This window comes from Oncorhynchus clarkii, chromosome 5, assembly GCF_045791955.1.
Source record: "Oncorhynchus clarkii lewisi isolate Uvic-CL-2024 chromosome 5, UVic_Ocla_1.0, whole genome shotgun sequence".
NCBI classification, from domain to species: Eukaryota; Metazoa; Chordata; class Actinopteri; order Salmoniformes; family Salmonidae; genus Oncorhynchus; species Oncorhynchus clarkii.
The window spans coordinates 43,938,374-44,050,518 of record NC_092151.1 but is presented as its reverse complement, the minus strand read 5'-3'; the positions used below and the strand labels follow the sequence as shown (position 1 = coordinate 44,050,518).

General features: G+C 42.4%; 2 protein-coding genes, 1 non-coding gene and 1 pseudogene across 5 annotated transcripts; 2 read left to right on the top strand and 2 right to left on the bottom strand.

The window, feature by feature from the left end:
* Positions 1-13,716: 13,716 nt before the first annotated feature.
* Positions 13,717-21,601, bottom strand: LOC139409696 (ATP-dependent RNA helicase DHX29-like; annotated as a pseudogene).
* Positions 21,602-25,311: 3,710 nt separating this feature from the next.
* On the top strand, positions 25,312-74,063 carry LOC139408889 (exosome RNA helicase MTR4-like). 2 transcript variants are annotated; one of them, XM_071153319.1, is made up of 27 exons: positions 25,341-25,431; positions 25,764-25,912; positions 26,499-26,642; positions 29,966-30,032; positions 30,174-30,236; positions 30,385-30,497; positions 31,075-31,249; positions 31,416-31,631; positions 32,144-32,242; positions 33,072-33,192; positions 33,351-33,482; positions 39,026-39,105; positions 40,000-40,110; positions 40,325-40,426; positions 48,187-48,312; positions 51,860-52,010; positions 53,041-53,213; positions 53,436-53,504; positions 53,729-53,857; positions 55,807-55,917; positions 56,341-56,529; positions 61,976-62,139; positions 64,408-64,513; positions 71,101-71,157; positions 71,933-72,095; positions 73,313-73,417; positions 73,842-74,063. In XM_071153319.1, the coding sequence occupies exons 2-27, from the start codon at positions 25,821-25,823 to the stop codon at positions 73,892-73,894; spliced, it is 3,111 nt and encodes a 1,036-aa protein (XP_071009420.1). In that variant the 5' UTR covers positions 25,341-25,431; positions 25,764-25,820; the 3' UTR covers positions 73,895-74,063. The 2 variants fall into 2 exon arrangements, with proteins under 2 accessions (XP_071009419.1, XP_071009420.1); XM_071153318.1 differs by having other exon boundaries at positions 25,312-25,912.
* LOC139410337 (small nucleolar RNA SNORA35) lies at positions 31,823-31,939 on the top strand. The gene has a single exon (XR_011634499.1). It is a non-coding gene; the product is annotated as a small nucleolar RNA SNORA35 (small nucleolar RNA).
* On the bottom strand, positions 73,929-111,611 carry LOC139408890 (phospholipid phosphatase 1-like). 2 transcript variants are annotated; one of them, XM_071153321.1, is made up of 6 exons: positions 111,031-111,611; positions 93,167-93,321; positions 80,647-80,930; positions 76,943-77,000; positions 74,810-74,986; positions 73,929-74,543 (listed from the first exon to the last, which is right to left on the bottom strand). In XM_071153321.1, exons 1-6 carry the CDS (start codon positions 111,086-111,088, stop codon positions 74,421-74,423), a joined length of 855 nt encoding a protein of 284 aa, XP_071009422.1. In that variant the 5' UTR covers positions 111,089-111,611; the 3' UTR covers positions 73,929-74,420. The 2 variants fall into 2 exon arrangements, with proteins under 2 accessions (XP_071009422.1, XP_071009423.1); XM_071153322.1 differs by lacking the exon at positions 93,167-93,321 and adding an exon at positions 84,152-84,303 and having other exon boundaries at positions 111,031-111,535.
* Between the last annotated feature and the right edge of the window lie 534 nt (positions 111,612-112,145).

The following is a 112,145-nucleotide window of genomic DNA, read 5'->3' as shown; positions in this document are numbered from 1 at the left end:
ATCTCTGGAGAGACCTGAAAATAGCTGTGCAACGACGCTCCCCATCCAACTTGACAAAGCTTGAGAGGATCTGCAGAGAAGAATGGGAGAAACTCCCTGAATACAGGTGTGCCAAGCTTGTGGCGTCATACCCAAGAAGACTCGAGGCTGTAATCGTTGCCAAAGGTGCATCAACAAAGTATGGAGTAAAGGTGTAACTTAGACTCTGGGAGTCAGGAAGCAAGTACAGCGGGTGAATTTAATAATACAAAAAACATGTAACAATACCAAATGGGTAGTGTCTGGACATGAGCAACATAACTTATAATGCCTGAGGAAAGAATGAAAGGGAGTGACAGATATAGGGGAGGTAATCATAGAAGTGATGGAGTCCAGGTGAGTGTCATGAGGTGCAGGTGCACGTAACGATGGTGGCAGGTGTGCATAATAATAAGTAAACTGGTGACAATGAGCGCCAGAGAGGGGGAGCGGGAGTAGACATGACAGTACCCCCTCCCTAACGTGCGGGACCAGGAGATGGCCGGTTGCCTCTGATGAGGCACGGGAGCGTGACGAGCCGGGTGAGGTGCGGGAGCCTGACGAGCTGGCTGAGGCATGGGATCCTGACGAGCCAACCGAGGCTTGAGAACCTGACGAGCCAGCTGAGGCATGGGAGCCTGACGAGCCAGCTGAGGCATCCTCGGTAGCTACAGGTGCGCATAACAATGGTGGCAGGTGTACGTAATAATAAGTAAACTGGTGACAATGAGCAGTAGCTGGAGTAGACTTGACAAAAGGGTCTGAATACTTATGCAAATGTGATATTTCAGTAGTTAAAAAAATATATAATAATTGCATCAATTTCTAAAAACCTATTTTTGCTTTGTCATTATGGGGTATGGTGTAGATTGATGAGGGGGAAAACCATTTGAATCCATTCTAGAATAAGGCTGTAACGTAACAAAATGTGGAAAATGTCAAGGGTCTGAATACTTTCTGCACTGTATATATACAGTATATTTATACTCCGGACTCCGACATTGCTCCTCCTAATATTTCTAAATTTCTTAATTCCATTCTTTTACTTTTTTCGCATTGTTGTGTATTGTTAGATATTACTGCACTGTTGGAGCTAGGAACACAAGCATTTCTCTACACCCGTAATAACATCTGCTTAATACATGTATACGACCAATAATATTTTATTTGATTCTTATGTATCCTTATGTTTTGCACTGACTCTCTTGCACAGGCTCGATGGACACTCACTGGACTCTAACCACACACACGAACATGAACACTCACACAAAACACACACATGCATATTGATGCCACACACACACACACAGCTGTGTTTTCGTGAAATGTGACCTTTTGGAGTGTTAAAATGTTTCACCATTAAAAATCCTATTTTCCCTAACCCCTAAGCCTAAGCCTAAGCCTAACCATAAACCTTAACCTAACCCTAACCCCAAAACTTCTAAACCTATACCTAACCCCTAAACCTAACCCTTAAGCTTAAAATAGCATTAGAACAAATTCAGGACCTGAAAAAAGGCCTGACTTTTCAAAAAAAGTTATTGGTTTCGTACCTTTTCAGGAAATGTGCACGTGCACACACACAACACACACACACACACACACACACACACACACACACACACACACACACACACACACACACACACACACACACACACACACACACACACACACTTTTGTTAGTATTGTAAATGTGTCATGTTTGATATAATGGTATGTGCTAACTTTATAGATGGCCATTTCATGCATTTATGTAACCTTTCTATGTAACCATTTATGTAAGACACGCTCACTCACTCACTCACTCACTCACTCACTCACTCACTCACTCACACACTTTTGTTAGTATTGTAAATGTGTCATGTTTGATTTAATGATATGTGATAACTTTATAGATGGCCATTTCATGCATTTATGTAACCTTTCTATGTAACCACTTATGTAAGACACACTCACTCACTCACTCACTCACTCACTCACACACACACACACACAAGTTACAAGCTACATATCTAGCTAGGAAGCACAGGCTACACATCGGCACCCCTTGTGTATAGCCTCCTTATTGTTATTTTATTCATAAATTATGTTTTGAAACCCTGACAGACTTGCTTATTATGAGGGGTGGGTACTTCCAAGTACTCTTGGTTTTTCCCCTGTCGTGTCTTTGCTATGGATTAAGTGATATATGACATGCTATTTTATAAAATAATTTCTCTGTAATTAATATTACCTGATTAAACTAATCATGTAAATGTAATTAACTAGGAAGTCGGGGCACCACGGAAGAATGTTTATAGAGCTGTTGTCTTCCGAATAAACTCTTAAAGACCTGGTAATCTTAAAAAATCAATAGCAGTAAATTCTGAACGTTGTAAAATTCTTGGTTATCTTCTGGCTAGCATGTTGAATCAGCAATACAACATTTGGTTTAATTATTTATTTACTAAATACGTATATCAATTACACATAATTACATATACACATGATGGATCATACATTGATTACTAATTATGTCACACAAGAAAACGTCCTTAGCGGACAGGTTTGAATGAAAGCGCGGGAAGACTGAGGAACAAAAGGATTGGGTCTCTATCGAACCTTATGAAGCTATGCTATCGTAAATACAGAATCTTATGCATTCTAAATAACCGCCTATTTGGAAAAGGAAAATGCAATAAATATTTACTCTGAGCTGCGCTTATATAGATTGGCCGAAGATGGAAGGTTGGGTTGCCCAGCAGAGGTCCCCCTTGTCCTTTGAAGAATATGTCTTGTGGAAGAACGGTTACGTTGTAGTACCGTCATTGAGTGGTAGAATGGATACGTTGTAGTACCCTGTCTTTCTGAAGAGATTGTCTGTCCTTTCCTAACCCACGTTTACAGCTGCCGCTGCTAACTCGACGTCTAGGATGTATCACTTCTTTAGTGAATAAGAGTTCAAAGTTCATACCAAGTTGCTATGCTATAAGCTCATTCTATATTCTGACTGGTATAGTCGAAATTCATCCTTCCAGCTTGTTGATCGTCACCTCCACATTGAAAATGGCTATTTTTAACGTATGGACAGCAGTCCACGTGAACACAATGTTAATTTCATTAGGTTGTAGTTGTTCAACCATAGCTCATGCTGAGGTTGGCTTAGTTCTGTAGTTGATATTAGCCCTTTTAAACGTATGGACGGCAGTCCTCACATCATCGGGAACCCAAGGTTGACTTTCATCAATGGGCTTTGTAGTGGTGGAGAGAATGGCGTGTTTCATAGTTCACAACCAATGTCTGTTCACTTGGGCGGGGCCACTGAGTGAGCATAGTTCACTTATGAAAAACAATTCTCTCATTTAGAAGCTAAAATGACATTTAATCTTTTCACAAATAGTTTCATATTTAAACATTTACATTGCACAACAATTCCATGTGAATCTGATAACTAGAATGTGTAGACTTTCCAAGATACAGTTTATGTCATCCTATCATCAGTAATAATAAAGTAATAATAATAATAATAATAATAATAATAAAATAATAAAGTTCTGGCCTGGTTTAGATCTTATCTGTCGGAAAGATATCAGTTTGTCTCTGTGAATGGTTTGTCCTCTGACAAATCAACTGTAAATTTCGGTGTTCCTCAAGGTTCCGTTTTAGGACCACTATTGTTTTCACTATATATTTTACCTCTTGGGGATGTTATTCGAAAACATAATGTTAACTTTCACTGCTATGCGGATGACACACAGCTGTACATTTCAATGAAACATGGTGAAGCCCCAAAATTGCCCTTGCTAGAAGAATGTGTTTCAGACATAAGGAAGTGGATGGCTGCAAACTTTCTACTTTTAAACTCGGACAAAACAGAGATGCTTGTTCTAGGTCCCAAGAAACAAAGAGATCTTCTGTTGAATCTGACAATTAATCTTAATGGTTGTACAGTCGTCTCAAATAAAACTGTGAAGGACCTCGGCGTTACTCTGGACCCTGATCTCTCTTTTGAAGAACATATCAAGACCATTTCAAGGACAGCTTTTTTCCATCTACGTAACATTGCAAAAATCAGAAACTTTCTGTCCAAAAATGATGCAGAAAAATTAATCCATGCTTTTGTCACTTCTAGGTTAGACTACTGCAATGCTCTACTTTCCGGCTACCCGGATAAAGCACTAAATAAACTTCAGTTAGTGCTAAATACGGCTGCTAGAATCCTGACTAGAACCAAAACATTTGATCATATTACTCCAGTGCTAGCCTCTCTACACTGGCTTCCTGTCAAAGCAAGGGCTGATTTCAAGGTTTTACTGCTAACCTACAAAGCATTACATGGGCTTGCTCCTACCTATCTCTCTGATTTGGTCCTGCCGTACATACCTACACGTACGCTACGGTCACAAGACGCAGGCCTCCTAATTGTCCCTAGAATTTCTAAGCAAACAGCTGGAGGCAGGGCTTTCTCCTATAGAGCTCAATTTTTATGGAACGGTCTGCCTACCCATGTCAGAGACGCAAACTCGGTCTCAACCTTTAAGTCTCTACTGAAGACTCATCTCTTCAGTGGGTCATATGATTGAGTGTAGTCTGGCCCAGGAGTGGGAGGGTGAACGGAAAGGCTCTGGAGCAACGAACCGCCCTTGCTGTCTCTGCCTGGCCGGTTCCCCTCTTTCCACTGGGATTCTCTGCCTCTAACCCAGGGGCTGAGTCACTGGCTTACTGGGGCTCTCTCATGCCGTCCCTGGAGGTGGTGCGTCACCTGAGTGGGTTGAGTCACTGATGTGGTCATCCTGTCTGGGTTGTGCCGTGGCGGAGGTCTTTGTGGGCTATACTCAGCCTTGTCTCAGGATGGTAAGTTGGTGGTTGAAGATATCCCTCTAGTGGTGTGGGGGCTGTGCTTTGGCAAAGTGGGTGGGGTTATATCCTTCCTGTTTGGCCCTGTCCGGGGGTGTCCTCGGATGGGGCCACAGTGTCTCCTGACCCCTCCTGTCTCAGCCTCCAGTATTTATGCTGCAGTAGTTTATGTGTCGGGGGGCTAGGGTCAGTTTGTTATATCTGGAGTACTTCTCCTGTCCTATTCGGTGTCCTGTGTGAATCTAAGTGTGCGTTCTCTAATTCTCTCTTTCTCTCTTTCTCTCTCTCGGAGGACCTGAGCCATAGGACCATGCCCCAGGACTACCTGACATGATGACTCCTTGCTGTCACCAGTCCACCTGGCCTTGCTGCTGCTCCAGTTTCTTTCAACTGTTCTGCCTTATTATTATTCGACCATGCTGGTCATTTATGAACATTTGAACATCTTGGCCATGTTCTGTTATAATCTCCACCCGGCACAGCCAGAAGAGGACTGGCCATCCCACATATGCTCTCTCTAATTCTCTCTTTCTTTCTCTCTCTCGGAGGACCTGAGCCCTAGGACCATGCCCCAGGAATACCTGACATGATGACTCCTTGCTGTCCCCAGTCCACCTGACTGTGCTGCTGCTCCAGTTTCAACTGTTCTGCCTTATTATTATTCGACCATGCTGGTCATTTATGAACATTTGAACATCTTGACCATGTTCTGTTATAATCTCCACCCGGCACAGCCAGAAGAGGACTGGCCACCCCACATAGCCTGGTTCCTCTCTAGGTTTCTTCCTAGGTTTTGGCCTTTCTAGGGAGTTTTTCCTAGCCACCGTGCTTCTACACCTGCATTGCTTGCTGTTTGGGGTTTTAGGCTGGGTTTCTGTACAGCACTTTGAGATATCAGCTGATGTACGAAGGGCTATATAAATAAATTTGATTTGATTTGATTTGATAATCTCTCAGACGACAACTGATCTGACATCATATTCTTTAAGTACCAACGGATATTTTCAACTGGTTGGATTACTGAAATATGGTTCCGTTCCCCAACCTTTTGATGTTACCAGACTCTCTCTATGTTGACAAAAGGCTTTCTAAGAGTCCAATCTGTAGAGTAGAGAGAAAAGTGGATAAGGTATTTATGGGGGTCATAAACCTCACCAACAGGGCAACGTCATGACACCCCATACTGTACAATCAAACTGAGGAACAAATGAGTGGGTACGCAAGAACCTGACACTCCTGACGTCTAGGGATCTATTTTTGGCTGTGTCAAACGCACTTTATTTAGCAATTTTGTCAAGTAAAAACTGGCGCACTGACATTTATTTTCCAGTCCTAATGTCAGGTTCGGCACTGTACCTATATAACATTAGCTCGCTTGCGCTGTGGTGGGACGTGTGGCAATGTTTGAAGTGTGTCCTTCAAAGCATTTATTTTCATAAATCTTGCCCTGGAGACAGCTCTGCAGAGTGATCACTAGCTGGCACAGCCAGAAAGTCATCAAATCTGATTATGAACCTAACCCTAACCCGAACCTCACTGCTAGCCTTAATGCCTAACCCTCACCTTAAATTAAATTTGTTTTTATGAATTTTCACAATATAGCCAATTTTGACTTTGCAGCATGCACATCTCGTGGAAATATCTCAGTTCTGCCTCCAGGGTAAGATTCATGACAATTAACGTCAACCTGCGAAGTTTTAAGACTCATAAAATGCAGGTTTTTACAGAAACGCAGTTGATAATGGCACAGATTTTTAGAGCTGAAGTTTCAGCCTATTCAGCCATGACGCACCGTGCTCATGGAAGGGGAAATGTACCAGTGAATCTGGTATTTAGAAACATTAATAAAACTATTCCATTCATTCCATTCCAGCCATTACAATGAGCCCATCCTCCTATACCTCCTTCCACCAGCCTCCTCTGATCCACCCACATTTTCAAAGAGCACCCCTCGTCCGATTACCAAAGACATGCTCCTCTAAACTATTGTCCTCATATAATGCCATATTAACGGACAATTGTTTTGAGAATCTACCTCATAGGCAACATTACAATTAACAGGAGCCTATGCATAAAGACATTTAGGCATAAGTGTGTACACAGTACCATGGAATGAGAGAAGCGATTTATGATATCATACTTCTGACCCGATCCTATTTAGAAATATTGTTGTTAATTTAAAAAGCAAATTGATTATTTTTCATTTTAATTTTATTTAAAAACCTAATTTATTGGAAAGATTCTCGAATGTAACGCAACTTCGTCTGCTATTTCTGGAGAAGTGCAAATACGATCTGTCAGATGGTTCCATGATGTTTGTAAAACATTACATTCATGAGCAGTATAACGGTGAATGGGCAAGCCCCCTTTCTCTTTATATTGAATCCTTATCATGCTTCTGTGAAAAGTTTGCATGTGCGTAAAACCCTCCATAGTCTAAGTTGCCTTGTGTGTATTAGACATCCACAGGGAGCAATTAAGATGCCTGGAACTGTATTTTGACATAGCCCATTTAAAACAAGTTGTTTCATATTTATTAGAATTTGATTGGAATTATACAATGTATTTTTAGGCCTTATCAATAGCCTAGTGAATTTCATCTTGCTTATTGATTACGTTTGGCACAGTATATCCATGTCAAGACTGTAATTTACAGTAGACCTCGCTATATCAATGTGCATGCTATAGCCTATGTTTAACAATGTATTTCCTTATTGAAGCAATGCAATTACAACAATGTGGACTGAAAACATGTTCAACGTATTTAGCAAATATGGTGCAGGCTATTTAAAAAAACTAGGCTATAACAGACTAACAGACCTTAAATACACAACTTGAAGCAACCACATATTCAGCCATAGAGCACATTCTGATGGCCAATGAGGGGCCAAGGCTCGGCACATCAACAACTTGTTTAATCCTGCATCCATAATGGGTCAGCGGTCAAACGACCTCCACTCATCACTGTCAAACGCTCCCTGAAACACTTCAGCGAGCAGGCCTTTCTAATCGACCTGGCCGGGATATCCTGGAAGGATATTGATCTCATCCCGTCAGTAGAGAATGCCTGTTTTTATTTCTTTAAATGCCTTCCTCACCATCTTAAATAAGCATGTCCCATTCAAGAAATGTAGAATCAGGAACAGATATAGCCCTTAATTCTCTCCAGACCTGACTGCCTCTGACCAACACAAAAACATCCTATGGCGTTCTGCATTAGTGTCACGAATACCACTGAAGGTGGCTCCCCTTCCTGCTCGGGTGGCGCTCGGCGGTCGTCGTCGCCGGTCTATTAGCTGCCACCGATCCCTTTTTCCTTTTTGTTTGTTTTTGTCTAATTGTTTTCACCTGTTCCTTGTTGGGGTTTTGGGATGGGTGTTATTTAAGTTTGTTTTGCCCGCTGGTGTTTGTGCGGGCTTGTTGGTTGTTACGTTTGGTGATGTATCGTGTTTGTTTTGGGTTTTCGCTGTCCAGTGTTTGTAACAAGGTTTTTGGTTTGTTTAGCACCAGTGTTTTAGGGGATTCACCCATGTTTGGACCTGTTACGTTTTAAAGGACATTAAAGCGTTTTTCCCGTTCACTTCGCTCTCTGCATTTGACTCCTCACTCATCACTCACCCGACGTTACAATTAGCATCGAACAGCCAGTTAGGTAGTTAGAAAAGCCAAGGCTAGCTTTTTCAAGCAGAAATGTGCTTCCTGCAACACAAACTCAAAAAAGTTCTGGGACACTGTAAAGTCCATGGAGAATATGAACACCTCCTCTCAGCTGCACACTGCACTGAGGATAGGAAACACTGTCACCACCGATAAATCCACGATAATTGAGAATTTCAATAAGCATTTTTCTACGGCTGGCCATGCTTTCCACCTGGCTACCCGCACCCCGGTCAACAGAACAGCACCCCTCACAGCAACTCACCCAAGCCTTCCCCATTTCTCCTTCTCCCAAATCCAGCCAGCTGATGTTCTGAAAGAACTGCAAAATCTGGACCCCTACAAATCAGCCGGGCTAGACAATCTGGACACTTTCTTTCTAAAATTATCTGCCGAAATTGTTGCAACCCCTATTACTAGCCTGCTCAACCTCTCTTTCGTGTCGTCCGAGATTCCCAAAGATTGGAAAGCAGCTGCGGTCATCCCCCTCTTCATAGGGGTGGGACACTCTTGACCCAAACTGCAACAGACCTATATCTATCCTACCTTGCCTTTCTAAGGTCTTCGAAAGCCAAGTCAACAAACAGATTACCGACCATTTCGAATCCCACCATACCTTCTCTGTTATGCAATCTGGTATCAGAGCTGGTCATGGGTGCACCTCAGCCACGCTCAAGGTTCTAAATGATATCTTAACCGCCATCGATAAGAAACAATACTGTGCAGCCGTATTCATTGACCTGGCCAAGGCTTTCGACTCTGTCATTCACCACATCCTCATCGGCAGACTCGATAGCCCTGGTTTCTCAAATGATTGCCTCGCCTGGTTCACAAACTACTTCTCTGATAGAGTGCAGTGTGTCAAATCGGAGGGCCTGTTGTCCGGGCCTCTGGCAGTCTCTATGGGGGTGCCACAGGGTTCAATTCTTGGACCGACTCTCTTCTCTGTATACATCAATGATGTCGCTCTTGCTGCTGGTGAGTCTCTGATCCACCTCTATGCAGACGACACCATTCTGTATACTTCTGGCCCTTCTATGGACACTGTGTTAACTTCTTGACCATACTTGAGACGCAGACGTCTCAAGTATGCACCTGGAAATGCAAATGCGCTACGCTAAATGCTAAATGTACTCGTTACAACTCAATCTTTGATCAAAATTCACAAGCAGGGTATTGAATTAAAGCTACACTCGTTGTGAACCTAGCCAGCAAGTCAGATTTTTAAAATGCTTTTCGGCGAAAGCATGAGAAGCTATTATCTGATAGCATGCACCCCCCAAAATGCCAGCACGACACGTAAACAACAGATTTTGCGGTAGCCGGCGCTACCCAAAACACAGAAATAAAATATAAAACATTCATTACCTTTGACGAGCTTCTTTCTTGGCACTCCTATATGCCCCATAAACATCACTATTGGGTCTTTTTTTCGTTTAAATCGGTCCATATATACCCAAAATAGCTTTGTATGGAAGCTGTGTCATTCAGATAAAAACATAGTTTTTAAACGCTGCGTAATTTTTTAAAATTAAAAAAGTCGACGATAAACTTTCACAAAACACTTCGAAATCCTTTTGCAATCCAACTTTAGGTATTAGTAAACGTTTATAATCTATCAAAATGATTACAGGGCGATGTATTTTCAATAGGTCTTTGCTTGCAAATCAATGGCTGCTAATGTCTTCTTCAACAACATCCGGGTGAAGACTGGGAAAATGGATGCCAGATAGATGGATTTTCCAACAATTAATTCAATTGAAAATGACGACAATGGCGACATCGTGTGGAATTTGTATGAATTGCAGGCAGGTCGATATTAAATTCTGTTCTCTTTTAACAACTCGTGGAAGTGACTTATGGAAATTATTTTTAGCTTTCAGAGAGCAGTTTTTCTTGCGTTTTTCAATGAAACACACGATCTGTTATAGTCACAGCCGTGATTTAACCAGTTTTATAAACTTCAGAGTGTTTTCTATCCACACATACTAATCATATGCATATACTATATTCCTGGCATGAGTAGCAGGACGCTGAAAAGTTGCGCGATTTTTAACAGAATGTTCGAAAAAGGAGGGGGTAGAAGTAAGAGGTTTTAACAACCCTCCAGACGAGCTTCAATGCCATACAACTCTCCTTCCGTGGCCTCTAATTGCTCTTAAATACAAGTAAAACTAAATGCATGCTCTTCAACCGATCGCTGCCTACACCTGCCCGCCTGTCCAACATCACTACTCTGGACGGTTCTGACTTAGAATATGTGGACAACTACAAATACCTAGGTGTCTGGTTAGACTGTAAACTCTCTTTCCAGACTCACATCAAACATCTCCAATCCAAAGTTAAATCTAGAATTGGCTTCCAATTTCACAACAAAGCATCCTTCACTCTTGCTGCCAAACATACCCTTGTAAAACTGACCATCCTACCGATCCTCGACTTTGGCGATGTCATGTACAAAATAGCCTCCAATACCCTACTCAATAAATTGGATGCAGTCTATCACAGTGCCACCCGTTTTCTCACCAAAGCCCCATATACTACCCACCACTGCGACCTGTACGCTCTCATTGGCTGGCCCTCGCTTCATACTCGTTGCCAAACCCACTGGCTCCAGGTCATCTACAAGACCCTGCTAGGTAAAGTCCCCCCTTATCCCATAGCAGCACCCACCTGTAGCATGCGCTCCAGCAGGTATATCTCTCTGGTCACCCCCAAAACCAATTCTTCCTATGGCCGCCTCTCCCTCCAGTTCTTTGCTGCCAATGACTGGAACGAACTACAAAAATCTCTGAAACTGGAAACACTTATCTCCCTCACTAGCTTTAAGCACCAGCTGTCAGATCAGCTCACTAATTACTGCACCTGTACATAGCCCATCTATAATTTAGCCCAAACAACTACCTCTCCCCCTACTGTATTTATTTATTTTGCTCCTTTATTTCTATCTCTACTTTGCACATTCTTCCACTGCAAATCTACCATTCCATTGTTTTACTTGCTATATTGTATTTACTTTGCCACCATGGCCGTTTTTTGCCTTTACCTCCCTTATCTCACCTCACTTGCTCACATTGTATATAGACTTATTTTTCTACTGTATTATTGACTGTATGTTTGTTTTACTCCATGTGTAACTCTGTGTTGTTGTATGTGTCGAACTGCTTTGCTTTATCTTGGCCAGGTCGCAATTGTAAATGAGAACTTGTTCTCAACTTGCCCACCTGGGTAAATAAAGGTGAAATAAATAAATAAATAAAAATCATCAAAACCCAGCCCTTTTGCAACATCGCCAGCTAATTGCGCTCATAATTCCGGTTGTGAAAATAGCAAAAATATTTCTGACACACTACTGAACCTATAAATCTACTGCCAGTGCTAAGATTTGACATTGCGTTAGGTTTGTTTAAATAGAGCCCCTAATATGGATGCAAAGTGTTCAGCTGTCTGTTAAACTCTTTGAGATGGGTATTTTGCTGTTTTCAACGGAAGATCTCTTCCTGTTTTCTGCTCAGTGTGGCATGGCATGTAGCTGTGGAGATTCATAGTCTGTCATTCAAAAATCAACCATGTGTTTTTTTTTTTAAATGCATAGAAAGTGAGACAGATCTCCGACAGATAACATCCAAATCATTCAATTAAATTAGCCCCCTTAAGAGCTAATATTGCAGTAAACCAAGTATACACATCATATCCTTGAAAGACAGTAATGTCCATATTTGGGCCTTTTTATTTTGAGCGAGCCTCAGCCACACAAATACAGAAGTGGGTGAGGCCTGAGAAAACACAGAGATAGATTCAGCAGAAATTGGAAATGACACAAAATAATGTTTCAACACACTGCTGTCCAAAACGCCAACTGGTGGTTAAAACGGCATAACAATTGTTTCTTAACTGTGATGTGTGGGAGAGTTTTGTCACACAGGGGAGGAGAAGATCATGACGGAGTCACCTCCATGTTTTTCAAAATGTGTCCTTTGTTTAACATGGTGATCTTATTGAGATGAAATATTATTTTCAAGGGAGACCAGTCACTGTGTGAGGTCAGTCGGTGTTCATAAATATTGGTATGTTTTGTCACGCAAGTGGTCATGGAGGGGTCAAGAGGGACTGCACTTTATTAAAGCAGAGGCATCTAACCTGGGTTGTGTTCATTAGCGCACACAAGGGAACATTTTTCAAAATGTTTGAACTGTTTTATGTTGTAGAAGTCAAGGTAATCCATCCCTGTTTCAGTCCGTTTTCTTCCATTTGGTGCCTAATGAACATGGACCTGGACCTAAAGAGCTTTAATATGTATTCAGGAAATCAAAGTGTAAACGTAACCACACTGCCAGAACTCGCATGTGTACACACTACACTTAGTACCTTCGAACGTAAAAGGGTTATTCGGCTGTCCCCATAGGAGAACCCTTTTGGGTTCAATGCAGAACCTTTTTCACAGAGGGCTCAGCATGAAACCCAAAAGGGTTATACCCAGAAGCAAAAAGGGTTATCCTTTGGGGAAAGCTGAAGAACCCTTTTCAGGAAACACTTTTTTCTTAAGAGTGTACAGAGTAAAATCAAAATAGATTTGTATACCCTCTGTGTGCATGGCCACTTATTTTCTGTGGTTTCTAAATGTCAAGTAAATGACATCATAATACATGAAGCTAGCTAGGGTGGGTAGATCCCTTGATAGTCGTTAAAGCAATGTTGTTTGTTTGTGTCACAGACAGAGAAAGTCTTGGGTTACAGCACTGGGCACAGCTGTTCTCGTTCGTTATTGTTTGGAGATGTTCTATTCTATTCTTAAAGAAATAATGTTCGGGCAGCACCAGTGGCATAATTGCAGGAATATTTCAAGGATGTTTACTAGAAGCAAACACAAAGCTATTGCACTTCTGTTTCTGTCTTTTGGAAAACAAAAAACATTAAACACTCACGAAAGGATGTCTGTTACATCCCGAGTGAGGGAGCCATGAATAAAGATTTTTTTCCCTAAAACGTATATTCAACATGAACACCAAAGGTAGTTTTATTCGATGTTTGACAACAGCCATCATTGGATAAGAAATATGCTATTTTGTTTCACGATTTACATTTCGTTATACACTCGCCACCACCCTCTTATCCTTAGGTCATTCATCTGGCCCATCTACCCACCCATCCTGTCTCAGGGACATCTCCATAGCTGAGGTCTCCAATGAGAAGTCACAGGGGTCAGGAGACGTTCAACATCTTGATCAGCTCTTTAATTAACTGGATGGTCTTCTCATCTACGGTTGAGAGACAAAAGAGAGTAAATAATTCCATGAGCCACTACACAGTGCTAAACCGTGCTAAACACAGAGGAAAATGTTTAATTTCATGAACACACACACACACACACACACACACACACACACACACACACACACACACACACACACACACACACACACACACACACAAAATACAGCATTTGAAATTAGAACATGAGAAAAGGATACAAGATTATTTATTTTTTAATGGAAGGGGAAAGACAGAGAAAGGGTAGAATATTACTTTCTAGATTCGTCCTTGGGTTCATCTTCTCCAGTCGTGAGTCTAAGAGCTTCCTCAGGTGCTTAAAGATCACTCCAATCCTCACTGGGGCCTGGGGGAGGGGACGGGGCAGGAGCCGAGATCAAACAGAGCCTTGCTTGCTACAGTATGCTCAACAACGACACGGGTCAGTTTCTTGGTCCCAGATTAAGCCTAGTATTGGACATAAGAGCACTTACAATGGAGATTCTCTATTGAACACTCATTTTCAGTTCAGAAGTAGGCTTCAACTGGGTCTGGGAAATTGGCTACAATAGTTTGATTTTCTTTATCTTTGTCTATCCTAATGTCTCTGCAGTATCAGTAACACAGCCCTCTAGTCACGCATGACACACACAGTATAATAATACACATTTAATACAGCTGGTCCAGAAATGAACTCTGACCTGGAAGTGGATCCATTCGACCAGAGATATGAGTCGTTCACAGTGCTGCACGTCGATGTCCCCTCTGAACAGTAGCATGGCGAATGGAGATATCAGGGTTGTGTCCCGCAGGTAGATCAGAGGAAGAGTCCAAATGGCATTAAAACATCAAGTCTTTTACATCCGATTAGGAAACACATTTAGTACTTCAATTTATTGGGGCCTCCCTCAGAGTAGTTAGAGGTTGCCCCTAACCACTGATACAGGGTCAGATTTTTCACTTCCTAAATGATTATGGATAGGATTGAGGGAGTTGGGTAATCTGATCCTAAATCATAAGGGCATCTTCTACCTCAGTGCCTCCCTGAGTAAGATGGAGACAGATACAAAAGGTATATTGATGGTCTATTAATAGATATACAGACAGATAAGGAAACAGCGAGAGTGAGAGCGATAGTGTTATCTCTATCCAACTGACCTTCTCCTGGAAGAGCAGGCAGCGGTTGAAGGAGGAGGGGTGGACGTGGGCCTTCCCCTGGGAGGTTTCCACAGAACAGGCCACCCGGGTCCAGCGTATCCACAGAGGGCGTGTAGAGGATCTGCCCCACACTACCACACAGCCCTCCCGTCACCACCACATTCAGTACACAGATCTGAGCCTTACCCAAAGGGGTGAGGGGAGCCTGAGGTTCCCGTTGGGTCAGACCGGTCCCGGGAAGCTGGTCCTCGACCGGACTTGGAGGAAGAAGAGAATGCGACGTGGTCCATCATCCTTATCAGCTCCTGTTTGATGTACTGACGGGGAGCAGATCCAGGTAAATGTCAGTGATGGAGTCAAGACTGGAGCCACCAAGATCCGAACCAAGACTAGACGCCATCTCTGGTAAATGTTCTCACTAGCCACTCTAAAGGTCAGATCACTACTTACACTGTATACCGTATCAGTTACAAAACATGCACAAGTTTGTGTGAGAGAGAATAGAGTAGAGTAGACATGCTGTTCGACCCCCCTCCCCACCGGCTGCTGCACGGAGAGACACTTTGAATGCCTGCCTATATAAAAGCCAATTGACATTAACTCCTGAGCTGTTGAACTGTCCTCTATAGCCACCACGGCTATTATTTGACCCTGCTGGTAATCTATGAATGTTTTAACGTCTTGAATAATGATCTGTCCTCAAATCTACACCCTGTACAGCCAGAAAAGGACTGGCCACCTTGGTTCCTCTCTAGGTTTCTTCCTAGATTCCTGCCTTTCAGGTAGTTTTTCCTCGCCTCTGCTGATGTAAAAAGGGGTTTATGAAATACATTTGATTGATTTGATATATTGATTGAGTCGAGTACCTTTATGGTGATTAAGGGCAGCGCGATTCAGGAAGTGTTTCCTGCAGTAGGTTGTCTCGGCTCGATATCTCTCACTGCGTATGTTCTTCCACCTGTTAGCAAGACAATTGTTTGGATAAAAGCGTCGGCTAAATGGCATATATTATATGTTATAAGGAACCAAGATGTTGGCTGAAAAGTTGGAAGGGCATAGAAACAATACACTCATTCAGTTAGACTACGTTACGATATTAGAGAAAACAGGGTCCTGTTCATTAGGCACAAAATGGAAGAAAACTGATTGACATGTAGAGGTACTGAGTGAACCTGTCGAGTAAGACACGCTTGTTTTCATCCGCCGTTGCAAAATGTTTTGCTACTGTGTGCCCTAATCAACATGTGCCTGCATTAGCTATCTCTGATTTTGGTCGTTCATACTGTTATTAAAAGAGCTACCTCTCCAAGTAAGCGTTGTAGATGGCCAGGTGATCAGTTGGTAACAGCCAGGGCTGCCTTAGCCAGGTTGGCCTAATCCTTCTGGTTCATGGGTGTGGCAAAGGGAGACTTCTCCGAGATGGCTGCCTCTATAGTCGCCTGGAATAAACAATTACATTCAGTATGGAGAATATACTGGAGACTACCCTATTCAAAGAGCAACTTTTAAACCCAGAGCTATACAGTTTTTACCAATGAGTTCCAACACACTTTCATATTTTTTTTAATAAATATCACAGTATTGCAGAGAAAGTAACAACATATACAGTGCCTTGCGAAAGTATTCGGCCCCCTTGAACTTTGCGACCTTTTGCCACATTTCAGGCTTCAAACATAAAGATATAAAACTGTATTTTTTGTGAAGAATCAACAACAAGTGGGACACAATCATGAAGTGGAACGACATTTATTGGATATTTCAAACTTTTTTAACAATTCAAAAACTGAAAAATTGGGCGTGCAAAATTATTAAGCCCCCTTAAGTTAATACTTTGTAGCGCCACCTTTTGCTGCGATTACAGCTGTAAGTCGCTTGGGGTATGTCTCTATCAGTTTTGCACATCGAGAGACTGACATTTTTTCCCATTCCTCCTTGCAAAACAGCTCAAGCTCAGTGAGGTTGGATGGAGAGCATTTGTGAACAGCAGTTTTCAGTTCTTTCCACAGATTCTCGATTGGATTCAGGTCTGGACTTTGACTTGGCCATTCTAACACCTGGATATGTTTATTTTTGAACCATTCCATTGTAGATTTTGCTTTATGTTTTGGATCATTGTCTTGTTGGAAGACAAATCTCCGTCCCAGTCTCAGGTCTTTTGCAGACTCCATCAGGTTTTCTTCCAGAATGGTCCTGTATTTGGCTCCATCCATCTTCCCATCAATTTTAACCATCTTCCCTGTCCCTGCTGAAGAAAAGCAGGCCCAAACCATGATGCTGCCACCACCATGTTTGACAGTGGGGATGGTGTGTTCAGGGTGATGAGCTGTGTTGCTTTTACGCCAAAAACATAACGTTTTGCATTGTTGCCAAAAAGTTCAATTTTGGTTTCATCTGACCAGAGCACCTTCTTCCACATGTTTGGTGTGTCTCCCAGGTGGCTTGTGGCAAACTTTAAACTACACTTTTTATGGATATCTTTAAGAAATGGCTTTCTTCTTGCCACTCTTCCATAAAGGCCAGATTTGTGCAATATACGACTGATTGTTGTCCTATGGACAGAGTCTCCCACCTCAGCTGTAGATCTCTGCAGTTCATCCAGAGTGATCATGGGCCTCTTGGCTGCATCTCTGATCAGTCTTCTCCTTGTATGAGCTGAAAATTTAGAGGGACGGCCAGGTCTTGGTAGATTTGCAGTGGTCTGATACTCCTTCCATTTCAATATTATCGCTTGCACAGTGCTCCTTGGGATGTTTAAAGCTTGGGAAATCTTTTTGTGTCCAAATCCGGCTTTAAACTTCTTCACAACAGTATATCGGACCTGCCTGGTGTGTTCCTTGTTCTTCATGATGCTCTCTGCGCTTTTAAAATCAAATCAAAATCAAATCAAATTTTATTTGTCACATACACATGGTTAGCAGATGTTAATGCGAGTGTAGCGAAATGCTTGTGCTTCTAGTTCCTACAATGCAGTAATAACAAGTAATCTAACTAACAATTCCAAAACTACTGTCTTGTACACAGTGTAAGGGGATAAAGAATATGTACATAAGGATATATGAATGAGTGATGGTACAGAGCAGCATAGGCAAGATACAGTAGATGGTATAAAGTACAGTATGTACAAATGAGATGAGTATGTAAACAAAGTGGCATAGTTTAAAGTGGCTAGTGATACATGTATTACATAAGGATACAGTCGATGATATAGAGTACAGTATATACAGCATATATAGCATATGAGATGAATAATGTAGGGTAAGTAACATTATATAAGGTAGCATTGTTTAAAGTGGCTAGTGATATATTTACATCATTTCCCATCAATTCCCATTATTAAAGTGGCTGGAGTTGAGTCAGTGTCAGTGTGTTGGCAGCAGCCACTCAGTGTTAGTGGTGGCTGTTTAACAGTCTGATGGCCTTGAGATAAAAGCTGTTTTTCAGTCTCTCAGTCCCAGCTTTGATGCACCTGTGCTGACCTCGCCTTCTGGATGATAGCGGGGTGAACAGGCAGTGGCTCGGGTGGTTGATGTCCTTGATGATCTTTATGGCCTTCCTGTGACATCGGGTGGTGTAGGTGTCCTGGAGGGCAGGTAGTTTGCCCCCGGTGATGCGTTGTGCAGACCTCACTACCCTCTGGAGAGCCTTACGGTTGAGGGCGGTGCAGTTGCCATACCAGGCGGTGATACAGCCCGCCAGGATGCTCTCGATTGTGCATCTGTAGAAGTTTGTGAGTGCTTTTGGTGACAAGCCGAATTTCTTCAGCCTCCTGAGGTTGAAGAGGCGCTGCTGCGCCTTCTTCGCGATGCTGTCTGTGTGAGTGGACCAATTCAGTTTGTCTGTGATGTGTATGCCGAGGAACTTAAAACTTGCTACCCTCTCCACTACTGTTCCATCGATGTGGATAGGGGGGTGTTCCCTCTGCTGTTTCCTGAAGTCCACAATCATCTCCTTAGTTTTGTTGACGTTGAGTGTGAGGTTATTTTCCTGACACCACACTCCGAGGGCCCTCACCTCCTCCCTGTAGGCCGTCTCGTCGTTGTTGGTAATCAAGCCTACCACTGTTGTGTCGTCCGCAAACTTGATGATTGAGTTGGAGGCGTGCGTGGCCACGCAGTCGTGGGTGAACAGGGAGTACAGGAGAGGGCTCAGAACGCACCCTTGTGGGGCCCCAGTGTTGAGGATCAGCGGGGAGGAGATGTTGTTGCCTACCCTCACCACCTGGGGGCGGCCCGTCAGGAAGTCCAGTACCCAGTTGCACAGGGCGGGGTCGAGACCCAGGGTCTCGAGCTTGATGACGAGCTTGGAGGGTACTATGGTGTTGAATGCCGAGCTGTAGTCGATGAACAGCATTCTCACATAGGTATTCCTCTTGTCCAGATGGGTTAGGGCAGTGTGCAGTGTGGTTGAGATTGCATCGTCTGTGGACCTATTTGGGCGGTAAGCAAATTGGAGTGGGTCTAGGGTGTCAGGTAGGGTGGAGGTGATATGGTCCTTGACTAGTCTCTCAAAGCACTTCATGATGACGGATGTGAGTGCTACGGGGCGGTAGTCGTTTAGCTCAGTTACCTTAGCTTTCTTGGGAACAGGAACAATGGTAGCCCTCTTGAAGCATGTGGGAACAGCAGACTGGTATAGGGATTGATTGAATATGTCCGTAAACACACCGGCCAGCTGGTCTGCGCATGCTCTGAGGGCGCAGCTGGGGATCCCGTCTGGGCCTGCAGCCTTGCGAGGGTTAACACGTTTAAATGTCTTACTCACCTCGGCTGCAGTGAAGGAGAGACCGCATGTTTTCGTTGCAGGCCGTGTCAGTGGCACTGTATTGTCCTCAAAGCGGGCAAAAAAAGTTATTTAGTCTGCCTGGGAGCAAGACATCCTGGTCCGTGACTGGGCTGGATTTCTTCCTGTAGTCCGTGATTGACTGTAGACCCTGCCACATGCCTCTTGTGTCTGAGCCGTTGAATTGAGATTCTACTTTGTCTCTGTACTGGCGCTTAGCTTGTTTGATAGCCTTGCGGAGGGAATAGCTGCACTGTTTGTATTCGGTCATGTTACCAGACACCTTGCCCTGATTAAAAGCAGTGGTTCGCGCTTTCAGTTTCACACGAATGCTGCCATCAATCCACGGTTTCTGGTTAGGGAATGTTTTAATCGTTGCTATGGGAACGACATCTTCAACGCACGTTCTAACGGACCTCTGAGACTATCACTGTGCAGGTGCATTTATACGGAGACTTGATTATTAGTCATTTAGGTCAACATTGGATCATTCAGAGATCCTCACTGAACTTCTGGAGAGAGTTTGCTGCACTGAAAGTAAAGGGGCTGAATAATTTTGCACGCCAAATTTTTCAGTTTTTGAATTGTTAAAAAAGTTTGAAATATCCAATAAATGTCATTCCACTTCATGATTGTGTCCCACTTGTTGTTGATTCTTCACAAAAAAATACAGTTTTATATATTTATGTTTGAAGCCTGAAATGTGGCAAAAGGTCGCAAAGTTCAAGGGGGCCGAATACTTTCGCAAGGCACTGTAACTGCTCATTTTGCAATTCAGACATAATTTATGCCACCGTTGATGGACATAACTTACAATTGGTTCCAGGCAGCCCAAGATGGTGCCGAAGATGAGCATCTTGTCATTTATGGGCAGGGTGGCAACCCAGAGGGCTGAGGGCATGACCCTCCAGTATGCACGCCCCAATCCCCTGGAACAGGCACACAGCGTTACTCACTGTCTGGGACTGGGGCGCATCCAGGGCTCTGCAGAGGAACTCCTATGGGGAGCCGTACTCACACTGCTGTAGAGGGGACAGAATCGGAAACAGAGGTCGTTTGGGGTGAGATCATGTGTTTAAGTGGTAAGACAGTCATTATTCTATACCCATGTGTAAGTAGTTATTTTGGAGTATGGGTCTGTGGTTACTTTGTGTGTTTTTTTTTATTGTTCGCCTCTGATTAAAAATAATTGTTACTGTACCACGATATGAAGTCACAGATCCTCCAGTGAACCCTCAGTATCTCTGGTATGGAGAAATCCATGAAGGCCAGAAACCTGTTAGAAGGAACATTCACAATCAGGTTGTTACTTGTGGAGGTGCTGACCTCAATAAGGCTGTAGAGGGTAACTTGTTATGTGGTTCACAGAGAGAACCTGACCTGGACTTGGGTTAGAGGCGGAAGCAGAACCCGTTCCGTACGTGTCCTGCCCTGTCTTGCCTCTGGAGGGTGCTGGCCTTGCTGACAAACGTCTCCACCAGGGAACTCATCTGACTGCTCTCATGGTACTTGTTTTCACACAACATCAGGTATGGTGACTCCAGTTTCCGCTATGTTTGTGGACAGCACAATCTAAAATAGAGACAGGGTAATGTGGGCAATTGTTGTTTCACTTTTGTCATTCACAGCAGTATCTCAGTTCATCACTGCACTAGAGAAATAAACCCCAGTACCTGCCAAACTCCAGCAGGGAGCACTGTAAACACAGCTGCCTGGTCCTTGGACGAGTGTCGAGCTACCAGTCTAAACCTGAGTAGGGAGACATAAACCAATCTGAGGTCAACATCAACCTCACTCTGAAAGGAGGGAAGAAGATGCAGCACCAGGTGAGATGGGGTACTATGACAGACAGGGGTGAGATTTCTGGGTATAAGGGGCCTTGTTATAGTACCTGCCGCATTGGGTCTCAGGGTCAGATAGGCAAGTAACTGATTTGTCTCTGAAAACACTATGGAAATGAGAGACAGGTAGCCTAACTGTTAAGAGTGTTGGGCTAGTAACCAATAGGTTGCTGGTTTGAATCCCTGAGCCAACTAGGTGAAAAATCTGTCAATGTGCCCTTGAGCAAGTTACTTAACCCTAATTGCTTCTATAATGTTGCTCTGAATAAAGAGCATCTGGTAAATGTAGAAATGCCTTGTTATTTCCTATACTCAATCATTGTGCTATCCTAGTCTACACTGCTGTAAATAATTCAGAACTGATCCATGACCTAGATCAGGAACCAATACGTAACTCATGGTGTTGTGTGTGTTCTTCAGGAGATCATAGTGAAAGTCTCAAGCTCTGGTGGGGCCTGGGTCCTGACCAAGACCACTTTAGCTATTATGGGGGATTTTCTGGTGCATGTGTTGTTTTGTCTCGTAGTGTTGAGTACAATCAATGTGGGCTTGGGAGGAGGCCATTGTGTGTGTGTGTGTCTGGGCCATTGTGGGCTTGATGGAGGCTGTTGTCTAGTCCTGTGGGTGTCCTTGGACATGCACCTGCATTATGAATGAATGTCTGTATTATTTTTTGGTATCATTGCTATGGTTACGCCACCAATATAATCCATGCCCTGAAGTATATGCCAAGAAGGGGAGGAGAAACCAAGTAAAGATGGTCGTAGACAGACTAGAAGTAAGATTAGGAAACAATAGTGGCAGAATACCAAAAGATGAGAATCATATACATAAAGAGGAGTGACTGTGTATGTTGTGTCAGACTGAAACTGTATATAAAGAGATCTCTGAGTCTGGGACCGGCAGTTGCTCCATGGACCAGCTCGGCTTATTACTTTGTAATAAAGTCTATTATTAAACTCACAAGCTCTGGTGTCTTAAGAGATATTTTTAAGAAGTATTTCCACGACACTGTCGGACCCACACCATGGCAAAAATGTATTGAACCCATTTTAGAATAAGGCTGTAACGTAACCAAATGTGGAAAAAGGGAAGGGGTCTCAATATCCTTGCGCTGTGATGCCCTTTTTGTGCAAAGCAATGATGACGGCACGTGTTTTCTTGCAGGTAACCGTGGTTCACAGAGGAAGAACAATGATTCCAAGCACCACCCTCCTTTTGAAGCTTCCGGTCTGTTATTCAAACTCTTTTTTTTTTTTACCCCCTTTTTTCTCCCCAATTTCGTGGTATCCAATTGTTAGTAGCTACTATCTTGTCTCATCGCTACAACTCCTGTACGGCCTCGGGAGAGACGAAGGTTGAAAGTCATGCGTCCTCCGATACACAACCCAACCAAGCCACACTGCTTCTTAAAACAGCGCGCATCCAACCTGGAAGCCAGCCGCACCAATGTGTCGGAGGAAACACCGTGCACCTGGCAACCTTGGTTAGCGTGCACTGCGCCCGGCTCGCCACAGGGGCTGCTGGTGCGCGATGAGACAAAGATATCCCTATCGGCCAAGCCCTCCCTAACCCGGACGACGCTATGCCAATTGTGCGTTGCCCCACAGACCTCCCGGTCGCGGCAGAGCCTGGGCGTGAACCCAGAGTCTCTGGCCACCCGGGAGGCCCCTTGTTATTCAAACTCAATCAGCATGACAGAGTGATCTCCAGCCTTGTCCTCGTCAACACTCACACCTGTGTTAACGAGAGAATCACTGACATGATGTCAGCTGGTCCTTTTGTGGCAGGGCTGAAATGCATAACATTCTGGAGTATTTGCAAATTGCCATCATACAAACTGAGGCAGCAGACTTTGTGAAAATTAATATTTGTGTCATTCTCAAATCTTCTGGCCATGACTGTAGATTGATGAGGGGGAAAAATGATTTAATCCATTTTAGGACAAGGCTGTAACGTAACAAAGTGTGGAAAAAGTCAAGGGGTGTGAATACTTTCCTAATACACTGTATGCGCTCGGTCTCTGGTTATGAATGCGGTGCTGACAAACAATCGTTGATAGATATTTATAGAGCTCCAGTCAGGATGACAATTGATTATGGGTGTATAGTTTATGGAACAAAAGCTGTACAAAATCCAGTATATAAAAAAAATCTGGTCTAAGGCACTGCATCTCAGTGCTAGAGGCGTCACTACAGACCCTGGTTGGATTCCAGGCTGTATCACAACCGGCTATGATTGGGAGTCCAATAGGGTGGCACACAATTTGCCCAGATTCGTCCGGGTTAGGGTTTGCCCGGGGTAGGCTGTCATTGTAAATAAGAATTTATTCTGAACTAACTTGCCTTGTTAATTAAAGGTTAAATAAAAAATATAAATAAGGATATGTATTGGTGTATTTAAATCAAAATCTGTATGTGCCTTACTAGTGGAGGTAGGTGAGATGCCTTTGGATATACGGTTTAAAACATTGTCATTAGCTTGTTGGGTTAGATTGAAAAGCTGTGAGGTTGAGCATCCCACGGCTACTGTTCTAGATGACTGTTGGGAATATACTAGTAGACAAGGCAGGGGTTTTGGTTGGACAGTTGCAAAGCTTGCTGATGAGAGTGGTTTGAGGGAGTTAGAGGTTGGCCCTTCTGTGTTGATAGGGGATGTTCCTCCATGGTTGCTCCCAGATCATGTTGTTTATCTAACCTTGATAGAGAAAATGAAATATTGGTTAGAAGTCAGTGATATAGGGAAACTGGTTGACAATTACATTGGTAGAAGTTTTTATGCTTTTTTTTAACCGCTTTTCACAGATGGATCCAAGGACCCAGATAGTGGGCGCACAGGAACAGGCATATACGTTCCTGAATTTGATGTGCGGATATGTAGAATACTAATAGATGAACTGTCAGTATACTCAGTTGAACTGTTGGCGATAATAGTTGCCCTCCAGTGGGCGGAGGATGTACAACCGGTTAGAATTATAGTATGCTCAGATTCTCTGTCTGTATTGAATAGTTTGTCATCTGGTAAATCTAATAGGAATTACCTTCTATTGGAGGTATTAATGTTATTATGGAGAATTGAGAGAATGGGTGTAGTAGTGAGATTCTTCTTTATCTTCACTTTCAGGCGTGGAAGGGAATGATATTGTAGATCAGTTAGCCAAAAGAGCTTTGAAACAAGATATGATTGATATTAATGTTCCACTGGGTAGAGGTGAGGCCAAATGTAAGATCAGAGCCATTTTGATAGATGTGCGGCAGAAGAGATGGGACTCCGAGCACAAGGGCCGGCATTCATATGCCCTCCAAAGAAATGTTGGTGGACAAAGATTCAAAGGTCAGATTAGGAAGGAAGAGGTGGTGTTTGCTCAATTGCGCTTAGGATATTGTACATTGAACTTGTCATTACATCTGGTTGGCAAGCATATGAATGGTTTGTGTATGGAGTGTATGGTCGATGAAACGTTGGAGCATATGTTGTTATATTGTTGTAAGTATGCTGAAGAGATGGAAAGATTGAAGTGTAGGGTCATTGAGGTTGAATGGGGTTGGGGGGGGGGGTTGGAAGGGATTTTGGGGATGGGGAAGGGTCTATTACAAGTTAGTAGGGCTGTTTTTTATTTTCTCAGAAGTACTGAGTTAGGTAGGAGGATTTAGAAATGTTGTAAACAGTGATTGACCACACACTCCAACACAGTAGGTGGCGGCATACACTTTTAACATTGGTTTGCGGACTGCAGTTATATAATAGAAGAAGAAGAAAACCAGATGCGCACATTGCGAGACTTTTGGGAAAGCTTGCGAAACAGACAAACAGATCAGACCTTGGTTTGAGAAGTCAATGAGAGAAGCACAAATTGTTCCTGAGTTGTTCATTTTCTCGAAATCTAAAGGTACAACCTAGATATAAGCCAATGTATTAAATAGCTGAACATGTTATTACTCAAATCTTACGAGAGTGACAAACTGACACGTTTTCATTATCGTCAAAAACAACATTATATCGAAGGAGTGCCTTTAATGCGACAGTTTGCACATGCGCAGCTCGGCGTGAGACACCCGATGACCGACAAGTGTGAAAGGGAATTTTGGTTGGAGAAGCAGTTTTATCCTATCCTCATACTGTACTGTCTTTGATAATGATGTGGCTAGTTTTATGAATAGTAAAACAAGTCAAAAATATTTTTCCCGTGTTATGACTTGATCGTTTCCGGATGCTGTACAGGAAGTGATATTGCTGTGCATTTGCATTGTGGGATTTGTGTGCTTTTCTCTTGCAATCATGGCGGATGCCTTTGGTGACGATTTGTTCAGCGTGTTTGATGAAGAACAAACAACTTCGACTAAAAAGAAACTAGCGGTACCTGAAAAGGGGTATGTATGCTTTGGGGTTTAATTCAGTTAGGGAGATGTTTCGTTCAAGTAGTGACATAGACAACTATCAAATGAGAACACGCGCAGGGGGCATCAGGGCTAACGTTAGACCTCAATGTTAATGCTACAGTATCTAGCTAGCTACAGCACATTGCCCACGTTTACACCGGCATTGTGTTTGTTTCATCCCAGACCCTTGGTAGTTAGATTGTTGTGTGTTTACTACCTAGCTAATGAGAATAAGCTCTCAACATTTTATTTGTTGAAAATGTGAACTATGTTAGTTATGTAGGATGCAGTCCAGTGTGTCAACTTTTATTTTATCTGGCCCTCCATACTCTCCATAGTCATGTGTAGTGATTAGCTATTTGAATATATTTTTAAGTGGTGGTATTGTCCTGGATTTCATATCTGATTATTTTGTTTGGCTGGTCTATGTTCCTTAGCTAGATAACATTTAAGTTTAAATATTCAAATATCAGCCAGAAATTGCTGAGGAATAATACCTACCAACATATGGGGCTGCAGAAAGTCTACTTGTTTCTGTCTTAAAGTAACATTGCTGTAAAATATTCCCTTCCGTTAGGAAATCGACCAGTAAAAATGTCAAAGGAGGAAAGGCTGAGTTCTATGCAGCCAAGAGTAAGCGGGAAGCAGACAACAACGGGACAGATGAGGTGGTGTTTGGGAAGAGGTCCAAGCTGGAGACTCTTTCTACAGAGGAGATCAAGTAAGATTGACTTTGAACAAGGCTAGATTTTTGGGCTGGGGTGGTCTTAGCCCAATATTGGATGTGCCCAATATTGGACTAATGGAGCCTATCTTTACTCCTTAGTCCAATGACCTTACTTGTTCTGTTTAAATGGTACAGTTCTTGAAATATAAATACCTTTCATATCACATAAAAAATAATTTCACAAATGCAAAATACGCACTTACTGTAACCTGATCAAATAACATTTTATTGATCACATACACATTTCTAGCAGATGTTATTGCGGGTGTAGCGAAATGCTTGTGTTCATTGCTCCAACAGCGGAGTAGTATCTAACAATTCAATGGTTTTAACAGTTGCAACCGACAGTATTTTTTGGGTGACAACACGCTTTGTGGTGTACGTACACATGGTGCACATGGTTAGCACACATGGTCACGTACACATGGTTAGCAGATGTTAATGCGAGTGTAGCAAAATGCTTGTACTTCTAGTTCCGACAGTGCAGTAATATCTAACAAGTAATATAACAAATTCACAATGACTACCTTATACACACATTGTAAGGGGATGGAATAAGAATATGTACATATACATATATGGATGTGCGATGGCCGTGCGGCATAGGCAAGATGCAATAGATGGTATAAAATACAGTATATACATATCCTACATTACTCATCTCATATGTAATCACTATTAAAGTGGCATTATTTAAAGTGACTAGTGATAACTTTATTGAATCCATTTATTAAAGTGGCCAGTGATTTGGGTCTGTATGTTGGCAGCAGCCTCTATGTTAGTGATGAAGCTAGATGAAGATAGGAGCTGTTTTTGTCTCTCGATCCCAGCTTTGATGCACCTGTACTGACCTCGCCTTCTGGATGATAGTGGGGTGAACAGGCAGTGGCTCGTGTGGTGGTTGTCCTTGATGATCTTTTTGGCCTTCCTGTGACATCAAGTGCTGTACGTGTCCTGGAGGGCAGGTAGTTTGCCCCCGGTGATGTGTTGCGCAGACCGCACTACCCTCTTGAGAGCCTTGCGGTTGAAGGCAGTGCCGTTGCTGTACCAGGCCGTGATACACTCCGACAAGATGCTCTCGATTGTGCATCTAAAAGTTTGTGAGGGTTTTAGGTGACAAGCCAAATTTCTTCAGCCTCCTGAGGTTGAAGAGACACTGTTGCGCCTTATTCACCACACTATCTGTGTGGGTGGACTATTTCAGTTTGTCCGTGATGTGTACGCTACGGAATTTAACACCCTCTCCACTACTGTCCCGTCGATGTGGATAGGGGGTGCACCCTCTGCTGTTTCCTGAAGTCCACGATCATCTCTTTTGTTGACGTTGAGTGAGAGGTTGTTTTCCTGACACCACACTCCGAGGGCCCTCACCTCCTCCCTGTAGGCTGTCTCGACGTTGTTGGTAATCAAGCCTACCACTGTAGTGTTGTCTGCAACCTTGATGATTGAGTTGGAGGCATGCATGGCCACGCAGTCATAGGTGAACAGGGAGTACAGGAGAGGACTGAGAACGCACCCTTGTGGGGCCCCAGTGTTGAGGATCAGCGGGGTGGAGATGTTGTTTCCTACCTTCACCACCTGGGGGCGGCCCGTCAATGTCCAAGACCCAATTGCAAAGGGTGGGGTTTAGACCCACGGTCTCAAGCTTAATGATGAGCTTGGAGGGTACTATGGTGTTGAATGCTGAGCTGTAGTCAATGAACAGAATTCTTGCGTAGGTATTCCTCTTGTCCAGATGGGAAAGTGCAGTGTGATGGCGATTGTGGTAAGCAAATTGGAGTGGATCTAGGGTATCAGGTAAGGTGGAGGTGATATGATCCTTGGCTAGTCTCTCAAAGCACTTCATGATGACAGAAGTGAGTGCTACGGGGAATTAGTCATTTAGTTAAGTTACCTTTGCTTTCTTGGGAATGGGAACAATGGTGGCCATCTTGAAGAATTTGGGGACAGCAGACTGGGATAGGGAGAGATTGAATATGTCCGTAAACACACCAGCCAGCTGGTTTGCGCATGCTCTGAGGACGCGGCTAGGGATGCCGTCTGTGCCGGTAGCCTAGCGAGGGTTAAAACACTTAAATGTCTTACTCACGTCGGCCACGGAGAAGGAGAGCCCACAGTATTTGGTATCAGGCTGTGTCATTGGCACTGTATTGTCCTCAAAGTGCACAAAGAAGTTGTTTAATTTGTCTGGGGCCTGGTTTTCTTTTTGTAATCTGTGATTGTCTGTAGACCCTGCCACATACTTCTCGTGTTTAAGATGTTGAAATGCGACTCTACTTTGTCTCTACTGACACTTTGCTTGTTTGATTGCCTTGCGGAGGGAATAGCTACACTGTTTGTATTCGGTCATGTTTCCAGTCCTCAGGCCATGATTTAATGCGGTGGTTCGCACTTTCAGTTTTGCTTGAATGCTGCCATCAATCCACGGTTTCTGGTTAGGGAAGGTTTTAATAGTCACCGTGGATAAAAAATCTCCAATGCACTTCCTAATAAACACAGAGTCAGCGTATATGTCAATGTTAAGATCCCAAGGTTACAATAAATGCAGCCTCAGGATATATGGTTTCCAGTTTAAGTAGTCCAGTTAAGTTATTTTAGGGCCGTCGTGGTATCTGTTGGGGGGGGGGGTTGAATACACGGCTGTGACTATAATCGAAGAGAGATAATGCGGTCGGCATTTGATTGGTAGGAATTCTAGGTCAGGTGAACAAAAGGACTTGAGTTCCTGTATGCCGTTATGATTTCACCATGAGCCGTTAATCAATTCTGTTTACACAGGTGTTTGGACACATAGCTAATTAGCAAATGTAGTCTACTCTATCTTTTGTCTGTTTTCTGTAAAATAGTGCTGTGACATGGAAACCCCAACCCTACCAATGTGTGTTAATTTAACCTTTTTTTTCTTCTCAATAAGATAAGCCCCTTACGCTTCCAAAACCTTATCGCAAGCGATGCTTGTTAACAAACCCCACCCCCCCTACAGAAGACGCCTTCGTCCGTCCATTGATCTTATGTGTAATGGAACGGAGTCATGATCAATGGCTACCTCCGGATTAGATATAGCTACCCCTGCAGCACGGGTTATAATCCAGCCCACTGCTATTTCTGCACACTCGCTATCTTTCATCTCTACCGACTGCCGCACACCTTAGGAAAAAATAACAATATGGCGAGGCAAGATTAGTGTTATGGTGTGGTGTTATTGTCTTGTTATAGACACAATTAGCTTCATGACTATGATCTGCAAAGAAATGTGAATTATTATCATGGTTGGTTAATGGATTGAATACTGATGAATGTGACACTTGCTTTTTCAGTCTTGCCGACTGCATGCCCAAGGTGAGGGTGGAGCCAGTTGAGACAGTGGAAGGATGCAACCACGAGGTAAGAGCGCTCACAGGACTTTTGAAATACGAATTTAATGACTTCATTTAAAAAATGTATTTATGCAACCTAGGTAGGCCTATATTTCAATATTACAACTTGGTTCCCTTTACTGAAAATCTGCTTTCTTTACCTTGACAGGTGGCCCTACCAGCCAATGAGGAGTACAAACAGCTTAAGCCTCGTGTGGGGAAAGCAGCCAAGGTACTGTAACGGTACATCAGTCCACTGATTGGATTGGGATACTTTGAGAGCGCAGTCTGAAACTTGTGGCCTTTGACATTGCCTTGTCAAATGACTCCAGTCCACCCATCTGTGTTCCTGCTAACATCCAACTGATCTCTTTTTGCAGGAGTACCCCTTCGTTCTGGATCCCTTCCAACGTGAGGCCATTCTGTGTATCGATAACAACCAGTCAGTGCTTGTGTCTGCCCACACCTCTGCAGGAAAGACTGTCTGTGCAGAGTGAGTTTGATATGCTGATACCCTTTCAGGTTTAACACTACTGAGTTTGGCCGAACTACGCCGAGCTGTAATGTACTGTGCAGCACAGTATGTATCGGGTTAGCAAGATGGTGGGAAAAGAGTACGAGTGTGTTCAGATGTTTTGCGCGTTTGATGAGTGAAATACTGGATTGTTTTCAACTGAGTATTTAAGAACATTTTCCCATCCAAAACTGTATTTTCAGTATGAACTTAAACAACTAAAACAAGATATTAAGTATGAATTTTTGTAAGATCATCTTTGAGAATTGGCACTCACTAAATACAATTTTAAAGTCGGGGAGAATCAAAATTATGCATTCAGGAGTATTTTTTTGTCATGGCCCCGCAATTATTTTGTTCTAATCTTCCGCTTATAATAGCATAAGCAATTGCAAAATGTGTAGAATTTCAGGAAATTAGCCTTAAAACAGCAAAATTGTCCCCGCATCCAACGGGAGGACCTCTAAAATCTTAGGTTGGTGAATGCGCCATTGGCTTTGCCCCCACCAGAAAAAGCCTCTTACTCACTTTCCCGCCCTCTCCCTTCCTCATCCAGGTATGCCATAGCTCTAGCTCTGAGGGAGAAGCAGAGGGTCATCTTCACCAGCCCCATCAAAGCCCTGAGTAACCAGAAGTACAGAGAGATGTACGAAGAGTTCCAGGATGTTGGCCTGATGACCGGTGATGTCACCATCAACCCCACCGCCTCCTGCCTCATCATGACTACCGAAGTATTATACATTATAATTACATTATTCTCGCCAACAATCTCCACTGTGTCTTTAGGCTGAGCTAGAATATGACTAAGTTGTACTTACATTTTTCTCTAGTGTTACTAGTCTGTCTAGTTTGAAAATGATTGATTATGTTGACATTTCATTTGTTTCTGTGTTTCAGATCCTGAGGAGCATGTTGTACCGAGGGTCAGAGGTCATGAGAGAGGTGGCCTGGGTCATCTTTGATGAGATCCATTACATGAGAGATGCCGAGCGTGGCGTGGTGTGGGAGGAGACCATCATCCTGCTTCCTGACAACGTCCACTATGTCTTCCTGTCTGCCACCATCCCAAACGCCAAGCAGTTCGCTGAATGGATCTGCCACCTCCACAGACAGGTAAAGAAAAAATAAATGTATTTACTTTTATTGATGTGTGTAGGCTACCACGGAGCGACCATAACCCAACAACTAGAGACCTCGTCAAGGGGTTTGAATCGCTTGGGCCAAGGTGTCGGGGTGACCGTTAAAAGGTCCAAAGGTTCGTCAAGACCTGGTTGGGACTACCCTACAAGGCATTTCCCTTACCCCTGCCCTGTCTAGTGATCAGCTGCTGTCCCCTTGGCTGTCCAGTCTCCTTCCATTGCCAGATAAACCTCAGTCTGCAGAAAGGCAGGGCTTCTCCTTTCCGAAGGCTGAGAAAACACAGCCCAAAATATCCCTTGTCTGCTTACTTGTGTATCAAGCATCAGGTGCTCATACAATTGACTTGTTCTTGTCTCTTGTAAGCGTGTTTGTGTTAACTGTATAGACATGCATCAGGCGTAATTGTTTTAACGGAATGGTTTAAATGAATTTCAGGGATTGTCGTTAGGTGCTCATGTTGTTGACTTCCGCCTGTCCCCATGCAGCCCTGTCACGTGGTGTACACTGAATTCCGGCCCACCCCCCTGCAGCACTACATCTTCCCAGCAGGTGGCGACGGACTTCACCTTGTGGTGGATGAGAACGTAAGGAAACGCACACAGCTCAAGGTTTCCTCGGTCTTGACTAGGACAATAATACATGACATTCTGCATTTACTACACACACACACACACACACACACAGAGAGATAATGCACAGCCTGTCAGTGGAAATATACTTAATTCGGTTCCTTGTACAATAATTGAATAGATGTAGCCATAAAGATAATCTAGTGCTTTGTTGAGCAGGGCTGTGTTTCCCAAAAGCATCATAGCACTAAGATAATCTTTAGTCAATTTAGTTTCAGTAGAATTTAAATCATCTTAGTGCTACCATGCTTATTGGAAACTCAGCCCAGAATGCCTTTCTGTGCCGGCAAACAAACAGAACTCCTCTCACTTCATTATTTAGGTTTGGTGTACAATGTCGGTCAGTGACTAAACATGCTGTTAGGTATTAGGCTAAACATACAATTAGTAGCTTAGAGTGCGGACCAGTCACACCTCCAGGAATAGCTCGATGTGTTGTTTCCTGAACAATGGGGCCAGGTGCATAATATCCCAAGATTCCCACGCACGATTTGTGATTAGAATGCATCCCACATCACTGACATATTCCACACTTTCAACAAATACAATTTGGTGAGAGTTTACTCTCATTAGGTACTGAACACACAACAATCTCACTACCAAGGGTACAGGGAATAAAACATGCTATAAATAATTGTTATCCTTCACCACACAAGACCCACCTGAGTTGTGGTTCGATCTTAGTCAGCTTGTTGCAGAATGTGAAATGGGGCCAGTTTGTCTGCCTGGTGTACTATCGGGTTAAAGTTGGCTGTTGATCCTTTGCTTGACTTGTCTCCTCCAGGGAGAGTTCAGGGAGGACAACTTCAACACGGCCATGCAGGTGCTGAGAGACACTGGTGACTCTGGAGGCAGCAGCGGAGGGGGCAAATGGGACCCCAAGGGGCGCAAAGGAGGGACACGAGGTGTGTGTGTGTGACTAAGACCGATAAACCATTACGTTATTTTAGAATAGCGGAAGTATTTGTGGGAGTAGTTTTGTCAGGGTATTCAGTGTCATCTAAATTAGGGTTTCAAAATGGTTGCCTTTTTTTGTTCTCAATGTGGTTGTGTTTCTCTTTAGGGCCATCCAACGTGTTTAAGATTGTTAAAATGATCATGGAGCGGAACTTTCAGCCGGTCATCATCTTTAGCTTCAGTAAGAAGGAGTGTGAGGCCTATGCCCTGCAGGTGTCCAAGCTCGACTTCAACACAGGTATAGTTATCCCCATAATGATATACAGTTTAATAGCCTAACGATACTCCCTGCAGGTGTCCAAGCTCGACTTCAATAGCGGTAGCTACTCCTTCAATGAGTGATGTGGGTAACACCGTGCCCCAATGGAAATTCATTAGGGCACACCGTAGCAAAGCGCTTTTCAACGGAAAAGGGTGTTCCTTAATTGGAGAAGTTCAGGTAGTGTGTCTCCCCCCCTCCCTTCTGTTTGGTGCCGAATGAAGTCAATCATGTACTCCCTCGAAAGGTGGGGCAGGTATAAGTCATGAAGTTTGCTAGGGGTGTTTTTAATAATCGGCATCACTCAAGTCATTCAATATTATGTTTTCTATTAACTGTACACATCTCACTGTTCTCGCTCTCTTTGGGGGGGGGGTTGACTGATGATACTAACTAAATCCGCTGATGTGAACGCACATACCACTCAGAAATGCATGGCATCCTGTCAATACAGCACCCTATTACCTATATAGTGCCATTTGAGTCATCGCCACTGAAAGTAGTGCATTATATAGGGAATAGGGTGTCACTTCAGACGCTGCCATAGATTTGCCCCCCAATACTTGACTACACGCTCTTTGCCAGTAGGTTATGCAGCCTGTGCTGATTCGCTGCAAGATGACCCTGAGCAGCAGGATGAATCTGGGCTGCAGATCTAATTTGGTTAGGCCTAACTGTGAAGAACGCGCGTGTCAGAGTCCGCCCTGCGTAGCTGGCGAATCGTCACGCTTTTGTGTGCGATTTCGATGAAGTCAGTTATAACATCCAAGAACGCCAAATGCTCTCTTTCCACTGGGCATGATGTGAACGATCTCTCATCGAGTTGATATGAATATGGGTGTTGTACTTTCTCATCTGCCCGGTCAGTCTCTGGAGGGAGGAGAGACGACAGTGTATTGATAAAGATGGAGCAGATTTCTCTTGGCTTGGCTGGAGCCAGGCCCTTGGCAACAGAGGTTTCTACCCCCCCCCCCCCCCCCCCATCCTGACCACAGGAGGATTCTGTTTGTAATGGAATCGACTTGAGCATGTGCTCCAGTTCCCGAGCAAATATTTTGACGTTGTGCGTTTCTCACTCGCTTGGTTTGTTTTTGCTTTGCAACACACTGACACATTTGGTGTAAGATGTTCTACTTACACAAACAAACAATCTGACTATACGAGTTGTGATTTATCCTGAGGGCTTGAGGAATTTTTCGGAAAATCCTATCTAGGCGGTGCTAGTGCTCTCGCTTGAGTGATGTGCTTATATGATGGAAAGTCAAATACTTTTGTTTTCCGTCTTGCTCTCTTCTGAACCTAATGCCTGTTTATCACATTACTTAATAGATGAGCGTTTAATTAATTTTTTTAATAAGCTGCAGCACTGTTGTGGGATAAGACGTAGTTTCGTATTAGTAGTCTTTATAGAAACAGAGCTGCTGGCCTGTCTTCAGGTTTAGGCTAGCTATATTATGTCTCTGTGGTGTAAGAGGGTGGTAGTAGCCTAATTGGAGCCACGTTCCACTCCCCCTTCTGACTCGCTCTCTCGCTCTCTTTTAATTAATGAACTGAGTGGGCTTTAATCTTTTATGACATATTTGTTTCTAGGCTGTGTTTATGGAACTGTCGGTCATGGCTTACTTACGCGGTGGCTTATGGTGCCTGCATGGCTTACTCTGCATGCAAGGCAGCTGTGTGACACTGGATCGGGCCGCTTGACTAGAACTTTGACGATAAACCCGAAAATTACCGACGCAGCCTTCCTCTTACCCGTCTGTAACTTTCTGTGATTTTTGCGACACAATATTCCGGAAGATTGTTCTAAAACCGTTATTTGGTCAACAATGATAGCACAAATCAACATATTGCGAGGCTATGAAAGTATCTGCCTGTGCTTGTTTCACTGTCTGCTGCGAACTCTCACTCCCTCTCACGGAGGTGGTAGAGATGCATTCTGAGACGCACAAGCATATAAATGTTGCTCAAAATGCTATTGTAGGAACAAATGTACATTTTTAAAGCTTTTAAATAACATTGTTTTAGTTAGGGGACATACAGCTTTCTGTGAGTACATTATGTATTTGTAACTTTTGTTATTTTTTTATATTGAGTTCATAGCACCACTTTACAACCGGAGTAGGCTGTAGTCAGACCTGTGCAGGGTGCTCCATTTGCAGTGGATATGCCTGCATCAAGTAGCGCTGTGAAGTTTTAGTAGGACCTTATCCTTATCCATATTATAGCCTTTAGCCCAAAATGCACCAAGATGTCGTCAAATTCTCTAGCGCGCCAGGTTGCACATCAAAATATCAGCCCTGCATTTCCTGAATATGAAATGGCTTGCTTTTTTAATCATAGGTTGCCATCTGTTGTCTTACATGGCGCTGGAGAACATTTTTTCAACATCTCCGCCGCTAATGTAAAGTATGGGCTGGCGTGTTTACACGTGGTCTGTGGTTGTGAGGCCGGTTGGACGTACTGCCAAGTTCTCTAAAAGGTTGGACGCATCTTATGGTAGAGAAATGAACATTCAATTCTCTGGCAACAGCTCTGGTGGACATTCCTGCATTCAGCATGCCAATTGCACACGCCCTCAACTTGACATTTGTGGCATTGTGTTGTGACAATACTGCACATTTTAGTGCTCTTTTACTGTCCCCCAGCACAAGGTGCACCTGTGTAATGATCATGTCGTTTAATCAGCTTCTTGACATGCCACACCTGTCAGGTGGATGGATTATCTTGGCAGCAAATTTGTGCACAAAATGTGAGAAGCTTTTTGTGCGTATGGAACATTTCGGAGGTCATTTATTTCAGCTCATGAAACATGGGACCAACACTTTACATGTTGCGGTTTATATTTTTGTTTAGTATATAATGGTTATCTGATGAAGTCACACTGTTATATAAATAGTATATCAGACAGATGGGCTTTATAATTAATTACTTTTACTTAGAATACTTTTCTGGTGCTGACCTGGTTACCATGGATTGCTGGTGTGGTCATGCTGACACCACTCTACTTTACACACTACTCAGGCACCTCTTGTGCCCGTAGTCGCATGGCAATTGTGTGTTTAGAGTTTAACGTGTGACTGTTTCTGTTATGAGATCTCTGAGCCAAAACGGTATCCGTGTGTATATTATATTACTCTTGAGATGAGTTTGTCTACATGTGATGGAAACTAGTTTGTGTGTGTGAAAATGCGTTTGTGTGTGTATGTGTAGGTCTACGTGTGTGTATTTAAAGTGTTTACGTTTGGGCCCAGTGCCAGAGAGCTGACGTAAGCCAAGTGGCCTGCCCGTGGGCTGTGGTTTGTTTGCTTGCTCTCTCGTTCTGTCATTCTGTCCATGTGGTTTTACTGCTACCCTGGGACTGTCCTCACTGCAGTGTAGGCCTTCTCGGGGAGCAGTGGACCATGGCACAGCCTTACTATGGACACTTAACAGCAATAACTAGAGGTAGACCGATTATGAATTTTCAATGCCAATACTGATTATTGGAGGACCAAAAAAAGCCAATACCGATTTAATCAGACGATTTTTATATATCTTTGTAATAATGACAATTACAACAATACTGAATGAACAATGAACCCTTTTATTTTAACTTAATATAATACATAACATCTATTTAGTCTCATAAATAACGAAACATGTTCAATTTGGTTCAAATAGTGGAAAAACAGTGTTGGAGAAGAACATAAAAGTGCAATATGTGCCATGTAAAAAAAGCTAACGTTTCAGAACATGAGAACATATGAAAGCTGGTGGTTCAATATTCCCAGTTAAGTAGTTATTATAGGAATTATGACGCATCAACTATTTACATGTACATTTGACTATTGGATGTTCTTTTAGGCACTTTAGAATTGCCAGCCTAATCTCTGGGGTTTATAGACTTGAAGTCATAAACAGCGCTGTGCTTCAAGCATTGCTAAGAGCTGCTCGCAAAGTGCTGTTTGAATGACTGTTTACGAGCCTGCTGCTGCCTACCACCGCTCAGCCAGACTGCTCTCAAATATCAAATCGTAGACTTAATTATATTAAACACACACATATGAGCTTTTGGTCATTTAATATGGTCAGATACGGAAACTTTCAGTGAAATACGGAACCATTCCTTATTTTGTCAATCGGGTGGCAACCCTAAGTCTAAATATTGCTGTTACCTTCAATTCAACCTTCAATGTTATGTCATAATAAGGTGAAATTCTGGCAAATTAATTACGGTTTTTGTTAGGAAGAAACACAGTTCGCAACGAGCCAGGCAGCCCAAACTGTTGCATATACCCTGACTCTGCTTGCACTGAATGCAAGAGAAGTGACACAACTTCCCTAGTTAATATTGCCTGCTAACATGAATTTATTTTTAACTAAATATGCAGGTTTAAAAGAATATACTTCTGTTTACTTCTGATTTTAAGAAAGGCATCGATGTTTATGGTTAGGTACATTTTGTGTAACGAATGTACTTTTTTTTGCGAATGCGTTTTTTTGTTAAATCATCATCTGTTTGGCGAAGTTCAATTAGGCTGTGATTCAATGATAAATTAACAGGCACCGCAGTGATTATATGCTACACAGGACAAGCTAGTTAACCTAGTAATATCATCAACCATGTGTAGTTAAGTAGTGATTGTGAAGATTGATTGTTTTTTACAAGATAAGTTCAATGCTAGCTAGCAACTTACCGTGGCTCATCGCAGCCACAGGGTCCTTTTGACGCTGCACTCGCGTAACAGGTGGTCAGCCTGCAGTTTCCTCATTGGTTGCAATGTAATCGGACATAATTGGCCATGCCGATTAATCGGTCGTCCTCTAGCAATAACCTGAGGAACCATTTCTCAACTAGAGTCAGCTCTGGTTAGGCCTACATCTGTGACAGGCAGTTGGGTGGAGGGTGAGGAGAGGCACACTGATGCACATTGGCTTACACCAAACCCTTTCCATTGAGGGCAGAGTGTCTGCTTGTTTATTTCCTGTCCAATTAACACCTAGGCAACCAGGTGAGGGGAGTTCCTACAAATGAGTGTCCTTGGTTGGTCAATTAAGTACAAGGGAGGCGTGAAAGTGCAGACACAGCCCTCCTTGGAATGAGTTTGACGCCTGTGGCTTAGTCTTTGTGGTGTGGAATATATGGAAATGATAATCAAATCTGCATCAGACCTACAAAGCCTGCATGAATCACACAGAATGTGGCTGAATTCCGCATCTCTTTCTCAATCGATTTCTTTTACACCATCGAATTGTGGTTGGATGATGGCTGAGAAGCTAAGACGTACTCTTATCACATCCAAACGACTTTGTCTTCCAATGACGTTGAATCCATATCAAGCATGAGTACTTTTCTGTATTTCTACAAAGTATTCAACATTGGCCTCGGACAGAACAAAACGCACTCCCTGCTCTGTCAGAAGGATAACGTTTAGCTTTTGAGTGACTCTATCGGTCAGGTGGCAGAATGCACAATACACACGTCTGATTTGTTAATTAAATGTGTGAATGAATATGTAAATCTGTTCCGTTTGTTTTTCCAGATGAGGAGAAGAAGCTGGTGGAGGAGGTGTTCAACAATGCCATAGACTGTCTGTCAGACGATGACAAGAAGCTGCCCCAGGTGAGTACTTCTCATTGATTGATTTGAAAATATACTGAAAAATATAAACACAACAATTTCAACTATTTTGTTCATACAAAAAATTAAGTAAATTTAAATAAATTCATTTTGCTCTGATCTATGGATTTCACATGACTGGGCAGAGTGCCTCCTTGCAGCATGCCCAAGGCACGTTCACGCAGATGAGCAGGGACCCTGAGCATCTTTCTTTTGGTGTTTTTCAGAGTCAGTAGAAAGGCCTCTTTAGTGTCCTAAGTTTTTATAACTGTGACTTTAATTGCCTACCGTCTGTAAGCTGTTAGTGTCTTTAACGACACTATTTATTATTTTGGAGGTTCTATATAAGTAGCTTTTTAAGAGGGCACTGTAAAAGTTTCCACACTCTCTTTGTGGCTCCTTCTGGTGGCTTTGAATTTACACACACACACACACACACACACACACACAGTATTTTCGTTCCCTTGATGCCGTAAGTTCAGGCTGTATTGGATTTGTTCTTCTGTGCGGTTGTCTCTCATAGTGCAGTTTCGTTAGACTCAGCGGTGGTCGTTATTTTGTAGAGCAGTACAGATGTCAGGAGAAGGCTGCTATGCTATGAAAGCCGGCTCCGCAGGCTTGTTAACGGTCACGACCATGTGGGATCGCGGCTCTGCTAGGATCAGAGGAGGACAGGCACATTCTTTCTATTGTCCTTAAGATGGATTGCTGCCTCAGGCTAGTGTGAGCAGCTTTTGTATACATTTGATCTTACTTGATTGTTGTATGGCTTCACTTCTATTGTAGACCGTGCCAGCTTTGGCTTTGTTCTGCTATCTTTGGCATATCTTTGTGCTACCGTTGACAAGAAATGTGTTGTTAATCAAATGTCTGATTATTCTTGCTGTGTGTTTCCAGGTGGAGCACGTCCTGCCTCTATTGAAGAGAGGTATAGGGATTCATCATGGAGGACTCCTCCCCATCCTAAAGGAAACCATCGAGATCCTGTTCTCTGAGGGGCTTCTCAAGGTAGGCCTGTCTGGAGCTCACCTGGATCTCTCATTGAATTATACCAACCGTTTTCGGATATTGTCGTTCCAGCAACTATTATGGATGCATAACAAGGCCAGTACAGCTCTGCTCATCTCAGCTCTGTAGTGTGAAAAGGCTATAACCCGAAGGCCTTGCTTTGTGTTTCAATAGGAGTAAGTATGCTGAATGTGACATTATCCTCTCTCCACAGGCCTTGTTCGCCACAGAGACCTTTGCCATGGGCATCAACATGCCCGCCCGCACTGTCCTGTTCACCAACGCACGCAAGTTTGATGGCAAAGACTTCCGCTGGGTAATACTCCTTTAAAAAAGCCTTCTGTTAATTACTTAGCTACTACTTTATCATTAGGGATGTAAAGATTCACAGATATACATCGGTCCGGGTTACGAGTGCATCTGTCCTCGGGACCACAAGCCATCGATTAGGTAATTGATTCAAATGTTAGAATCGCTGGTTCGCTAAAATGTTTTGCACATATTACTGTACCTTCCGAAAATACCTTCCGTGTGGAACTAAGCATGTAATTGTGTTGACACTCATTGATCTACAAATCATTTGCATGTCGGACAACCCCAGGCCTAGTCAAACTGCGCGCTGTGAGCAGCTTCTCGCGCTGACCAATGAGGTTAGCCTATTCTGTATCTTGCACACCTTCAGCATACAAATGTTTGTAAAATGACTTGTGCAATTTTAGGTTTTATTAGTTGTATTTTGCTAAGTAATGTTTTGGAATCAAATACGCAGTTGAAAATTGTTTTACCTGAATGAAAGTAACCTTAGCTACCGCCGGGGAGACAACTCTCATCTGGCTATAGCCTACATGGTAATTGGGGCAACTCATGATCTTCATCAGCAGCAGATTTTTAATGTGGAATGGAAAATGTTAGCGCGTTGAATCATATCGAACCGAATCTCATCAATTCGTTCTTCTAATCAAACCGAATTACACTGGATCGTTTCAAACTAAAACGCAGTGTTCCTGTATCGTATCGGAGCCCGTGTATGTAGATATGTATCAAATGGTTTTGAAAGGGAACGATGCACATCCCTGTTAATAATCTTAGTTCATGGAGGAGCATAACCCACTGTACGGTCATAGTATTCCCCTTCCAGTCAATGAAGTGTCCAGTTGATCTCCCAACGTCCTCAGTCCCTCCTGTTTGACTGGCTAAACCCAGGACTGGGATTATGTCACATTAGTAAAGACCGGGTCATATCATTATGTTAGTGACTGACTGACACATGGGGGCATTTTATTCATTACACAGTTTCATCTAGGGCTGTTACGGTGACCTTGTGACCGCCGGTGTAGCGGTAACGAGTCATGATGGCAGTCAAATTCCAAGTGACTGTTTAGTCACAGTAATCAGGGGTGGCAGGAAGCCTAGTGGTTAGAGCGTTGGGCCAGTAACCGCAAGGTTGCTAGTAGAGGTTGACCGATTATGATTTTTCAACGCTGATATCGATTATTGGAGGACCAAAGAAAGCCAATACCAATTAATTGGCCGATTTAATTAAATAAATAAATAATAATAAAAAATAATAAATACATTTATTTGTAATAATGACAATTACAGCAATACTGAATGAACACTTATTTTAACTTAAAATGATACAATAAAATCAATTTATTTGAGGCTAAATCAATTTAGCCTCAAATAAATAATGAGACATGTTCAATTTGCTTTAAATAATGCAAAAACAAAGTGTTGTAGAAGAAAGTAAGTGCAATATGTGCTATGTAAAAAAGCTAACGTTTAAGTTTCTTGCTCAGAAAATGAGAACATATGAAAGCTGGTGGTTCCTTTTAACATGAGTCTTCAATATTCCCAGGTAAGAAATTTTAGGTTGTAGTTATTATAGGACTATTTCCCTCTACCATTTGTATTTCATTAACCATTGGATGTTCTTATAGGCACTTTAGTATTGCCAGTGTAACAGTATAGCTTCCGTCCCTCTCCTCGCTCCTCCCTGGGCGCGAACCAGCAACACAACGACAACAGCCACCACATCGAAGCAGCGTTACCCATGCAGAGCAAGGGACACAACCACCCCAAGGCTCAGAGTGAGTGAAGTTTGAAGCGCTATTAGTGCGCGCTAACTAGCCAGCCATTTCACTTCGGTCACACCAGCCTCATCTCGGGAGTTGATAGGTTTGAAGTCATAAACAGCGCAATGCTTGACGCACAACGAAGAGCTGCTGGCAAAACACACAAAAGTGCTGTTTGAATGAATGTTTACGCGCCTGCTTCTGCCTATCACCGCTCGGTCAGATACTTAGATACTTTTATGCTCAGTCAGATAAGGACACGCTAGATAATATCTAGTAATATCATCAACCATGTGTAGTTAACTAGTGATTATGATTGATTGTTTTTTATAAGATAAGTTTAATGCTAGCTAGCAACCTACCTTGGCTTACTGCATCTGCGTAACAGGCAGGCTCCTTGTGGGGTGCAACGAGAGAGAGGCAGGTCGTTGTTGCGTTGGACTAGTTAACTGTAAGGTTGCAAGATTGTATCCCCCGAGCTGACAAGGTGAAAATCTGTCTTTCTGCCCCTGAACGAGGCAGTTAACCCACCGTTCCTAGGCCGTCATTGAAAATAAGAATGTGTAACTGACTTGCCTAGTTAAATAAAGATTAAATAAAGGTGTAAAAAAAAACTGCAAATCGGCACCCAAAAATACCGATTTCCGATTGTTATGAAAACTTGAAAAAACTGCCCTAATTAATCGGCCATACCGATTAATCGGTCGACCTCTACTTCAGGCCAAAGAGTTCAATCTTGGTTTCATCAAACCAGAGAATCTTGTTTTTCATGGTCTGAGAGTCTTTAGATGCCTTTTGGCAAACTCCAAGCGGGCTGTCATGTACCTTTTTACTGAGGAGTGGCTTCTGTCTGGTCACTCTACCATAAAGGCCTGATTGGTGCTGCAGAGATGGTTGTCCTTCTGGAAGGTTCTCCTATCTCCACAGAGATTGGTTGTTTGGCCAGCTCTAGGAAGAGTCTTGGTGGTTCCAAACTTCTTCCATTTAAGAATGATGGAGGCCACTGTGTTCTTGGGGACCTTCAATGCTACGGAAATGTTTTGGTACCCTTCCTCAGATCTGTGCCTCAACACAATCCTGTCTCGGAGCTGTACAGACAATTTTTATTGACCTCATGGCTTGGTTTTTGCTCTGACATGCACTGTCGACTGTGGGACCTTGTATAGACAGGTGTGTGCCTTTCCAAATCATGTCCAATCAATTGACTTCAAGTTGTAAAAACATCTCAAGGATAATCAATGGGTACAACATGCACCTGAGTTCAATTTCAAATCTCATTGCAAAGGGTCCGATTACTTATGTAAATAAAATATTTCATTTTTAATACATTTGCAAACATTTCTACAAACCTGTTTTCGCTTTGTCATTATGGGGTGAATGTGTGCAGATTGCTGACGATTTGAATTAATACATTATAGAATAAGACTAACGTAACAAAATGTGGTAAAAGTCAAGTGGTCTGAGACACTGTATATTATTTAGTGTGTATATATAAAGACCAGATTAAATCAAGAATAGTCTGATGGGTGACAATATTAGCGTATCACTTGTGAATGATATATTTGCCACCAGGAAATTCAAGTCATAATCAAGTGCTTGTCAAATTGAGAATGAGAGACTGATGAAGTGTGTACAGCCTGCGCAAAAAACCCCAAAGCAGATCTCATGCATTTTCATGCAACTTTTTTCATATCGTTAGTCGCATCTTGTACCCTTTGAATGTATTTGAATCAAGACATATGGCCCAACGTTTATATCACAACTGAAGTGGCCAAATTACTACTTAAAATTAAGAACATTCTTCCGCTTTTCAACAGGTCTCGAGCCTAACTGGCATACATATGCAGCGAGCGAGTGTAGGACGAATTTTCACCATAAAAATGCACCTTTTTTATAATAAAAGCATTACATGCATAATCGCATTTTTAGTCACTTTTGAGAAGGGTATTTTCCTGCTAATGGAACACATTTAATCTAGAGGCGAAAGAAACGCACACCTATTTAGGCGAGGTGCTGGCTAGCGGCTCCTATTTTTCAAATTGAACACTTTTAGCCGATTGCCGTGTGCGCGTTACTGCACTTATAATTTGAACAAATAGTCTAATGGTTAATCAACATTTTAAGCTTAAACGTTATGATCTGTTTCGTAAGCCTCATTACTAAAAAAAAACAGGGATGCTGGTGTTTGTATTAATTTGGGATCTATCGCATGTGAAAGTGTCAGACTGTTTGGAATATTTATTTCCCGCACAGGATAGAATACTATGGGGGATCGTAGATTGACCTAGGCTAGTGCTTTTGCTGTTCATCTTGTTGGCTGACAAATTAAATGTGGACAGTTCTTCCAATAGCTTCAGTATGCACCTCGGAATTGGATAAGGAAGCGCGCAGTTGTGTCCCAGATGTGACGGTCTTCACTTGTAGCCTGTGAGAGAGACTCGATCACGTGACTGAGAGCCATGTAAGAGTTGTGCTTTGGTGTGCCCAGCCGGGAGTAACTCCAATTAAGCCTATAGGAAAACCTGTTTATTTTATTAATCGCTCAACACAGAATAGCCGCATGTGCGCACTCCCTCAAATACTCTGGAGAAAATATCCTGTTTTATTCAGCTATATTCAGTTCTATTCTTCATGCTATAATATAATGCCACGGAATTCGAAGCACAGCTTGTCTGCTAAATTAGTGTAGCCCATAGCCAGATCAGGACCGCAGAGTATGCTATTCTGTTCTTCTGGAGTAGACTACATTTTCTTCAGATCATGTTTCTTTAGACCTCTCTAAAATAAAATAATGGATTTATTGTGATGTATTTAATTTATTAGACTTTTTAAAATGTAGATGTTTCAAAGTTCTGCATCAGTAGCTTGTAGGCTATACGTGGAAGCCAGGAGATGCTAAATGTGTTTGAGACAGTTATTTGCTTGACAATCACCGGTTGACAAAATGTAATTACCGCCACAGCCCTAGTTTCATCACTCCCTGGAATGATTAATAGCCATCATTAGGTTTGGATAAACACAGTACACGTGTCTCAATCTGGGTAATCCCTGCTATATTGCAATCAGACTGACAGATGAACCCAGGGTTAACTTGATGTAGTGCAGAGCTCTCTCTGTTTGACTTTTCATCTCGAGGCTTCCTCATTTCCTCTGCGTGTTTGTGCGACGCCTTTATAAAGCCATGGCGGGAGCCAGGGAAGCTCTGACAAAGATAAACAACCACATATTGTTTATGTGAGGAGCTGGGGGTCACAGGACCGGTCGTGAATCAAGCTGTTGGGAATAAAGGGGCTGGATTATTACCCCTTTGGCTCGGGGATGGGGAGAGAGAGGAGAGAGCGATTGCTCGCTGGATAGAGAGCGGGAGAGAGAAAAAAGGAAACGGTTGTCCAAGAGGCTTACGAGGAACATCTGGGGTGGGAGAACTGATGCCAGAACACCACGCATGCAGTCAAGGCCTTCCTTCCTCCTCTCCCTCATCCCTCCCATCACAAAGCAAAAGGGAGAGATCCAGGGCCCCTTCACGGGGTGACTGCCCCCTCTTAGCTCTCCTCTGGCTCTGTCATGGTGTGTGCGAGTATCTCCGAGATGTAAGGAGAGAGTATAGCCCCGTGCCAGTGTTAAACCTGGGACCAAATGTTGTAGAGCACCAACAACGCCCACGAGATTAGAATTGAATCTGCTTGACAAAGGCATAAAAGGAACTGTTTGGATTAGCTCGTTCGTGGCAGAGTCAGTAATGTTTATGTCCGAGACCAAATGGAATCTGGTGATTTTAATCAGGGCCATGTGTGGCAGGCAGCTTTACTAAAGCAGAGGGTTTATAAACCAAGTGGCAAATCAAGCCGTTGCAGCTCTTCTCCATGTTAATGTTCTGAAGAGGTGTTAGTGCACGTTGCAACTAGTGCTGGCACAATTACCGTATAACCTACGGTTATGGATGACGACCGTCGGACTAGTAACCGGAAGGTTGCACGATCGAATCCCCGAGCTGACGAGGTACGAATCTGTCGTTCTGCCCCTGAAAAAGGCAGTTAACCCACTGTTCCTAGGCCGTCATTGAAAATAAGAATTTATTCTTAACTGACGTGCCAAGTTAAATAAAGGTCAAATTAAAATAAAATAACCATCATAACCGGTAAAAAAAATAATTACACACACACAATGCATTCGGAAATTATTCAGACCCCTTTACTTTCTCCACATTTTGTTACATTACAGCCTTATTCTAAAATATAGTTTTTTTCCCCCTTAATGTACACACAATGCCCTGCAAATGTATATACAATTTAAAAAAAAGATTACATTTGCATAAGCGTTCAGACCCTTTACTCAGGACTTTATACTCTGCACATCCTCTCAAGCTCTGTCAGGTTGGATGGGGAGCGTTGCTGCGCACCTATTTTTCAGTCCCTCCAGAGATGTTTGATCGGGTTTAAGTCTGGGCTCTGACTGGGCCACTCAAGGACACCACTCCTGAGTTGTCTTTGCTGTGTGCTTAGGGTCGTTGTCCTGTTGGAAGGTGATACTTCTTGGTCAAATAGCCCTTATGCAGCCTGGAGGTGTGTTGGGTCATTGTCCTGTTGAAAAACGAATGATAGTCACGCTAGGCGCAAACCAGATTGGATGGCATATTGCTGCAGAGTGCTGTGGTAGCCATGCTGGTTACGTGTGCCTTGAATTCTAAATAAATCAGACTGTCACCAGCAAAGCACCATCACACCATGCTTCACGGTGGTAACCACAGATGTGGATATCATCCCTTCACATACTCTGCGTCTCACAAAGACACGGCGGTTGGAACCAAAAATCTCAAATTTGGACTCAGACAAAAGGCCAGATTTCCACCGGTCTAATGTCCATTGCTCGTGTTTCTTGGCCCAAGCAAGTCTCTTCTTCTTATTGGTGTCCTTTAGTAGTGGTTTCTTTGCAACAATTCGACCATGAAGGTCTGATTCACACAGTCTCCTTTGGACAGTTGATTTATGTTACTTGAACTCTGTGAAGCATTTATTTTGGCTGCAATTTCTGAGGTGCAGTTAACTCTAATGAACCTATTCTCTGCAGCAGAAGTAACTATGGGTCTTCCTTTCCTGTGGCAGTCCTCATGAGATCCAGTTTCATCATACCGCTTGATGGTTTTTGCAACTGCACTTGAAGAAATTTTAAAAGTTCTTGAAATGTTCCGTATTGACTGACCTTCATGTCTTAAAGTAATTATGGCCTGTTGTTTCTCTTTGCTAATTTGAGCTCTGCTTGCCATAATATGGACTTCGTCTTTTACCAAATAGGACTGTCTTCTGTATACCACCCCGACAACTGATTGGCTCAAACGCATTAAGAAGGAAAGCGATTCCACTAATTAACTTTTAACAAAGCACACCTGTTAATGTAAATGCATTCCAGGTGACTACCTCAGGAAGCTGGTTGAGAGAATGCCAAGCTGTCAAGGCAAAAGGTGGCTACTTTGAAGAATCTCCCATATAACATGTTTTTTGTGTAACACTTTTTTTGGGTTACATTATTCTATATGTGTTATTTCATAGTTTGGATGTCTTCAGTATTATTATACAATGTTGAAAATGGTAAACATTTTGAAAAACCCTTGAACGAGAATGTGAACTTTTGACTGGTTGTGTGTGTGTGTGTACAAAACTTAACACCTTCTTAATATTGACTTGCGGATCCTCCACAAACCTCCACTCACTGTTCTGGCTTTGTTTCAGAGGAATGCATCTAAAAGAGAATTGGCCTTTATTTGAGTAAATTAATCTGATTCCGTACACCTTTCTAATGACGATTAGGCCAAATAGTTTACCTTCTGTCATTGGTACTAGCTCCACATTTCTGAACTACTTCTCCCACGCAAAAGATGTCCATGCATGTGTGAATATTGACGTGGCTGCTATTTGTGTGTCTGAGTGAGCAAGCATGTGTGTTTTGACAGCTGTGACTATTATTAGTGACAATATTTATGTGCTGTGCTCTCTCTCTGTGTTAGATCACGTCTGGTGAGTACATCCAGATGTCCGGTCGAGCTGGCAGGAGAGGGATGGATGAGAGGGGTATCGTCATCTTCATGGTGGATGAGAAGATGAGCCCTGCAATTGGGAAACAGCTGCTTAAGGTACCGACGAAACACAGACTGCACGCTGGGGCTTTGAATAATAGCTGTGTGTGTCATTTTCATACAGAAGGATCATCCTCATAACTTTTCTCCGTGTGTGTGTACAGAATGTCAATACACACACATGAATGATTGGGATGCCTGCAGTGTTGGCATTGATCTGATATATTTTATTTTAGGGGTTATAGAACACATTTTAGTATGTACACTATATGAGTCCCAGAACACCTAGTAGTCCAGTTGTAAAACACTTTCAGCACCAGATCAGTTACTCTTGAATCTTGCACTGATCCTAACCCCTGCTGCGATGCTCTCACAATGGTTCTCGGGCCAAGACATCTCCCCTAGTGTTTTTAAAACGACGCAGTCCTCCCCTCCACACACTGTCCGGGTGACGTACAGGCTCTGAATGATTGCACAGAGGGAGGGGAGAGAGGGCAGGGGTTTACAAGCACAACCGGAGCCAAGAACCCTAATATTCTCCTGAGCCGCAGTAATGGAGTGAGTCGGTCGTTTTGGGGTTCTCTACTGGGTCACAGAGCTACTTCCCGACCCTCTGGTCATTTACACGTGCACACACAGAGCAGAGAGAGACAAGGACAGATGGACATGCCTGTGTAGAAAAACACTTCCCCTAAACTGTAGCTCATTCCTGACCTTCAGGTCATTTGCAAGTACACACTCACTCAGCCTCAGCCAAACACTTCTCCTAACCTATAGGGAATCCTTAGTCTTGATATAATCAGGGATCTATCAGCTCTTGGTTTGTTTAACTGACTCTCGTATTCAAACCTCAAGTCTTTAGGGAGTCTTAATACAATCAGGGACCCTTGGAGCCTTGGTTTGGTTAACTGGCTTGCAAGCCTGAAACCCCAAAGCGCAAACCTTTCTTTCCATTTAGGTGGTCCTGTATTGTAGAGGCTCTCTCTGGGGAACGGTCTGTCCTCCATCTCTTCCTGGTCCCTTGTGTCGTTGGTCCTGGGTTGAAGCGTCTTAAGGCTTGCACAACACCATCTTTCACAGACGACAAAGGCAGTTAATCTTGGTCTTAACCCGTGTTTTCCTGCTTTTCACTGTTGACTATACACAATCATTTTCAGCCGGATACTTTTTCCACTTAAATTAACTAGGCTATTTTTTTTATACAATTCGCAAGTCAGAAAATAACTCGGCTGAGCCCCCTTCTGCTAAAATAAGTGATGCGAATTGAAAAGGAGCCTAGTTAATTCACAAGTTAGAAAATTTGTTGATTTATAGATAGGACAGGTGCCTGTCAGTCACAAAGTGAGCGATGACAGGGAAACACTGATGGTTTGACAGTCTGCTGTCTGTTCCTCCTGGTACCTGGGTGTGTGTGTTGACGCTGTGGTGGTTGAACTCAAATTTCTTTACACGGAGGGGGAGGGCATGATGCTCCTTCGTCTGTGAGTCGATTTGCACGTCCCATATAATGTGGGAACGATGAGTCGAAATTCACTTATCCTATTTTCTGGCACTTTCATTTATTTTCTTTCGTGTATTTCATATGCAGCTGGTTGCGTAGGCTATTACTGTACTTGGACGAACAGCAAGCTTGAAAATGGGTAAAATGGTGTCGAACTGACTGAGGTCGATGTCATGTCCTTGCCATTTATAAATCATTCAATGTAGTTTACGTGTCCATGGTATCGCATCGGGACAAGTCGACTAAAGATCTCGTTTTGTATTTTCGATCTGAGGTCCATCAGGACTTGCCAGGCAGTGACGTTAAAGTGAGTGACTTGTCAGTAGCCTACCCAATCGCGTTGGTAAGCGAGCCATTCTTTTGGTTCCCTAATTTGCATACTGGTAAGCTTTTTGCCGATTATCCGCAGATAAATTGTTAGGCAAGTAGAGCAATAGCCTCACTCTGGTCCAAAATATGATAAAAGAAAATCGATTGAATTGTGTTAAGAAACATTTACTTTTATATGGTATTTTCAAAGATATTGATGTATCGAATTCATTTAATCCGTGTCGGAGTAGTCAACTGCTGCTTTCTGTGTAGCGAAGCTCATGATTAACACCTGCTTCGTTCTTCAAACATACCGGTATTGCAGATAGCTGAGAAAATTCCTCTTGAAAGGAAGCTTGAAGCCTGGGGAAGTCAGCAGACTCTTAAAACATTTTTTTTTTTAAACAACATTTTCATAACTGACTTACTGCCATTCCCAAAGTTGCACACTATTTGAAATTCTTTCACTAATTTAACTGACTTTGTTCTATCTCTTAACATGTATGGACCCAGAACTTAATTGAACATCTGCTCTGTTTATTTTAGAGACCCATTTTCCCATTAGAGAAAGTGCCCATTGCACAATTGTAATTTTTAAATTTAAATTTTTAAAGTTAGGTAAGGCTATTCTGTTTTAATAAAATGCATAATTTGAAGAACAAACATTGTGGCAATTCATACCTTGCAGTAAAATAGTTTAATTTCAAGAGACGACTGGTTAAATGTAAAAAAATATATATATTTTTTAAGTTTCATGTTCTCTTACTTAAAAAATAGTCCTTATCATACAGGCCTAGACAAATCCAACAAAGCTAACAATACAGTAAATTCATACATTTTCACTATTTGAAATTGTAAACAATAGCACAAAAAATGTGTCCAGTCTGAGGTCAACTCAAAGTATTCAGTCATTTTGCTGTGTATTTCGGATGGTATCAAGGCATTAGAAGGTACCAGAGGCCACCAAAAATATTTTTAGCAAACAATTCTTAAACCCGCTGGGTGGGGGGGGGGGCTTACTGCCCGGGGGGTCCTGGCGAGCTACTTTATCTATTTGGCTGGCTACTTCATGTGTTTGTGGAATACACTGGCTAACACATGACAGATTAATGACAGGAATGTATTTTAATGAGACATCTGGCTGCTCTGGAGTAGATATCATTTATCTTCTTACTGTACTGTTGTAATCGCTTTCTGGAAACCACAACTGAAGGATCAGTTTTGATTGCGAAAGAAAGATTCTGAGAAACTCCAATTGCTCTTGGCTTCATAGACAAGTGGCCTCAAACATTTCCTTGGATAATGGATAACTTTTCTGTTGTAATGTGATTTCACAATTTGGTACATTTAGTCACTCACCATCAGCTTGTGTTGATTTTAATGGGGCATCCAAACTCCATGTTTCAGTCCCTAACTAGAGGACTTGTCAGAGTAGGACGTGGTGACAATGTTTGACTGATTCAAGATCTGTTAAGTTTAAACTGTTCCCTGAGTTGCTTGGCTGTCCTTATGGACAGGGTTATCCAAACACTCCATTTCAATTCACTCAATTGATGAAGTAATCTGAAAATCCAATGTTCCTCATAGAGAAACATGACTTGGGTCTTTTGTCCCATGCGTTCACTGAGTTACTCGGTTTTCCATATGACGCGAGTCTGTCTCCTTGAATAATCAGCTGAGTGACCATCGTCCTCTCTCCCCTGCTCCGCCTGAGCTACAACATCGTGCTCACCCTGCTGAATACGTTCCATCTGTCTAAACCTAACCTAACCTCTCTCCTTTCTCCCACCCCAGGGCTCGGCAGACCCTCTGAACAGTGCCTTCCACCTCACCTACAACATGGTTCTCAACTTGCTGCGGGTGGAGGAGATCAACCCGGAGTACATGCTGGAGAAGTCTTTCTACCAGTTTCAGCACTACAGGGCTGTGCCCGGGGTCGTAGAGAGTGAGTACAGAATACAGGCCTACCTACTCCAGTCCTGGATTTGGTTCTCAACCTCTCCATTGGTTGGGAATTCCCCCCCAGCTAGTCGTGCTTTATTCAAGAGAATAGATCAGATTGATTCGGTAGACTGTTCCGCTGATTATGGTTTGGCCAAATAGAGTACATGCAAAGCTTTATAAAGACATGTTTTGATGTTGCCTACTTGCTGGTGTATTCTTGATCCTCTTAACTTTAGGAGAGTGTCATGTTGACTCGAGCCAAATGTGCTTTTTTACATTTAATTTCTCTTACCATTTTAAGTCACGTCTCCCGCCTGTTCTTGACTTTTCCTGAACGCGTCTGTTTTAAAACACCGTCATTGTTTGAATCTTAATATTACAAAAAGAATGTGTTACAAGCAGTTTAAAAGAACATGTCATTTCTCCCCCTGCCCGTCATTCACAGCGAGTCATTCTCTGGCAGTCAGCTCGAAACTACACCTAAACTATATCCAAACTAATTTCACACATATTTATAACAATAGTTGGCCTAAAAACGAGATTAAATTGACAGTCTGATGGGTGAGAATAGTATCAATTGTCAGTTTGTATGTAAAGAATCTGATTTAGCAGTGCACCTTGGAATTGACAGAGGCAGGTAAACGGAGTGCCAAAAAGTGACTCCTAGTCACACGCAGGTAAGACGTTTTGATGTCTGTATAGTATCAAAAATAACAGATTCTCATTCCAAATCCCCTATCCTTGACAAACAACAAACAAATGACCCCGTGAGCTCTATTTTCAAATAAAACTTAGGGCAGAATCACCGCGATCCATCGAACTTGCGACACACAGTAATTTTAGCGATAGCATACATTTATTAGAATGTCTGTGTATATCATTCATCGGTGTGAGCTGCAATTTTTTAGCTGCTCGTTCCATACCGTGTGACCGGAATTACCAGAACGGGAATCCCCACTCTATTGATGTGCGTTCCCATTCTAGTAATTCTATTTCTGTGTGTACGACTGCCTTTCCTCTGATGTCCACAGAGATGGCGAAGCTGGAAGAGATGTACAACGCCATAGAGATCCCCAACGAGGAGAGTGTGGTGACCTACTATAAGATCCGCCAACAGCTGGCCAAACTGAGCAAGGAGATAGAGGACTTCATCCACAAACCAAAATACTGTCTTCCCTTCCTCCAGCCTGGCAGACTGGTCAAGGTTAAGAGACCCAAATACCACTCATACCACCAACTCAAATACTTACTATGTAGCACAGCCCAAAGACAAAATGTACACCACCGTTCTTAAGTCTTCATGTGCTGTTCAAAAGGGCTTACGCAGATAAATGTTTTTTTTTCAATGTGGTTTTTCTGAGATAAGGAACAATAAGAGCGTTTGTTGTACATACAGACGTGCCTATAATGTTGAACTATTTTCCAGGTCAAAAACGAAGATGCTGACTTTGGGTGGGGCGTGGTTGTTAATTTCTCAAAGAAGTCAAATGTCAAGGTAATTTTTATATGTTGAATGTTATCAGAAAGGATCTGTGAAAACACAACTTTTTTTTTTGGTATTAAAACTAAATACAATGTAGATACACCTTGTGTTATAGCGTGTGTTTTTATAGCATGTGTTTTGGGGCGCTGTGTTTTTATGCATTTGTTGTCCTTCAGGGTACCCCATAATGCTTAGTGTTGCACCCATGTTGAGGGTATGTGATTGTTTCCCTCCAGGCCATAACGGGTGACGCAGACCCTCTATACGTGGTAGAGGTGCTGGTCCACTGCAGTAAGGAGAGTGTGAAGAACACCGCCACAGAGGCTGCCAAACCCGCTGCCGCTGGGGAGAAGGGGGAAATGCAGGTGGGTACATATGATGGGACGACGTGGCTCCGTCAGAAATGGGGGTGCTTTCTTTTTTTATTTATTTTTTTATCTTTAGTGAACTCAGGCTTTCAACTTACTCTTAAGTTGTAATAGTAGAATGCACAAGGTGCAATTTTGAAATTTGGTATTGTAGACCTTAATTAAGAATTGCAGAGCTATTTATAACTTGTCAAAAATGCCCAGATCTAGCCCATGTCAGCTTTTAGCTATTTTTTATTTTTTTGCACATAGGTATTGTAATGTTTGAGTCACTCCGACAGCACATTAGACATGGCAAAATGTGTAGAATTGCAGGAAAAATTCACCCCATGGTGAAATGTATTGAATCGCAGGGGGAGAAAGGTGTGGGATGTTCCCCAATGATTTAAGGGGAGGAACCAGTGCCCTACTTTTGACCCTATATGGCCTCACACAGCGTCAAAAGACCTGATGGGTTGCTAATTCAGACATAGCCAATGCAATGATACAATAATACCACTGGATACTATGTACTCCTGGTTTGGTGGTCTGCCGCAGGATGGAATCCAACATTTTGAAGTGGTTCTTTCTAGAATGTGGACCACACACACACACACAAGTCATTTACGGGAGGGGTTACTACACTGTAACTGTCCTTGAGCCTGAAGGAAATCAAACATGGCCAAGTCGTTAATGGTGAAACTGCTGCTGTGCTGTGTCCCAGAGCTTCCCTTTAACTTAAAGCAACAACCACGTAATGGACATGGAGCACATATTTTATCTCTGTTTTCAGGAGAAATTAGCTTGTATGCTATGTTCATTTGTTGTCTTATACAGTATGTTCATGCTCACATTGAAACACCATGAATGGAGTGGTTGGTATCGACGGCCCTCGTGTAAAACATTGATTTATTTTCCTTTGGTTTTGTAACCCTCCATATAATATAAACACCATTTAAACTTTGAGACTTCTCTCAGTTTAGGTTCATATCCAGTCACACACACACACACACACACTCTGTACTGTTTGAATCATTTCAAATACTGTATCTGTGCATGATTGAGCTTGCCTGTTGCAATGGAACCAATAGAGAACTCTCAACTACAACACTCGCCCACCTGGCACTCCAGGCAGGCTAAATAGAATGCTCAAAGTATTTGGAAGACTTCAAATAGTATTTGAACCCAAGTTTGCCAAGTACCACGCTTTAAATCTGCTGTGTCTTTTGCTGCCTGTGCACGTTTCCACCATTTTGCACTAGTCCTTTTAGAGTCTGTCTTGTTATTTAGTGCAGTCCTCCTGTCCTAAACTCCTCTGTGAGCCCCGTCTAGATCTGGATGACTTTAGCTGCCTGCCTGTCTCTCGTCTCGTATTATTCTTCCATATCTCAGAGGAGCCCTTAAACTCTAGTTGAAATACTGTCTGGCACTGCTTTCTGGGCTCACTCCTGTTAAACGCGTTACGATGAATCCCTCTGTCAAAGCAAAGCCTCTCTTTCTCTCCCCACTCTCTCCCTCATATCTTCCCCTTCACTGTCAAAGTACGGCAAAGTCCCTCTCTCCCCAAGCTCTTCCAGCTCCTCTGTAGCCTGTGCCGTCGACCTGGCAGTGTGTGGACTGGAGGGATCTGCAGACCAATATCCAGTGGCTTTTCTGGCATTAAAAAGTACAGACTAGGGGATCAAATTTGATTTAAATGGAGAGGTTGACTAGTTGAATCAGGTGTTCTGCAGTTTGTGCCAATATACAGATCCCGTAGACATAGCAGCAGACAGGATTGCGTCTTAGTTCTTTATATGCATTTAAAACCCCATTAGTTAGTGTTCAGGATCTCCTGCCTCAGTCAATGATGATAGCTTTGATGACAGCTACATTGTTTGATACTAAGTAAATGGATGCATATGTGTTTGTGTAGCAACTGTATGCATCAACTAATATACTTATGATTTTGTATTGCTTCTGATCAGGTGGTTCCTGTGATGCTCCACCTCCTGACCTCCATCAGTTCAGTTCGTCTCTACAGCCCCAAAGACCTGCGGCCTTATGACAACAGACAGAGCATGCTCAAATCCATACAGGTGAGAACCCTGTGGTATCAAACTACTTCTCGGTATTGTGATACTTGGCCTGGTATCACATCATTAGTAAAATGTTGGTATTGTGACAACCCAACTCTGAAAATAGGCACATTTTCCTTGCAGATTACACCAATATAAAAAAATCTGTGCAAAATGTTTTTCACTTTTTTTAAGCCCTCACCAGTTTGCATTCCTGGAGGACACAACACCATGAGAAACATTTATCATAAACATTTTTGGTGATTACATCATTCCTAATGTTATTTCATAGTTTTGAAGTCTATGTAGAAAATAGTAAAAAATAAAGAAAAAGGTGTAGGTGTCAACTTTTTGACTGGTACTGTAGATAGAATAAATCTATTTGTCAACGGTGATCAAAGGCTTTCTCATGGATCATTCTCTGGTCCTGTCTCCACCACACAGGAGGTGCAGAAGAGGTTCCCGGACGGCGTTCCCCTTCTGGACCCCATCGATGACATGGGCATTAAGGACCCGGGCCTGAAGAAGGTCATCCAGAAGGTGGAGGCATTCGAACACAGGATGTACTCCCACCCCATGCACTCTGACCCCAGCCTGGAGGCCGTCTACTCCCTCTGCGAGAGGAAAGCCCTGGTGAGGATGGGTGGGGTGGTGGTATTTGGGATGGTTGGTTGGTTCATGTCCTGTAGAGCCACACTGCCCACTGTATTGCTGGCGCCATATAATGTTCTGTCAGTAAGTAATGATTGATCGGCTTGTCAGTGGGGCTATGATGAGTATTATGTTTTGTGGATAGGTTGGGGTTCAAGAAACATTGACTTTGCCGAAAAATATTTTAATGATTTTGAACTTAGTTTTTTTTCTGTCGACGTTAATCAAAGGTTCTGTACTCAATCTTCCAAGCGCTCACACCCCAAGGTCACTTAAGTAGATCTAGCCTAAATCAGAACAATTGTTTTCAGTCTCTTCCTGTCCGCCTGAGCTGGAAACGGCCATTTACTGACATAAATAGACATAGGTTGTGGTGATGTACAATATCTGATGGAAATGAGATCGCTCTCATTCATTCATCTAATTTTGGCAGCACATTCAGCACCAACCGACTGTGCCTCTTTTAATTGGCTAGCTCTAAAATGCCAAGAAGGGAGATATTTATGAAATGAGGAATAAAGTTAATATTTGTGTTGCCAAGTACCTGTGAGAGGATGCGTGTTGAAGAAGCACTATGGGGAAATTGCTCCGCTATTTCCTGTTTGCAAAAATTAAGGATTTTCGTAATTTCAGTTTGTGACAAAACAACCAAGTATAGTGTATAGAATCATCTAAACCGCTGTGAAATATAATTTTCATAACCAGAAATATTGTATTTTCACATGTTTGAAGCTGATTAAAAGAGTAAGACACAAAAACATAACTTAAGAATGGGAATCATAGAAATGGCACACCATAGAACAGATCTACTGCTTCTTAGACTTGTTTCAATGAGAGTTTGCGAATTTGGTTGGGAAGCCCAAAAAGTTACATGTTCCAGCTTTAAAGGAAAAATGTATTCAAAACCACCCATTTCTGTAATTTACAGTGTTAAATAACACGTGACATTTTGTTGTTGTGAACAAATGTTTCCTTTTGTCAATGTTGGTAGCAACATGTGGAAATCTGTTGCAGCTCAAGGCGACTACAAAACTCATGTAATGCTGTCTATGGGCTTGCTGGGTAGCTACATACAATAATACAAGTACAGTTCAGCATGTGAAGTAGGTAGTTGGCTGTAAAATTGCCTAAACAAACTGCACTATCAATTTAGGAGTCTACAATCTCGCCATGTTCAATCTGCAGATTGATGTGCCTCGCAGAGTTGAAGTCTAATGTTCACAGCGGCAATTCAAAGGCTCCATGCAATGCACCCTGAACCGAAGAGTTAGACAAATAGGAGAAGTGTGTTGGGCTCTCATTCCAAAGACAACCTCCCGCGTTATGACATCGGCCAGTATTGAAATCTGACATGTAATGATAGACATTTTCACGATCCAAAAGGCGTATTCCTATAAACTTCCAGTGTAGTGAGAGCGACTTTATCAGTGCTACGTAATACCAGAAGGATTTCTGCCTGCTTGAACGGCAATTACTCAGATACACATGAAATGACCCTGGAATCGATCGAACATCGCTCAGAGATGCACACAAGCAATATAGCATTCAAAATGGGTGAATCTTTCCTTTTAAGTCCCGAGCTGTACTGTGGTGGGTTGGTTATTTATATTTTCCATTCCCTGCTCCAACAACTGGCCTAGGTCATGACCTCTGTTATCTCTGTGTGTGGGATGTATTACATGTCTGCGCATGGGAAGGGATAAAGCCCTGTAAACCAGATTACACACACACACAGACACACCATGTTTGATTAGGCATGACGTGAGATTTACACCTGCTCGAAAAAGATCTCCAATCCTCTGCCTGGCCTCTGTGATTGGACCACCGCACGACTGATCGGCCTGCTACAGAAGGAAAGACTCATACAGACGTGCACTTTCACTAGTAACACAAAGCTGGTTCCATTCTGGGTGGTTTTTCTGGGTTGACTTGGGCTTGAATAAAATTCATAGGCGTAACCTTACACTATGGATGTGCAATGGTTATTCGAATATCCGAACGGACGATTAGCATTGGAAACTTGTGAGTTCATTTTTACACCCCCCTCCAAAAAATGAAATGCCTGTTTTACACAGGCTTTTTCAAAATGTTATAAAAAATCCATTTGACTTTGTTACATACTACAAGGATATACCATGACATTTCAATTGAATTAAACAACATACATTTCAATGTAGGTTTTATGACATGTGCCCCAGAGAAAGACTGGTAGCTGACCGGTGGCCTTCACGTGTGTAGCTTGTTGTTTATGTGTATGGGTCCTGTCTGGCTCGGTTGGTAGAGCATATGGCGCTTGCAACACCATGGCTGTGGGTTCGACTCCCATGGGGGAACCAGTATATTGTGGGGGGGGGGGGGGGGTATGAAAATGTATGCATTAACTGCTGTAAGACTGTTTTCACACACGGGCCTCTTTATAAGAACTGATCTCTGTCCTCTTTAAAGTGAACTCTTGAGGTAAAAGTTCTCTTTGTAGACACACTGCCCTTGCCTTTGAATGAGGACTCAACTCTTTTGTCAGTTCACTTCACCTACTTTGTGGTCCGAGTCCTCTTTGCATTCACATTACTATGTTTAGGAGGAACCAATATATTTTTCCAACATTCACTCAGAATGCACTCTGCCATTCCATCAGAATGTGTTATTGGACAGCTAGATATGCCCACTTACAGTTGGAAGCTGATAGATTGCATTTAGTTAAAATATTATACATAATTGTCATCAGAAGATATTAATATTTAAAATGAATGGTAACTGAATAAATAACAGAATAACTGCAGATGAATTAATGCTGTACACCCAATGTAAGCTACTGCCCCTAGAATTGATTTTGTACCCTATGTTGTAATTCTCGCCAAATATGTTGTCTTCGCACACTATTCAAACCCCACAATTGAATGAACAACTTATGATTTTATTTATTTTACCTTTATTTAACCAGGTAGGCAAGTTGAGAACAAGTTCTCATTTACAATTGCGACCTGGCCAAGATAAAGCAAAGCAGTTCGACAGATACAACGACACAGAGTTACACATGGAGTAAAACAAACATACAGTCAATAATACAGTATAAACAAGTCTATATACAATGTGAGCAAATGAGGTGAGAAGGGAGGTAAAGGCAAAAAAGGCCATGGTGGCAAGGTAAATACAATATAGCAAGTAAAACACTGGAATGGTAGTTTTGCAATGGAAGAATGTGCAAAGTAGAAATAAAAATAATGGGGTGCAAAGGAGCAAAATAAATAAATTAATTAATTAAATACAGTTGGGAAAGAGGTAGTTGTTAGGGCTAAATTTATAGGTGGGCTATGTACAGGTGCAGTAATCTGTGAGCTGCTCTGACAGTTGGTGCTTAAAGCTAGTGAGGGAGATAAGTGTTTCCAGTTTCAGAGATTTTTGTAGTTCGTTCCAGTCATTGGCAGCAGAGAACTGGAAAGAGAGGCGGCCAAAGAAAGAATTGGTTTTGGGGGTGACTAGAGAGATATACCTGCTGGAGCGTGTGCTACAGGTGGGAGATGCTATGGTGACCAGCGAGCTGAGATAAGGGGGGACTTTACCTAGCAGGGTCTTGTAGATGACATGGAGCCAGTGGGTTTGGCGACGAGTATGAAGCGAGGGCCAGCCAACGAGAGCGTACAGGTCGCAATGGTGGGTAGTATATGGGGCTTTGGTGACAAAACGGATTGCACTGTGATAGACTGCATCCAATTTGTTGAGTAGGGTATTGGAGGCTATTTTGTAAATGACATCGCCAAAGTCGAGGATTGGTAGGATGGTCAGTTTTACAAGGGTATGTTTGGCAGCATGAGTGAAGGATGCTTTGTTGCGAAATAGGAAGCCAATTCTAGATTTAACTTTGGATTGGAGATGTTTGATATGGGTCTGGAAGGAGAGTTTACAGTCTAACCAGACACCTAAGTATTTGTAGTTGTCCACGTATTCTAAGTCAGAGCCGTCCAGAGTAGTGATGTTGGACAGGCGGGTAGGTGCAGGTAGCGATCGGTTGAAGAGCATGCATTTAGTTTTACTTGTATTTAAGAGCAATTGGAGGCCACGGAAGGAGAGTTGTATGGCATTGAAGCTTGCCTGGAGGGTTGTTAACAGTGTCCAAAGAAGGGCCGGAAGTATACAGAATGGTGTCGTCTGCGTAGAGGTGGATCAGAGACTCACCAGCAGCAAGAGCGACCTCATTGATGTATACAGAGAAGAGAGTCGTTCCAAGAATTGAACCCTGTGGCACCCCCATAGAGACTGCCAGAGGTCCGGACAACAGACCCTCCGATTTGACACACTGAACTCTATCAGAGAAGTAGTGATCACATATTGCAAACAAATAATCTGAACCCAAAACTTTCTTTCTGTGCATCCTTGACAATCGCTAATCAATATCCAAAGCTTTTTTCCCCATGTACCTGCTCATCTTCTCATTTATGGCACCAATGGCGTTATGGCAGTGGAAACAGTGTTGCAGTAGTCCAGTGTGCGGTGCGGGAATAAGGACAAGTGAACCTAGGGAGCTTTGTGTTCACATTGTCCTTAAAAAAGGGAACCGTACCACGGAATTCAAGCAGACCCCTCAAACTGAACTCGGACCACCTCTCGATTGGTCTCAGTTCGCTTCGGGGCACTTTTGAGGGGTCTGAGTTCCTTTTGGAGTGTTCACACTTCACAAAAATTGTCTGTAAGGGACGTAGTGTGAACACCCTGAATCTTTTTGAATAAAAGCATCTGCTAAATGACAAATTAAATGTTGGTTAATCAAAGCTGCAATGCTCCGGTTAAAAACGTACATTGAAAAAAACATGTAGGCCTATTTCGAATATCCAGATTTTTCAAACATCCGTACCTTACGCCCACTTTTACTTTACTAAGTGATACCACTCGGCGCCCACATCTCGTAACCTGTATACTCCACAACACGTGAAAAAAACCCATCTGTGCCGACTGAGGTTGCCTAATACTGGTGTCTAGTTGCCCCGTGTTGTCAGTCAGACTCTCCCTGCAGCATGATATAATGGTGAGCGTGTAACTGGATAATGGTTTTAAGCAGGGACTGTTGGGCACTGTGTGTGGCGGAGAGGAAAACAGCTGCCTGTAACGGACCGAGACAGTTAACCAACACTGCATCGGCTGTCAGTCTTGGCTATGGCTGAGCTCTGATTGGATTGAATGCCACAGTTTGCAGCTTCAGTCATGCACAACAAATCTTCATCTGGACTCTCGAAACATCACAATATGGCCTTATGATATGCATAATATTGTACATTTTAAATGGATTGTTCAGCCTAATGACAAATGTACATATTTGTTTCCTTGAAAGCGGTCTATTGTCTGGTTGTTAGCACTGAGATCAGTCATATTTTCTGGTTCCTTACTAGGGCGCAATGGGTTTTAAGTGTCATGTTATCCTGTGTCTGAATGTCAGATTGCGGGGGATATCAAAGGGGCCAAGCGGGAGCTGAAGAAGGCTCGAACCGTGCTGCAGATGGACGAGCTCAAGTGCAGGAAGCGTGTCCTGAGGCGTCTCGGGTTTGCCACTTCCTCGGATGTCATCGAAATGAAGGGCCGAGTGGCCTGTGAGATCAGCAGGTAAGGAAAAGAAAAGCCACCGGTAACACTTCACCCAAACAGGGCCTTATAAAATTGGTTTTATTTTTGTTGCCTCTTTCTCTTGTTTTTGCTCTCAATAGTTTTTTTTATTTAGAAAAATTCCACAACAATGCTTAAAACACACCAAGAGACTACTTTTCAGGTCTGGGAAAAAATATCAGAATTTTGTGGGTGTAGTTACACTTTAATTCAAGTGTGCACCAGGTAGGGGCCCATGGTTTCGTTAGCGATGTGATTGCAGAGTTTGCAAAGCAAATGGTCACTTGACTAATGCAAATAATCATATCATTCTGCCAGGTGCATAGGCTACTTTGTAGTTAACATTTAATTGAGGATGTTTTTGGGAAAGCCTTTCCATCTCTACCAGGTGGTTATAGTTAGCATAATTGCTAACAGTTACGCAGTGTAGACATGCGCACCGCACACACACACACTGGGGCATTCTTGTCGTGTGTCAAAGTTGCAGGAAACTAAATCACTGATGCATTTTAAGTGTCTTATAACTTAGAACATTAATTTGCCCAGTTCAATATATATTTTGAATATTGTTTAATTAAATTATGTCTGGATTCTGTGGTTTAGAAATTACAGCACTTCCTGTACATTTTAGGAGACCAAAAGTATTGGGACAAATTTATTTGTGTAAAGTAGTCAAAAGTGTAGAATTTGGTCCCATATTCCTAGCACACAATGACTACATCAAGCTTTTGACTCAACACATTTGTTGGATGCGTTTGCTCTTAGTTTTGGTTGTTTCGGATAATTTTGTGCCCAAAATAAATAAATAAAGTATTGTCACTTTGGAGTCACTTTTATTGTAAATAAGAATATAATATGTTTCTACTCAATAATACATTTAATGTGGACGCTACCATGATTCCGGATAATCCCGAATGAGTCGTGAATAATAATGAGTGAGAAAGTTAGATACAGAAATATCATATTGGGGCTCACTATTCCCAAATGTATTCTCAAACATTTTCTCTGAACCTTTTGCATTAAACTGACTTGCAGGATTGTTGCTGACACTCCGATGTTCAGATTAAGTGAATTAAATAGTCTTTTCTGCACACCACCTTGGCGTTCAAACGACTGTTTTTGCCATGTAATGTTATTTAAAACAAAAGCAGACAACCTAGTCGACTTGTTGGTGTGTGTTCTATGGGGATGTCCTTGTCCCATCACGCTCCAACGACTCCTGTAGCGGGCCGGGCGCATGTACGCTGACACGGTCTCCAGGTGTACAGTGTTTTCCCGGCTGGCTACTGGGTTAAGTGGGCATTGTGTCAAGAAGCAGTGCGGCTTGGCTGGGTCGTGTTTCTGAGGATGCACGGCTCTCGACCTTCACCTCTCCCGAGTCCGTACGGGAGTTGCAGCGATGGGACAAGACTGTAACTACCAATTTGATACCACAACATTTTGGGTGAATAAAGGGATATAAAAAAGGCCTAAATATTAGTAAAACGAAAATACATTTTTTAATTTGAAGATGGTCATTTTTCTGTGCTGGAACGAGATTGAGGGAGAGACTTGTTCTGGTCCACGTTCATTTTGCTGGCCATCTAATAATTTGGTCAGGTAAAAATGTATTTCAACTAACATTTCACAATCTGACATAATGGTTAGCAACGTTTTAGGCTTTAAATTAATGGTTTTCGGTCAATTTGTAAGCATTACTGAACGAAGAGCCGTTTGGGAGCCAAATTAACGTCTCCTTTAGGTGAATGAAGCCAAATGATTCGGCTCAAGGAAGAGACTCGGAATGCCCATTACTACGCAAGAGCTCCAAGGGGACAATGGCATCCTAAAAGCGTCTGACTAGTAACCAAAATGTTGCAAGTTTGAATCCCCGAGCTGACATGGTTCAAATGTCGTTCTGCCCCTGAACAAGGCAGTTCACCCACTGTTCCTAGGCCTTCATTAAAAATAAGAATTTGTTCTTAACTGACTTGCCTGACTTGCCTAGTTAAATATATAAAATTTTCCTAGGGAGGACTGGACTTGGCAGTTTAATACACATAAAAATTAAATGATGGTCATGACTTTCTTACATGAAATTTGACGTTAACTTGGCCCCAGACAATCCATCTGCGATCTGCTTAAGTTTCTCATGGGATTCTTTTGTGTTGTTGCTTTAACCCCTGGCTGCTGATGACTGAGATGGTGTTCAGCTGTTCTTAGAACAGTTATCTGTATCGACGTGCTATTAAAAAACACTGACTGGTCTGAGACCTGTTTTTGATCCAGTGCTGATGAGCTTCTACTGACTGAGATGGTGTTCAACGGCCTGTTCAACGATCTGTCTGCAGAACAGGTTACCGCTCTACTCAGCGTCTTCATCTTCCAGGAGAACGTAAGTCGCACACACACCTTTTTCCTGCGCAATCCGTTAAAACATACTTTTGGCCAGATAAGCAGCCATCTTTCCCCACACTCTACAACTTCAAATGCTGTCACGACATTTCTTACACCCTTTCACTAAAAGCACTTTGACCTATTACTTCAAGTCTGATAGTAGTCTAATGTCCCCCCATATCTTGAATGTTAAGTGTTTAAATTCATCAAGTCCTCAGTACATCCTCTTGATGCTTCCCTTCAAAACAAGGAATTCCTGTGTCAAATGTTTGAAAACTTTGCCTTGGCTTCCTTGATTATTGACCTCCGCAATAACAAAGTCCACTCTTTTTAAACTCCATCGTACAGGCAGGTGGTCACTCTGCTTAACAGTTAGTTCTCTGGCACGTTTCTCCCCTCTGAGTGTTCATTGTTCTCTGTAAGCAGGGCACCACAGCGCCACAGCCTCTTCACTGCTGGTCCCAGTATGGCAGCCCTCAGGAAGGGTGTGTCCCAGCTTAGTGGTGGGGTGTGAAATGCTGCTCTTTCTAGCTTTGTGTGTTTTGTGTGTATCATCGTGTAATGACAGTACAGGTGTATTCTTGAGCAAAGGTCTAGTGCCGTGTGCGCATCATCATGTCAGCACTACATTTAAGGGTCTAGCTCTGTGTTTGTGTATTGTCATGTCTACTGGCTTATACTGCAATTTTAGATTTAGGCTTCTATACGTGTCATCTCTACTGCCTGCAAGTCTTGCGCTCTCTCTCGCTCTATTGCGCTCTCTGTTGTCTGTTAGGAGATCAGCTCTGTGACATTCACATGCAGCTGTCGTCCAGTGTCCTGTCGCCCCGCATAAAGGCTTTAGTGTGCTGTATGATGATATTTACGCAGCTGCTCCCTCTTCTCTGTGTGGAGGGAGAGCTTCCACCTGCTGCTGCTGGAGAGGCTGATGAGGGCTGTGGCAGGCAGAGAAGATCTCATGACAGGCTAAAAACATCAGGGGTTAATGGGGCGTCACCCAGGGCACTGAGCCAGAGCTTCAATAGGCTTGGGAGTAGGGCACAGAGAGGGAGCTGGGGGGGGGGCTGAGGCACTGCCATGGGAGAGTGGGAAATGGGATCAAGATAGTCACACCAATTATTATTTCCCACGAACAAGTGGGAATCTTTATAAAGACAATTTGGGGACAATTGGGGTAACGGTCTTGTATCCCCCCTCATCTGCAGGAGGTAGACTTTCACTTCACCACTGACCTTTAAAGGTCCAATGCAGCAGTTTTCAATATCAAATCAATTTTGAGTAATTCATTACCTTACTGAGTTTTCAACCATTTTAATTGAAAACAAAAATAGCTTCTTAGCAAACAGCAATTTCTCAAGCAAGAATTTTGAGACTGTGAGTGGTCTGAGTGGGGAGGGGAAAACTGAAAATGATCTGTTATTGGAAGAGAGATTTCCTATTGGTCTATTAAAGGAAAATTTCACCCCAAAATGATGTTTTGGTATTTGTTTCATTAGTCCATTGTTGATGTAGTCCCAAAATGTTTTGCATGTCAGAAATCTAGTTTTCAAAAATCTACTTTTTGGGTGGAGTTTCCCTTTGAACTAATTGAACTTTCGTATTAGTCGTAACTAATTTACCACAGCCCTTACACTAAAAGGACATGATCATAATTTTCACAGTATTATTCCAACCTCATGGTGTGCATATATACAGTACCAGTCAAAAGTTGACACACTTACGCATTCAAAGGTTTTTCTTCATTTTTCTTATTTTCTACATTGTAGAATAACACATGGAATCATGTAGTAACCAAAAAAGTGTTAAACAAATCAGGGTATATTTTTTATATATGATGTTCTTCAAAGTCGAATCAAATTGTATTAGTCACATGTGCCGAATACAACGGGTGTAGACCTTACAGTGAAATGCTTACTTACGAGCCCCTAACCAACAATGCAGTTAAAAAAAAATACAGATAAGAATAATAGATAAAAGTAACAAGTAATTAAAAAGCACCAGTGAGAGAACAATAGCAAGACTATATACAGGGGGGGGTACCGATAGAGTCAATGTGTGGGGGCACAGGTTATTTGAGGTGGTATGTACATGTAGGTAGAGTTATTAAAGTGACTATGCATAGATGACAGCAGAGAGTGGCAGTGGTGTAATGGGGGAACTGCAAATAGTCTGGGTAGCCATTTGACTAGACATTCAGGAGTCTTATGGCTTGGAGGTAGAAGCTGTTTCAAAGCCTCTGGGACCTAGACTTGGCGCTCCGTCAGGAAGTCCAGGATCCAGTTGCAGAGGGAGGCGTTTAGTCCCAGGGTCCTTGGCTTATCGATGAGCTTTGAGGGTACTAGGGTGTTGAACGCTGAGCTGTAGTAAATTAATATTCTTACATAGGTGTTCCTTTTGTCCAGGTGGGAAAGGGTGGTGTGGACTGCAATGGAGATTGCGTGATCTGTTGGGGCAGTATGCAAATTGGAGTGGGTCTAGGGTTTCTGGTATGATGGTGTTGTGAGGCATGACCAGCCTTTCAAAGTGCTTCATGGCTACAGACGTGAGTGCTACTGGTCGGTAGTGGTTTTGGCAGGTTACCTTAGTGTTCTTGGGCACAGGGATTATGGTGGTCTGCTTAAAACATGTTGGTATTACAGACTCGGAGAGGTTGAAAATGTCAGTGAAGACACTGGCCAGTTAGTCAGCGCATGCTCGCAGTACACGTCCTGGTAATCCGTCTGGCCCTGCGGTCTTGTGAATGTTGACCTGTTTAAAGGTATAACTCGCATCGGCTGCGGAGAGCGTGATCACGATCTTCTGGAACAGCTGGTGCTCTCATGCATGTTTGTTACTTGCATTGACGCGAGCATAGAAGTAGTTTAGCTCGTCTGGCAGGCTCGTGTCACTGGGCAGCTCTCGGCTGTGCTTCCCCTTGTAGTTTGCAAGCCCTGCCACATATTCCAGTCTGTGCTAGCAAAACAGTCCTGTAGCTTAGCATCTGCTTCATCCGACCACTTTATTGATCTAGTCACGGGTGCTTCCTGCATTAATCTTTGCTTGTCAGCAGGAATCTGGATGATAGAATTATGGTCAGATTTGCCAAATGGGGGGCGAGGGAGAGCTTTGTATGCATCTGTGTGTGTGGAGTATTGATGGTCCAGAGTTATTTTCCCTCTGGTTGCACATTTAACATGCTGATAGAAATTTGCTAAAACTGATTCAAGTTTCCCTGCATTAAAGTCCCCGGCTACTAGGAGCGCCGCCTCTGGGTGAACGTTTTATTGTTTGCTTATGGTGTAATACAGCTCATTCAATTCTGTCTTGGTGCCAGCCTCTGACTGTGTTGGTATGTAAACAGCTACAAAGAATACAGATAAACTCTCTCGGTAGGTAGTGTTGTCTACAGCTTATCGTGAGATACTTTATCTTAGGCGAGCTATAGCTTGAGACTTCCTTAGATATCGTGCACCAGCTGTTGCAAAGAAGCCACCCTTTGCCTTGATGACAGCTTTGCAAACCCTTGGCATTCTCTCAACCAGCTTTATGAGGAATGCTTTTCCAACTATCTTGAAGGAGTTCCCACATCTGCTGAGCACTTGTCTGCTTTTCCTTCACCTTGCAGTCCAACAACTTGGGTTGAAGTCGGGTGATTGTGGAGGCCAGGTCATCTGATGCAGCACTCATCACTCGCTTTCTTGGTTAAATAGCCCTTACACAGTCTGGAGGTGTGTTTTGGGTCATTGTCCTGTTGAAAAACAAATGATAGTCCCACTAAGAGCAAACCAGGTGGGATGGTGTATTGCTGCAAAATGCTGTTGTAGCCATCCTGGTTAAGTGTGCCTTGAATTCTAAATAAATCCCTGACAAGTGTCACCAGCAAAGCACCATCACACCACCACCTTCATGCTTCACGGTGGGAACCACACATGCGGAGATCATCCGTTCACCTACTCTGCGTCTCACAAAGACATGGCGGTTGGAACCAGAATTCTCAAATTTCGACTTCCACTGCTCTAATGGCCCAAGCAAGTCTCTTCTTATTGGTGTCCTTTAGTAGTGGTTTCTTTGCTGCAATTCGACCATGAAGGCCTGATTTACTCAGTCTCCTCTGAATAGTTGATGTCTGTTTACTTGAACTCTGAATAATTTATTTGGGCTTCAATTTCTGAAGTGCAGTTAACTCTAAGGAACACATACTCTGCAGAAGAGTTAACCCTGTGGCGGTCATCATGAGAACCAGTTTCATAGCGCTGAATGGTTTTTGCGACTGCACTTGAAAGGACTTTCAAAGTTCTTTGAAATTTTCCAGATTGATTGACCTTCATGTCTTGAAGTAATGATGGACTGTCATTTCTCTTTGCTTATTGCCATATGGACTAGGTCTTCTTCAAAATAGGGCTATCTTCTGTATTCCATCCCTACCTTGTCACAACACAACTGGTTGGCTCAAACGCATGAGAATGCCAAGAGTGTGCAAAGCTGGCATTAAGGCAAAAGGTGTCTACTTTGAAAAATGACAAATATATTTTTTGATTTAACACTTTGTTTTGGTCACAAAATGATTCCATATGCATTATTTTGTAGTTTGGAGGTCTTCACTATTCTACAATGTAGAAAATAAATAAAAACCCTTGCATGAGTAGGTGTCCAAATATTTGACTGGTACTGTGTTTTTTTTTGTAAACTCAGCAAAAAAAGAAACGTCCTCTCACTGTCAACTGCGTTTATTTTCAGCAAACTTAACATGTGTAAATATTATGAACATGACAAGATTCAACAACTGCGACATAAAACTGAACAAGTTCCACAGACATGTGACTAACGTGTCCCTGAACAAAGGGGGGGGGGGGGGGGGTCAAAATCAAAAGTAACAGTCGGTATCTGGTGTGGCCACCAGCTGCATTAAGTACTGCAGTGCATCTCCTGAGGGGATGTATGTATGTATGTAATCATGGTTTTGACTTCACTTTGCCTTAAGTCAATTTAATAATATTTAACCTATTAGCAAGGATAACAATGGTGGACAGCAATCCGTGACCTTTACCAGTCAGACTTTTAGCCAGCTAGAGTGGAGGTGGCGGGAGAAAAGGCTAAGGTCATCAGTGCGGTCATCTGTGACCTTTTGAGAAGAAACATTTACGTTGTCTTCAGAAAGTATTCATATCCCTTGACTTATTCCACATTTTGTTAGTCTGGATTGAAAATGTATAAAATAAAAATATAAATCTTGCCCATCTACACACAATATCCCATAACGATAAAGTGAAAACATGTTTTTAAAAATGTTTACAAATTTATTGAGAATGAAATACAGAAATATCTAATTTACATAAGTATTCACACCCCTGGGTCAATACTTTGTAGAAGCACTTTTGCCGGTTATTACCCATTTGAGTCGTCTAGGGTGTCTCTGTATCAGCTTTTCTCCCGTTCTTCCTTGCAGATTTTCTCAAGCTCTGTTAATTTAGATGGGGAGCAGCAGTGAACAGCAATCTTCAAGTCTTTCCTTTTTCTCAGGAAGACTTCTGTCTGGCTACTCTCCCATAAAACGCTGTGGAGACTGTTGTCCTTGTGACAGGTTCTCCCATCTCAGCCAAGGATGTAGTTCTGTCAGAGTGGTCATTGGGTTCTTGGTCACCTCCCTGACCAAGGTCCTTCTTGCCCGGTTGATCAGTTTGGTTGGACGGCCAGCTCTAGCCACAGTCTGGGTAGATCAATAGATCTATATTTTTCCCCCAATAGTGGCGACCACTGTGCACTTGGAAGCTTTCAACACTCTATAAATTGTTTTAAAACCTTCCTCAGATATGCCTCATCAATTCTATCTCGGAGATCTACAGACAGTTCATTGTACTTCATGGTATAGTTTCTGCTCTGACATGCACTGTCAACTGTGGGACCTTAAAGACAGTTTTATTTTTAAATTGTGTCCAATCAATTGAATTGGCCACAGGTGGACTCCAATCAAGTTGTAGTGGCATCTCAAAGATGATCAAAGGAAATTGGATGCAGCTGAGCTCAATTTGTAGTGTCATTGCAAAGGGGTATGAATACTTATGTACATGAGGTTTATTTCATTTACAATAAATGTGTTAATATTACTAAAAAACATGTTTTCACTTTGTTATCATGGGGTACTGTGTGTAGATGGGTGAGGGGAAAAAAATATATGTTATACATTTTGAATTCGGGCTGTGACCCAACAAAATGTGGAGTAAGTCGAGAGGTATGGATACATTCTGAAGGCACAGTCGCCTACACAGTAGAAATGATGAGGTAAAGAAACATAAGACTGCTCGCTCCCATTACTGAGCTAGCTCACTGCATGTTTCTCCTTAAATCAATAACCTACTGGCAGCAGTAATGTTTCATTGACACTTTCCTTATTAGGAGTACTGAAGGCAGAGACTGATCAATAATCCGGCTACCGAGTGCCTCTTACCACAGTATCGGCCAACATTTTCAATTTTTCAAAGGATTCATCATGTTGAATTGGCAAAAACACACTTGCTCTTTGACACCCAGCAGGTGGTCGCGATGTGTCCAAAGCTTTAGACTGATGTCATTGTGTTGTTGTTTTTTTTGTTCTCTTCCTTCCCTCAGGTTAACGAGATGCCCAAGCTGACAGAGCAGCTGGCTGGACCTCTGAGACAGATGCAGGTAAACATTATTCACTCCGCAGCAGAATCTGCACTGTCCTGGTGGTTAGCATAGGTTACAAAGCAGGATCAATATGTGTAGCCCAGGTCAAAAGTAGTGCACTGCATACAGTAGAGAATTACGGTGCCATTTGGGATATGGCCAATGGGTTTAGCGGCAGGCTTTTCTAAATATGGAATTGAAATGGGGATGGTAACAAACTCAACACTTTAATTCTGCTTTCTGATGCACCCCTCAGGCCTGGTTTAGTCTGCTTTTCAGCTGTGTGGTTTCTAACACTTAGCTCATGCTGTTTGTGAACCAAGGCATACACCGGCATGTTTAACTACACTGCAATGTATGTTTGACTTGGAATCCAACCAGTCGGTCTACCTATTCTATTGACTTACTGCTGTTTCTGTCTGCTGAAACCTGTCAGCCTAGATGTTTGGTGAAAGATTAGATTGGGTCTCCCTGCCTGTCTTCATGCGAGTGGATGTTTGCTGAAATTGTATAATCAAAGTGCAAGATATGCCACGTACTTTTCATTCGTACTTTTTGTTTGTTTTCCCTTAATGTTTTTTACATTTAAAAAAAAATGTTAGCCTATACCCTATCTAGCTATGTATTTTGGGACCTGGGCGTGTCCCAAATGTAGTGATCTACTTTTGACCAGTATCCATAGGGCTCTGGTCAAAATGAGTGCACTATGAAAGTAATAGGGTGCCATTTTGCACGCAGTCTATGACTGTCATATGGATGTAATAAAACCTGGAACTGGATATCTGGTTGTCAGGAGTGTGCCAAGCGTGTTGCCAAGGTGTCTGCAGAGGCTAAGCTGGAGGTGGATGAGGACACCTACCTGGACAAGTTCAAGCCTCACCTGATGGACGTGGTTTACACCTGGGCTAACGGCTCCACCTTCGCACAGATCTGCAAGATGACCGACGTCTTTGAAGGTAACTCACCTGGCTAACCTCCCGACGCTCTAATATCTGTCCGGTGCCTATGAAATGGACGGCGCGCTCCAAATGTAGGTTTTCTGTTTCCGTGTGGGGTAGCCCCGTACATTGGAGTCATTTAGCAGGCATACTTATCCAGAGCCACTTGCAATCAGTGCAAGGTAACTCACCTAACACAAGTTCAGTGCCAATCTAACGGACAGCCTTCCAAGTGTTGTTTTTCTGATGGCCAATGTCTCTATCTAGCAGTTGATAACTTTTTATTTGTTTTGCAAACTGGCATGTTGTAGTACATGGAAGGAGAGAGCCAGAAGACCGGGTGATGAACTCTCATGTTGAAATATATGGTTTCCTCTGCATTCTGAATTGGCTGTAGGCCTAGTCCTTTATGGCTGGAAAGGTTTCTGTCTTTCTGAGGTACACTTCAGGGAATAACAGCTTTTTACCTCGTGTATGAGCTGCAATAGGCAATGCATAGCTTCAAAATATGTTTACTACTATCATGGACTGTCAGTCCTTGCATCTCGACGGGTGTCAATGAATTTCAGAGGGGTTACATTCCCCCTACCCCATCCCCCAGCTGTATACCAAAACAAGTGACAAAGTTGCTGTTTTGCTGAAAAACAAATCCCAGGTTGTAGCTTTTAAGGCACCATGAGTGTAGAGGATTTAAAAAGATGAGAAATAGTTGAAACAGATCACCCCCCCCTCTCTCTTCAAAGTAACTCTAGAGATAAGACTGGTATTTGGCTCTGTATTTCACCCTGACATGAGCAGGAAAATATGCAACTCCCCTCTTAATTGCGACGCACAAGATCATAGTTCAGTTATCAGATCCTTCTGAGATTTTGGCTCTAGATTCCATGTGAAGCTGTAAACTGTGGTTGCATTTTTACAAGGAGGGTTGGGGTTCTGGTCACGTTGTCGGGTAGTTCAGATGGAACGGTCTTCGGCCGAATCGTAACTTAAGACTCCCCCATTGACATTCTCCCCTGAATTTCCCTAGTTATATATATACACACACCCTTTATTTGAATGACTTCAGGCAAACCGACCCATGTCTCACTGATCTGTGCAGAGTTGAGTTTTCATACGGATCCCGGTCTCTCTGCTCCGGCTGACCTTCTCTCGTCTTTGTCCGTAGGGAGTATCTTCTGCTTGCTAACCCTGTGTCTGTCATCTTCTGCTCGCCAACCCTGTGTCTGTCCCTGTAGGGAGTATCATCCGCTGCATGCGTCGCCTGGAGGAGCTGCTCCGTCAGATGTGTCAAGCAGCCAAGGCCATCGGTAACACCGAGCTGGAGAACAAGTTTGCGGAGGGTAAGATCGGCTCTACATCTAGTGGTTGCAGCCTTCCAGAATGCTTGTGTGTGGTCTACAGTTTAAACCAATAGTAGAAGAACAAGTCTGAGAGGGTAATCTGATCTCTTCTGCTGACTGCCCCATATCTTAACATATGTTTGCCAGAGTTCAAACGTGGTGTACTACTACCAGGGCTCAGAGAATCGGTTGTGCCTGTGTCCCAAAGTCAAGACATCTCCCCTAGTTAAAATACATTCTGTTACGAAGACACAGCTCACAAAACTCTAAACATCCTTAGCAGTCAATGGAGGCAAACAACATTGTCAGCTTAATACTTAAATTCCAACTAGTGCAGTTTTGACCCTAGATTGGAGATACTGTATGGTGTACATTGAACAATTTCAACGTCAATTATACTCATGTATTTCTTTTTTCATTATAGGTATTACGAAAATCAAGAGGGATATTGTGTTTGCTGCCAGTTTATATCTGTGATTTGATGTATTTTGTGACTTGAGTGACACCTGTGTTTGTTGGTTTGAGTGTCTGACATCATCCAGACAATGTTTTTTATTTGTGTTAATAAGCGCAACATTTGTACATTCTTCAACAATTTTAATAAAAGTCTGTATAGTGATTTCTTCTAGCATACAGCTGGATAAAACAATGTTTTTTTGTTGCTTCAGGTGAAGATATATTATATTGGTCTGGATAATACACAGGAAGCTGTAATAGTAGCAGTCCAGCCAAGGCAACATGGGTGGGACTCAACAGTCCAATAGGGAGCTCAGACAGCTTGGCTCCAGGTCATAGGTCAGGAAAGCACAAAGCAGGGTTACATTCACATGTCTGGTTCATTCCCAGATGGCACCCTATTCCCTACATAGTGCACTAGTTTTGACCAGGACCCAATGTAGGCAGTAGGGTATCATTTGAGACGCATAATTTCTTTCCACCCCAGTGGTCCGACCCTTGGTGGGGTATGATGTGCATGCAGTAAACGGTTCCTCTTCTCTATAGCTTAGTTGGGGCTGCTGTCGTAATGGTTTCCGTTAGTGGGTGTCTCTTGCAGGCTGGTGTGGGGAATCTCCACATCCTCCTGGGGCTCCACCCTCTTCTTGAAGAAGTCTGACACACAAAATACCTGCAAGGGAAAGACAAGTGTCAGTGGACAGCTTTGGAGGGAAATGGTTGACCTACCTCAGAGTTCATGATTTTATTGAAGAGAATGGCTACTTAGTAGGAAGTAAGGCTTTTAAAGTGGGACACGTATAGGTCAGGAGACACCTTTTGACTAAAATACGCCTCTAACCTCTGGTCTTGTGCTCTCTGCTACCCAATTTCTATTGTAACAAATGGACAAATAAAGCTGAATTGCCTTAACCAAATGGGGCAGTGTGATTAACTCACCACCAGTATGGCCACGAGTGCTCCCTGAATAAGGCCAGCCAGGACGTCGCTCCAGTGGTGTTTGTAGTCGGACACACGGGACAGGCCAGTGTAAACGGATGCAGCGATCAGGAAGAATTGGAGTGTTGGTCTCAGGAGTCTAGCCCACTCTGCCTGCAGTCTGGCCTGGATGTATAGCTGGGAAACAGGTGGAAATGAGTTGACTTGCCTACTTAAAAAAAATTAAAAGCCTTGTGTTTTTTTACTACTAACATGTTTGGTCAGTTAAAATGGATTTAATGCTAACTAATTTGACAAATTGCTTTGCTACCGCAATTGTAGGTTGAATCCAGTAGTTGACATGCCTCAATCCTCTTGGTTTTCTACTTGAGGTTCGTTTAAGTGCTGGCTACTGTTTGAAAGTGGTCTGATCCATCATTGATGTGCGTGAGCTAGTTTTGCCACTGTGTTCTGGTTGTGTATGTAAAAATCATTCTAATGTTGATGCTGGCAGCTGTGGGATCTTGCTCACACTAACCGCTCTACATGGCAGCGTCAACTATTGGATATAAACATACTGCACAGCTGAAACTTCCAAAGTAGTATTTAACCAACCAATCAGCCTTCGTCTACTGTTTTTACTAGGTCTAAAACTTAGTTTAAATGCCTTAATTCCATATACAGTTGAGTGAAATAGAAATGATCAAAACAAGTAATATAATAAACCTAATGTTCAATTTACAGCCATTTCCACCAAAGGTGACTGCTTGTAATACAGTTTCCAAATTAGTGTACATGGCCTTTCTGGACCATTTTGTTCAATGGGACAAAAATCAGCAGTTCTGAATGCGTTTGTACAATAATGGGTGTGTCTTCATGAATGGAAAACAAACTGACACTTCTTAAAATAGACTGGACTTGTCTCTCTCTGTTCTTGAACTTTAGAACTGCTGTTTGGTCTTAACTCATTTGCTGCAGCGATTGTCAGGACTTCGGCATACTGTAGGTAATGAAAGGGTGTATTGTGTTCAGCATTACTGTAACCCTGAGTCCTGCCTAAGATAAACCAAAGGGACCCTCGTGTTCTGTGAGTCAGAGACCCAGCTCACAAAAATACACTACTTTGTTGACCATCCATAGCAACTGATCAACACAGTGCACTGATATTTTGAGTACCAGTATTCGATGTACGCAATGGGCCTTTGTTTATCATCCCATGTCGTGAACTTGTGGTGAATTCAGTTCTCTATAAATCTGAACCATGTACTACTTTAAGTATATTGAACAAAAATATAAATGCAACATGTAGGTCCCATGTTTCATGAGCTAAAATGAAATGTTTCTTACCCACAAAGCTTATTTTGTGCATTTGTCCTTTGCCAATATAATTAATCCACCGGACAGGTGTGGCATATCAAGAAGCATGCTCATTACAAGGCCACTCAACTGTCCAGTTGTGTTACAATGCGATGTCTCAAGTTATGTGGGGGCATGCTGACTGCAGGAATGTCCACCAGAGTTGTTGCCAGATAAATTAACATAATTCTCTACCACAAGCTGCTTCCAACATTGTTTTAGAGAATTTGGCAGTACGTCCACCTGCGGCGTCGTCTGAGACCAGCCACCCGATGAAACTGAGTATTTCTGATTGGGTAGGCTTATGCCCAGTGATGTGAAATCCATGGATTAGGGCCTAATACATATTTCAACTGACTGATTTCCTTATGAACTGTAACTCATTAAAATTGTTGCATTTATATATATATATATCTCTGTTCAGTTGGTCTAATGTTAATCAGATTCATGGTATTTTTGCTGCATTTCAAGTATTAAATATGCATATAGAACACGTCCAATGACGTACTGTAAATTATTAAATTAATTGATACATTTGAGCTGGGACGATAAACCAAAAATAAGACACTGGACATTTTGCTGACATTCATTACAATAACCTATAGGGCCCTACAAGAGAAATGTCATGTTTGAAAAGCTATAATATTGGTGACTGTTGATGGCTGTAGTTAAGGGTAAACAACTGGTGCACATTGTTTTCAATTTATCGTTAAAATTCAGTATATGGATCTTTGTCCATATCACCCATCTCTATGATACATGAGTGCACACAGAGGAAACCCCATAGAGCATACTTACTGCCAGGAACAGCATGCAGTACATGGAGAAGGAGGAGTGGCCGGAGTAGAAGGACAGCCTGCAACATAAACACACACACATTCAGCCACTTCAAATCGGCTCCGTGTTGGTATTAAATCCCTATTCTGTTGAACAACAGAAGCACACACTGGCAAAACTGACACACCCTTTTCTGGGTAATAGAGTTGTGCTGGGGAGGGATGTCCGCTGACATCTTTTTTGGGGGGGCGGGGGGGGGGGGGGGGGGGGTGAGACAGCATCAGTTGCCCTGGGCAGGCGGTTAGAGGGCCGCTACCCTAGCCCACTTATCCAGCCACCTTTAGTGTCTTCCTGTTTGCTTAAGCAGCGCTGCCCAGCGGAGGCATCCGCCTGTCCAGCAAATGACTGATAAACAGTGGGGATAACTGCAGGCCCACAGACAACGCCCTGGAGCCTGGCACCAAAGTGGACACTAGTTAGTGTTGGGAGAAAGCCTGACCATACTGACCGAAAAAGTCCACAGTACTGTAACATAATCCACCAGCCTAATGTCATAATAGAGAGCTGTATACAGCTTCTCTAGTGGTAAAGGCTGAAAACAGAGGTTAAGACATCACACAGAGAGAGCCAAGAGAGCTCTAACGCAACTCCCTTAATTCAATTATCTTTATTAACCATGTGAGGACAGTACAGCAATGAGGGAAGACTGATATGTTCAACCCACAGGACCCAAAACCCCCCCTGTAAACCATTAAATAGCGGAATAACGTTGATTCACTGAGGTTTCCAAGTGTAAGGCACTTGGGACACACACAAGCCGAGGTTCTGACCGACAGCGGGCCTCATTTCCCTGAGAGAAAGGCTCACGTTGCAGAAAGAGGAACTGGGGAGTTGATCTGACCTGCTCTCATCACTCGATCCACCAGGCAGTTATTTGTTCTATTAATGACTACCATCCCAAAGAAAACACCCAGAACCGGGCCCTCGACCGGGGAAGGGCTGCCATGGGAGACCAGAGCAACACCCAGGTAAATATGACCTGGGGCCACACGAGACTGGGAGAGCCCACCCAGGGATCATGGTAGAGATTAGAGTCGTCTCTGTATGGGGTATACTCAGGTTTCTAGGGTAACACGGGAGAGGCTTACCACATGAGGTAATGATACACTTTAGCTGTGGTGTATAGTCTGTATAGAGACAGCCAGCGAACTAACTACCCACCACTGCCAATAACACTGGTATGACTGATGGGACAGACCGGCAGGCACTCGACAACTAGCTCTCCATTTACCTTTGTTGGTCTATAATTGACAAGTCCTAGATGTTGATTTCAAAATCTAAGTAAAGACAGACTTCCTCTCCTTTGTACATCTGTCTGTTTTCAAGTAGATGAAAAAGGAGGATGTTCTAATCTTGTCAGATTGAAATTTAGAGTGACTGTTTTACAGAATTTGGTTAGTGCCTATCTGTTATCTGATACTGGTAATTATAACCTTGGTCTCCGTGGTGATAACGAGTATTGCTTGGAGACCAGCTTTCAGTGAAAGCACAGAATCAGAATTCGTATGGAACTTCTAAACTCAGACCCACGTCCGGCTCTGGAGCAGGCTTGCAAAGCTGGGTCTATTGACCTGGAAAGACCCATTTACCCAAAGGCAAATCGAGGTAAAACCATGGTTCCTAGTCCATTGCAATTAGGGCTTAAAGCAACCCCAGGTGTCCCAGTACAATGTAGGAGCTAGAGACAGGCAATAGACCAACTTCTGTTTATTCCAGTTAGGCCTTGACTCCCACAGTTATTTGTGGAATTGCAAAACATTGTAAAGGTTAAAGTACAGAGAGAGCTCTAGCTGAAGTCATTTCCCCCTGATAAGCAGCCAGCCTAGTTGTCAGTGTCAGACACATCCCCTCAGTGAGTCTTTATAGACGATTTCCAGCTGAGCAGTTGTTCAACTGGGCACAGCCTGAATCCAAAATGGCTACCATTTTCCCTATATAGTGCCCTATTGCTATGGGCTCTGGTTAAAAGTAGTGCAGTAAATAGGGAGCCATTTGGGACACAGAAAACTTCAAAGTGTGGGCTTGCCTTACTCAACAGTGATCTAATCATTACTCAGCATATCAGAACAATAGAAATATAATACATTGGATTCTATTTCTAGGAACAGAACATAATCAGCAATAAATCATGTCAATGCGGAGCGATACGGAGCCCTCCGCAGTGTTACAACATTTGGGAGGCGCACAGCGATGCGGTACAGAGCTCGCGGAGGCTCCGCAATTGTGTCACATCCTCCGTACAGCATTGCTGATCAAGCATAAGTTGACGTTCACACCTCTGCAAACATCAAAGGAAGGGTTAAGGAATGATTTGGGACCAGCTGGGATGCTTGTTACAAATCTTCTGACTCAATTATATCATACTTCCACTGAAATAGAATATCTCCTGCTTTATTGCTGATTATGTTCTGTTCCTAGAAATAGAGTCCAATATATTATATTTCTATGGTTCTGATATGCTGAGTGCTGACCATGAAATCATTGTTGAATAAGCAAGTCCACACTTTGAAGTTTCTCTTGTTTTCCAAATGGCTCCCTATTTACTGCACTACTTTTGACCAGAGCCCATAGCAAAAGTACTGGGACACCTGCGGTACATCCTGTATAAACACTAAACTTCCTTGACAAAAGGCTATCCAACAAGTTCACAAATAAAACATTTTATGATACCTCGTGTAGGGATTTCAATGACACAAAAATGAGTTTGAACTCCTGGAAAGAGATTTGGGAGGTAGATGCGATAAAGAGGTTAATGGCCGTGGAGGACAGAAGGAAGCTGGCGCACTTTCAACAAATCTGATCTAACGAAATGTTGTTATTTTTGGTCAAATCTGTCATGGTTGATGTATTGTAACAGGCCCACAATGTGGTTACTAAAATTCGATTTGGATATATTTTGCTGCGTAACATTTAGAAGTTGTCCCTTTTCAGGTTTCGAAAAAGTGACTGCTAAAAGCTAATTCCCATTCGTACAAGCTGGTAGGATAGCTAGCATACAGAAATCGATGGATGTATTCAAAGTAGTTTTTAACTATAAAGCAGTTGATTGATGATGACATGAACATGTATTGGGGCTGGCATCCATTCAAGTATTATACTCAGATTTGTACCTCAACATAGTGTGTGTAATACACATATAAACAATAGCCTAAATGTAGGCACATTTTGGGATGGAGATGCAGGTGGGAAAACTGCGCAGTCTTTTTACTTCATGCTAATTTGGCTGATCTATGTCAAGCACCGGGAAACATAATCCCAACATCTCAGAAGAGGTAAGGTATTGTCTTTTCACTTACCCAGTTGCTTGTAATTAGTTGGATGGCTATAGAGATTAGCCCTGAATCACTACGAGTGGTGCGGCACAGACCAATTTATTGGATGCCCATGACAGCTACCCGAAGTGCAAGAAGTATGAATGCTCCGACTTCTGTGGAGGCTGCATTCACAGAAAATGCTGTACAGCCACTGCATATGTCGGATTGACCATGTAAAGCCTTTTAGGCATAAAAATGGAAGCTCCACCACTTTACTGCCTATACCTTTCCAGACTCAGATATGCCTAATACCCACCCGATCTGTAAACACTGAAGGGCTAGGATGGCTAAGGGGAAGTGGTAGGGAGAAAAATTCAGCCCAGCTGTCAGTTTCCTCTCAACAACACCCACCTGGCCTCGTTGACCATGTGCGTAACCCCGGTGCAGGTGAAGTCCTCAATGTAGGCGCCTGCCGTGCAGTTGATCAGCTTCCAGTCGGGCTTGCACACGTTCAGGAAGTGAGGTCGCAGCCGACCAATCGAATACTTGGCGATGTCAGTGAGCGATTGGCTCATGGCAGCCCCGAACACGAAGGTGCCGATGGCTTTGTAAACACTGGCCACATACATGTTGCTGAAAGAGGACTTTGATTTGATGCGCTTTAGATAGACTGAAAGGCACTCTCCAAAGACCATCTGTGAGGAAGGGAGGAGAGGAAGTAGAGGTTAGATCACTTACTCATCCCTCACAGCTTCGATTTACAAGTATTTGCACATTAGTATTGTAATTCAAGTCAAGTCACAAATTACAGGTATTTTTTTTTTAGAAGAATGTCCATCTGAGTGAATATATTATAAAGGCCTAACAAGGATGTCCACGGAGAAACATGTCTAAAGTGAAATGAGTAAAGGCCTTTTTAAAAAGGGGGAAATTATCCCAATGGAGATTGAGACCATTGTTGAGTGCAACAAACGTGTCATTTAAACATTGTGGGCGGTTGGTGAAGTGGGTCTTTTTAAATGTCAAATAAATAGTGTGACAACTTTCTGACTCACACCTCTCTACCACACCGTGGTGACAATGGGCCTGAAAGCATAAGCAGTTACCTGGGTGCGTATTTGCGTTCCCCTATCTGCAAATAGGCCTACAACATTAACATGTGCTTACTACTGTACTCTACTCTCAAGGAGGTGGGCGTTGACCTGATAACGGTTGACTGTTCCAACCTTTTAAACCTCAAGGGTAATTACCACCATGACACAGATACCATCAAGTCATAACCTGAAAGCCTTTGTGTGTGAAGGAATGGTGGAGGAACTGTCTTGAGGATAGAGGGAGTCACCAACTTTCATTCATGACCTGTAAATGAGTTACAGCCTGTGTGAGGGTTTCTACTTGCTGAGTACAATTACACTGGCTGACTGGAAATGTATGCGGACCGTGGGATGTGAACCTTTTTGTCTATTCCCGTCAATTATAATGCAGCATGTGTCTGTTGCATGTCAATTTAATGGAACTAAAAAAGGCTTTTTGATTTTGAACGCTGCAAAAGAAGGACTTGATAAGTAAGATTTGATAACAGCCACAACAAGGCTCCTAGAGTGCCTCATTTTACCGGTATCTATCTGGCTCATATTCACAAAGTCTCAGAGTTAGGACTGATGATAGGATCAGTTGTCTTTTAGACAGGGGTTCCCAAATCTTTTCACTCGGGGGGGGCCTCCCTTCCAACATCGGCGAACATCCAGCGCGTCATCTATTTCTACGGGCCCAAATATTGTTCATGACAGAAACTTCACACCCCTCTTGTTGGTGGAGAGAATTTTGCAGGTTTAAAGCTCATTTCCTGCAATTCTACACATTTTGTCATGGGGTGCAAAGAAAATGTTGCAGTTTTAAAGCAAATGTTCTTGCAATTCTATACATTTTGCTATGTCTAATGTTTATTCATGTGACACTTGAGTGACAAAAAAAACTACAACAATATCTATTGGCTAAACCACCCCCAGAAAAAACAGTTGACTCTAAGGTATGCAATGACTAACACTAGCCAATTTCTAAATTGCACCTTGTGCATTTATAAGATTCCATAACACATATGTAGTAAGAAAAAAATTATTAAATCAAAATATATGTTTTAGATTTTAACACAGCTTTGCACACTCTTGGCATTCTCTCAACCAGCTTCATGAGGAATGCTTTTCCAACAGTCTTGAAGGAGTTCCCACATAATATACTGAGCACTTGTTGGCTGCTTTTCCTTCACTCTGCGGTCCAACTCATCCCAAACCATCTCAATTGGGTTGAGGTCGGGGGATTGTGGAGGCCAGGTCATCTGATGCAGCACTCCATCACTCTCCTTCTTGGTCAAATAGCCCTTACACAGCCTGGAGGTGTGTTTTGGGTTATTGTCCTGTTGAAAAACTAATTATTGTCCCACTAAGCACAAACCAGATGGGATGGCGTATCGCTGCAGAACGCTGGTCAAGTGCTCCTTGAATTCAAAATAAATCACTGACAGTGTCACCAGCAAAGCCACAAAAGGGCTTTAATACAGACAGAAATACTCCGTTCCCCCCTCTGAAGATCCCGCATGTGAAGAAGCTGGATGTGGAGGTCATCCCTGCCGGATGTGCGCCACCCATGCCGACCCTTCGGGCCCTCCCCCCAGTTTGGGAACCACTGTTTTAGACCATGATGACAGGGGACCTGATCCTAGATCAGCATTCCTACTCTGAGATGCTTTGTGAATACGGGCCTCTGTGCTTTGAGTTTAACTATCTAGAAACTCTCCAGGAAACGTACTAACTAGACCAGGGGCGTGAATCCGTATGTGCCATCGCGCGCTTGTTGATTTTGTACGTTCACACCAAACGCGATCAGGACAAGCAGGTTGAAATATAAAAACAAAAACTCTGAACCAACTAAATTATTTTGGGGACAGGTCGAAAAACAAACATTCATGGACATTTAGCTAGCTAGTTTGCTGTTGCTACCTAATTTGTCCTGGGATATAAAAATTTGGTTGTTATTTTACCTGAAATGCACAAGGTCCTTTTTTTCCTGGATCTTTGAAGAATATTTTTACTCCCAACAATTAATCCACAGATAAAAAGGGGAAACCTGTTTAGTTTCAAATTATTTATCTTCTAGTCTTCTTCTGTTAACTTTATATGGCAGTTGGCAACCAACTTTGACTGGAGTGTGGACCTCAGTTCATCTTTCAATCACCCACGTGGGTATACGCTCCTAAAAACCAATGAGGAGACGGGAGAGGCGGGACTTATAAAACCAAGTAATTTTTTTTGCGCCTGGCTACGCATACGCTCGCGAGCAGTTTTGGATGAAATGATTGAATAACATGTGTAAATGTATTTAGAAAAGCTCGCACGGGCGGTGTGCTCAGCATGTTAGACAGTCAGAATACTGGCCCAGAGTCAAGCGATATCTCGGAAAGGCAGAGGGAGGGACAGTTTGGCCATTCCTATTGTATCGTTCAGATAGAGACCGAGTAGACTTATGGAGAGGTCTTTGCTACTGGGACTTTCACGGTCAACTGCCATGGTCTGATACGTTTGTGATCTAGGAGTACATAGAGAAGCAACTAGCAAGAGTTGGGGATTTGTTTGATTTTTCAGTTCTCAAGTGATACTTTGAGCATCTCTAAAATATGCAGTTCAATTTACAAATCAGAATTTTTTTTTTGCTTGCTTTTGCAAGGAGCATGATGCTCCATTCATTTACTTTCACACAGACAGTGTGAGAATGTGATTAATGAAGCCAAGTAGTTAAACTAAATACACATACATCATTGCTACAATGATGTATGTATAGCATAAACTAATGACAAGCGCTAAGACTGGAAAAGGAAGAGAAAGATAAGTTATCTAGTGAAGATAAAAACAGGTGCACTTACAGTGAGTACTGTGATGGGTATCATAACTCCACCTAACAACTGATAGGATATGGTGTCTTCTTTTAGAGGGTACTTGATTGAATCATCGTTACAGAAAAATCCACGTTTGAAGGGATTGTGTAGCGGTGTGAGTATTGCGAATGGCAGTCCAGCTAGCAAAAAGCAAAGAGAGAAAACAGAACAAGAGAAATCGGTTAGGGGAGTAGGCTCTAAACACCCTCCTTAACCCGCACCCATATAAAGACAATGCACACCTGTCTAAAGGCGTCCGCATGCTTCCCAGCCCGAAACAGTTCCGTAGAGTTCGTGCATATAATGGCGACATTGTGTGACGTTTTTGTTCGTTTTGGACTTCAGTGAGGTTTTTTTTTGTTTGTTTTTTTGGAGCCAAAGTATACACACCTTCATCAGTGACTGGTCAACAGTAGGGATTCTTCAAGAAAGTCTGTCATTCAACGAGGCATGACTCGGTTTTATGCACATTCTTTTAAATGAAGAATACTGCACCAAACATCTTGGTTAGATGGGTTCAGTTGGTAGAGCATGGCGATTGCATGGGGAATCAGTATGGGAAAACGTATGCACTCACTACTGTAAGTTGCACTGGATATGATCGTCTGCTAAATTACATAAATATTTACATCTATATATTACATATATCTCTTTGGCATAACTGTCAATTAATGACAGATTTCTTGAGCTCGATTCATTCGGAGTATGCGAGCGCACTCGTTCGGTTCGGCTAGGCTCCAGCCAAGCTGAAGCATGCTGACGCCTTAAGACTGACAGGAAGAGGACATTCAGAGAGGAAGGTCAAGACATATCTAAGTAGATATTTAAACATCGCAGGCTGTCAGGAACATAAAGGAATGAAAAGTTTAAAACATTGTGGTGAGAGAGTTGTCATGGCAACAGCCCCTACTCACTCCCGTGGTGAAGAGATGGTGTTAATGGAAGAACAAACCATGCCCAAATTATTCCTCTGCACTGATTCACAGCCGTTTTGTTCTTGAGTGCAGTGGACCGGACATGCAATATGACAAGTCGTTGTCCATTCCACAACATCTCTCAATAGTGCTCGTTCTCTCTTCATCTCCCTCTCTGGGTTCATTTAAGGTCACAGCAGGTCATCCTTTTGGAAGTGGGCGATTCCATGCCAACGGGAGCGATTTTTATTCTCAGATTGCATCTCAGATTGTTCTGGCAATTCTCACATAGAAACTTTATTAGGAGGAAGGATGTTTGACCTGCCTTTCTACATTTATCACAAACCAGTTTTTTTGAAAATCATCAGTTTGAGGCCTTTTTAGACCTAAACATGCCTCCTATAAAAATAACTTAGGATCCGTGAATCATACAAGATTCAGAAAATATATTGGTGTCATTATACTCCTTATAGTGTGCCCTATGGAGTATTTCTAGGTTCTGAAATACACATATTTCAACATGAAAATAATATTCATATGAATATCTCAAAATTACCCTTTTTGGTTTTGTTCATTTAAAGATATCTCGTTTGGAACAATATACTCTACAAGAACATAACATTTCCAGAGGGGGCTCTCTGCTAATTCTGAAGTTCTGATACATTTTAGGAGCACCACCATCACCATGAATGTTAAATGGGTTTAAACGGGATCTCCCTCTGCTTGTGATTTTCTGAATGTGCAATCCTAAAGGAGGGCTGTGATTGGTTAATGACCCATAACTTCAATTTCTATGTATAAAATGAGTCATATCGTTAAAAATACCAGAGAGCCCACTCTGGAAATTTGATGCATTTGAAGAGTATATCGTTTCAAACAATATGTCTAAACATAAGCAAAATCGAAAATAGTATTTTTGAGATATTCATATTATTGTTTTAATGTTGAATAAATGTAATGTTAGAATTGGCATTCCAGAATCAAGACATACTCCATAAGTTGACGCACACGATAAGGTGTATAATGACACCAAGATGTTGTCTGTCTCATGTAGGGTTCACATATCATAGTGTCTTACAGGAGGCATGTATATATATATATATATATATATTTTTAAAGGCCAATTATGGGCCACTTTCATCATGATTTCCCCCACTTTCATCACGATTTTCTCAAAACATGTGATATAAATGTTTAAAAAGCATGTCAAACATCATTCCTCCCAATGAAGTTCCTACGTGAGAATTGCGAGAACAATCTGAGATACAGAAATATTTTCCACTCCACTGGCGATGAATCGCCCAAGAAGATTCACCTGGATGCAATGTTAGTTACATAAGAAACTTCACAATAGAGTTTCACACTACATACAGTAGGGAAACTGTATTAGCTTCAAACGTGCTGTGAAATAAGTTTTTGTTAAACCTTATATATATATATATATATATATATATATACACATACACACACACACAGGTAAGTCAATTAAGAACATGTTTTCGTAGTTAGTAACAAACACGAAAGTGTAAAATCCCACACTGCTAGCTCTACAACACACGTTGACCCAAAGAAAGTAGGAACTGGACGTGTCGAAAGCCCCCCAAAATAGTTGACGTTAATTCACATTAGTATGCAAATACTCTCCACGACTGATCTAAGAGGTTGTATTTCTGGATGTTATATCATAGTCCGATCATGCTGCTGTCATCACAAAGGACCCCAGAACAGTCTGGCTGTCAAGGACTGAGAGGAGAAACTGGTCCAACACAGAGTCAAGTGACAGATTCACTCTCGCTTTACAGACCCACTGTTCGTTAGAGCGAAAGCTGCATTGTGAAGCACCACAGTTTGAAAAATGTTGCCACGCAACAGGTTGATGTGTACATATAAATAAATCAGTGTAAACCATAAATAGTCTTGTCCAGGGGACTGGAGTGGAGATAGTAAACAGAAGCAGTGAGACTTATGTATGGGACTCCAGTAGATTATGACAGATTAAGTATAGGTAATGGCAAAAAAAAAAGTCTAGAGTCTGTGTACACGTTTTACTATACCTGTGAGTACCAGTAGTTCTCACACGCATAGAAAACCAACAAAAATTCAGAGAAGTGAGGGCATTTTGCCGGTCCTAAATTGTAAAAAAAATTAAATTAAATTAAAATAAAAAGCTATTAAATAGCCTTTTAGGAGTTAGGGTAATGGAAAATAGGATTTTGAATGGGAATCAATTGTTGGTCCTCAAAAAGTCCTCACAAGTATAGTGAGACATAGTTGTGTGTGTGTGTGTGTGTGTGTGTGTATCAACATACTCAAATCAGAGTGTTCCAGGAAAGTATTCCAGTTATTTTTGGACAGAGAAAGTAGACAGTGTTTGTTCCAAAGCCTATCAACAGGATCCTCAAGTTTTAATAACATCTCTACATCCAAAGCTCAATAACAAGCATGTTGAAATTCTTCTAAATCTAATTTCTGTGTTGGCAGATAAACCTTAGGATCAGTTATGTTTGCTATTGCCAAAGTTGGAAAAAGTGGTTAAGGGTAATTACACAATAACGTAATTACGCTGAGACTGATTTTTCACTTAAAATGTATGCCAAATTTTTTTTTTTTTTAATGATTTCAACATTTAACAAAACCATTAAAAAAAACTATGCACAAAGACTACTGTTAACAATTGACACTCAACATTTTACAAAAACACATTTACTGGAAGAACTGTGCAGATGCAACGTTTTGTAATAGAATTTAGGTAAAATCTCCCATGTTTCCAAAAACACTTAAATTCTGTATCTACTCCAAATTAAGATTTAACGATGTCTACAGAACGAATAGGTTTTCACTGATGACCTGACACATTGACTTTGAAAAAAAAAATCTCTTTTGGTTATTGAACTACAGTAAGTGAACTGGATTTATACCCGGTAACGGAATATCATCATGGGTCCCTAATCTGTAGAAATGTATAATTGGGGATATGGTGATGTATCCTAAATAGGTACACAAAAAGGTAGAAATATGCAATATCCTCCTTTGCATATTTGGGTATTGTTCTACACACGGGCTATTATTTAATGAGCTCTGCCCCAAACAAGACCAAATTTGAACCAATTATAGATGTATTTTGTTTCTCAAGTAGGGGACATCAAAGTACAGCACAGAACAGTAGAGTATAGTACGAGTACAGTACAGTAGACTAAATTACAGTATAGTTCAGTACTGTACAGTAGAGTTCAGTACTCAACTCTAGTGTGCTCTACTGTAACAAACTCTACTGTACTTTTCTTTACTGTACTGAACTATACTTTACTGTGCTGCCCAAACTTGTAAATCCAACTGTGGTTTGTGACTACTATGATTTGTCATTGTAGCCATATCAAATTGCAGACATTTCATGTTACGGATTCCTCGGAAATTCCATTACCGATTTGGTAAAGGTTTTTAATCACTTAATAATTTATAAAAACACTGAACTAGTTGATAGTAGGGATGCACGATATATCGGTGAGCATATCGGAATCGGCTGATATTAGCTAAAAATGCAAACATCGGCCCGATGTCTGGTTTAATGGCAATGTGCAAAACCGATGTCAAAGCTGACGTGAATACCTATATAATTAGGTACATGACGTAATGACGCCACGTAAAATGTAGCGCTACACATGAAACACAGCATTCCTAACCTAGCCCACAACGTCTGCTGTGTGGCTTCGAGCAGTCAACAAGTCGAGCAGTCATTTGAAAGAGTAAGAACATTTCAGCAAGACAATTCAAAGGAGAAATCCATTAACGCCAAGATAATGGAATTCATTGCCCATGACAATCAACCGTTCTGTCGTGGGTGATGTTGGCTTCCGCCGACTAGTCGAGCACCGGTACACGCTACCAAGTGCGCTATTTTTAAGATGTTGCCCTACCGGAGTTACACAGTAATATCGTCACTGCTATTAACTTCACGGCTGACATTTGGACCAGCGATATCATGCGGAGTCTGACAGCACAGTGGGTCTTCGAGGATTTCGTACTGAGGAAAGTTGTTTTGATGTTCATGAATGTGCTGGTTGTCATACCGCTGCTGGCATTTGAGAACATGTGTGAAACATGGAAACATGAACACACTAGCAAGCTCAATTCAAACAACTGACTCAAGAAAAAAGCTCATCAACTGTGCCTGCAGCAGACGTGATACCCTCTGTCATGGAATTGAAACGCCTGCTCAACAAAACTGCCGACACAAACGAGTCGGTGGCATTACTTTACTGTGTCGACACAGTGCTCGATGCTAGATACAAGGAACCACTACTTCGATGCAGTCAAGAAACAGGGTTTACTTGAAATGTTACATACACAGCTGGACAAGGTGGTGACAGTGCGCACCGAGGAAGAGAGGCCACGGACAGACAGAGCTGAAACTTCCCTGCTTGACATGTATGATGAAATCCTGGTTGAGAATGAAACGACTGAACAAATAAACATAGAAACAGCACAGCAAGTAAGTGAAAGAAATAGGTTTTGATTATGTTTTACTGGTAATGGGGACAAGCGTAAATTGTGCGCCGCCCTATGGGACTCCCAATCATGACTGGATGTGATACAGCCTGGATTCGAACCAGGGACTGTAGGGACACCCTCTTGCACTGAGATGCAGTGCCTTAGACCGCTGCATCCATGTGTGTGTTAACTATTTAACTGTATTAGATTGCTTAAAAAGGCTGCAAAATATGTGATTTATCGGTATCATTTTTTGGGGGGTAAGGAAAATATTGGCTATCGGTAAAAAATGTAATATCGGTGCATCACTAGTTGATAGGTCTACCTTTACTCGTTACTTCTGTGAACTTTCCCTCCTAATGAGGGAGAGATATTAGAAAATATCTTAAATATATGTTGTTTTTTTGATAACAGAATTTCAAGGCACATAAGGCAATGTTTCATAAACTCAAAAAAGGCAGAAAAATATGTCCAAAACTAAATATAAGTGTTGATATTAGTTGGCAGGGGTCTTCAACATTGTGTTTTATATGTTCTCTAAGACCCCTTTTCCATCTGTTTGACTAGAAATCAAAGCCTTTGCTTATTCCAAATTTGTACAATGAAAAATGGTTGTAAAATGTTCAGTGCCTTCGGAAAGTATTCAGACCCCTTGACTTTTTCCGCATTTTGTTACGTTACAGCCTTATTCAAAAATTGATTAAGTAAAACAATTGTCTCAGCAATCTACATATAATACCCTATAATGACAAAGCTAAAACAGGGTTTTAGAAATGTTAGCAAATTTAAAAACAAAAAACAGAAATACTTTGACATAAGTATTCAGACCCTTTTCTATGAGACCCTTTGCTATTGAGCTCAGGTGCATCCTGTTTCCATTGATCATCCTTGAGATGTTTCTACAACTTGATTGGAGTCCACCTGTGGTCCATTCAATTAATTGGACATGATTTGGAAAAACACACACGTCTATAAAAAGGTCCCACAGTTGACAATGCATGTCAGAGCAAAAAGCCATGAGGTCGAAGGAATTTTCCATAGAGCTCCGAGACAGGATTGTGTTGAGGCACAGATCTGGGGATGGGTACCACATTTTTTTTCAGCATTGAAGGTCCCCAAGAACAGTGGCCTCCATCATTCTTAAATGGAAGAAGTTTGTAACCACCAACACTCTTCCTGGAGCTGGCCAAACTGAGCAATCGGGAGAGAAGGGCCTTGGTCAGGGAGATGACCAAAAACCTGATGGTCACTCTGACAGAGCTCCATAGTTCCTCTGTGGAGATGGTTGTCTTTCTGGAAGGTTCTCCCATCTCTGCTGCACTCCACCCATTAGGCCTTTATGGTAGAGTGGCCAGACAGAAGCCACTACTCAGTAAAAAGGCACATGACAGCCCGCTTGGAGTTTCCCAAAAGGCAGCTAAAGACTGTCAGACCATGAGAAATATGATTCTCTGGTCTTATGAAACCAAGATTGACCGTTTTGGCCTGAATGCCAAGCGTCATGTCTGGAGGAAACCTGGCACCATCCCTACGGTGAAGCATGGTGGTGGCAGCATCAAGCTGTGTGATGTTTTTCAGTGGCAGGGACAAGAGACAAGTCAGGATTGAGGGAAAGATGAACGGAGCAAAGTATAGAGAGATCCTTGATGAAATCATGCTCCAGAGTGCTCAGGACCTCAGACTGGGATGAAGGTTCACCTACCAACAGGACAACGATCCTAAGCACACAGCCAAAACAACAGAGGAGTGGCTTTGGGACAAGTCTCTGAATGTCCTTGAGTGGCCCAGCCAGAACCCGATCGAACATCTCTGGAGAGACCGGAAAAATAGCTGTGCAGTGACGCTCCCCATCCAACCTGACAGAGCTTGAGAGGATCCTGCAGAGAAGAATGGGAGAAACTCTCCAAATACAAGTGTGCCACAGCTTGCCCAAGACGACGAGGCTGTAATCGCTGCCAAAGGTGCTTCAACAAAGTACTACGTGAAGGGTCTTAATACATATATATTTTTTGTTATTTTTTATAAATTCGTTTTTGCTTTGTCATTATGAGGTATTGTGTGTAGATTGATGAGGGGGGGAAAACGATTTAATCACGTTTAGAATAAGGCTGTAACGTAACAATTAACATAAGGGGGTTTAACAGGGCTGCAACCTTCCAACCACTTGCTACTCCACCTGCGCAGTCTACACTGCCTCATTTATTACGGTTGTCACGTTCTCTTGCATAATTCAACAAGTGTGTCAATAGCAGGATACTCTCGGATTACTTTTTTTTATTTTTTATCACACGCTTGGCTTTAGATTACTCCCATCTAAACTTTCTTTACGTTGTTTGTGAGATCACTACAATTTGAGTGTTCATTTTCGGAAGTTTCTTTCATTTCAGCGCAAGTAATTTGTGAACATTTCAACTGCTAAATTATAACTTTTTTCAATTCCACAAAAAAAGAACACCCATAAAAATAAAGTCATTTTTCTTCTCTTTCTTGTGATGTAAGTGTCGAGACGGTGCGTTTAAATCCCAGACTAAGCTTTAGCGTATTCCATTAAGACCATTTGACAGGTCATTACAAACATTTCCGCGGTCGTAACGTAAACGGGAAAAATTGATAGGCACAAGCAAGAGGATGAAAGCGTGTCGCAGGAGTAAAATCAATCCAGCGAGATTGAAGTGACAAGTGGATTTTGCACCCCTCAAAACACAAGAAATAGATGGCTGAAATAGACAGATCCTGAGGTAGGCGAGGGCATGCGCGTTCCTAGTTAAACTTTAAATCACGTCTGAATGGCCTAGTTAACAGGGTAACAAAATAAACCGCTTGACCACAGGGGTTTGCTGGTTACTCCCAGGTCCTCTATCTTATTACATTTCAGTCATTTAGCAGATGCTCTTATCCAGAGCAACTTACAGGGAGTGCATTCATCTTAAGTGCTCTTACATGCTCTTAGATATTCAACCCCAGAACCCCCTTCCTGTGAGTCGCCTGCAAACACCAGGACTTCCTCCCTGACCCGTTGGACTCTAAAGGCCTAATGTTGATGAAAACCTCTCTGTAGCTCGTGTTGTAAAAGCTTCTCAGGTGACTGAAATGACATGTGGAAATCAGGATATGTGAAATGAAATGAGGACATGGGAATGGGGAACTGTTTGTGGACTGGATGTCCTCTTTTGAGTTAACCCTTACACAGTTGGCAAAGCTGGTTGAAATAACATGATTACAACCAGTTTATAGGGTTGTAATGGCATCAACTAGTTTTGCTTATTGGGTATGACCTTGTTGAACTTAACCCTTCGGTTCGGTCACCTAAGCACAGTGGACATCCTCCTTAATGTTGAGGCCTTACTGATACGATACGCATCATGACCAGGGGTGTAACATAAGAACTAAATGGAACATCTTTATGTGATACGTATGTGTATTATATTATATCAATGCGTTTAACTTTTCCCTGAGATAGAACTGCCGCCTGTTTGTTAGTCATTGTGTAGTACTAACAGTAACAGAGGCGCATTGGTAATTATGTACACGGCTGTTCAATGTTTGGTCAGTTAAAATCTAATAAATATCTTAGTTTGTAAATTCTACTATTGTTACTTACACAGCAAATGGGCAGAGCGAAGCCCGCCGTGTAGAGCACAATGGAGGTGACTGTACTCTGGTGGAAGGGGTAGCTGATGCTGTCATCGTTACAGAAAAAGCCCCTCTGATAGGGCTTGATTTTGCCCAAGTTAAAGGCTGCCAGGGGCAGTCCCCCTGTGGATGGAGAGAGGAGGTAAAGGGGTTAACTTTGTAATAAAAAAAATATTACATTTAAATGTAAATAGTGATATGAGGAATAAATACACAGTGAATAACGAATTTAAAAAAAAATATGGCTATATACAGGGAGCACCAGTACCGAGTCGATGTGCAGAGGTACGAGGTAATAATTGTCCCTTTTTCAGGACCCTGTCTTTCAAAGATAATTTGTTAAAATCCAAATAACTTCACAGATCTTCATTGTAAAGGGTTTAAACACTATTTCCCATGCTTGTTCAATGAACCATAAACAATTAATGATCATGCACCTGTGGAACGGTCATTAAGACACTAACAGCTTACAGACGGTAGGCAATTAAGGTCACAATTAGGAAAACTTAGGACACTAAAGAGGCCTTTCTACTGACTCTGAAGAACACCAAAAGAAAGATGCTCAGGGTCCCTGCGCATCTGTGTGAACGTGCTTTAGGCATGAGGACTGCAGATGTGGCCAGGGCAATAAATTGTCATGTCCTTACTGTGAGACGCCTAAGACAGGGAGACAGGACGGACAGCTGATCGTTCTCGCAGTGGCAGACCACGTGTAACAACACCTGCACAGGATTGGTACATCCGAACATCACACCTTCGGGACAGGTACAGGATGGCAACAACAACTGCCCTAGTTACACCAGGAACACACAATCCCTCCATCAGTGCTCAGACTGTCCGCAATAGGCTGAGAGGCTGGACTGAGGGCTTGTAGGCCTATTGTAAGGCAGGTCCTCACCAGACATCGCCGGCAACAATGTCGCCTATGGGCACAAACCCACCGTCGCTGGACCAGACAGGACTGGCAAAAAGTGCTCTTCCCTGACGAGTCGCGGTTTTGTCTCACCAGGTGATGGGCAAATTTGCGTTTATCGTTGAAGGAATGAGCGTTACACCGAGGCCTGTAATCTGGAGCGGGATCGATTTAGAGGTGGTGGGTCCGTCATGGTCTGGGGCGGTGTCTCACAGCATCATCGGACTGAGCTTGTTGTCATTGCAGGCAATCGCAACACTGTGCATTACAGGGAAGACATACTCCTCCCTCATGTGGTACCCTTCCTGCAGGCTCATCCTGACATGAACCTCCGGCATGACAATGCCACCAGCCATACCACTCATTCTGTGCGTGATTTTCTGCAAGACAGGAATGTCAGTGTTCTACCATGGCCAGCGAAGAGCCCGGATCTCAATTCCATTGAGCCCTTCTGTGACCTGCTGGATCGGAGGGTGAGGGCTAGGGCCATTCTCCCCAAAAATGTCCAGGAACTTGCAGGTGCCTTGGTGGAAGAGTGGGGTATCTTACAGCAAGAACTGGAAAATTTGGTGCAGTCCTTGAGGAAGAGATTGCAGTGCAGCACTGCAGTACTTAATGCAGCTGGTGGCCACACTTTTGACCCCCTCTTTGACCCCCTCTTTGTTCAGGGACACATTATTCAATTTCTGTTAGTCACATGTCTGTGGAACTTGTTCAGTTTACGTCACAGTTGTTAAATCTTATGTTCACACAAATATTTACACATGTTAAGTTTGCCGAAAATAAACGCAGTTGACAGTGAGAGGACGTTTCTTTTTTTTGGCGAGTTTATAAGTAGGGGTAACAGGATAAATAGACTTAGCAGTATCAGCAGCGTATGTGGAGCAGTAGCAGGAGCGTGTGTGCGCGTATGTTATGAGTGTGTGGGCGTATGTAGCGTGTACAGTTGAAGTCGGAAGTTTACATACACTTAGGTTGTAGTCTTTAAAACTTGTTTTTCAACCACTCCACAAATGTATTGTTAACAAACTATAGTTTTGGCAAGTTGGTTAGGACTTCTACTTTGTGCATGACACAAGTAATTGTTCCAGCAATATTTTACAGACAGATTATTTCACTGTATCACAATTCCAGTGGGTCAGAAGTTTACATACACTAAGTTGCCTGCCTTTAAACAGCTTGGAAAATTCCAGAAAATAATGCCATGGCGTTAGAAGATTCTGATAGGCTAATTGATGTCATTTGAGTCAATTAGAGGTGTGGATGTATTTCAAGGCCTACCTTCAAACTCAGTGCCTCTTTTTGTTTTGATTTTCCCATGATGTCAAGCCATCAGCCAAGACCTCAGAAAAAGAATTGTAGACCTCCACAAGTCTGCTTCATCCTTGGGAGCAATTTCCAAATGCCTGAAGGTACCACGTTCATCTGTACAAACAATAGTACGCAAGTAAACACCATGACACCACGCAGCCGTCATGCCGCTCAGGAAGGAGACACGTTCTGTCTCCTAGAGAGAAACATACTTTGGTGTGAAAAGTGCAAATCAATCCCAGAACAGCTGCAAAGGACCTTGTGAAGATGCTGGAGATAGAGGTCGACCGATTATGATTTTTCAACGCCGATATCGATTATTGGAGGACCAAAAAAGCCGACACCGATTAGTCGGCCATTTTTTTTCACATTTATTTGTAATAATGACAATTACAACAATACTGAATGAACACTTATTTTAACTTAATATAATACATCAATAAAATTAATTTAGCCTCAAGTAAATAATGAAACATGTTCAATTTGGTTTAAATAATGCAAAAACAGTGTTGGAGAAGAAAGTAAAAGTGCAATATGTGCTATGTAAGAAAGCTAACGTTTCAGTTCCTTGCTCAGAACATGAGAACATATGAAAGCTGGTGGTTTCTTTTAACATGAGTCTTCAATATTCCCAGGTAAGAAGTTTTAGGTTGTAGTTATTATAGGAATTATAGGACTATTTCTCTCTATACCATTTGTATTTCATTAACCATTGACTATTGGATGTTCTTATAGGCACTTTAGTATTGCCAGTATAACAGTATAGCTTCCGTCCCTCTCCTCGCACCTCCCTGGGCTCGAAACAGCAACACAACGACAACAGCCACCATCGAAGCAGCGTTACCCATGCAGAGCAAGGGGAACAACTACTAGAAGGCTCAGAGCGAGTGGCGTTTGACACGCTATTAGCGCGCGCTAACTAGCTAGCCATTTCACTTCGGTTACACCAGCCTCATCTCGGGAGTTGATAGGCTTGAAGTCATAAATAGCGCAATGCTTGACGCACCACGAAGAGCTGCTGGCAAAACGCACGAAAGTGCTGTTTGAATGAATGTTTACGCGCATGCTTCTGCCTACCACCGCTCAGTCAGATACTTAGATACTTGTATGCTCAGTCAGATTATATGCAATGCAGGACAAGCTAGATAATATCTAGTAATATCATCAACCATGTGTAGTTAACTAGTGATTATGATTGATTGTTTTTTATAAGATAAGTTTAATGCTAGCTAGCAACTTACCTTGGCTTACTGCATTCGCGTAACAGGCAGTCTCCTTGTGGAGTGCAACAAGAGAGAGCGTTGTTGCGTTGGACTAGTTAACTGTAAGGTTGCAAGATTGGGTCCCCCGAGCTGACAATGTGAAAATCTGTCGTTCTGCCCCTGAACAAGGCAGTTAACCCACCGTTCCTAGGCCGTTATTGAAAATAAGAATATGTTCTTAACCGACTTGCCTAGTTTAATTTTTTACTTTAAAAAAAAAAAAATAATAATCGGCGCCCAAAAATACAGATTTCCGATTGTTATGAAAACTTGAAAATCGTCCCTAATTAAATCGGCCATTCCGATTAAACGGTCGACCTCTAAAGGAAACAGTTACAAAATAATCTATATACACAGTAAAACAAGTCCTATATTGACATAACCTGCAAGGAAGCCACTGCTCCAAAAACGCCATAAAAAAAGCTAGACTACGGTTTGCAACTGCACATCGGGACAAAGATCGTACTTTTTAGAGAAATGTCCTCTGGTTTGATGAAACAAAAATAGAACTGTTTGGCCATAATGAGTATTGTTATGTTTGGAGGAAAATGGGAGGATGCTTGCAAGCCGAAGAACACCATCCCAATCGTGAAGCACGGGGGGGTGCTTTGCTGCAGGAGGCACTGGTGCACTTCACAAAATAGATGGCTTCATGAGCAAGGGATATTATGTGGATATATTGAAGCAACATCTCAAGACATCAGTCAGGAAGTTAAAGCTTGGTCGAAAATGACCCCAAGCATACTTCCGAAGTTGTGGCAAAATGGCTAAAGGACAACAAAGTCAAAGGTATTGGACTGGCCAACAAAGCCCTGACCTCAATCCTATAGAAAATGTGTGGGCAGAACTGAAAAATTGTGTGCGAGCAAGGAGGCCTACAAACCTGACTCAGTTACACCAGCTCTGTCAGAAGAAATGGGCCAAAATTCACCCAACTTATTGTGGGAAGTTTGTGGAAGGCTACCCAAAATGTTTGACCAAAGGTAAACAATTTCAAGGCAATGCTACCAAATACTAATTGAGTGTATATAAACTTCTGACCCACTGGGAATGTGATGAAAGAAATAAAAGCAGAAATAAAATCACTACTATTATTCTGACATTTCACATTCTTAAAATAAAGTGGATCTCCTAACTGACCTAAAACAGGGAATTTTTACTAGGATTAAATGTCAAGAATTGTGAAAAACTGAGTTTAAATGTATTTGGCAAAGGTGTATGTAAGACTTCAACTGTGTGTGTGTGTTGGGATGTCAGTGTAAAGGCATCAGCATGCTTTAGTTCAGCTGGCGCCTAGCCAAACTTGGCTACCCAAACCGAATGAGTGTGCTCCCATACTCCCTTAAAATACATTCGCTTGAAAAAAGTAGCAATAGTACTGTTTGTCCATTTTTAAACACAGTAGCCAGTATAAAAATAATCTGGATTAATCGAAGATAACTCAAGAAAGCTGTCATTAACGTTTAGCGTTTTTTTTTGTTGTAGAGATCTTAGTTGCGCAATTTTGCATCTGACTAGGATGTTTGGTGCAGTATTTCTCAAGTGAAAGAATGTGCATGAGAACGAATCGTCTCGTTGAATGACAACAGGCAATTCATCGAAGAATCTCTACTGTTGACCAATCGCCGAGGCGGGGGCGTAGAGTTCGGCTACTGACTTCGGCTTGCCCCTAGAAAACAAATTGTGCCCGAACAGCCGGAAAAAAACATAGCCAAAAAAACAACAAACATAATAATAAATATACGCCATTTTCCGAACTGTTTCAGCTGGGAGCATGCGGACACCTTACGTATATGCGTGGGTAGAGTCCAGCGTGTGTGTATTGAGTTAGTAAAAGAAAGGGTCAATAAAGTAGTCAGAGTAGCCATTTGATTAGCTATTTAGCAGCCTTGTTTAGCAGTCTTATGCCTTGGGGGTAGAAGCTGTTCAGGGTCCTGTTGGTTCCAAACTTGGTGCCCTGGTACCTCTTGCCGTGTGGTATCAGAGAGAACAGTCTTTCGCTTAGGTGGCTGGAGTCAGTTTTTTGGGGGGCCTTGCTCTAGAAACTGCCTAGTATAGATGGCAGGGAGCCGCCCTTCCCTTTCCTGTAGTCCACGATCAGCTCTTTTGTCTTGCTGACATTGAGGGAGAGGTTGTTGTTCTGGCACCACACTGCCAGGTCTCTGACCTCCTCCGTATAGGCTTTCTCATCATCGTCGGTGATCAGTCCTACCACCGTCATGTCGTCAGCAAACCTGATGGTTTTGGATTCGTGGGAGGCCACACAGTCGTGGGTAAACAGACTACAGGAGGGGCCTAAGCAAACACTCCTGTGTGGCCCCCGTGTTGATGGTCAGCATAGCGGATGTGTTGTTGCCTACCCTCACTAGGCGTGGCCTGTCATGAAGTCCATGATCCAGTTGCAGAGGGAGGTGTTCAGTCCCAGGGTCCTGAGCTTGGAGGGCACTATGGTGTTGAACACTGAGCTGTAGTCAATGAACAGCATTCTTACGTCGGTGTTCCTTTTGTCCACGTGGGTGAGGGCAGTGTGGAGTGCAATAGAGATTTTGTCATCTGTGGATCTGTTGGAGCGGGATTTGAATTAGAGTGCGTCCAGGGTGGCTGGGATGATGGTGTTGATGTAAGCCATGACCAACCTTTCAAAGTATTTCATGGCTATATTTGCGAGTGCTACGGGGCAATGGTAATTTCGGCAGGTTACCTTGGCTTTCTTGGGCACTACTAATGGTAGTCTGCTTGAAACAAGTTGGTATTACAGACCGGGTCAGGGACGGGTTGAAAATGTTAGTGAAAACACTTGCCAGCTGATCAGTGCATGTTCCGAGTACACGTCCAACAGGGTTGGGGTCAATTCAGTTTTCTACTCAGTCAATTAGGAAGTGAATTTACATTGTTTTGAGGAGTTTTTGACTTGAATTGAAAATGGAATTGATCCCAACCCTGCTACCTATAGCCTAGTAGCCAGCCACAACCAAACCTTCCAAGCTGCTCTCTCTTTCCTGTCTGGTATCTATATCTGGGTTTTTCATTTCTCATTGTCAGCTGTGCCACCTCGTTAAATTGAGTGGCGTGACAGCTGAGAGCGCCTGTGGGTGTGTAAAACACAGCAGGCCACAACAACATCCCAGGACTCCCTTCCCTCCCTCTCTCTCTCTCTCATAATCTGATCCTGTCTTGGCCTCCTCTCTTCAAAGAGGACAAGGGAGGACACTGGTCATGGTTATGCTTCAGTGCAGAGATATCCATGCACCAATACACTCCATTAATACTAGGCTAGGAGGCTTCTGGGCCTCGGGAAAGAGTGTAGTTAAAGAGTGTGGTCACATTGAAAAGTCAAGTCACAAACATTCAAATAGGCTGTTACAACACCTTAATATGTTTAGGTTACTTGGTTGTCTGTGAAAGTGCAGAGGTAAAAGCACCACACACATGCTGCCATGATATGTACATGAAGGTTTCTTGCGACCGGCAGAGTAACTTAAAACCAACCATATGGGTTTAGTTACGTGAGCAAGCCTGACAAAACACACACATCCCTATGATTTACCGATAGACCACAATTTCAAGAGACAGCTATGAAGTTATCCGTAGTCACAAATCTATGACATTGGTGATTGAGGGGCCATACTTGTGAATATTAGAAACAGTTTGAATTGTTGAGTCTCTAAATCCTCATCTACCAAATAAAATCTTGGACATAGTGGCACGCGATGGAACAAGCCTTTTCAACCATCAGATAACCTGACATACTTAGCCCTATGCTATTGCTAACAACACCAGCTGGACGTCAATTTAACAAATTCTATAAATCAGCCATTTGCAAATGTTGACGTAGTTGGACGAGGGTCCTTAACAGAAGTCCTACGGCACCATCTGCTAATCAAAGTGAATAAAAACACTCATTGTAGACACTATTTCACATTGTTTATGTGCACATCGGTTTACGTTTGGCTGGCTCTGCAGAGTCCAGCTCTCCTCATTGTGAGATATCGATCTGCGCACAGCCCATGGGTCTCAGCCAATCAGCTGGTGCCTGCTTGCCCCACACTCTGAACTGACCATGCACCCTCTGATTGGCTAAGGACATCTAGCTGGTCCTGCACTGCATGTTATTACATGTTTGTTTATATTCATACAGTCCTTTGTTCTATTTATCACTATCAATGTTGTGCTATTGACGTCAATACTGTATTCCATTCATTTGCTCTGTTTATATTCATGTTATTACATGTAGAGTTACTCTGTTGTATTTATTGTGTCCATGTACAGTACCAGTCAAACGGTTGGACAGACCATCATTCCAGGGGGTTTCTTTTTACTATTTTCTACATTGTAGAATAATAGTGACGACATCAAAACTATGAAATAACACATGGAATCATGTAGCAACCACATATGGAATCATTTAGTCCCCTCCTTCCCCCAAGACTGCTTGCACGACTCCAACGCCGTCATTAAGTATGCCGGCGACACTATCACCGACGACGATAAGACAACCTATAGGGAGGTCAGAGACCTGGCAATGGTTTATTTAACAACCTCTCCCTCAACATCAGCAAGACAAAGGAGCTGATCGTGCACTACAGGAAACGCAGGGCCGAGCCTCCCCTGTTCACGTCGATAGGGCTGTAGTGGAGCAGGTCGAACACTTCAAGTTCCTCAGTGTCCACATCAACAACAGAGTCGTGAAGAGGGCACGAAAATGCCTCTTCCCCCTCAGGAGCAGGGGCGACCCATCGTTTAGAGCCCCACCTGTTTTGAGCATCACATTTTTGCAAAAATATACAGTGCCTTGCGAAAGTATTCGGCCCCCTTGAACTTTGCAACCCTTTGCCACATTTCAGGCTTCAAACATAAATATATAAAACTGTATTTTTTTGTGAAGAATCAACAACAAGTGGGACACAATCATGAAGTGGAATGACATTTATTGGATATTTCAAACTTTTTTAACAATTCAAAAACTGAAAAATTGGGCGTCCAAAATTATTCAGCCCCCTTAAGTTAATACTTTGTAGCGCCACCTTTTGCTGTGATTACAGCTGTAAGTCGCTTGGGGTATGTCTCTATCAGTTTTGCACACCGAGAGACTGAATTTTTTTCCCATTCCTCCTTGCAAAACAGCTCGAGCTCAGTGAGGTTGGATGGAGAGCATTTGTGAACAGCAGTTTTCAGTTCTTTCCACAGATTCTCGATTGGATTCAGGTCTGGACTTTGACTTGGCCATTCTAACACCTGGATATGTTTATTTTTGAACCATTCCATTGTAGATTTTGCTTTATGTTTTGGATCATTGTCTTGTTGGAAGACAAATCTCCGTCCCAGTCTCAGGTCTTTTGCAGACTCCATCAGGTTTTCTTCCAGAATGGTCCTGTATTTGGCTCCATCCATCTTCCCATCAATTTTAACCATCTTCCCTGTCCCTGCTGAAGAAAAGCAGGTCCAAACCATGATGCTGCCACCACCATGTTTGACAGTGGGGATGGTGTGTTCAGCTGTGTTGCTTTTACGCCAAACATAACGTTTTGCTTTGTTGCCAAAAAGTTCAATTTTGGTTTCATCTGACCAGAGCACCTTCTTCCACATGTTTGGTGTGTCTCCCAGGTGGCTTGCGGCAAACTTTAAACAACACTTTTTATGGATATCTTTAAGAAATGGCTTTCTTCTTGCCACTCTTCCATAAAGGCCAGATTTGTGCAATATACGACTGATTGTTGTCCTATGGACAGAGTCTCCCACCTCAGCTGTAGATCTCTGCAGTTCATCCAGAGTGATCATGGGCCTCTTGGCTGCATCTCTGATCAGTCTTCTCCTTGTATGAGCTGATAGTTTAGAGGGACGGCCAGGTCTTGGTAGATTTGCAGTGGCCTGATACTCCTTCCATTTCAATATTATCGCTTGCACAGTGCTTCTTGGGATGTTTAAAGCTTGGGAAATCTTTTTGTATCCAAATCCGGCTTTAAACTTCTTCACAACAGTATCTCGGACCTGCCTGGTGTGTTCCTTGTTCTTCATGATGCTCTCTGCGCTTTTAACGGACCTCTGAGACTATCACAGTGCAGGTGCATTTATACGGAGACTTGATTACACACAGGTGGATTGTATTTATCATCATTAGTCATTTAGGTCAACATTGGATCATTCAGAGATCCTCACTGAACTTCTGGAGAGAGTTTGCTGCACTGAAAGTAAAGGGGCTGAATAATTTTACACGCCCAATTTTTCAGTTTTTGATTTGTTAAAAAAGTTTGAAATATCCAATAAATGTCGTTCCACTTCATGATTGTGTCCCACTTGTTGTTGATTCTTCACAAAAAAATACAGTTTTATATCTTTATGTTTGAAGCCTGAAATGTGGCAAAAGGTCGCAAAGTTCAAGGGGGACGAATACTTTCGCAAGGCACTGTATATATATTTTTGGGGAGCTTGCCTTTTTTGAATGTTATTTTGGCATTAATACGTGTCACATATCAGTTTGCAAACAAAGTAGAAAATGATATATATATATATATATATATATATATCATTGAGTTAATAAAGCCACATACTCAACAAAACAAAAAAGAGACCATGTTTGTAAGGCAGCTCCAAAATGCAGGTGTTTCAGCTCAGTGCTTTGTGGTGGTGGGGCAAGGCAGCAGAAAATAGAGTTTTGCATCATGATTGGCTCAGTGTTCTGTCACTCATGGGGACTTTACGTCACTGCCAAGTGTAAGAAGAAACATTGAAAATTCTATCCCTTCGGCTGCTGCCATAGAAGTGCCCATCCAAGAAGGCTCAAGGTCATTGGCCACAGATAAAATGACATCAAATCATGTTTTATTTAGGAGGAAAAGGGGGATACCTAGTCAGTTGTACAACTGAAAAACTCTTCCACATTTAACCCAACCCCTCTGTATCAGAGAGGTGCGGGGGGCTGCCTTAAAATCGACATCCACTTCTTCGGCGCCTGGGGAACAGTGGGTTAACTACCTTGCTTGGGCAGAATGACAGAATTTTACCTTGTCGGTCTGGGGATTCAATTCAGCAACCTCTCGTTTACTGTCCCAACGCTCACTAGGCTACCTGCCGCACCACAGTAGCTTTGATTGTGAAAGTATTATGTTGACATGATCAGTCCAATCTTAGCTAGCAGTCATCATCATAAATCAAGTCGGCAATCTACTGGCAAATCCTTTTCATATGAAGAGAAATTATAGACAAAACGCATCGGTGCTCATCGGACATTGAACAAACATTACACAACAAGTTGGAAATAGCAAATTCAACAACTGGTTTGGAAGGAAACAGTGACAGTGGCTGTGTGGTCCCAAATCTAGGATTAAGTTTAAAATGATTAACATTCAATATTGGCCATGCTGTCAATGAAGCATGATTTGTGCTACGCTCAAAACAACTAAACTCGGAGGACCGCCGCGCCACCTTCCTGTTCAAGTGAGCCGAGCACAACAATGCGAGTCGAAAAATGTATTGTATGCTGCTTCATAAATTAAGTAATATGCCAGGGAGAGAGTATTACACTTATGTATACTGTATATAAGAAAGTATGTTGTGTAGTAAGATGTTAGTAGCCCATGTGCCTCACCCTAATAATTTGGTTTATTTACTCCTCTTAATTTCGCCTACTGTTCTGCTGTAGCCTATAACCTGTTCGAGAGAAATATAATAATTGAATATTGTAAGAGCTTTCATTGTCTGCTTATATGCCCCCTTTATTTATCCTACACTTCTAACTTGGTGTACAGGGAGAGCACTGTAAGAACGGACCATGTTCTGAATTCTGTCGCCGTACATTTCAAAACTGCTGAACAAATAGTTATATTGACTACGTCCGTCCTAGCTCGCTCATTAATGTCTTAATCAAAATTAGGGATTGTCTCTTATCCGCTTGTCGTCCCCTTATGCCATAGTTTGTACATCTCAATTGTCATTCGAAATTTGTTTAAGCAAGTCAGCTATATAAGCTATGTTTTTTTTTTTTAAAGGCAGTAAATTAGGCTGAATTAACTGTTTCGCTGCCAGACAAGGCTCTGCTGAAAGCCAGGTGTAGCAGTGGTAAGGTGTTGGGACTGCTATTGGGACAACTTTATGTGGGCATTGTTTGTCAACGTTATAGTGCAATTAATGTATTGTTTAGAGGCTTCCCTGGCATGCATTCCACTTTATTTTTGCCCCACCAAGATTTCCATGCTAAACTGCTCAGGATGCTGAAAAGATTTGACATGGGCTGTAAGATCCTCACTGTTCTACAGCTGCACCATTGAGAGCATCTTGACTGGCTGCATCACCGCTTAGTATGGCAACTGCTTGGCATCTGACCGTAGGCGCTACAGAGGGTAGTGCGTACGGCCCAGTACATCACTGTGGCCGAGCTCCCTGCCATCCAGGAACTCTATACCAGGTCCTAGATGGCAAAGACTCCAGTCACCTAAGTCCATAGACTGTTCTCTCTGCTACCGCACAGCAAGCGGCAGCAGAGAGCACCAAATCTGGCACCAAAAGGCTCCTGAATAACTTCTACCCCCAAGCCATAAGACGGCTGAACAGTTAATCAAATGTCTACCCTGACTATTTGCATTGATCCCCTTTTGATTTGCACGGACTCTCTTGCCCCGGTTCTATGCACACTCACTGGCCTCCAACCACACACACACACACACATACAAATGCATATCGACTCCACACACGATCACACTCTTCACATACGCTGCTACTCTGTTTATTATCTATCCTGATTGCCTAGTTACTTTGACCCCTTATCTACATGTGCATATTACCTCAATTACCTCGTATCCCTGCACATTGACTCGGTACCGGTAATCCTTGTATATTATTTTATTACATTACTATTTCCTTTGTGTACTAATTTCTTACTTTTTAACTCTGCATTGTTGGGAAAGGGATCATAAGTAAGCATTTCACGGTAAAGTCTACACCTGTTGTATTTGGTGCGTTTGACAAATTAAATTTGATTTGGCTTGTTACAGTAAATGGAAAGCGTGGTGGTGTCATGGTAGCTGTCAGTAAGAGCAGGGAGAGGTGACATTAACTGGAAAGAGAGAGGGAGAGCGAGAGAGGGCGGCAGAGAGGGAGGGAGTAAGAGGGAAGGATTGTCCAGACTGTTGTTTTCACAGTCTTGCTTTGACCACCAAACAACAGAAAGAAAACAGCTGAACATAACAGTATGTCAGTGGAAGGGAGGACAGTAGCAGGTGACCTAACTGTGGTTTGTGACTACTATGAGTTCCCATTGTAGCCAATTCAATTGCAGTAATTTCGTTACAGAATTACGAGTTTTAATCACTTATTAATTCATAAACAAATGTGATATCAGTAAAACACCAACTAATTGGTAAGTCTACCTTTACTTGTTACTTCTGTGAACTTTCATCCTCATGAGGGAGACATTTTTAAATATCTTTATGATATGTGGGTTTTTGGTAACAGAATTACAAGGCACAAGGCAATGCTTCTTAAATTTTACAGAAGGCAAATCATTTTTCTAAAACTAAGGATGGAAAATGGTAAAAACTGTATATGCCTTAAGTCCCCCCCTCCCAAATAAAATAGACTCTTAGCTTTAATTTGTCACGGTCCTATTAACTTCACATGTTGAGGTTCATGGGCCTCTTAGATAACGTTCAGCACACAGGGAAATTAAATTAGATCACTGCACTTTGGAATACATTATCTATGACTCATCCAGGACTTCCATAATTCAGAATGAGATTAAACCCCTACACAAATCTATTGAGATGAGTCATAATCTGAAAAGGAGATTATCAGAACTTTATATGTTATATTACTTAGGCCTAGTATCTCATAAACCAGGCATTGTTAGAAGTAGCCTAAATTACAAAATGCACTGAGTGCAGAATTGACACAAATTGACCAGGTAATGATTTTAGAATTCCTAAGTATATGATGAGACAGGTTGGGTTATCCATAAAGCTTTTAAGAGAATCCCTAACACAATGTTTCCAGGCATCAATGGATAAATCATCACAAATGAATGGCAATTCAATATTGCCTGAAATAGAAGACAGCTTTGAATAGATAATGGTGTGGATGCACGATAGAGGTGTTGGCTGGAACTCGATACAATCTAAACAACAGCAATGCTCACGCCATGGTTCTACAAATTTTGTCGGGAGTTACATTGCAACAATCATTCGAGACCGCAACAGTTACATTTGTTACCATTGTCTATTACATTGCAACCGCAACAAACTGATCAACATCAATCAACTACTGTAAACCAGCAGCAACAGTAAATAAAATACTTGTTCGGCTGTTTATGATTTATAATCAAATTATTGAAGAAAGATGCACCGCACCCTCGCTTGACCAATAGGCAACACATAACCACACCCTTGGTCTTCCACCTTGGCTTGAGATTCAATATCGGACAGAAATTCAGACATTCGAACTTCAATAGCTCGCGAACGATTTGAGCTACCAATCTCAGGTTAGACTCTTTATTAAGGAAAAAAGGTTTACATTGCACAGGTCTTACGTCCACCAATTCGGACCGGAGACTCATAAATCACACCGCAATGTTTAGAAAGCCTGGCACACCTTCAATGTAACTAGTTAGGGACCGTCAACAAAGTGCATGATCACAATATTTACGTTTCAATAGCTCAACCACGCAATCTCATTTCAATTGTATATTATTCCTTACATAGAAAGGCATATTGCATAGCCTTTAGTTCTCACAAAAAGATTCAAACACACACAACCGTTCAAACGTTTGGGGTCACTTAGAAATGTCCATGTTTTTGGTAGAAAAGCACATTTTTTATCCATGAAAATAACATAAAATGTATCAGAAATACAGTAGACATTGTTAAGGTTGTGAATGACTATTGTAGCTGGAAACTACAGATTTGAATGGAATAGCTACATAGGCGTACAGAGTCCCATTATCAGTAACAACCCCAACCCCAAGGCACATGTTAGCTAATCCAAGTTTATCATTTCAAAAGGCTAATTGATCATTAGAAAACACTTTAGCAATTATGTTAGCACAGCTGAAAACTGTTGTTCTGATTAAAGAAGCAATAACACTGGCCTTTTTTAGACTAGAGAAATCTGTCGTCCTTCCGCATCTGCAGTGGAAAGTGGCCGAGCTACAGCGACGTTTGTCAGACCATGAGACACCCCAAAAATCGGACCGATATGACCCCACTGTGGAAAGGGAGACTCTCACGAACACAATGATGTTCTGTTTTGCTCCACGACCCCTACAGGTGTCAAGGGACTCATCTGAAGGTAACCCATACAAATGAATGGAAGTATGGAGGTAGTTTTGTGGCAACAAAAATAAAAGGGTTAAATATGTGTCCAAAAAAACAGAAATATTTCCTGATCTTTCTTACACTTCAAAACCTTAAGATGTATTTTTTGACTGTCTTTTTTCCCATTTATGAATGTGTTATTCAATAGGCTTGGGAGGTATACTGTATACCGGTGTATTTGGATACAGCCAAGAGATGGTTTTTCCAATACGTCAATATCATTGAAACTAAGTTTTTTAAACATTTTATAAATGTGAATATTTGTAGCTACTTAAGTAAATACCTGCATTCAATTTGTGCAATATGTTAGTTCTCCATTTCAGATATACATATGTTGGTCACAGATACCTTTAAAAAAAACTTAGGGACATGGATCAGAAAACCAGTCAGTATCTGGTGTAACCATATTTGCCTATTGCAGCGCAACATTTCTCCTTCGCAGAGTTGATCAGGTTGTCAATTGTGGCCTGTGGAATGTTTTCACACTCCTCCTCAATGACTGTCGAAGTTGCTGGATATTGGCAGGAACTGGAACACTCTGTCGCTCCAGATCATCCCAAACATGCTCAATTGGTGACATTTCTGATGAGTATGCAGGCCATGGAAGAACTGGGTTATTTTCAGCTTCCAGGAATTGCATACAGATCTTTGTGACAAGTGGCTGCACATTATCATGTTAAAACATGAGGTGATAAATGGCACGACATAGCCATAGATAAAATGAAATTGTGTTCGTTGTACGTGGCTTATGCCTGCCCATACCATAATCCCACCGACACTATGGGGCACTGTTCACAACGTTGACATCAGCAAACCACACGCCCACGAGGCCATACACACTGTCTGCCATCTGCAGGTACAGTTGAAACCGGGATTCATCTGTGAAGAGCACACTTCTCCAGCATGTCAGTCGCCATCGAAGGTGAGCAATTTCCCACTAAGTCGGTTACGACGCCAAAATGCAGTCAGGTCAAGACCCTGGTGAGGATGATGAGCAAGCAGATGAGCTTCCCTGAGATGTTATCTGACAGTTTGTTCAGAAATTCTTCAGTTGTGCAAACCCACAGTTTTATCAGTTCTCCGGGTGACTGATCTCAGATGATTCCGCAGGTGAAGAAGACAGATGTGGATGTCCTGGACTGGCGTCGTTACACATGGTCTGCGGTTGTGAGGCCGGTTGGACGAACAGCCAAATTCTCTAAAACGATGAAGGCCGTTTATGGCAGAGAAATAAACAAATTATCTGGCAACAGCTCCGATGGTCATTCCTGCAGTCAGCATACCAAATGCACACTCCCTCAAAACTTGAGACATGTGTGGTAGTGTTGTTTGACAAAACTGCACATTTTAGAGTGGCCTTTTATTGTCCCCCAGCACAAGGTGCACCTGTGTACTGATAAAGATTTTTAATTAGCTTCTCGATATTCCACACCTGTCAGGTGGATGGATTATCTTGGCAAATGAGAAATGCTCACTAACAGGGATGTAAACAAATTTATGCACTAAATTTGAGAGAAAAAAGATGTTTGTTCACATTTAACATTTCTGTGATGTTTCATTTCAGCTCATGAAACATGGGACCAACACTTTACATGTTCTGTTTATATTTTTGTTCAGTATAGCTATCTTATACTTATTAAGCTAATGGTCTAAACTGTGCTTAATGTTCTGTAGTTGTGCATTGGTTTGCTAATTTAATAGCTAGTTAGCAATCTAGCTAAGTGGTTAGTTACTTCCAAAATCAAGCTTAGCTTGGCAACAGCAAGGCTCTTGATCAGTATCCCCTCATGGATCAAGAGCCTTGCTGTCTAACTTTATGAACTGGGAAGTCTGTCCTGCAAATACTTTAAGTCAGACTGTATCAAATGCTTGCAATGCGCTCGTTAGAATTTAGTTAGCAATGCTAACTTTTGGATAACAGAAGATCTGTGGAGTTTGAAAATAGTGCCCCTTGTGTTCAGTGCCAGTACTACCAAATATCCTGGTATGGCACAAGGTCGGTATGACAATCTGGATACTGCCCAAGCCCAAACCCAATTCAACGTGTTTCTATGGGCTTTAGTAATAAAGGCAATTCTATATTTTATCAAAATATTATTTCATTTTTAAAAAAGGGTCCTAAAATTCTAAATCAGATAGTCATACCTTGGATCATTAGGCTATCTTAAAACAATTCCATATGTTAGCTTAGTAGAACCACCACACCCCACGGCTTAGACTGAGGTTAACATCTCTACAGACCTGTGTATGAAACTTCTCTGCACTAGCCATGAACATTGTGAAGGCATAAAATGCTACTGAATGTATAGCCAACTACAACAGCGTAATAATTCAATATTGGCATTTACATGTAAAATGACAGTTGAAATGAGGTTGCTAAGTCACGTGGGTGAACAGCTATTGAAATTCTAAACTTTCAATATTTATATAAAATCGTATATGTGCTTATTTTTTTTTTTTACCAAAGGGTGGCAATGTCCCTCTCCATTAAGCAATACAAAATTGGTTTGAAGTGCCTTGGTCATGTGATCAAGGAGCTATTGAATTGTGAGAATTGTTTTAATTAAATTATACATTTCTTTTTATAGAATCATTTTATGACAAAGCCAACGGATGTGCAACACAGCTCTCTTTGTAAGGAATAATGGACAACTGAAAATATGTTGCTAAGTCATGTGGTTGAAGAGCTATTGACATTTCAATATTGTGATCATGTACTTTGTCGACGGTCCCTAACTGGTTGCATTGATGGTGAGCCACGCTGCCTACACCGTTACCATATGATTCTAAAAAATAAGACCTGTGCAATGTTGTACAACTTTTGCCTTCGTAAACAGCTTAACCTGAGGTATGTACCTAAAGTTGTTAACGAGCTATTGAATTTGAAGGTCCAAATGTCTGGCTAATATCGAATCTCAAACCCACGGTCTCCCAACGCCATAGCCTGTGCATGCACGTGACAGCGATTGTCAAAAACATCATTACGGAAACAAGGTTAACTCATTACAATGTAACAACATAATACGCAAGTCAACCAGATACATACCGATAATTAAACAGACTATGTCAAGCAGAATAAAAAGAATCCCTCTCGCCTCGAACATGATTGCGGCTTCTTCTCCTCAGCTCGTGGACACAGATAAGAAAAAACACTCGCACGAGTCAATTGCTCCTCGGACGTGTCGTTGTCGTATCCTTGAAAGCGCAGAAACCAAGCCTATCAGTAAACCGCAGATCTCATTAGACGAAAACTACACTTATACCTAAAAATATAATTAAAAACCGTCAATCGAGTAGCCTACCATTGGAAGGCTACCCTAATGGCGACAGATAGCCCAGTCGCCGTAATGTGACACGGAATGCAGAGCCGATCTTCCCCTTGGAATTACCGAATTATAGCGCGCATCGAAATTCTAATCAAAACTAAATTAGACGGTCTCTGCCGTCTCATTCAAAATCGCTTGGCCGCCGGCGTAAACTATTCGGTGGAGTTCTGTACCGGACTGCACACCAAGCCATGGGCACAGTGGGGTTTCATGATAGCAGCTGACGAGGATCAACAGAAGAGCCTATCGCCTGCTTGCCAGCACAATATGAGAACACCGGTCACGTCCCCTTTCGGTACCTACTCTAATAATCTGTCCCATTGCTGCGTTACTTTTCTCAGTTAATGTAGCAATGTTATTATGGTCCTTTAATAACTAATTGAGGAAAAGGCACACAGATATCTGGAAGAAAATACTACGCAGGCTGTTTAATAGAGCCAGCTAACTAAACTTGTAGTAATCATGGCTGAGTACCAACCAGGCACGCAGGGCATGTGCCCAGGGGCCCTGACCTCCAGAGGGCCCCCATTGATTTTGTTAGTCATTCTCACTCGATACCATTATTAGGGTACTAGGGGGTAACTCCGTCTCGGGGGTGATACAGCATCCCCTGAAGGCAATAGACCTTAAAGGGGCGTGCCAGGGTGTTCAACATTCCACCAAGAACCCTATGGCACCACAGAGGAAAGGAGGTGAAAAACCCAGGCTTTCAGCCAAATGGGTGGGGCGTCAGTCTTCTCTTTCGCGTCTGAAAGGGACCTCGTCAATCGCATCATGGGACGTGAGAAGACTCGCCTTTGATCTGACAGAGAGGATGGGAATCAAGCACAGGTTC

Bases quoted from the DNA above. Each gene is read 5' to 3' on its own strand.
- LOC139408889 (XM_071153318.1), top strand. From the start codon at position 25,821: ATGGCGGATGCCTTTGGTGACGATTTGTTCAGCGTGTTTGATGAAGAA. The intron at 31,250-31,415 runs GTATTATACATT...TCTGTGTTTCAG, and splicing joins GCCTCATCATGACTACCGAA to ATCCTGAGGAGCATGTTGTA. The intron at 53,858-55,806 runs GTGGGTACATAT...GCTTCTGATCAG, and splicing joins GGGAGAAGGGGGAAATGCAG to GTGGTTCCTGTGATGCTCCA.
- LOC139408890 (XM_071153321.1), bottom strand. From the start codon at position 111,088: ATGTTCGAGGCGAGAGGGATTCTTTTTATTCTGCTTGACATAGTCTGT. The intron at 80,931-93,166 runs GTAAGTAACAAT...CCTTCCTCACAG, and splicing joins TCGCTCTGCCCATTTGCTGT to ATGGTCTTTGGAGAGTGCCT. The intron at 74,544-74,809 runs GTGAGTTAATCA...TTTCCCTTGCAG, and splicing joins CACTCGTGGCCATACTGGTG to GTATTTTGTGTGTCAGACTT.